At 34.0% G+C, this 144,179-nt stretch overlaps 9 protein-coding genes across 16 annotated transcripts in view; 8 read left to right on the top strand and 1 right to left on the bottom strand.

Moving 5' to 3' along the window:
• The window catches only part of LOC128240462 (inactive dipeptidyl peptidase 10-like), a 16,442-nt gene extending 2,022 nt beyond the window's left edge, over positions 1-14,420 (top strand). The window contains exons 2-6 of the mRNA XM_052957108.1: positions 7,028-7,142; positions 8,620-8,715; positions 12,905-13,002; positions 13,769-13,843; positions 14,406-14,420. Of these exons, the coding sequence (XP_052813068.1) occupies positions 7,028-7,142; positions 8,620-8,715; positions 12,905-13,002; positions 13,769-13,843; positions 14,406-14,420 (399 nt within the window). The remainder of the gene's footprint in view (positions 1-7,027; positions 7,143-8,619; positions 8,716-12,904; positions 13,003-13,768; positions 13,844-14,405) is intronic.
• A 20,537-nt stretch (positions 14,421-34,957) lies between these two features.
• LOC128240463 (inactive dipeptidyl peptidase 10-like) lies at positions 34,958-45,513 on the top strand. The gene is made up of 14 exons (XM_052957109.1): positions 34,958-34,993; positions 35,764-35,802; positions 36,337-36,456; positions 36,745-36,830; positions 37,410-37,639; positions 38,706-38,804; positions 39,053-39,128; positions 39,398-39,592; positions 41,460-41,511; positions 42,240-42,342; positions 43,128-43,180; positions 43,917-43,989; positions 44,606-44,679; positions 45,373-45,513. The coding sequence occupies exons 1-14, from the start codon at positions 34,958-34,960 to the stop codon at positions 45,511-45,513; spliced, it is 1,377 nt and encodes a 458-aa protein (XP_052813069.1).
• Positions 45,514-48,429: 2,916 nt separating this feature from the next.
• On the top strand, positions 48,430-53,838 carry LOC128240233 (perlucin-like). Its single transcript, XM_052956763.1, has 6 exons — positions 48,430-48,505; positions 49,235-49,323; positions 50,180-50,270; positions 51,824-51,885; positions 52,195-52,358; positions 53,775-53,838. The coding sequence occupies exons 1-6, from the start codon at positions 48,463-48,465 to the stop codon at positions 53,803-53,805; spliced, it is 480 nt and encodes a 159-aa protein (XP_052812723.1). The 5' UTR covers positions 48,430-48,462; the 3' UTR covers positions 53,806-53,838.
• Positions 53,839-55,869: 2,031 nt separating this feature from the next.
• LOC128240234 (acetylcholine receptor subunit beta-like) lies at positions 55,870-78,357 on the bottom strand. 3 transcript variants are annotated; one of them, XM_052956765.1, is made up of 13 exons: positions 78,232-78,357; positions 73,505-74,212; positions 71,622-71,642; positions 66,644-66,813; positions 66,201-66,245; positions 64,633-64,745; positions 61,857-62,003; positions 61,623-61,707; positions 60,807-60,892; positions 58,543-58,688; positions 58,127-58,204; positions 57,587-57,745; positions 55,870-56,627 (listed from the first exon to the last, which is right to left on the bottom strand). In XM_052956765.1, the coding sequence occupies exons 2-13, from the start codon at positions 73,542-73,544 to the stop codon at positions 56,338-56,340; spliced, it is 1,380 nt and encodes a 459-aa protein (XP_052812725.1). In that variant the 5' UTR covers positions 73,545-74,212; positions 78,232-78,357; the 3' UTR covers positions 55,870-56,337. The 3 variants fall into 3 exon arrangements, with proteins under 3 accessions (XP_052812725.1, XP_052812726.1, XP_052812727.1); XM_052956766.1 differs by having other exon boundaries at positions 73,505-74,163; positions 78,232-78,315; XM_052956767.1 differs by lacking the exon at positions 71,622-71,642 and having other exon boundaries at positions 78,232-78,355.
• An 842-nt stretch (positions 78,358-79,199) lies between these two features.
• Positions 79,200-82,542, top strand: LOC128240050 (perlucin-like). Of its 2 annotated transcripts, none has more exons than XM_052956535.1 (6): positions 79,200-79,277; positions 80,348-80,436; positions 80,757-80,847; positions 81,546-81,607; positions 81,839-82,002; positions 82,466-82,542. In XM_052956535.1, exons 1-6 carry the CDS (start codon positions 79,235-79,237, stop codon positions 82,494-82,496), a joined length of 480 nt encoding a protein of 159 aa, XP_052812495.1. In that variant the 5' UTR covers positions 79,200-79,234; the 3' UTR covers positions 82,497-82,542. The 2 variants fall into 2 exon arrangements, with proteins under 2 accessions (XP_052812495.1, XP_052812497.1); XM_052956537.1 differs by having other exon boundaries at positions 82,469-82,542.
• Positions 82,543-87,101: 4,559 nt separating this feature from the next.
• Positions 87,102-91,334, top strand: LOC128241940 (perlucin-like). Its single transcript, XM_052959085.1, has 6 exons — positions 87,102-87,202; positions 88,145-88,233; positions 88,610-88,700; positions 89,395-89,456; positions 89,694-89,857; positions 91,258-91,334. Exons 1-6 carry the CDS (start codon positions 87,160-87,162, stop codon positions 91,286-91,288), a joined length of 480 nt encoding a protein of 159 aa, XP_052815045.1. The 5' UTR covers positions 87,102-87,159; the 3' UTR covers positions 91,289-91,334.
• An 8,243-nt stretch (positions 91,335-99,577) lies between these two features.
• LOC128239778 (lectin-like) lies at positions 99,578-103,221 on the top strand. Its single transcript, XM_052956204.1, has 6 exons — positions 99,578-99,654; positions 100,901-100,989; positions 101,567-101,657; positions 102,204-102,265; positions 102,610-102,773; positions 103,149-103,221. The coding sequence occupies exons 1-6, from the start codon at positions 99,612-99,614 to the stop codon at positions 103,177-103,179; spliced, it is 480 nt and encodes a 159-aa protein (XP_052812164.1). The 5' UTR covers positions 99,578-99,611; the 3' UTR covers positions 103,180-103,221.
• Positions 103,222-111,650: 8,429 nt separating this feature from the next.
• Positions 111,651-126,733, top strand: LOC128240465 (acetylcholine receptor subunit beta-like). The gene is made up of 11 exons (XM_052957110.1): positions 111,651-111,675; positions 114,497-114,669; positions 115,317-115,361; positions 117,727-117,839; positions 121,455-121,601; positions 121,730-121,814; positions 122,135-122,220; positions 123,008-123,153; positions 123,854-123,931; positions 124,554-124,712; positions 126,441-126,733. The coding sequence occupies exons 1-11, from the start codon at positions 111,651-111,653 to the stop codon at positions 126,731-126,733; spliced, it is 1,350 nt and encodes a 449-aa protein (XP_052813070.1).
• A 12,102-nt stretch (positions 126,734-138,835) lies between these two features.
• The window catches only part of LOC128241806 (acetylcholine receptor subunit beta-like), a 19,308-nt gene continuing 13,964 nt past the window's right edge, over positions 138,836-144,179 (top strand). For 2 of the 5 annotated variants that reach the window (XM_052958886.1, XM_052958889.1), the window contains exons 1-2: positions 139,487-139,635; positions 140,316-140,971. In XM_052958886.1, the coding sequence (XP_052814846.1) occupies positions 140,932-140,971 (40 nt within the window). In that variant the 5' untranslated portion in view covers positions 139,487-139,635; positions 140,316-140,931. Of the gene's footprint in view, positions 138,939-139,486; positions 139,636-139,678; positions 139,768-140,315; positions 140,972-144,179 lie in introns of those variants that run through there. The other 3 variants (XM_052958887.1, XM_052958888.1, XM_052958890.1) reach the window with 3 other exon arrangements.

Genomic DNA, 144,179 nt, shown 5'->3' on the forward strand with positions numbered 1-144,179 from the left:
GATTTGTGACCAAATCTCAACATAAAGTTTGTGGGTTTTTTAATTTAATGACGATATTCCTCCTGATATTTGCAACGACTTTTAAAATCGGATCAATGTCATTTCGAAGTTATAAAAAATGAGGCTAAGCTTCAATCTGAACATCTCGCTCATTGTCTAACACATAAGACGAAGTTTGCCGAGTTGTTACGATTGGCCAAACCTAACAAACAGTAATATGTTAAGCAGACCCTTGCTAATTGAAAATTGTAAAATTGATAAGCTTATGCAAATGACACTTACAACATATATGATGAATTCACGAGTTCGTATACATCTATTATTTGGTCATAAATTGACCATGTTACAATGAAACAATAGGCATTTGGTAATAAATCATACATCTCATAATACATCGAAAGCAATTCTAGAGTTGTGTAACGGTTTACTGGTCACTAGAGCATTGTTTGCAAATATATGTATGAATAAACAATGCATAGGGGAATTCAAAACACTGAATATCTTATAAGTCAGGTAATTGCTATTATTGCATGAAAACCTAGCAATGTTTCACATATCCGTTTCTTTATTTATTGTCAGATCTTGCGCTGAAAAGTGTGGAAGTTGATTGAAGAAAATAATACTCTAAAGTGTTCCATGTATTCTTTGTGAAACTAGGATTGGTAGAATTTCGTGAACGTATGTGTGTTAGTTAGAAGTGTAAAAACAACAACATTTTAATCTGTAAAGTATCTACTTTGTTAAGAAATACGCACATTAATGAACTTCATGCTGGATCCAAACATTTTGTATTGGAACATTGTGATTAAACAGAAACTGTAACCAACCCGCAAAGTATAAACTAAATTGACGTTGCGTCATGCACGGTGCATCCGCGTCAGTATCGTCTTCAGCAAGATTGACGTCCAAAAAACGTCGAAAATCGATTGCGTCTTCAAAACAACTAGTCGATCTAGAGGTAATAAATAAGAAATATTTTTTTAACAAAATACGTAGATGAAATGTACATGTTTTGTGTATAACACATTTACCGTATATGAATGTTTTAAGAAATTCCATCCTGGAAATTTAATTGCACTATTACTTATTTCGATTTGTTTTTGGAATGTGTAATGTCTAGAATATTCTATATGTCGGCAATGACCATATGCACCTTCATGCCTTTTTGCCGATATACTTTGAAGTTTTCTTTGTTAAATGATCTTTATCAGTGCGAACAAATAGATTATATCTGTATGTTGTGTATTTATATCACTTAAATGTTTTATGAAATCGTCATATTTTTGTTTTGTTTTTTGGCATGCGAATAATTAAAAAAACGGATATGTTTCGGGCACGGCTACGAATAACTAATACATAATCCAAATAATACTTTCACTTATATATTTGTGTTAAGAGGCTCATTCATGAATACTATAGCTAAGACTCATTCAGAACAATTCTATTGGGATAACGTTTTCCAGATTTGTTAAAATCATAAACTTATCACTCATCTTATGAACTAATACCAAATAGCAACTGACAAGAAATCGACTGACATTAAAAAACAAGATAAAACTTTGTGAATTTTATTTTTAAATCATTCACATTTTAATAGCGTAACTAACGTTTTTCGGCAACATACGAGCATTTTATGTTGCAATTTTCAACATTTGTTCATAATAAAACTATTGTTTCAAACTGTTATGATGTGTTCACATTACACACTATAAGCTACTATAAGCTACTATAAAAATGTGATGATGTGTTTTCATTAGTTTGAACTTTTTGTTCAAAGTTATACTATGATATATATTTCAATGTCTGACCCTATAAAGCGTGAACGAGAACATGCTAATCTGTTTTTTTTTTTACTTTTATTATTCTTTCTCGTTTAATGTTAATGTCATCGTTGTGACCAGCATGCGAATATTTTATATTATGATATGTATAATGCTTTTTCATAAAACAGTGTTAGATATTACAACAATAAACACTACGGTCTATCTGTCGGTCTGGTACACTGAAGGCACAATCGGTTCGCGCAAAACCCTGACAAACAGAGCATAAAACCCAGCTCACCGCGTATCCAAGCTTCCCGCACAACCTTGCTCTCCGCATAACCTAGCTTTACGTTAGACCTAACTCTCCGCATAACCTAACCTTACGTAAACTAGTGATCTAGCTTTTCTTATACCCTTGAATTACCTAGCTCTTTGCATATCCTAGCTGTTCGTGTAACCTAGCTGTTCGTATAACCTAGCTCTCCGCATAACCTAGCTTTGCGCAAAACCTAGTTCACCGAATGACCTAGTTCTCCGAATAACCTAGCTATTCGCATAATCTAGCTTTTTTACCTGAGAACAAAGCAACAGTTTTCATTATCAGCAAATTAGTTAATAATTAGTGTTCAAGAAGCCAAAATCAACAAGCTTTTCGTTTTTTTATTTCTTTAAAGGAAATGAGCTCACAAAATACGAAAATGACTCTTCAAATAAATCATATAAAGCTTTCCAACTTTGTAGCATTGTTTCACAAATCATAATATCATCATGTGATAAGTTGTCTAAAAAGAGACTCGTGTACGTTTTTAGGGTTAGACATGGCATAGAACCATTTATTTTGCTTGTTATAATGATTAAAATAATAAAATGTTTAAACTAGAGTTCTATTATAATTAACAAATATTTAAAAATATGACAGAAAGCTATTTTGCCGAAAAGCGTCAGTAACCATATTGAAAATGGAATAAATTAGGAATCGATCTACACATATCTGTTTAAATGAGTATCCGGTTGTTACCGTTAGGTGTTTATAAAAGTAAGTAAAATAACTCAATATGAAAATTAAAAACAATTTTTTAACAGAAAATCTATCATTTAGACTCTTTGAATGGATTATGAAATTTTAGGGTGACTTTATTTGGTTACCTTTTTTGTATGTTTGGCAAGGCATTAAAAGCCACTAGATCGTTTTGACAATTCCAGGCTTGTTTTGTGGACCATCTGGTGTCTAAAAGCTTTGAAACTAGTATCCAACAAATAATTATTAATTAATTATTAATTTGGTATTATTTGATGAATTATGCGTAGTGTAGACTTAACAATAATATTTTCACCAAACAAAACCAACAACTATCAAAACTTTATCACATCCATCTGCCCTCGATGAAATATTAACCAATATGATGAATAACTTTTCGCACGAACGCGACAGAGATGCCCATATCTGAAATTAATTTAACTTTATTTGAAAAAAAAAATTGCAAAAAAAGCTGGAAGCATTGGTGTTTCAATAATGCAAAGAAGACTACAGGGGCTAACCCAATATTAAGAAATACGCCCTATTAAGAGTACAAAGTAAGGGTCTTCAAGCGGTTTAATAACGGTTTACGAAAAATGCATGAAACATCAATTTTTGAACTTAAATATGAAATTCTCGGCTCTGATTTTTTGTCAGCAGTCTTATAACACTGGCTTTCATAGATTTTCGCAAAAAATGGCTCGTTCCGGGACAAAAAAAAAATGTCAAAACGCTCAATCTGTGAGAGTGCAGCTTTAAATTTTATCATAGCTCTTGAGTTTGAAAAAATATCATAGCTCTAGGCTTATGGCTTTTAAGCAAAATCATTGTTTTCTGCTTCGAAACAATATCATAAGTTTAGGCTACAAGATCATCTGTTTTCACATTGAACACAATAACGCTTTTTTAAATCAAGATCATTGCTTAAGGCTTTGAAACAACATTAAAGGTTTCGGCTTCGGCCTGTGTTCCACTAAAATGACAATAGTTTTTGGCTACCGGACTTCACCTTGTGGTATTTTTATGCTGGATGAATAAGTGTTGGCCATTTAACGATCATCTTATCTTCGTGAGTTGTTCAAAGTAAATCCACCAACTTGCAATATTCTTCTGAGGATTTTCAAATAATGTGCAGATGATAAACTGGACTATTGGCCAATAAACAATTACGATTGGCTTTTTAAATAAATTTGGCGAAGCAATTTTCCTTTGAGGATAGAGTTTGCGTGATCATGTTCAAATATGATAGTCTTAAGCGTTAACCTAATTTGTAAGGAATAATGATATTATCGGAAAATAGATCACATTTTGGGTTTGTTTGGCATCTGACTTATTTTGCGTGTATAACAGATATAATTCTTGTTAACTAATGGAATTGAAGACTCGAGGAGTGTACTTCTGTTTATTTTTATGTGTCTAGGTTATTTTCGCTGACCCTCAAATAGTGTACATTTGGGATCCGAATTTCATACGCTAAGTGTAAAGAGAACGGATATATCGGTTTTCGGATGATTCAATCAGGTTCAATCAGATATCATTAGCTGTATGAAACAATCTTAATATTTTGCCTAATAAGGAAAACATTGGCGCTGTTTATTAACTAGTATATTAACGGAATGTTATTGGTTGATATCAAACTAACTAACTTTCGCAGTAGTGCAAACGGATATTCGATACCTGGATTTAACAAATATTTACATTTTACCGTATGATTAACTAAAAGAAGTAATGTTAAAGCTTTGAATGAAAGCACAATCGTGCTATAAATACAAATGCATGCGGCGGCTTCATCTCAGAACAATGCTACTGGAAAGCGCTCGATTTGTAAAAAGTCGAAGGCAGTGGCAATTAACACTTCAAAACAACTCGTGGATTTAGAGGTAGACTTTTATTTCATGTTTACATATATATCATATTTAACTTAAAAATTCAAAATTTACATATCAAAATGTTGGAATTCATTCAGAAATTAGTGTAACAAATGTTTGCAAACAATCATTAACTGCATAATGTTGTAGTATTTAAGACAAACATTTATCGGTGATCTCTTTATAACAGTTAATACTTGAATGTATACTATTTTAATATTAATTATATTTATAAATATAGGGTTGTATGTTTATATTTTTGCTCACTAATTTAGTAATACAATTATCAGGCTGATAAAATCAAAATATTTTTTATATCCATACTAGTTACTCTTATAAAAGTTTATAAATAATTGTTTTATATTAATTCATGCTGACTTTTGGATTAAACAGTGGGGGCAGTTTGATGTCTAAAAAACTAAAGCTCAATTGTCGACTGTATTTATTAGGAAAAAGGGGAGTTACAAATCTTATTCCCAGGAGTGAAGAGTCATGTCAGATGAATCTGTCCCTTCATCGTATGTTATCGAAAACCCTACCGTTCGTTTTGCTGACAAGAACGGAATGATCACTGAAATGGAAACTAAAACAGATGAGAAAAGAACATTTATGCAATATTACTGCGACCAGATAAAATTTGTTCAAGCAAGGGTCCCACACTTCAATCCGTCAAGGGAGTTAATTGATCTGCAGGTATTTTGGCATTGTTAACACGTGACCAGGACTACCATATGCACGCAGGACTTGCCAAACATTTCCAAACTGCGGAGTTTTTTTTATTTCTAATTTTTCAGTGTTTTCCTTTGCTTGTAATACAAAAGTCTCTGTAAGTCTTGGACCAAGTTTGGTCCAAGGTCAAGTAAAGCGCTATCTAAAACACACTCTCTTGGATATGCGAAACACTGCAAACATCGCTTTTTATGTTGCATGATCAAAACCGTACAACATACACATCCGAGGGATTAAAACGACAGTGCTCTCAATTACATTACGTTTCATAAAGAAGCAGACAGAAACTTTTCGCTTTCATCATTCGAAGTATACACTGGTAGGTAATTTGTTACTCATGTAATTGCAATTGACTATCATCTTCTGCGCTGGTGTTTATCAATGATCTAATAAATATTGCCCTTATACTGTAGCATTCACATCATTTATTCACACACATGTTCTTACATCTGACTTAATATACCGTTATTAGCATTCAATATCATCATCCAAACACGACCGAGGTAACCATAAAATGTCTTGCAGCTTCCCTTATATTTTACGACAAACCCTCAACATAAACAAAAACGACAACAAAGGCAATAAAAACTGAGAAGGCATTTTTTGTTTGTTAGTTTATGATTTGATATGCAATTGAAGTCTTAAAGGGACCACTTCACGTTTATGAGTCAGCGAAACGAGTTATTTAGTTTGAAATGTGAAGAAAATGCGCGATTAAATGATAATACATCGTTAAAGGTTGAAATTAGTTCCCTTTTGATAATGTTATTTACAAATGTGACAGAAAATACTATGCTATGCCGAAAAGAGTTTATCAGAATCGAGACATAATAAAAGCTGCAAGGCTTCATTCTCAATTATGTCGGGAACCTTATTATAATCGAAAACGAATTTTGTTATAAGATGTCTTCTGCGTACGAATATATTTTGTATAATGAATACGAATATTGCGATAATCTGTCTACTGAGTAAGACCGTTGTGATAATCTGTCTACTGAGTAAGACCATTGTGATAATCTGTCTACTAAGTAATACCATTGTGATAATCTGAATACTGAGTAAGGCCATTGTGATACTCAGAATACTAAGTAAGACCATTGTGATAATCTGAATACTGAGTAAAGCCATTGTGATACTCAGAATACTAAGTAAGACCATTGTGATAATCTGAATACTGAGTAAAACAATTGTAATTATCTGAATACTGAGTAAGACCGTTGTGATAATCTGAATACTGAGTAAGACCATTGTGATAATCTGCATACTGAGTAAAACCATTGTGACCATCTGTATATTGGTTAAACAATTGTGAAAATATGTACAGTGAGTACGACTATAATAATTTTGATAATCTGCATACTGACTAAGACCATTGTGACACTCTGTATACTGAGTAAGACCATTGTGCCAACCTGTATACTCGTTAAAGCCATTGTGATAATCTGTCTAGTGTGAATGTTAATTGACTACTTAGTACAAATATTGTGATAATCTGTCAAATGAATGCAAATATTTGAAATATGTCTAGCGAGTACGAATGTTAATTGTCTAGTGAGTATAAATGTGAATTGTCTTCTGAGAAAGAATGCTATTTGTTTAGTGAGTACGAATGTTAATTGCATACTGAGTACGAATTTTATTCTTTTAAGGAACTAGTTGAGGAGGAGAAGGAGCAGAAGAACTGGAAAGGGATTATCATCGCTGTGCTTGTCATTATATTAGTGGCTTCTTGTATCGTTGTTGCTGTCATTATAGTCACTCCAGGTAGGGGATTATAATCGCTTTTTTTGTTTTCATATTAGTGTGCTCTTGTGTTGCTGTTACTATCATTATAGTAACTCCAGGTAAGGGATTATAATCGCTGTGTTTGTCATCATATCAGTGTGCTCTTGTGTTGCTGTGGCTGTCATTATAAAACCTCCAGGTAAGGAATTATAATCGCTGTGTTTGTCATCATATCAGTGTGCTCTTGTGTTGCTGTGGCTGTCATTATAATACCTCCAGGTAAGTGATTATAATCGCTGTGTTTGTCATCCTATTAGTGTGCTCATATGTTGCTGTTGTTGACATCATCTGTTACTCCAGGTAAGAGATTTTCCATCATTTTAGGTGTACTCATTTGTTGCCAGTTTGTTTTTGTCACCATTGTGGTGTACTCATATTTTATTTTGTTTGCACCATTGTGGTGTTCTCTTGTGTTGCTGTTGCTGTAAACATTGTTACTTCAGGTAAGGTATTTGTCATCATTGTGATGTACTCTTGTGCTGCTGTTGTTGTCATCATCATTACTCCAGGCAAGGGATTGGAATTACCGTGATTGTCATCAATATAGTTATGCATTGCTAGTTTTGCCATCAACGTAGCTCCCAGCAAATTGTTGTTTGCTCACACTGTTCGTTTTATTTCAATTGAGAAGGTGGTCCATATAACACTGCATCACATCATAGAGGTGTTCTTTAACATAAATAATGAACAAATGTTATTGTGTCATGTCTTAGATACGCTTCGGAGAAACGTGAACTTATATTAAAAAATAAGAAAAATAGCTTAATACACTTCATTAACTATATCCCGTGGCGGTTGAAATCACTTACAAATCGGTTATAATATCGGCTATTTTTAAATACCCGTAATAATCTCGATGTCATTTCTGGGTAGTTATGGCTGAGTTGTTCCAATCGGTGTCAAAATCTGTTTACACTAGAGCTCTTAATTGAAATTAGGATGTTTTATCATTGTTACAAGCATAATGTTCGAAATTCACATTCGATGCCCGACCCTATAAAGCTAGAACGAGTCCATTTAAAACATCAGAAGCTGGTATCTCATATGGGACGTATGCTTACCATTATACTTTCCTTTCATGCAATAGCCTAATATGTCATGTCTTAAACAATATTGGTAAAATATTTCTCGAAAAGTACATTATTTATATCCCCAACTTAGTTTTATTTATTTGCTATCAGCGTGATAATGCTAGTTTTAAGACGATATATATTGGTGCTTTCCCTATTATTTTTCCGTTGTTAATAACACGCAAAACCACAAAGAGTTGTGTCAATATTATCGAAATTGGCTAAAAAGTGGTAGTACTACATATGGATGAAAGCATGTTATTTCCCGAACCATGCGAATGTCGATTTTGAAACAAAATGCGATAAATGATAACCTAAAACCAAAAACAAGTAGCGAAAGTATATTAAAATAGACTGTAACGCAACTTGTCTTTTGTTTCTTACAGAAGAGGTAATAGAGAGGAAGGGTGATAAGCTGTCAATTGAAGAGTTGGTGAACGGGGCTTACCAGCCGTATGCTGTAAATCCAATTTGGTCAAAAGGTACACTCTACTCTGGCATTTTCCTTCTCAAGACTGTAACCCCACATTGTGTGTTAAACGGTATTTTGATTCTATCTGTCTTAATAACATTTTGTTATATTGCGTGTCTTTCGTTGAGTGTCTTGGTATCCGTGTGCTTTTTAGTGAGTGCTTACTTATCGTTCACTGACTGTGTCAAAGAGCTTAGTACACGAACATTGACCATATGTTGATAGTTGTGTAGTGTGTGTTGTCTTGAAGCGTTGTTACCCTTGTTCGGTGTATATATGGCCATGTTCTTGTATTTGCAAGTACGTTAATATATATTCAGGTTATTTTAATTAAAAACGAATCACGGGTTGTTTCTTGTACAACATATTGCAATCGTTAAGACTAGTAACTCAATGTTACTCATTAATTTTCTGATCCTTCTTAAGCATTCCGTTTACATTTGTGACTCTTATAATGAAAACTCGTTACAAGATTTAGCCGGTGTGGTACAGTTAACAAAGCTTACCATTTATTCAAATTGTACCATATCATTTTTGTTCATTTATGAATATCGTAACAGATTGGCAAACATCTACCGTGAAATAAGAAGCGAGTTGATATTACGGGCTTTGCCATCATTGTAAATGCATTTTATAACTTGGGTAATGAACGCTATACTAAACGGTTATTAAACAGAGAGAAGGAGAGAGAGTTTTATTTCAATAATATATAGCTCTTGCGTCCGAAAGGATCTCTCCAAGGAAAGTATTGACATAGTTTTCAACGGATATGTAGGACAACAGTTTAGTACAGTTTTGACATTAAAGCATGCATTCTTTATTGGGAACGATACCAAACAGTATGGTCGCAAAGAGTTATATATGAGATTTAATATGTTATCGAGCTTAAAAACAATTCATACTGATGATGTGCAGAATTTAATACCCATTAGAATGTGTGAATGATTACAAATGATAAGTTTGCCATCAATCTACTTCTTAAATATCATAATTGATTTGTTAATTATGCTCTCCATAGGCTGTAAATTCTTGTCCGATAAACAATTGATACAACAAATGTATTGAAACTTATGTTTTTGTTTAGACGATATAAAATACATACAACTTAATAGAATACGTTGCAAAAATTGTTCTGTTCTTTGTATATGTATGTATGTATGTACGCACGAACGCACGCACGCACACACACACACACACACACACACACACACACACACATACATACATACATACATACATACATACATACATACATACATACATACAAACATACATACATACTCTGGCTATATGGCCTTTTCACTCATGTGAATGGACATTTGTTAATGCCACGGTCCATGATTACACACCTTTGGGGCTGGCTGACTGGCTGGTCCTTATAATGACATATGATCCAAAGTGATGTGTTATATTTCATAAATATTAACGCGAGTTTATATATATGTGCGAGTACATCTTTGACACAGTCAGTGAAATTTAAGTACAAACTCATACAGAAAACAAGAGCCACGAATCTGCAAGACAAAACAGATTTTAAAACATCAGGTAATAACTCACTGGGGTTCCTAGAGACGCAAAATCTCATACTTGACTTAACATTTATCAACAAATGCGGAATTAAACGTAATGCGACGGTACTTGAATAAGAAACCCTAATATATTTCAATATATATATATTTAATATATTTGATATATTCATCTGCCCATTCATCTGACATCTGCCCATTGCCAACAGCAAGGCAAATTAATACTTATGTGAAAAACAACAGAAACAAGCTCAGCAAAAAGTTAAAACATAAACCCGGTTTAATGGCGCTGGGTAAACGCCAAAGACTCAACGCTTAATTATCCCCCCCCCAAAAAAAAAAAAAAAAAAAAAAAAAACGAATATCGTGATCTGGATTCATCACATTGCGTGCACCTCGGGCAAAACTAGCACAAATGGGAGAGAAAACAAACACATTTTATATTACAAATAATGATCGGACTACATCTGTAATAAGGGGGTTCCTTATAGCTGTCAACTAATAAATTGAAATGCCAGTCAGTTGGTCAGACCAGCTCAAAGCAATTTAGAACAAAGAGGTGAATGTCAAAACACAAACAATAAACGAAGTTAAGCAGAAACTTTGGAACTACTGTGACCAATGTATCGATGTGTACAATGTATTGAAACTAACTAACTTAACTACCACATAGTTTACAATTAATTTCTTTTCGCAGTAGTTTCGTATTTTTCCATTAAAAAGATTACTAGCTATATATACCTAGTAGAATTCATTCTAGTACATGATTGGCTAGTTGATGTTATTGTTTTACTTTTTTGGATTTTTAAATTAAACTTTTTTAGTGCCAATCTGGTGTATAGTCCATTTAATATCTTTACCGTATTGTTATTTGTAAAACGTTTCGCACAAATTTATTTTAAAACCGTAATTAATTGTCAATTTTTATTTGTTACTTTACTTTACTTTCATAATTTAAAGTGTCATTGTTTAGCTTGGCGCAAAAATAGGACAGTCATGTGACAGGAATCTATTTTTACTTTACGCTATACACATCACAGCAGCCGTTTGTATACAGCTGGATAAGTTATCTACGAGTAATCATTTTGCTAGTTTGCCCATAAAAGATATTTGATTGGTCGACATTGAGAGGGTATTGGATAAGTATTAACCAATCAGTATTTATTTTTAAACTTAGACCAAAGCAACGAATAAACCAGTTGTATACAAATGGCTGCTGGGAGTGTAAAGCGTGAGGTAACAATAGACTCCTGTTATGGAAATCATATCTATGAAAACAATTCCTAAAGTACTTTCGGTCCAGAAATTGATCTCAAAATCGAAATGTTCAAAGTCATCGATACATATTGCAATCAGAGAAGTCGAATCATCAGAAGTTAAATCTTGATTCACTATTGTGTAAAAAAATCGAGCATTTTTTTTTAAATTTCTTTTTTTGAAATATGCTCTTGTCCGAACATGTCTGAAAGTGTGTAGGTATTTTACTTGCGAAATATTTTACATCAAACATAACACTTTTTAATAGTTTGTGTGTGTGTCCTTCAAACTTATATTTGCATCGAGGCGAGTTATGTAATGACTATAAACGTTTGTAGCACATACCAATATTTATGCGAAAAACTACAGATAACAAGCTCAGTAGCAAATAGTTTATACATTAACCCGGTTTAATGGCACTGGGGAACCGCCAAAGACATAGAACATAAAAACAAAAAATCACAAACAAGAAACATGGAAGAATAGCACAAAACTCACCAAAAAGCACAGTGCATACATACCATATTTTTAAATAAAACTAAGTATTTTTTATCAAGGATTGTTAGGTACCGCCTTGAAACGGTCAGTAAAATGTAAATTTACTGGGGGTTTAAACCAGTTTAAGTGCACAAACCTCACTCTTATCCCAACAATCCTAAATAAAGAAAAAAACGCAAGAGGTAAATCTTATTTAAGTATACATTAACTTGAGGAAACTTAACAATAAAACAAATACTAACTAACGTATAGGTAAACCCTAAGTCTTCTATGACAAGAGATCCCAACTCTATCTGTAGACGGACGAATACAATTCCAAAACGAATTCAACTTGTGTGACCATAACTCATTCGCCGATTTATTCCCGAAAATGTTCATGATCGAGAATAACCCGAATTAACATTACGATAGACGACTGGGAATGTCCATTTTATATTCTAGAGTGCTTATTAAAAACGAATGTAATAAGGCGCGTAATAAGGAGTTTATTATACCATAACAGCCATTATTAGAATATATTCATTCTAGCCATCCTACTTACAGCCTACGACATATTATCGTAAGATCCTGAATTGTAGTTGAATCATAAGCGCGTTTGAAACAAGTTTACAAAGATAAGCCGACAGTTCGTCACGTTCATTTTCAAAATGCCATAGCCGCCTAATACCGGCTGAAAATGTTTCCATTTTTCTCAATTATGCCGGGCAACATACTAAAACAAAGCCTCTATAAAACTTTTCGCGCAGGGTATCTTCAGCCGGATATTGCACCAAAATTACTTAAAAGACTTTCCATTACCGGGTTGTTTGGTTTTTGAATCGGGAAATGAACTATCAATGCGAAACTACGTCTTGTAAAATGTAGTGTCCTGCTGTTTCAATGAAATGTAATATTTTCTTCACTTGTTTAATTTTACAGATGGGCGAAGTTTGCTGTACAAAAACCAAGACGATGAATTGGTTGTTGTCGAGTGTGACAGCAACTACAGTTCAATATTCCTGGATAGTTCACCATATGTAAGAAATTTGAAATTGTCCATGGTTTAAATATTAAATATTTACTGCAGCCACTCATCCTGTTACTGAAATTATACGAGTCAGGTATGATTGATTTCATTCAAGAGGGTAGTGGGTCAAACTGATATGTACTGCTCAACGTGCAATAAATTGCATGTGTACATTATTATACGGTTTTTATTTATCCGCACATTGTCTATTAGACGGTAGCTTCTCATGGTAATAAAATCAACAAAAAAGAAAACCCTCTCTAACATGGTAAATTGATGGTATAAACTGTTATATTTAAACTCACTTTGAGTGCTAGAGTTTAAAAAAAGAACATAAATCATTTGAGAAGCCGTACATGTTAGAACTGTGACCCTCGTTTTGTTCCGTGTTGGTGGATGTTTTCTCTTGTTGTCTTGTATACAGAAATTCACATACCGTAACGGTAAAATTGGAGTGACTCTGTTTCAGAAGCGCATTCAAAATCACGCTGCTAAATAGCAATGCTATTCACGTATCTGCGAGCTAGGTATTGAACATTGTACAAAACAGTTACTTCACCCATTACCATTGTTATTATTAGAGCTCTTGTATATTTACAATTACTCGGGTTAAACATGCAGTAACTATTACCTTATATATGCTGCACTTATTTAAACATATACCAGGTGGGCCCTATGGGTACCAATAAATAATGAGAGTATATTTTTTCTTAACTAATACACGTCAAAGCTTCATCAATTTTATATGTATAACACATTTGAAATCCTATTTTCAGAGAGAATCATTGGCATCCGACTTCCTGATATCTCCTGATAGAAGCTTCATTCTCTTCATCCACAGGAGAAAGAAGGTAACGAAATGACATTTTTTGGATTTGGACATATCACGCTAGGTCTAGGAAACTGATGTCACATGATGGACATATGTTACTTTTAAACTCTCCAATTGGCCATTATGTTTTGCTGTCTTATCGGATTTGCGAACATTTATTAACGGAATATAGAATTTCTAGTGGGACGATATTATCGCGATTTATAATTTTCTTGAAATGTGTCATTAGCTTTTACAGTGATTTCTTTGTCCAAGTGTTTTACCCAATCACGGTTTATACTTCAATAGGTTACGGTAAAATTATCAAAGGTTATGCACTTATTTCTAATCTTATATAAACTCGGTTTAGGAAAAATTGAGCAACCGACCATAACAATTAAATCATCAGACTCAAAGGCCATGTTAGGTCTCTTTTATTTAATAATACATATGCAGTATTCTTAGGGTTAAGACGCTCCGAAACACTTCAAGTACAATTTTCCTTCGGCTAACATTCTCTTGGTCCCATGAGAGGCCATGATGCCAATAAGAGAAATCCACTTGTTCTGTAATGTGTTAGCAGTATCTGGATTATTTTCCAGGCTATTCCCCATTGACATTGATGCTAATGATATGCATAGGAAACCTTATTACACTAATATAATCAATCGTAAAAGTCTTCCTAAAAAGTATGTGTTTGAAGGCTAACAAAAAGCCAGACGTATTTGTTTACCTCTAGAGAGGGCAAATATATATATTTGGAATCATGTTATACTTTGATTCACTGTCATGAACAGTATTCCCGACTTATTGAAAAAAAATATCTATAGAATTGACCCTTACTGCAAAACATACATTTCTCAAGGATGGCCATTTTTCTAATGTCTTTACAGGCTTTGGTCTTGTGTTCATTTTGTTCATCTATCAATATTTAATGCCCAATGACTTCTGGTATCATTGTACGAATCTAGATTAATAAAGAATGAAAGAACCAATTATTGTATTGATTAAGTTAATTATCAATTCGCAAGGGTGTAACAAATATGCGTTCATTTGTTTGATATCGAACTCATACAATCTCCATTTATCATTTAAAAGAAAATAATCAGGTCAAAGCCTATACCAGGTCAAACCAATTGCTGATAATAATCATCATATCAAAACACAATGTAGAACGAATGCTCTGCTTCAATCCGACAGTTTGCCGGTCTGAGATACAGACAATAAATCCGAGGGGAAGTCGTTTCAAGTAAAATTATATTTATAATGCTTGTTTGATGTAGTAGGAATAGCTCACAATAAATCCCAAACTTAATATTATTTTTATGTGGTTCGATTACTATAATGACGTAGTCAGCTAGGCCCAATTGGGTTCACAGGCGAGTATCCCAGTAGTTGTATACAAATGGAGGTATGTTGATGGTTATGTAATGTTTGTTGTCTTGTACTGCTTACTGGCTGGCTAAATGTTATTGAACTTGGTAAATATTGGCTCGTCCCTGCTGTTTGGGCACCCAACGTTACCCATGTTTCAAATGTATTGATAAAATGGTGCTGACACTCAACTTGCTGTGTATTTCTTTTTATACGACTATACCCCCAGCAGAGCTATTGAAAAAGTGTCTTCGTACGGTTGTAAAAAGACCGTGCACAAGAATTTCGGGTATCAAACTAGCTTAAACATTGTGTTTAGAAAGGCCATGATAATAATCTTATACTTATCTTTCGGAAAAATATTTCTTCTTATTACCATATTTATAAATCTGTATTTATTTATTAATGCATTTATTTGCTCACTTGTATATGTAATACAGTTACTCGTTTTTTCGAGTGTCCTCTTACAGACGTAAGAAACCGTTTCGCTAGGAAACTCATACTATTCCTATTTCAAGTCTTGTAACATAATTTGTAAAACAAATCCATTATTACACATGGTATAGATTAAAAATTCAGCAATATCAGTCATAAATGGTGAATAAAATATCATGACACACTTGAGTGTATGTTGTTAAAAAAAGTACAACTCGGTCACACAGAATCGTAAAAACGCTTGTCTATTGAAATATGTTGTACTTATTCATGTATAAGTCTATCATTTCGTCTTCAGTGCAGTTATTTTCGGACAATCCTTTTTATTTGATTGTGTTTTGTGTACATGTATGAGTCCTGCCTTTACCCTCCAGAGAAGTTAATTCCGGACAATCCTCGTACATTAACTATGTTGTTGTGTACATATAGATTTGTTTTCTTTTACCCCTCAGTGCAGTAATTTCCGAACAACCCTTGTACCTTGGATTTTGTTTTCACGTACATGCATAAGTCTTGCCATTGCCTTCTTGACCAATCTGGAGGCCGTTTTAATAAAGATCTGAATCGATTTAGTTTCATAGTCTAATGTTTTGCTATATTTGTGTGTTACAGTATTGAATTTTCACCAGCATTGAAAATGAACCAAAACTGAAGAAATATTAAAAATCGATGTATTGCCATTTGTAGCAATTACACAGATTTTATATGATTTCAGTTACGGCAAAAACGCTTTATTGAAACGGTTCCCTGTGTTTACATTGATTTTAAAATTAAATTAGCATTATAAAAAAGTAACGTAACATCTCTAAGTAAAATTTATGAATGCAGAAACTGCTAATGCAGTACATTTTTTCTTAGGTAAACAAGAGTCAAAGGCAGAATTCATTTTATATGACATACTATGATTTTGACTAAACCAGTTGGATTATTAAGGTGCATAACAAGTAAGGTTAAGGCAATGAAAAGCAAATTTAATATTTTAATGTTTGAAAAAACTCATAATAACAAACACAAGTATATTAATTCACCTAATACTGAATATCATACAAGCATTTACAGTACAAATAAATGATTCCTTTTTTAAACATAACAAGGTAAACGAAACAGATTGAGTTTACTTAAAACTAATTATTACAGTTATTTGACAATTAACCCGAGTTTACTAAACTATTTTAATATGTAAAACAGCATTGTGTATATTCTAGATTTTTAAGGTTCTGCAAATAACCTGGAAAAATGGTTTGACCACCTCAGCAGTTTGCAATGAATATGAATTCCCTGTAGTTAATGTTGTTAGCACCATTCCATCATTGAATATAACAATGTATGCAGAAAGTATGAAAATATTTAATTATTTAAAGTATGAGTCTTTAAACTGAATTATACATCTATAACATTTAAAAAAAACAAGAGGGCCCTGAAGGCCCTGTATCGCTCATCTGATCCAATACAGATCATCAAGAATAACAATCGGATCAAGTTCCATGAACATATGGTCATAAATGTGGCCTCTAGAGTGTTAACATGCTTTTCCTATTACTTGACCTGGTGACATAGTTTTTGACCACACATGACCCAGATTCGAACTTGGCCTAGAGCTAATCAATATAAACATTCTGAATAAGTATAATGAACGTACATTCATAAATGTGACCTCTAGAGTGCTAACAAGCGTTTCCTATGATTTGAACTAATGACCTAGTTTTTGACCGCACATGATCAAGATCGAACTTGGCCTAGAGCTAATCAATATAAACATTCTGACCAACTTTCAAGAAGATACAGTTGTAAATGAGACCTCAATTTCTCGAAACTTCTTAAGTCCCTTATAACGGGATTAAGCTAAACTTACTATTTTTAGTTTTCAATAATTTGGATAATATTTACTTCTTTAAGAGTTTTTATACTTTAGATAGGAATTATCTATATGTAAGTTAAATTGAACCATTTTTCATTTATCAAAATTCCATTCAAGTATTATTTTGAGTAATTGAAATAAGCTACTTAAGTCTGCTTAAAAAGTTTCGAGAAATTGGGGCCTAGAGTATTAACAAGCTTTTCCTTCAATTTGACCTAGCTTTTGACCACACTTGACCCAGATTCGGACTTGACCTAGAGATTATCAATATTAACATTTTGACCAAGTTTCCTGAAGATGAAGTCATAAATGTGACTTCTATAGTGTTAACAAGCTTTTCCTTTAATTTGACCTGGTGACATAGTTTTTAACCCCAACTGACCCAATATCGAACTCGTCCAAGATTTTATTGAGGGTAACATTCTGACCAAGTTTCATTTAGATAGTGCCCGAACTGTGACCTCTAGAGTGTTAACAGTCAAATTGTTGACGACGACGGACGACTACGACGGATGACGGACACAGGGCGATCACAATAGCTAAAAACAAGCACATAGATTATTCAACAAAACATTAGTTATTGACTTGTAATATATGCACAATAAAGCAATTTAACAGTCCACAACATTATCAGAACAAAAATGTACTATAATTATGCTTACATTAGCCCATTATTAGCTCATTCAGTTTAAAACTACAAAATGTATATCCTTTGCCAATACACTTAATTTTTCAGAACGTATTAGGCTTTGTTTTAATTTTAACAATGTCACTGTATTTTAGACATAGTAAATTGACCCCCCCCCCGCTCCCCAGCAAGAGTTTAGCAGCCTACTGACAAGATGACTGTAATAAACTATGATGTATTGATCTATTGACAGGGGAATACTCTGCAAGAAAATTGACACATTTCTCTGCATTTAATACATATGCAATTCTTTTCTCTTATTTCAATTGTTCATGATGTTTACAGTACTGAAGTCATCGATCCAAGATACATAATGCACTCTGGTATAGGGTACTGAAGTGATCGTCCCATATGCCAACTCTGCTATCCTGGATAAAATGTTACTGGTGAATACAGTACTGAAGTGATCAAATCCTGATGCCACTCTGGTATCCTGGATTAAACGTTACTGGTGAATCCAACTTACTGAAGAGATCAATCCCATATGCACTCTGGTATCCTGGATAAAACCTTACTGGTGAATACGGTACTATAGTGATGAATTCCGATCTGAAACAGATTAACACCTAACTCAGAATGTAATAAACAAGGGTCAATGTGTTTACATTAACGCAGATGAAGAGACTATCACACTAACAAATGAAGTCACTGTTGTTAAAAATATGTAAATATGGCCTAAGACCACAGTTATTCTCACTATATGTTTCATATAGACACTAACCTTGAGCTTACATTCTCTTCAAAACAGTATTTTCATATAATATATTTGCAAAAACAGACTTCAAAACTCCTATAGTTCAATTTCAGGCCGTATGCAACACATACTGAAAGTTTGGCAATGATATTTTAAACACTTTTAGAATGAGTATAAGCACCTGTGGAGTTTTTATAAAAAGCAGAAATAGCCACTTCCATCAATCGGTAAGCCGCAAACCTTTAAAGAGCCATTATTTCCTCATGCATTGGAATAATCTGACCAAGTAAAGTTTATCTATATATATATATATATATATATATATATATATATATATATATATATATATATATATATATATATATATATATATATATATATATATATATATATATATATATATATATATATATATATATTAGACAGCACCATAAAAATGGCCTGCCTACTCTATTAAGATTTTTTCAAAGCAAAAAAAAAAAATCAACTTTATCAGCTTAGCGACAACTGCTAGTGTTTTCATGTATGAGATGGCTACATGATGTAGAAAATGCAGTGATAGCATAATTATGCTAGTTTTAAATTTGTTTGCTTTAAGTAACTGTTTTGAAGGCTAGATTTGCCTTAAAATTAAGATTACAGCTCTTAACCAGTGTCTATAAGTTGCTTATTTACACCTGATTAGTATAAATCTCACTCTTTGGAATCATTTACACACAAACTAGTACTACAAAGTTAACTTACATCTTCATTCTGAAATATTAGATACAGAGCTGCAACTCCTGGATCTAGATTGCAGGACCATTGCCATGGGCGAAAAGCCGCAGCAAACTGGAGCTTATTGGCACATCATATTCTGCAAGCAAGACACAAAATCAATGTTTGACACAGAATAAGACTATCTTCTTCTACTGTAAAAGTATGAAAAATGACTGTAAACACTCATTTGAGACATACATAACCTTTTATGTAGGAATTATGCTCCAGTCAATTGTAAACACCCCCCCCCCCCCAAGCCCGGACAATAGCGGGGACTTTGACTTTCAGTCCAGCCAACCCAGGGTAAAATCCCCGCCCTGCAGGGAAGAAACGATGTTAAAATACCTGCCAAATGCCCCGCACTGCTATATTTTGCGCCAAGACAAAACCACCGCATTCACCCGGCACTGCAGGGACACCTGAATGGTAAAAACACAGCCCTTTCCCCCCGCTATCCCCTGTTTACCACTGGACCTGGAGGGTCCAAGGTTACAATTGACTGGTGCATTAATGCGATAAATGTGCAGAAAAGTTTATTAATTCCAAAAACATCATGACAAAAATATTAAATATATAGTCTTTTGGACGATTTGCAATAACAACTCAAAGGTTAATCTTTACTAATTGAGTACCCAGATGCATTTTGAAAGCCTTTAAAGCAGACTTTCTTAGAAATCTTTCTTACTTGCAGACAATATTCCTTTCTAAAAAATCCTTGCCAAGAACGGGTATGGAATTCCATCACTAGACCATGTTTTGATCAGTATTGGTTCTTGTCCTTGAATACCTCTGTGGCTTCAGCAACCAGGCTAGCTATATTAAATAAACAATAAATTAGTGTTTTAATTTATTAAAGCTGCACACTCACAGATTGAACGTTTTGATCAAATTTTATTAAACAATTGTCCCGAGATTCACTACAGAAATCTTTTTGGTGCCAATCTGGTGTACCCTTTAAGGTATTTTGAGTGTATTTAGTTTTTTCTTTAATGCATAAAGGGAAAAGGTTCTTATCTCAATCCCCTGCTCACTTTTTATTGCTTTTGCCATCAGAGATGTAAATTTTTTCAATGTATTAAATTTGTAAATGATATATTCATGAATGATTGACAGTATGAATGAATGAAAAGTAGCAATATTTCTTTAGATAGGGATCTCATTGTGTTGCTGTGATTGTTTAAGTAGATGTTTTTCATGGTCATAAGCTAAAAATCACACTAAATGAAACATAATTCTGCATCATGTGTAGTAAGTTGTGATACTTGTTTGCAATTAATGCAATGTTTGCTTAAAAGAGCAAACAAAATGGGCGAATAGATGCACAATACAGTCCAAAGACCAATGAAGGTCAGCAGTTTTATAAGAAAATGATATTATCTCAAAGCCGCAACAAAAACAGCATGAAAGAAATACAATTGGGAAAGAAACAGTTCATCAATGAGCTATTGAAATAAACACTGATCATGATGTCATAACAAGCGAATGTTTATATCAAAGAGCAAGAAACATACTGGCAATTTATTTCAGGGAAACCTTGACAAAAGTCTGGTTTATTTCCAAACGTATTGCCACCAGTAATACATAACCAGTCATTGAAATTAGACTTTCAGATGAACAAACCCGAATTTTTATACTATTGCATGGAATCATATTTTTGAACAAGCCCTGCTATATAAAATTCAGAATTTGAGCAAGCCCGGACGACATTTTACCAGTGCAGGACTTGCGGGCTTGTGCTAGTTTCGACCACTGCATAACATGGCAATACCTGCATTGCTGAAAATCTGTCCACAGCAGTAATATCAAAAACCAGTTGGCATGGATGATTCTGAAATACAAAAAAGTCTGTAATTTGTGCTTGTCTTACATAATTATCCCATTCACAAGTGATTTACACTGAAATCTAATTGTTCTAAACTATAGTAACACAACTTCTTTATGACCAAACATATTGCTATTGAGCATAAGTACACTGTATGTATATGACTTTTTTATTTTGTATGTCATGTTTCTTTGCCCCAATGCATGGAAATATTTTATAACAGGTTCAAGCTTTTTAAGTCCGTTACGCTTTAGATTTATCGAAAAGCTGGGGTCTTATGCACCAGTCAATTGTTACCACGCCCCCCCCCCCCCCCCCAGGTCCGGGGGTATACAGGGGATAGACGGGGAAATGGGCCGTGTGTTTACCTTTCAGGTGGCCCGCAGTGCCGGGTTAATGCGGTGGTTTTGTCTTCGCTTTAAATATAGCGGGGAATGGGCCTTACCTAGGGTCCCTGGGGTGCAGGGGCACTTGGTGGGGATTTTACCATCTGTTCGTCCCCACAGGGCGGGGATTTTAGACAGGGATGGCTGGACCAAATGTCAAAGTCCCCACTATTCCCCGGACCTGGGGGAGGGGGGCGTGGTTACAATTGACTGGTGCATTATTGCATGCAGATTTGAGTGAAACCCAGAGGGTGTTTACAGTATTAACTGTCAACAACACAAACTTCTTTAGGCATCTCATTCAGACCTTTTTACTAGTAAACAAGAAGAAATTTTGACACAATTTTTGACCATGAGATTGAGTGTGAGCAAGCCAGTACAGTTTGACTTACCATTTGGGTGAAATATTACTAGTCGGCGATGTAAATTGAAAAAAATGGAGATGCACCTAATTTTTTAAGGTGCAGGTCTAAGAAAAGGCATGACGGTCTAAATATAGAGGTGCAGTTGTATATTAAAGATGTGCACCTCCATCTTAAATATAGAGGTGCAGTTGTATTTATGTAAGAAGTGCACCTCCATTTTAAAGTTTTAAAATATATATAGAACAGAACGTATGAATAAAGAATTGCACAGCTTAATAACATACTGGTGCACCTGTAAAGTAATTGTATTTTAGTAACATTGATGATTCTCTCACAAAGCCATGTTGTTTCATGGAAAGGGAACGGCAACTCTCACTCAGTCATGGGGGTTGTTTGGCAGGATGGTTCGCCTTCTCCACACCCTGAACTGACTATTTAGTTACAATATTTCACACGATCTGTGGCCCACAGCAAAAACATCAACCCGCATTTGCCGATTTGTCTTTCAATCACAATCTTGCACTCTTATGGTGTCAGCCTCCCTCTCAACATATTCTGTCACAATCTCACATCTGCCATAGTGTTGCTTGGCACGAGTAGTCACTCGACACTTTTTATTTACAATCTTTCACACAATCTGTGAATCAAAGCAAAACCATTCATCTTTACAGTCACTATAGCTCACAAAGCCATGGTGTAGGACCGCAACCGTCCATTTATCTTTTCAATTATAATCTTGCGCTCCGCCATGGTTTTTTTAGACAGGAGGAAACCCCTCCCGCACCCTCCCCTTCCAACTTCTTAATTTAATAACATCTGTCACAAAAAGTGGTGTTGCATTTCAGTTACCTGGTATTTGGACTGCAGTTGTGGCCAGTCGAGCTACTTGATTGGGGGCGATTCGGTCCCTTGGGTGATCTCTTGGTCTGAGAATTATAAAAAATGTGTTTGTGTACTCTATGATACATAATATTATAATAAACAAATAATCCACTTTTGGTCGTATATTTTTACATATTAAATATTTTAATATTACATGCATGTACAAACTTTATCATTCACATGGTGTCGGACCGCAACCGTCCATTGATCTTTTCAGTCATAATATTGCGCTCCGCCATGGTTTCACTTGATAGGAGGGGAAACCCCTCCCGCACCTTCCCCGCCCAACTTCTTAATTTACACAACAGTGGTGTTGCATGGCACAAGAGCTCACCTGTCACACAATTCCTGTATATCTTTTTAGTTTCAATATCTCAACCAGCGTGTTGGTAATTGAAAGGTGTTCCCATCCTTTGATCTCAGTCAAAACATCTAACACATCCATTGTTGAGGCTCACAGACGGTACCCCGCATCCATCTTTTCAGTGACAATTTCTCGCTCAGACATAGCGATTTCTGAACTGGTCAATTCCATGTCATAAGTTTATGATATTTATATGTTTTATAAAAAATAATCATACTGTACATGGCTGACGTGACAAGCTCTGCTATGTGTACCGGTATAATCCATGGTCGTAATTAAATCGGTAATCCAACAGGAATTAATTCTTCGCAATTTCTATCCGATCAACAACTGTCAAACATCTTAATAGTATCGATTTTGTAAAGCCTAAAATGACAACTACTAACTGTCAAGTGTGACCTTCGTATAGAATGGTAAACAATGCGTATGAATATCTTTAATAAACAAGTGAAAACAAAGTATATATCTCAGACAATCTGTAATAATATGTTTTATTTGTCTTTGTGAGTTTACCAAAAGTATTCATAGTAATTGTTTATAAGCATATTTTGAATTATTTTAAAAACTAGTGGGGCGCTATTTCGCATCTCATAAAATTTCATGAGCCTGTTTTCTTCCGTCACGTGTGTCGTCACGCTCTGATGATTTTGGTTTCCCGCATGCACGCGCTCAATATAGTTTATGAACAGAAAAATACCGGTTCCATTACCTTTACGTCTTTTTTCAGGCTGATAATATGTGCTATGTGTGACCGTTATAGGGCTCTGCCGAGCTTCGCTCGGTTTAGAGCCCGTGTTAACATTTAACACTTTTTATTTTGCAGATCTACGATCACCTCAGTGTCAGCGAGTACCGTTTGTATGATACGGATACGAGAATTGCGAGGGATCTCATTGGTCCGCATGGTCACGTATTTCAATACGTCACGTGGACACATTTAGGACAAAGCCTGGTAAAATAAATATCTTAGAGATAATTTTTAAACAAGTAATTTAAAATAATTAAAATTCCAGGGCCATCTCATATGATATATCAAACAAGTTAAACGTAACTGTAGAAGAAACAGACCTTTGTATCAGGTCAGCGGTCAGTAAACAATGCAATTAAGAAAAAAAGATGATATTAGCGGCCACTCAAAAATAATATTTCTGACTCTATCTCTGACATTTCTCCTATGGAACAATTCAAAATTACTGGAATGGTTAAAGATAACTAATACAAAACTTGTCTGGATTACCAAAATAAAGTTTGCGACACATCCTTATCAAAAATGCCAAGACTGATGCTATTATTATGTCGTGAATAGCACGATTACAGTTTGTTTATTTAAATGTTAACTATACTGTGTTAATATTGTACTGAAAACGTATTAGTATAGCATAGTTAACTTATCCTTATTCTAAATCTAGTAATTTAAATCGTTTAATTTGAACGGTGTATTGCTTGTTACGACGGTGAATGTGACGTTGCCGTCGGTGTTTGTGCACCGACGGCGACGTCACGATTTACCCACGTTTCAACATTTACACGAGTTTTAGTCACGTGCTTTTGTACTATATAAGCCGTTGACATGTGTTCAGAGAGATAATACTTAGATTGTTGACTATGATGGATAGTAAGATAAAGTGCTATTAAAATTTGGATTATATAAACTCATTGCGTTGTGTGTGTAATTCTCACCCAAGTTCGGATAATTTGGATTGATTAATATTATTATAATCAATCCTGAGGAAAAGTAAACTCCGATGTGGCGGATGATAAGACGTCGCCACATTGTTTGGTCCCGCGAACCGGATATGAACCAGTGACCTAAGGACCTTTAAAGTAACAGTGAATTCTGCGGTACTTGTGAAAGTTTAAAGTAACCGTGAATTCTGTGCGGTACTTGTGAAAGTTTAAAGTATTCGTGAATTCTCTGCGGTGCTTGTGAAAGTTTAAAGTAACCGTGAATTCTGTGCGGTACTTGTGAAAGTTTAAAGTAACCGTGAATTCTCTGCGGTACTTGTGAAAGTTTAGTAACCGTGTATTATGTGAGGTGTTTGTGAAGTGTATAAATAACTGTGTTTTCTGTGCATTGTTCTGTGAATATATTAAAAAGGGTTAAATATGTCCAATCTGTCAACTATAAAGGCGTTGCACACCCGATATGTGAATACCTTGAGCAAAGAAATTGAAACAGCTCAAAGGTTGATATCAGGTGAAGGCCTGGAGGAAGAAAGAGAAATAAATATAGCATTGGGAGATAAATGTTTCAAACTGTTGAAATGCTACAGTGAAAAGGTGGAAACCCAAATGGGTAAATTGTTAGATTTGATGGGTGATAGCGACGCGAAAAGTGCGGATAGTGTGGTGGAAAAAGATTGTGAAATATTGAGAGAAGCAGAGAGATACATTATAGAATTAGAGCAGCTTGGGGAAAGGTTGATACAGAAACCAAAACAAGAAACCGAAAAAAGTCAAATGATAGAGTTGCAAGATTTGCTACATGTTCAAATGCAGCAACAAAGAGATTTAATGGTGCGTCAAGAAAAAAGAGACAGTCAACAAAAAAGTTGTGTAAAACTACCAAAGTTGGATTTGTGCCCATTTAACGGTGATAAATTAAAGTGGACACAATTTTGGGATGCGTTTGAATGCACAGTTCATGACAACAAGAATTTGTCGAAAATTGAAAAATTCAATTATCTTCAAACAAAGATTGTTGGTGAAGCTAAACAAGCAATTGCCGGATTGGCATTGTCAAACGAGAACTACATTGTGGCAATTGATATATTGAAGCAGAGGTTTGGAAATCCACAGGAGGCTGTGGATTTGCATTACAAAAAGCTGATGAATATGCCAGCACCAAATGGGAAAGTGGATAGTTTACGCGCATACCTAGATACAGTAGAGAAACATTTACGTAGTTTGGAGGTATTGCATGAAGATATTGAACAACATGTGTTCGTTTCAATGATTCGTTCCAAGCTGTCTGGGGATGTGTTAAGACAAATTGAGTTGAAAAAAGGATCAAAGGTAAAATGGACGGTGCATGGGCTAATAGACGCTTTGCGTGAATACATATTAGCCTGTGAACACGCCGACGACAAAGATAAATTGGAGAAAGCTTCAGATACTACTAGGGTGGGAGCACATAAGTTCCAGAAGCCCCAAGAGAGGCCACAGTATTCAACATACCAGTCCCACAGAAGTGAACGACCTTTCCATAAGCCATTAACCTCTGCTGAAACATTATATGCTAATGTGAAAGGTAAATCAGCAGGGAATTTCCAGATTAAATGCAGGTATTGCAATGACCGTCACTGGAGTGATGAATGTTTGAGGTACAAAGGGATTGAAGATCGGAAGAAAAAACTGCATGGGTCATGCTTTAAATGTCTTAAAGAAGGACATACAGCCAGGGAATGTAAGACGAAAAAATTGTGTGTTCATTGTGGTGAAATGGATCATCACCACAGAAGTTTGTGCCCAAAGAAATTCGGAGGGAAAACCACAAATGTGCATCTTTCAGAGGAGATAAGGGAAGACCCATCTCACAATAGTGCTACAAAGGGTCATGTGTTAATATCGTCCGATGAAATGGTGCTCATGCAAACCGCCAAGGCGAGTGTAGGCAATAGAGACACATCAGTTCATGAAACAACTCGATTGTTGTTTGATTCGGGATCACAAAGGACGTATATCACGGAACGACTAGCTAACAAACTAGGTTTAAAACCTACAGCCGAACAGGAACTGAAGCTTGTTACGTTCGGAAGTGAACATACAAAGGTAATAAAGACAAAATCAGTGAACATTGACATTACCTTAAAGGACGTATCCTGTATGAAGTTGACAGCAAATGTAGTGCCTACAATAAGTGGAACAATTCAGAGGAATCCATTGACGAAGGTGCTTTCAAAACAAATGGAACATTTGATTAATAGTGTAGACCTATCAGATACTATTCCAAGAGCTCAGGAAACCACAACAATTGATGTCTTGATTGGGAATGACTATTACTTAGATATTGTGTTACCCCAACGAATAGAGATTGAACCCGGACTGTATTTGTTATCTTCAAAACTTGGATGGATTTTAACAGGCCGTTTGAGTGAAGTTGAAAGTGGAACTGATACACTGAGCATGTTTGTGTTGACGCATGGTAAGACATCACAAAACAAAGTACATTTTCAAGCTTAGATGCTTCAATTCCTACTAAGCCAGAATTGGAAGATTTCTGGAACATCGAGTCGATTGGCATAATTGACAATGTGGACAAGTCCGATGATGACATCGCCATGCGAAAATTCCAGGACACCGTTAGATTTGACGATGGTCGCTATCAAGTTACATGGCCATGGCGTGAAGAAGATTTCGAACTGCCATCTAACCGACAACTTGCTCTTGGTCGTCTGAGGTCCACAGTGGCGAGAATGTGTAAAAGACCAGAGCTTTTCAAAAAGTACAACACAGTGATTGAGGATCAGTTGGAAAAGGGTGTTATTGAAAAGGTGAACTTTGGAGACCAGGATGGCGTGGTTCACTATATTCCCCACCACGCGGTTATTACACCACAAAAAACGACCACCAAATTACGAGTAGTGTACGACGCGTCCGCGAAGACACGAAATGAGAACCACAGTCTTAATGAATGTTTTTATCGTGGTCCAGTGATTTTGCAACAGTTGTGCGGGATGCTTATACGATTCCGTATGCACAGGATAGCAATTACTGCTGATAAAGAGAAGGCCTTCCTTCAAATAGGATTACAATTAGACCAACGAGATGTTACCAGATTTCTCTGGTTGAAGAACTGTGAAACACCGACGGTGGACAAGGATAACATTCAAGAGTTTCGTTTTCGTCGAGTCCCGTTTGGTGTTATTTCAAGCCCATTTCTTTTAGGCGCAACGGTACAAACACATATGGACAAATACAGTACAAGTTTTGCGCAACAAGTGAAAGATAACATCTAAGTAGACAATTTGATAACTGGAACTAACACTGATGGTGAAGCAATATGTTTTTACAAAGAAGTGAAATCAATATTCAAAGAAGCATCAATGAACTTACGAGAGTGGATGACTAATAGTGAAATAGTTAATCAATACATTCCCAGTAATGACAGAGCTGACGGAAAACCAATGACTGTTCTTGGATTATATTGGAATCCAAAGGAAGATACAATTGCACTAAAACCTACGGAAGCCCATGAAGTCGAGACTATAACCAAGCGTGTTATCCTGAAAGTCGTAGCTTCAACATTTGATCCGCTTGGATTATTTTCTCCAGTAACTTTGAATGGAAAGCTGCTGATGCAACAGCTGTGGAAAGAGAAGCTTGATTGGGATGATATCGTTTCAGATGAACATGTCCAAGAGTGGAAAACAATCAAGCTCGATCTTGAAAGGATACCCACCTTCAAATTGAAAAGATGTGTTACCAATGAAGCTGATGACAGTGTGACCTACAGTTTGGTGTGTTTTTGTGACGCCTCTGAAAGGGCGTATTCGTCGGCTATTTATCTTCGCCAAATAACCGACAGGGCCATCAAAGTAGAGCTTATCTTTTCTAAGGCAAGACTTGCTCCTGTGAAAGTAATGACCATTCCAAAATTAGAGATAATGGCAGTTGTCATCGGTGTTAGATGTTTAGAGTATGTTCAGAGTCAGGTCGGTGTGCCGATTGAACAATCTGTGTTATACACCGATTCTCAATGTGTATTAAAGTGGATTTCATCTGAGAAGAAACTTCCGGTGTTTGTTCAAAATAGGGTAAATGAGATCAAGAAGCACACCGGTATAAGATTTGCATATGTAAAGACAACTGAAAACCCAGCTGATATCGCTACACGTGGATATACTGTTGAAAAGCTTACTAAAAGTGAATTGTGATGGAACGGACCATCTTGGTTAATGGACAGGTGTTATAGTGTTCATCGTGACTCAGAATCAACAATGTGCGTATCAGATACATGCGTATGTGTTGAGCTGGGAAATGAGCCAAGTGGTGAAAATGAAAATCAGAAGCATGAACTCAAAACGAGCGACGAGTGTAATGCACCGTTTGATATTCGGTATGACACATTCTCTTCCGTGACGAGACTCATACGAGTTACAGCATATGTGAAACGATACTTAGATAATCTGAGATCTCCAGAAAATAAGAAACGTGGTGCTCTCTCAACTTCAGAAATATGTGAAGCAGAGTGGTTATGGTTAAAGTACATTCAGAAGAAACACTATGGAGACGTTTATTTGGCTATCAGCAGCAAGAAACCTAACAACCTACAACGTCAGCTAAACTTGACTCTAGACGACAGGGGTATTTTGCGTTGCAGGGGAAGACTGCAGTATGCAGAACTCATTGAAAGTTCGCGAAATCCTATACTGTTGCCTAGAAACGACAGGTTCACTCAACTGTTGATTGAACAACATCACAAACAAATCATTCACTGTGGAGTTTCTCAAACATTAAGCTGTGTGCGTTACAAGTACTGGATTCCTCAAGGACGAGCAGTGGTTAAATCAGTACTTCGTCAGTGTAATGTGTGTCGTCGTTCTGAAGGCGGTCCGTACAAAGTTCCGGAGATGCCACCTCTGCCAAAATCACGAGTGACATCAGCACAGCCATTTACAAACACAGGACTGGATTATTTGGGTCCCTTATACATCAATTCGGCTGCTGTAAAGAAGAAAATCTGGGTGTGTCTATTTACCTGCTTAGTAACCCGTGCAATACATTTAGAAGTAGTGCAAGATATGTCCTCTGAAGAGTTTCTCCTTTCATTCAGGAGATTTGTAGCATTGCGTGGTGTTCCGAATGCAATAACGTCCGACAACGCATTGCAGTTTAAAACAGCTGGCGCTACAATGGATATGTTGTGGTCACACACACTTAAACACGAGGACGTTACTAGTTATATGTCCGAAAACAGAATAAAGTGGCATTTTATTGTCGAACGTGCACCATGGTTTGGCGGATTCTATGAGAGGCTTGTTGGCTTAGTTAAGAGGTCATTACGCAAGACACTTGGCCGGAAGTTGCTAACTTTGATTCAAATGCAAACAGTTATGAGAGAAGTTGAAGCGGTAGTGAACGCAAGACCGCTCGTGTATGTTGATGACGACATCAACTCAACCATCACTTTGACTCCGGGCCATTTTCTGACATTAAATCCTAGAGTATAGACGATGACACAGATGATCTGCCATACATACCATGTGAGAGCACAGCCGACAAACTGTTAGCTATGTGGAAGAAGGGTAATTCGTTGTTAAACCTGTTCTGGAAAATGTGGAGAGACGACTATCTGTTGAGTTTGCGAGAACGGACACAAACGCACTTAAAGAGTGGCAGAATTCAGTCTTCAGCTCAACCTTGTGCAGGGGACGTAATTCCTGTTAAGGACGAGCTTCCACGAGGCTGCTGGAAAATGGGAAAAATCAAAGGGCTACGAACAAGTGGTGACGGATATGTACGGTCTGCAGAAGTGCAGCTAGCATCGGGTCGTGTTATCAGACGACCTTTAAACCTGATGTTTCCAATTGAAACATCCAAACAGCATAGTGTGTATATCGGAGAAGCGAGGTCTACACTGGGTCCTTCACCTAGACCGCAGCGCAAGGCTGCAATCGAAGCTCTGCATAAAATTCGAGCGTTAGAATATTAGGTTAAAACGGAATATCAGCGCCTTTGCGAAATATATATATTTCATTAAGTGTATAAAAACAATATCATTTTATTACAATTTGAATAATATAACATTTTATTACATTGTGTGCATCGGTGTTAATTCTAAGAATAAGCTGCCAACGGTGTATGATAATATAGTGTACTTGACACGTGGTTTCTTACCGACACGGATTAACTTCAGTTCGATAAAACTATACACCGTCGGTTAAATTCGTGCACGAGAAATTCGTTTTCAACGTGCATATGCAGTTTCTTATCGTGTATATAAAGTGAAGTAAATGTCAATGTGCCATTCTTTAGTTTGCAATAGCACAAGTTACATTAAAACTACGAAGATGCCAGAACATAAGTGCGGTGTTTGTGATAAAGTGTTCAAACATCAGAGAAGCCTGACCAGACATATAAAGGAGCGACATTCTACCATCGAACATTGGAACTGCACCCAAGATGGATGCTTTTCGAAATTTATACGTCGAAGCTATTTATCAAGACATTTGATTATTAGCCATAGCCTCTCCGGTATTCAGGCTAGAGAGTTGGCCTTATCGGCGCCGCGAGGTAATGCTGCTAGAATTTCTACAAATGAGTATGAGGATATTAGCGAGGATGACTCGGCGTTCGATATACTTGCCGAGTCAGATGAGCTACGTAAGCTGTGCAGCTCTGATGCCAACGACGCTTTCGAGAATGAATTACTCGAGGATATAGATGTCTATCTGAAAGGCCCAGAAATAACTCTGGACGAAGAAACAGTGTGTTCGATCAACGACGAGCCCGTTACCAGTGACGAACCCGTTTCCAGTGACGAACCCGTTACCAACGACGAACCCGTTACCAACGACGAACCCGTTACCAGCGACGAACCCGTTACCAGTGACGAACCCGTTACTTACGAATCCAGCGGAGAAGCATGTTTATACACCGTGCCGAATGGAGAGACTATTTCATCAGCCGACATCAGTATCGCAGATACCGACGTCGCGGACAATGTAAGTGCGTCACCCGACATCGAAACCGATGAAGAACGTAGCGATTTGGATGACACCTCCGTTATCATCATCAGTGACGAGGAAGACGACGAGGAAGACGACACCGTATGCCGAGACACAGCAACTCGTCGTGTGGCATGCTTAACGACATACACAGCTAGAGTAGTGTACACATACAATGGGGATACTGTTATCCATGAACAGTTTGACACTAGTATAGATTCATGGAGTTATGATATGTAACGTTATTTTTACTGTTTTTACACTGTACTTGTATAGTGAGTTATTTTCTTGTGGCGGACATGTTTGTATTTTCCGTACGTTAAGGAAACTCTGAACGTATCAGCCACGTAAAAATGTTTCATTGTCATTCTTACAAAGTTTAAGATTTTTGAATATATGAAATGTTCACTAGAATTAAGGAAATACCATTAATACTCACTTATGCAGTACTGTGTCATTTAACTTTTGTTCCCGGCGGGAATGTCGTGAATAGCACGATTACAGTTTGTTTATTTAAATGTTAACTATACTGTGTTAATATTGTACTGAAAACGTATTAGTATAGCATAGTTAACTTATCCTTATTCTAAATCTAGTAATTTAAATCGTTTAATTTGAACGGTGTATTGCTTGTTACGACGGTGAATGTGACGTTGCCGTCGGTGTTTGTGCACCGACGGCGACGTCACGATTTACCCACGTTTCAACATTTACACGAGTTTTAGTCACGTGCTTTTGTACTATATAAGCCGTTGACATGTGTTCAGAGATATAATACTTAGATTGTTGACTATGATGGATAGTAAGATAAAGTGCTATTAAAATTTGGATTATATAAACTCATTGCGTTGTGTGTGTAATTCTCACCCAAGTTCGGATAATTTGGATTGATTAATATTATTATAATCAATCCTGAGGAAAAGTAAACTCCGATGTGGCGGATAATAAGACGTCGCCACATAGGACAAAGCCTGGTAAAATAAATATCTTAGAGATAATTTTTAAACAAGTAATTTAAAATAATTAAAATTCCAGGGCCATCTCATATGATATATCAAACAAGTTAAACGTAACTGTAGAAGAAACAGACCTTTGTATCAGGTCAGCGGTCAGTAAACAATGCAATTAAGAAAAAAAGATGATATTAGCGGCCAATCAAAAATAATATTTCTGACTCTATCTCTGACATTTCTCCTATGGAACAATTCAAAATTACTGGAATGGTTAAAGATAACTAATACAAAACTTGTCTGGATTACCAAAATAAAGTTTGCGACACATCCTTATCAAAAATGCCAAGACTGATGCTATTATTATGCTAAAACAGTTATATATTATTTGTTGTGAAATTTACTGTTGGTATGCCCCGCATAATTATTGAATATTTTTTTGGGACTGTTTGTTTTAGATTGTGGTTCAAAACAACAACATTTACTTGAAAGAATCGGTTAGTGAACAACGTTCGGGCGAGCCCTTTTTGCCAGTGACGTCATCTGGAAAAGTCGGTGACGTATTCAATGGAGTCCCTGATTGGCTTTACGGAGGTACACATTTATCTTAGATGTATTGTTCGTTCGATCGGTTTGTGGATTGTATCACTTTGAGTCACTTGTGTAAAAACAATCAGCGAGCAGTGATTCTCTCCCATGTGTCACAAATTAAGCGAATGAAATATATGTTTATCTACAAATGACTTGTCAAATCAATAAAGTAAAATCATTTTATAAATAAAAGCTCACATTTAAATCCGTCCGACATCCGTCCTTCTGCCTTTTCCTATTATTGCTGAAATAAAACTTCGCATTTATAAAAGGCTACTGTGTTCTACGAACTTAGAAAACTATATTTACTGCGGAATTTCTGTTTGGATGTCCATAATGGATGCTTATAAAATGCACAATTCTAGACGTGAATTTTTTATTATGAAAGCATTTCATTTTTTTGTGAGTTCCACTTCTATGTATTCTAACAATATAATAAATTCTTCCCTTCCTTCCCTGTGAATTCCATTGAATTGAATCCTTAATTTAAGAAGAAGTCTAATAAAAATCCAAATAATATTCCCAACACAAACGGATCTTGGCGGGCGAACCATTTCCCCTAATATATAACCACCCACCAAATATGTTTTACGTATAGCCAAGGCTCGTCGGTTCCTGGAGAAGTTGCAGCTTATAGTGCGCCGCATTTTACGTCAACTCCTGGATACGCCCTGCCTTAGATTAACTAAAGAGATAATTTAAAGACCTTATCGAATATGGCTCGTTAACGTATTTTTCAGAGGAGGTACTCCGCCGGGACAACACTCTATGGCTCTCATCAAACGACCAGTTCCTCGTGTACATGGAGTTAAATGACACAGAGATACCGTTGATCGAGATGGTGCACTTTTCAGACCCTTCAAATAGTTATTCTGAAAAACAAAATTTACGTTATCCAAAGGTACATTCAAAAATAGTTACATTTATAAAAAAGTACATATACGAGAACCAAAACATCGTTAATAAACACGTTATCACTGTATGTTTCCGCTTGATAATTATATTGCCTTTTTTATGTCGAAATAAAGTGTGGTAAACCATGAGGATTGTTGAAACTAGCAACCCATAGAAACAATGATATACACTCAAAATTTGTTTTTGAAAGTCAACGATTTTTAAGAGCGTAATTAAAGTTTTCCATCATAAGGTTATAGATTAATTTATTAAATTATCCCGCATTTTCTGTCAGAGTCCTTGTCGGAGAGCGGTTCTGTAGTCGGTTTTCTATTTCTTTCTAATTAACCGGAGTAGGTTGGTGTAAAATAATTATAGTATTAGAGTTTTCCGATGCATAACTGTGAAATAAACGGTAAAAACATGAGCGAGTCCTATCAAGATGAGACAGTCCCTAAGGTGGGGTTCACTGTAAGAAAGAGCTGAAGTTTGTATATATTTCAGCCGGGCAGTCCTTTGCCAGTCTTAAAGCTAAATGTGTACAACTTTCCAAAGAATCAGACGTATGTTGTGACGACCCCAGAGCTTTTCTTGAATAGGTTAGCATTAAGTACTTCTGAAATAATAAACGAACATATAAAAGTTATAATATATCTATAAGTTAACCGACACACGTGTTTTGTTTAAAAAATGTTTTTTTTGAGACGTCGTTTAAAATAAGTAATGTATTTTGAACTTTAATGAAAGTTTTAGATGTATGTTTAACTTAAGGACAACATCAACATCTTTCAAAAATCAGCAAACTGAAGTTTAAGCAATTGTTGTTTGAGTTTAGATTCTATTGATTCTCTAGTGCGTCTTCATAAGTTTCGGAAGTAACAGCTTTTGAAAACGTTGTTGTTTGTAGGAGCCCATACGTGGCGTCAGTGGTTTGGAAGAACAACGTCACATTTGCAGTCACGTGGTTAAGCGTACATCACAATGTATCTATAATTAGCATTTGTTCGGCTACTAGCGGGTTTTGTTATGACGTAAGTAATTTTATATCTAACGACATTTGATAAGTTTATGTATCTAGTGCTTTCAGTGTATTGTTATTTCCTAAAAGTGTTTCATAACCAAACTGTACAAATAACATTCAACATAATCGATGCGTTTGGGTCTTAAATTTTAAGATTAAACCTATAAACTGTTGATATCTGTATATGCTTTCGTTCTTTGAATTTCAGAATATTCAGTTAGAATCACAAATAGGATGGATAGATCCGGTAAGTTTGGAGTTTCATGTTTCATTTCTTATACAAACGGCCCCTTGAATATGTCATCTGTAAACACAAACTTGATGAGTTTTACACGCACTTTTCAGCAGGACAGATTAGATGTGATCAAACGTTTTTCCCAGGTTTTCAATGCGACATAAGTAAATAGATAAGATGACCGCATAAAGAGTTGGTTTACTTGGGCACATGCTAACTTTAACCACCATGTATTTTAAACTCAAAACGGTGTATTGAGATGACACGGCATTTGCTTGTACCACTCGCGTGAGCTACTGAATTCCAATTACTGGATTTTTTTTTATTATTGGTCATCCTGCGCCTGGTCTTGTAGCAATGATTTCTTTTTTGAAGTGAATAACATGTCTGAAATACCCATCAAAATTATGCTATATTTGACGATGATATCACTTAATATTTTTATTGATGTTTCAATATACGTAAGTAATGGTGTAGGAATAATGTGTTTTTTATGAAAGTGAGCTGGCAACCAAATTGTTGCAATTGCAATATTTCAACTTCCAGCCAGTTGATATCATATTTACACCAAGTGGAAACGAGTACTTTATTACTGCCCCACGTTACGACGGGAGCGGAAAAACCTTTACACAAGTGGCGATTGTTGATGCTTCCATTGAAATCAATGTAAGAATTTCACTTCCTTTGTTTTGTTTTTTTGTTTTTCAAATGGTTTTCAGTAAATATCTCCTTTAAATAAAATCACACCACTCTACATTTTAAATTAGATCCTATAAAACTAGTGTCACGGACCGAATTCCTGAAGGAACTAAACTTTTCTTTTCAACTAAGCGGAACACTTTTAGTTAGGTGAATGCAAAGAAAAGAAAAATCTAGATTTACATTAAAAAAATCAGTTGCATTCACATGTGTTGGTTCTCGAAAATGATTAAAACATATGTTTTAATTTTTCAGCCACCCATTCAAAACGGTCAGATGTTATATCTTACTGTTAACACAGTGGACGTTTATAAAATTGTCAGTTTCAGCAACGATACAGTGTGAGTATAAGATAAACAGGATATTTGTTAGATTTCGGAGTAAATTTGAATTTAAGTTCAACGAATAATCACCAGAGAAACATTTTCTGATCTTGCACCGACATTCAACGACTTGCCTTTTTTAGTGAACGTTTTTTTTTTTTAATTAACAGGCGTTGAGTGAAATTCGCGTGGAAAACATAACGTATAACTATCATCTTAATAACGACTTTGTAAGAAATGTTAAACCGGCACAGTAGCCAAAGTTTACAGCTTTCCCTACCTAAATCAACAATAAAATCGATGTGTTGTGTGTTTGAAAATTGAAAAAAAACAATTCTCATAAAATGCCCAGAAGCCTTGATATGGAGATAATAAGTCTGCAAGTCAAATGGTCAAACTCAGTTATGTTTGTGACAAAATAGGTGAAACGTTCGTTTGCTTTCGTTCATATTTTGAATAAAATGTAATGCATCAAGTCGGCATGCTCGCTTTTGCTATATTCCATTTATTTCAAAATATGAATGATAACTAGTATTCATTTTCGTAGAAATAAGCACAAACAAACATATCCCAAAAGACGATATTGATTCTTTCCAGGTATTTCCTTGCTTCACCAATAGAAAAGCCAGAAGAGCGTCACCTTTACAGCGTGACGACAAATATGCACGCATACGACTTTAGAGAAATGACATGTCTTACGTGTAACGTAAGTGAAGTATGCCGTTACGTTGACGTCAATTTTGGACACGCTGGGCAGTATTATTTATTGGCTTGTTTAGGTCCCGATGTGCCGTTTTACAGCTTAGTTGAAGCTCCAGATATGTTAGGTAAGCCAGTTTTATGAAACTTGAGCATGATCTCATCTCATGAAAGAGGCCCAAATACGATATCATGCTCATGTTATATCTCCGTTTCACTCTCAATATCACATTTCTAATTAAGACCTTTATACAAATTAAATATCCTTCCAGTATTCCTTTTTATGGCGCAATATCTCATAGAATGTGTTGATAAAAGATGTCAATATTACAATGAATAAACAAACACCTAAGGTTTTAATATTGTTTTTAATCTTGTGTGGTAAAACATGTTGAGGTTGAGAACTGACTTAAATATTTTTGTGATATCGGAGCAGGGAGTAGACGTAGTTGTCTTACCACAAAATGTATCCTGTTTTGTTGCTGTCTCTTTTTATTATGATTATAACAACTTAGCTAATCAATCACACTGTCATTGAATACCTCAAGTTTAAAATTAGTATGGACTTTTTTATATCGTGAGTTGTTTGAAAATGAATGCACCGGGCAATTTCATTGAATTCAAAGATAAATGCATGTCATTTCATGTCCAATTGATAATAACCTTTTTGTCTTATGCATACTGTCTGATTACTTTTGCTAGCACATACTGTTTTAATCCGTCCCATAGCTATATATTTTAAAATCAAATTAATAACAATGACCCTCAGGAAAGTTTTAGTAGAATGATGTGTTACGTTGACATCTTGTCTTGATTTGTATGAAAATATCTGCGAAATGGTGCATTGGAAACAGTTATTTTAATTATTTGCTATTTCATATGGCCACTGGGATAGTTTCCTCTAGTTTTTACTATACTGTTATAAGTTATGTCCAACACATTCCTTTATATATTTTACCATAAAGGTGCTTTGTTTTACAGATCGTCACCTTAGTGCAATAACTCAATAATTGCATATAGAAATAGAAGCAGATATTGAGTTATTGCACTAAGGTGACGATCTGTAAAACATGTGTTTTATGTGTTTGCTTCTGCTTATTCATTCGTATCGAAAAGTAATATTTTTGAACTTTGTCAAGTACCTACACAACCAGGTATAACATCACCAATATATGATAAGTGTTATTTTTGCAGTCGCAACTATTGAGGATAATGACAGACTGCGTCAACATTTGTCAACAAAGCTGTTGCCCGAATATGAATATATGAATATAACGCTTCCTGACGAAAACTGTGAGTTATGTTATGTTATATGATTATTTTACTCTATATATCTATATTGTACTGAACTCACACAATGCGAGTTTCGTCTATATTGTACTGACCTAACGAAATGCGCTCATACATTTATATTTCACCAACCGAACATACCGCGCGTAAACAACTTGATATTTCGACCTAACATATAGGGCGTATACAACTGTATTTTATTGACCAAAAAATCGAGTGAATACGACTATATTTGACTTTTATACTTCCAGACGTTCTTGCTAAAACAATTCTTCCGCCGGTGTTGGATATGGAAGAGGAAATCAAATACAACGTTTTAATAATTCCGTAAGTTTATATTTCCTTCATGGAGAAACAATGTCAAACACCTTTTATTTATCATTCGGCTAAGTACTTACGAGCTTTGTTTAGAAAGCGAAACTGCCTTGAACAGTATACTCATTTAATAAATCACAACGAGAATGGTAAAAAGAAATGAACAATTTATATTTTTATATGTCTGTAGGTCACAAGTAACCGTTGGAAATATTAATTTCCCTTTGCAGTAAAAGATTATAAATTATGTTACTTGCTTATCAGAGTGTTTATAAATTCAGAAACAACGAAATCGGTGACCAAAGTGTCACATCCAAGTTTTACATTGGATGGGAGGAGGTTCTGAGCAGCTTGCGGAGCATTGTAATCGCCAAAATTGACACAAGCGGCTCGAGTGGACGGGGCGAAGAATGGCTCAAATCTATCAGGGGTCAAATTGGCGCCCGGGAGTCAGACGAGATACTGGCCTCTATGAGGTTAGAAAAAAACCATTCATGGGCTATTTGTGAATACAAATATTCACCTGGTCAGTAACATTATACAATATTGTATATGACTGCATAATCGAATAGAGTGTTTACCCATGTTGAAAAGGATTTCATAATCGAATAATTGTGACACTTTCTTGCACTCGTGACTGGCTTAATTCAATGGACGCGTTTTGGCTGGGCGACAAATGCAACTATTACTTATTAACAGTATCTTGCAACAAAAACATAGCTATCTATGGGCTAGGTGTCAGTTTGTCATTAATAGAATACAATTTTATATTAAATCGCAGTATCGAATAGATAAACTGTATAACATCATAGTGTACATGATTGCATAATCTTTTTGACTAACTGTATAACAGCATCTTGTTTATGTCTGCATAATCAAACAGATAAAGTATCATGCTCACCATTTCTTGCATTCTTGACTGGGTTTATTAATTTTGCGCGTTTTGCGGATTGGCTACTGCCACTAAGGACTATTACGGATAAACCATATATGGAAACTCGGATTACCGTTAAGGATTACTCTGTAAAAACATGAGAAAACAATTTGAATCCAGTATTCGAAATCGTATTCGGTTTTACGCATGTATAGCTTCGTGTGAAAACACTAACTGTTTCAAAACATTACATAAACTCTACTTTACCGACGATGCATTATATATGATTTGTATAATATACGAGTTGTCTAGTGTATAAATTATTCGCTTGGCAATTTTGGTATTCGTGCTTCTGGTTTATGTCATTAAGTGAGGTTTACTTACTAAGAGTGTACCTGGTTCAAATGAATTGTTTTACAATAGTCTTGCTCACCTGTATTCCTATTTGTATAGTGTACGTATTTGTTACTGGTTGGCCTTTTGGTATTTGTGCTTCTGGTTTGTGTCATTTAGTGCGGTTTACTTAAATACTAGGATTGTTCCTGGTTCCAAAAGCATTGTTTTACAATGGTCTTGCTCATACTTAAGTTTGTCTTATTGGAGTGGTGTGCAGCCCATGTCATTTTTTGTTTAGTTTTCACTGACTCTGCCAAGGCGGTTACTCCCAGCATTTTCAATGACCAAATCTATATTTTTGTTTAATGTGTCTTGACTTGCATCGATATGTCTCTTGTTTTGTCTATGTTTTGCCTAAAACCTTTTGCTTCTAAATATTTTAGGTTAAATGTTAGACTACTGGGCTATTCTTTGTAGGCAACAAGGTACAACTATAACAATTTAAAGTCGTCTGGTCCAATAAATATATTATAATTGTTGTGTTTTGATTTTTATCCTGTAGCGGTCTGTATCGTGTCTGGTTTTGATCCTTTTGCTGTTAAAAGGGCGGTTGTTCAATGGAAAAAACTACTCGGGACATTTCTGTAGTCCTCCACGTTGTAGTTTTAACGTTTAAAGTCGTCTGGTCCAAAAACAGATATACTTTTTGTGTTATGCTTGATACCTTGTCGCACTGTGTCTCTTGTTTAGCCTAGGTGCATGACTAGTTTTGGTTTACTGGTAAATTTACATTTTACTGACAGTTCCAAAGCGGTACCTAACAATTCTTGATAAACATACCTATTTATATATATATATATAATGTATGCACTGTGCTGTTTGTGGAGTGCCACTAAACCGGGTTTATGTTTAAACTTTTACTACTGAGCTTGTTTCTGTAGCTTTCTGCATAAATATTAGCGGGTTTGCGTCTGTTCTTACTCCTATTGCATTATCAAGCATTATAAATCTAAATTTTCAAAAATTAAAACTGTCTTCATTAAGTCTTTACTATTTAAAGGATGGCGGTCGTTAAACAAAAGTATTTCTCTTTATCATGAACAAAAATAAATAATTTCTTACTCCGTTTACAGGTACTTTCGCACGTTGCATTATGTTACGGAGAAGATGGGCATTTCAGGACAGGTAAGCAGCCTAAAAAAAATTAACAAACATTAATAAAACATCAACACCAACAAGCTTCAATAAATCTAGTCAATGGTTTAAGTGTCTAATTTGTTGCATTACATAAAGTTTTGACTTGGATATTTTTCCGCGGGAGTAAAGGAATGATTGTGTTAAAACAACAACAATTCTCAATAAAACAGAAGTTAATTGTCTGATCTATCAAATAAAGATTTTTTTATTGATTTACTGATTCCAAGAAACGAAAACTAAAAACACACTCAATTATTATATGAAAAACTACAGAAACAAGCTCAGAAGTCAAGCGTTTGAACATAATCCCGTTTAATAGTACAGGGTAAACACCAAAGAAATGGAACACAAAAACAAAAATCACAAACAAGAAACATGGAAAAACAGCACAAATCTCCACAAACAACAGCCTGAAGACTGCCGATATTCCAATTTTATACTTCTTTATATTATTCAATATATATAATTTTAAACTTAGTTTTAAAGTATTTTGTTCAGTTCAATTGAACGAACAGATGATACGAAATCATTTTAATTTAGTGAGATATTTATGAAAAATCGCAAAACATCAAGCAATATCGGACTAATGGCCAAGTAGATTAAGCCACAAACATATTTCCTTGCTTGAATCAGCTGCAATGTTAACTGAATGTGTTAAAATCCTTAGGAAAAAGTTTTTTCCTATGTTTAATGATATACATATCTTTCAATTTCAGTCCTATGGAGGACACGTGGCCTTGTCTACACTGAACTCAGATTTTAATGACGTCATTTTCTGCGGGACTGCCCTTTCACCCATCGTAGATTACTCATATATGAGTAAGTGCATTCTTAAAGAAATGAGTATTTCTCTTTAGAACATATAAGAATGCTTTATTTTTTTTGCATAAGAGCATCAAACATTTAAAGACAACTACGAATGAGTTCAGAAATTGAGTAAGGCCACATTTTTCCGTTTTAAATTGTGTCAATGTATATCGTCACTGTTCGACTGATTCAAAAATACAACAATCGCTAATATTCTTTGAAAATATTTGCTGATTTCAGTATAAGGTCGTGTTTCATTTATAAGTGATAATTGAAGTGGCGTAGCCTTTGGTGACATCAGTATTTTTTTTCTATTTCTATACACATATATTCGAAGGTTTAATATTTTTTTATAATATCAATATTCTAACTGTAGCTATTTCCCTGATACAACTCAATAGTTAACCGAAAAGCATGAAAAGAAATAAAACTATCCTTCTTGCATTTCGACTAACAGCAATAGAATACTATAGTTTCGAAATTTCATTTTTCAATTATATGTATACGTGTTTGTTATAGAAGGGCCACCTTGTTTTTTTATCGATTTAAAATGTAATTCTTTTTTACTATATAATAATGCATCGCCAATAATGAACCTACGCGCTTTCAGGTCCTCTTAAAATGCTTGGATTTTTGTTTTTGTTTTTATTAAAAAAGGTAGCGAAATTTGGATGACCGGATTTGACGAGGGAATTCAAAAAATAAACTCTGTGGACTCAGTGTTAGAAAGCGGTACAAATGTTCTTTGTTAAAACGTTATATGATGTATTACATAATTTGAGTTTCCCTTATTTCAGATTCATATGTACATACCAAGTATAATATACCTGCTGGGTACCACATATCACAAGTGAGTTTTTAAATGTAATGATTATTACATCGACATATTTTGTTTATTTAGCATGATATTTCATTTAAGGAAAAATACAACTTTTATGACAACATTTATCTCGTACAAAATATATAAGAATCTAGTCGGAATCTGAACGCTCACGTGTTCGCATACTAGTTAATAGTTGTGACAGTATGAAAATAAAAGTATCGTAAGTGAGTTCAACCAACTCGTTGTATATGTTCAAACTGAAAGTTTAAGCAAGACGATCTATTGGACTGGTTGTTTAACTGAGCATTTTTTACCTGTGCCTTCATCATATGGGTTTGTTTTGTTTTGGACATTAGAGTAGAAAAAGTTTGACATGATAATGCATTAAAACTTAAAATGAATATCTTTGCATCAGCAGATATTATGTGCCTTTAAATCACACATAGCATCGTTTTCAATTATTAAAATTAAACAAGAACAGCGGAAGCAGTTGTCGCACGGCTTGCAACAAATACATTAGACCATAAGTGTATCAATTAAACCTTTAGTGCAGTTTAGATCTGAATGAAAACATCATCGATAATGTTAACAACATTGCTCACTTTAAAGTCTGCACAATCGGCCCGTGGACACATTTAATAACGATAATTGTTTTTCGTCCTGTCTATATTATACATTATTTTTCAATAAACGGGTTTGTATAACTAGCAATTCCATAACAAGCAGCAGGCAATCCTAAGACATACATTTTTTTTTATTTCAGGGACCAAAGCTGCTGAAAAGCGCCACAAATATGAAAAAGCATTCCTTATACCTTTTACATGGTACACTGAATGGTAAGTTTGGGGGAAGTCATTTAAAGGAAATAGTTCACCTTTTATAAGGTAAGACATGGAACAAAAGATTACATGTGGTATTAAACAAATGTGACCAAAATGCTTGTTTCAATGATAACCCAAAATCTACAGTTGACCCGGGACTGTTGTCAAAAATCATGACAGAAAATGTTTTATTGCAGAAAAAGTTATTGAAAGTCTAATTATTTTAGGCTTTGATTTACAAAACTAAATTCAGTTTTTGTTTCGTATGTTTTTATCACTAAACTTTCATCGAAATTCACAAAAACAAAGCTGTTGCCGTGATGACGTAGTTGCCTTTATGTATTGCTTATACGTTTTTTAAATAGTTTTTTATGTTGGAAAAGTCCAAAAACTTAACATAGAAATACAATATCAAAATTGGATCAAAGTTGTAAATATTATTTACATAACGTAAAAACGTCTCAGCACAACACAACACATATCCTCTTATTGATAATGAATTGAAGTAACGCTTGTTTTGCATAATACACCTCTGCAAGATAAAGGACCTTTACGAAAACAGTTATTTAGCTGAGGTCTTCGAATCATGAAATGAGAAGAAAGATATATACATTTTAATCCTGCATTTCAGATCGCGTTCAGTTCCAACACACTGCTCAATATATCAAATCACTGGTGGACGCTGGTGTAAGCCATATGCAACAGGTATGACATAATGGTGATATTGCACATGTTCATTTACGAAAAGGTGTCGAGTTGTAGAACGGCAATATTTTCTTTTAAGTTTCAAGGATTGGCCATTATTCTATATCCTAACATATCAGCTATTGGGTGGTGTTTTTCATATCACGATTAGTGTTTTATTTAATTGACAATGAGTCGATTTTTCAAAATTATTTTCAAGTTAACAATGGTATTTACAATATTATTATTAATTGTTATATGTAAACTGTTGGATTACGTGCTCACATATTTTAATGTAATCAAGTAAAACTGAAAGGTCTGTTTCAAATGTTGTTAGAAATACAGAAAACTTAGTATCAAATAAATATCAAGAGCTGTAAGGTTTTGAATGTTTAACTAATATGATGTTATCAATGATTTTATCTTTAACTAAGTATAGAACAATTGGCTCAATATGTATGAACTATGTTGATCCAAAAATTGAAGTCATATGGGGTTAAAAATTTTATTAGGGGAGAGCTGATGGTAATCCCCTAATAATGTTTTTAACCATTTCTAGTCCGCAAAAAATGCATCTTTTACAGTTTTATTCCTTTTTCCCGATAATGACATATAAAGTAAAAACGATTAAAGGCGTGGAGGGGCTGAAATACGCTTGCCATAACATAAATGTTTTAAGTATTTTAGTTATCTTCTACCTTTTTACTTTTACAGATTTACCCTGATGTCCGGAACATTTTTGACACTCACTTGTCGCATGTTGTGAACAACATTGAACATTTTTACATTGACTGTTTTGAACTTGATCCCAATTCTGATCCAATTTATATAGTGGAAGAGGAAGAGGAGGAATAGCGTTAATTTAAATAAATTTCAAGAGGTTTTGACATTGTCATGGCATCAAAACATGGGCATTAGCACTAGTTTCTGACCAGATAACAGAATCGGAGAGTGATTCCATATACTACCAGCTTTTGTCGCAATCTAAACATGTAACGGAAAATAAAATCGACAAAATAATTTTAAAAAATACAGAAGGAAAAAAAAAACGACGAGCGAATATGTGATTGAAAGAAACTTAAGAAGTGGAGGACTGGGGAGCAAATATCGGAAACTAAAATACGACGAGGGTATGGTAAACAGAAACATAACATAAAACTACAAAAAAAGAATAGAAGAAGAAAAAACAAATACTTTGAAATATGCTGAATGAAAGTACGGGTACGAAAAATAAAGGCGTACTAAAAATGGTTATGCTGTGGTTGACATAATCAGCAAAACGACTTATTTGCTGCAGAAATAATATTACCCATTAACAAAATCGAAGAAACAAATAATTGCATTACAAACAATAAGTTCCGTTTTATTCTCACACTATTGTTATCAAGTTGCATGTAATACTGTAAATAACCTGTTAAGAGATTGAGTGTTGACTTTAGGAAACCGACCAACAAAATAGCTAGTTCTCTAAACTAAGTATTGTCTCCATTATTCACACTGTTAAATGCTAATGCATGGTGTCCCCATATAGGTTTGATAGCAATTGAAAAGACATTTATTTTATGATTGCAAATATATAACAATAAATGAACGAAAACATGTTGTAGATAATGTTATTGCATTTTATATTTTTGTGAAATCTTCGGGGAACTAACCTTTTTGCAAACGTTAAAAGCGAGTTAGTAATATTTATTTCGGAATAATTTTAACATATTCGGTGAACACTTATAGAGCCCCCTTTAAAATGATTAAACAAGGGTCATAGTATTCAAAAGTCCAATTTGATTGTATCAGATGTATCAATGAGATAAATTTAATTTTCATACATACACATTACAAAGTTGGTTTCAATTTTCTACTAATAGTGAATATTTGTTGGTGCCAGCGGTCCAAGTAAGATTTCAACTGAATATGGCTTTCGTTTCGTATCTTCTTTTGTCAGTTTTATCTCTGGACTTCCATTATCCTTCAAAAGAAAGTTGATGGTAATCCTACTACTATTGCATTGAGTCACTTTCATCGGGTTGTCGAAATCTAAATATATGTTTAGACGAGCAAGTCATTTTATACTCTTCCTTATTTGCAAAATTAATTTCCATGCTTTTGATAAAATCTGCAGGTAACAGATCTTTGCAGGTGTTTGTATCATAAATATGCAAGTTGTCTGGCTATGCAGATAAATATAGCGCACAGTATGCACCTGCAATAATTAATATTAAAGTTCTTTTTCATTCACAGTTTCAGCTTTTTTCAAAAATTGATGTTGACATGTATATATATGCAATTTACATATGTTAATAAAATGTTAACGATGATTTTTTCTTTTTCTTCTATTATCTTACGAATTCGAAGTAAAGAATGATAAAAAAAATGCCACTGATCAATGCCGACGCTCATTTGTTGGATTTTCAGCCGATCAAGGAGCACAACTCGTAATGTTTAGCCATATATATGTGCGCGTCAAGTGTACCAGGTTTTATTGAACGTTCTTGAAATCAGGCTTCGTCAGATCTATTTCTGACATGACATTACTTATAATTAATGCACGGGGTTACACAATTGGACGTACGAGTGTTGGAGTATTGTGCGATTTAAAATATGGCAAATTAAAAGATCACTTTATTTTAATACGTTCATAAGATTCGAACGTTAATGTGAACTTAAGAGCAAGCCGAAGAATCATAAATAGATCTTTGTGAGGAACCGAGGGAAATAATCATTAATGATAATAGCGCAGAAAATGGAAATGTGTTGCCTTACAGTTATTGCCTTATTTTTCCTACAGCAAACAGTCAAAACGCCCTCGAGCAAATATCGTGTTTAATTGAATTACCTTTACTCTAGCTATAAATGTGAGATGTTCACATTTCCTAGTGATGTAGTTTAAAAGTATTTAAAACGTTACTAGATTCAATTATGGGTGCCTCCAATGCACGGCCTCTTTTGGCATAAAGGCCACCAAAACTGCTTTTTGTGAAGTGTGTATTTGTGCATGTGGGGGGATGTTCCGGGATCCCATTACGACCATAGGTAAACGTTTTCGGCGATGGATCTCTACTGGCTTGATAAGCGCAAAAATATTTAACATAATAAAGAACCGCATAACGCATACCGTTACCACTGATAAATATGTATTTGACTTAGCGATTGTGACTCGGTTGGATACCTTGTTATATTTGTGACTTTGTTAACATTCACGATTAGGATGACAAGTTACTACCCTGTCCCCGTTGTCCTTAAAAAGACGTGCATTCTTCGGCTTATCTTAAGATTAAAAATCATACATATGAAGACAACTTTTGTCGAGAATTAATAATTATGTGTTATCGTTAATACTTTAACCGATAAGATATTTTGATGTGTAGTTTATATTATAAAAACATACTGCGTTGTAACGTGAACTTTCTTTATTCATACAGTGATTATAGTTAAGCGTCTAGAAACCTATTTTAAAGCCGTAAGTCAAACCATATAAACGGGTCATTAATAGTAGAAGCAAGATGAGCGTCAATTATCTGACCTTTAATGATGTCTGTCGGCAATGTCATCAGGTTGAATAAAAACTGTATACATAGGTTCCAGTTTAATCCCATGCGGGACGGATTGCTATCTTGATTATGTACTATAGTGCATTCCAAATCAAGACTTATCTCAAAAGGCGCAGCATATCTATCAGAACAAAAGGTGCAACAAAAATGAGAACAAAATTGGGAACATTCTATCTATTTAATATCGCGGGAAATACGAAATTATTATCATTACAACATTTCTTACGCTAAACAACACGGAACAAAAAACTTAATAATGTGGAATTCGATAATTGTTGGCGCTACTTTGATAGCTCAAGGTAAGTTGGAGATTTTAATTAAGATGAAACTCACATCGCCAAGCCGGATGTCGATCACGGGTCGCCATAGTGATTATGTAATGCATTTACCGCTGCGCTAAACAGACACCATCATAACCCTATAAACATGATCAAAATAATCCACCGGAACACTTTTAAGTAAAGTATTTGTAAAATTGAACAAACTGTTCTAAAGAATAAGTTATCGTGGAGTGTTTAAATTCGCAAAGCGGTATTAGCCAGTCCTTTGACAGGGAACCGTGTATTGTCAAACCTGATCTTGAACTAAATATGAATAGTTGAGAGCGTAACGAAAGGGCTGGACGAATGTGCTTCCTAAACTTGTGAAGATATACATAAAAAATACGAGCGATAAATAAGTTGACCTTTATGTTGTATGTTGATGCCTTCTGTCCCCATATTAGTTTGTTATCATTTGAAAAGAATGCCAGCTCACTATTTATGTATACAACACATGATCACAAGTACATTATAGATAAATAAATTACAATCTTTATAACAAATTGATTAGGACGTTAAATCCCCTGTTTTTGAAGAAAATTTATATTCGTATTTTTACAGTTTAAATCTCTGCTCATAAAACTCTCTTAATTCATACCTATTTAATATGGGTCACCAGATCTATGTTTGGCATCAAAAAGTTATATATTAGTTGGTTGGATTCCTAAATAACAGTTTGAGTTTATCTCTTTTGATATTAATTTGTAGTTTTCTGCGCCTGTACCGATGGTTGGACTTCCCATGGTTCAAGTTGTTATAAATTTGCAACGGACATAGAAACCTGGTCATCAGCTAGGGTAAGCCAAACTATCATTTGAATTGGACAAAGAAAAGTGGTCAACCGCTAAGGATTTGGTCATAACATCCCTTCACTGCACATATAAAACTGGGCACTCAATCATTAGCAATTAACATAGAAAACTTATTCGCCGCTAGGGTCAGCCTAACTATCATTTCATCATTTGCAATGGTCATGGGAAATCCGAAATTTGGTTTGATTTCCCATGCTTCAAGTTGTTATAAATTTGCAATGGACATAGAAACTGGTCATCCGCTAGGGTAAGCCAACTTATCATTTGAATTTGACATAGAAAATTGGTCAGTCTCTAGGGTTTGAATCAAACCATCTTTTACAATGGACGTACACAAGTGGGCATCCGCAAGTGCAGTTTAAACCATCATTTGCAATGGTAATAGAAAACTATGAGCGGGGAAAAGAGACCAGCATATACAATAACAATAAAAAAAACTTGGCATCCGCTAATGTAAGTTTAACTATCATTGACAAAGGACATAAAAATGGACAGGCATTAGGTGAAATTAAACCATCATTTGCAATGGACATTAAAAGTATGCAGTAGCTATGAAATCAAAAGTGAAAAGTGTCTTTTATTTGAAATAGAAACAACAATATGATACCATGTTGCATAAATAAAAAAACGTGTTTTCCGAAAACGCATTCTTATATAGCTGCATTCCAGTTATTTTCGAACGTGTTGGCAGATATTGCACCTGCAAGGGGGAATACTGGGTATGGGGATACCATATAACAAGGGTATCAATTGCTGTCAATTCCGAACTCCACCAATCCTTGCTCCAATAAATATATGTTGAATGATATATGTTATTCATGTATATATCATCCCCACACAGCTATTCTGCAAGTGGCACTCGAGCGACCTGATCGTTATCGAGACAGAGAGTGAACAGCGTTGGTTCCATAAGCAAGCTTTAACATTCAACCGTAAGTTATATGTACAACACAGTTCTTAATTTCTCCTCCTTTTTGATCATTATTTTTCATATATGTTTCTTGAAAAGAAAACGGCCTAAGCCGTGCTTGGTGCCAGTGTAACAATCGTTATAGTAACAGGGGTTATACCCGCTCTTCAGACAGGGGTGATCCTCGTTCATCAGACAAGGGTGATCCCCGTTCATCAGACAAGGGTGATCCTTTTTCTCCAGACAGGGGTACCTCCCAGTTAAGACAGGTGTGATCCCCGTTTATCAGACAGGGATGATCCACGTTTATCAGACAAGGGTGATCCAGACAGGGGTACCTCCCAGTTCAGACAGGTTTGATTCTAGTTTATCAGACAGGGGTGATCACCGTTTATCCGACAGAGGTGATTCTTTTTCACCAGACAGGGGTACCTCCAAGTTCAGACAGGTGTGATCCCCGTTTATCAGACATGGGTGATCCCCTTTCATCAGACAAGGGTGATCCAATTTCCATAGACAGGGGCGAAATTAGTATTTTCTATGGCGACTTTTTATTCATGCTCCCCTGTTTCATACACTGTGGCGATCATTTATACATGTCCCCCTGTTTCATTCCCTGTGGCGATATTAAATACATGTTCCCGTGTTTCATACACTGTGGCAATATTTTATACATTGTAGTATTCCCTGTTTCAGACACTGTGGCGATCTTTTATACATGTTCCCCTTTTTCATAAACTTTGGCGATCTGTTATACATATTTCCCTGTTTCATCCACGGTGGCGATCTTAAATACATGTTCCCGTGTTTCATACACTGTGGCAATCTTTAATACATGTTTCCCTGTTTCATCCACTGTGGCGATCTTAAATACATGTTTCCGTGCTTCATACACTGTGGCAATCTTTTATACATTGTAGTATTCCCGTGTTTCATACACTGGCAATCTTTTATACATTGTAGTATTCCCTGTTTCAGACACTGTGGCGATCTTTTATACATGTTCCCTTTTTTCATAAACTTTGGCGATCTTTTATACATGTTTCCCTGTTTCATCCACGGTGGCGATCTTAAATACATGTTCCCGTGTTTCATACACTGTGGCAATCTTTAATACATGTTTCCCTGTTTCATCCACTGTGGCGATCTTAAATACATGTTCCCGTGCTTCATACAATGTGGCAATCTTTTATACATTGTAGTATTCCCTGTTTCAGACACTGAGGCAATCTTTTATACATTGTAGTATTCCCTGTTTCAGACACTGTGGCGATCTTTTATACATTTTCCCCTTTTTCATAAACTTTGGCGATCTTTTATACATTTTTCCCTGTTTCATCCACTGTGGCGATGTTTTATACATGATCTCCTGTTTCATACACTGTGGCGATCTTTTATACATGTTACACTGTTTCATACACTGTGGCGATATTTTATACATGTTCCCCTATTTCACACACTGTGGCAATCTCTTATACATGTTTCCTTGTTACATACACCGTGGCGATCTTTTATACCAGATCCCCAGTTTTATTAACTGTGACGATCTCTTATACATATGCCCCCCTGTTTCAGACACGGATGTTGATGAAGGATTTTGGCTCGGTGGAACTAATTGGGAACGAGATGCGCATTGGGTAAATATGACATCCGTTAAATTAAGTTAGTCTAGTTATCGTGATGCATATGCAGAGGGAAATTTCTTCAACAGGGGCATACAATTAAAGAAAAATCTATATTTATCTTGTTCTATCTAGAAAAGGTTTTATCTGTTTGACTTTTGTAGAAAAACGGCATTCAACATTCACTTCAAGAACATAAGCAGCGAAACTCAAGGGCTCATTGACATATACCACGTATACTGTTTTATAATGTAGATTTAATTCACCAAACTTATGAAAAGATACTAGCTTATGTGTAATAGGACATTTTTAAATACACTGTAGATCTGGGAGAGCACTGGTGCCGAGTTGACCTACCAGACATGGGGCGCCCAGCAGCCAAACAATCAAAACGGGACTGAGCACTGTCTTTCGGCCGTCAAGTATTTCGACTACGCATGGAACGACGCGCCTTGCGATAGACAAATACAATATGTTTGCGAAAAGAGGTACTGCATAACTGTAATCAAAGATTTGGGAGGGAACTGTTCAAATTGTCATTTTATGATCAATTGCAAAGTATGTTTCAATATGCATTTATTAAGAATTTGACTGGACACTTATGTTTATCATCTGGTTTGGACGTCAAATATCTACATAGTTTATACTACTTTGAATGGGAGTATTATATTTGTCCAAGGCGTCGTGGGTTCGATCCTAGACAGGGGAACGTTTAATGAAAACCTACGCTAATTTATACCGTACAGGAAAATGATTCAGAACAGCTTACAGTTATCTTCAAAACCTGGCTCAAATTAATAAGTATAAACTGACAAATACAATAATTCAATTATAAATAAAAACTATGTGTGCATTAATAACTTAAATAGCAAACCATCAACATCATCTTACAAAAAACCATTTAATTTAGGAAAATGTCAGCAGCCAATTTTATAAAACTGGGATAATTTTTCCAAAGGTTATCTGTCGGAAAGTTTGCGCATTTATAAAACTGGTTTGATTGGTTGGTAGTCATTATTTGATAAATATTGACCAATCAATAAGCATTTAGATTACTTATGTCCGAACAAAGTTATACACCAGTTTTATACAAAAAGTTGCAGTTGTCTTATATACGGATATATTACTTTAAACAAATATTTTACTTATGATCATTATTGTTGAACTTGAATGTAATGATAAGCAAAAATACAATATAAGGTGAATTATGAATAATTAATTATTATGATGTCGTTTGGTTAGTCATAACATTTTTTTTTGCAATCTAATATTGCCATAATTCCTTATTTTTTTATCTCTGTTTTGATCTCAAAACATCCAGGGCAATATTTATTAATATTAAATAGAAAAAAAAACTTTTGAGAAATTCAATTACAACATATAAGCCTATATGTGGAAAAATCAAGTTTGGGTGTTTTATGTAACATAGTTTAAAATTCAAATTTAATGTAATAAAACAATGGAGACCACAGGGACAAGCCACGTGACCGAATGTCTAACTAATGTCTCACTAAATTATGCTTAAAGGTCCAGACATTACGGTCTTTTACGAAACAACGAGGAAACACAACACGTCAAGACAGCAAACTTTTTACAGCTATTTAGATCATTTGAACTAACGTTTCCTTCAGCGACCCACAATATGATACCTATATACATTGTGTAAAACTAGACTACTTCTGTTTTGTCGCATTAGGACTTTAACTTTGTCGTTACGGTGCGTTGGTAGGGTGCTATCTCGACAAAACGACAGAACGGCAAATAGAACAAATAAAGTATTTGTCGTTCTGTCGTTTCGCCAAGGCGCCATTACCATAGCATATAATGTCGGAAATTAGCCACCATTGTTGGTATAATAACAATTTTATGGCATTTTTAAAAATCGCATCTTTCTCTTTTTGCAGCAGTACCTCTGGTGGCAGCATACTTGGTTGACATTGTGTTTTATAAATAAATAAATAAATATAATTAAACGAATAGCATTGTTAAGTTTTTACTGTATACCTGGTCTTTACTTTGTATGCTATATTTTTAAATGCACAATTATACAGCACACTATCGGACAATATGACTAACCACTTCCATTAAAGACGAGTGTAAAAAGTTATAGATGAGCAGACTCCAGTAAAAGGAAAACTACGAAGTGTAGGACAATGACTTATACTTCTTTGACAGACCGAGACTCGAAGCTTATGGTTTAACCCAATTAATATTACACCTTAAGTGATGGTGATGATGATGATGATTATGATGATGATGCTCCTACTGCTGATACTGCTGCTGCTGCTGATGATGATGATGATAATAATAATAATAATAATAATGATGATGATGATGATGATGATGATGATGATGATGATGATGATGATGATGATGATGACGATGATAATGATGATGATGATCTCAACTGAATTGCGTAATTGTTTTATAAAACCATTTCAAGTGTATACCTTTTATTCTGTTGATATGAACTAAATGGTTATTCAAACAAAGTAAAAGGTGATTGCAGCACATTCCAAATGAGGCACCTGTTACAATTAGTGTGACCTAAAATTTGAAAACAATGTCAATGTATGGCAAGATTCTAAATGTTTAGTAGCAGCAGGTCCAGGATTTGAAATTAGAAGAGGCGCAATTTGAACGTGCAGCCAAGGACCCAAATAAATAGGCGCCATATATTATTTTGCGATTGGTGACCTCCTCGTAGAATATTTTGGCTTATTTAAGTCCGTAATAGTGCATCTGATGTATGTTTTACCGCATTGGCTTGAAATTACTATCACTTTACAACTTTACAAGGGTCACATGTGCGGTGTACCTCCTGGAACCGTCGAATGTTACATTTTGATACTTTTAACTAATATGATTGTTCCAGTATTAATCCTTAGTATGTATTATTTATGTCAAAATTATGTAGATTATATAAGCCGGCAGGACAAAACCCATAGAATGTATAGATCAAAACGTATTGGAGCTGCCGTTTAGTTTGTATGCAGTCACTGTTTAAACAAACACATATGCTGTAAATGAGTTCTAAGAAGTCCAGTGCATACTCTAAACTCTTGTCATAGCAGACTGCTCTTTATCAAGTAGATTATGTTGTTCAAACGAGATACAAATATTATTTTATATACTTACACACACTAATAATAATATATATCAAAAGACAGGCACGACTTTGGGGCCTAAAAACATATAACTTTCATTTTAGTAGTAGTATGTATTTTTACTAGTCTTGATTACTACTTAGTATCAATTGTATTGAAATTCAGCTCGCAAAATCGTTCTGTGGTCAAATGTTTTCAAACAGTGTCGATATTAAATCTTTAGTTTAACAGCTTGTAGTATACAATGTCATTGGGCAAGAAAAAACTTATTTGGACTAGATTTTATAAATAAATAGATACTGATAATCCGAAATAACTTTCTAAAAAACATGTCGATATATCTTTTCCTTAACAACTTGAAGAATACAATGGCATCGAGAAAAAAACTTACTTTGACTTGATTATGTACAAAACATACTTATACCCCCCAAATAACTTCCTTACGTGAAACCTTGTTTGAATCTATTTTAAACAGGTCCTGGCTGACACCTTAGTTTAAGCACCAAGTAGACTCGTGTTTCAGTAAATTCGTGTGTCACTTAATGCTCCATGGAGGCAATGCCATCATTTATTGGTATAGCTAACTCGAAAAATGTGTGGTCTATTTGTGAGATTTGTTTATGTGGTGTTCATACGTTTTGTATCTAGTTCATTTTCGTTTTAGCCCTTGCTTTGTGGTTCAAAACAGGGTGTACTTTTGAATTTACTGGGATGTTCCCTTTAGTAAAATTGTATAACTGGATGACAAAGTAGTTATGACATCATTTACACTTGCATCACAAGTAATTAACACAATTTTTATAAAAAAAAGTCGGCGTACATTCAGAAAACACAAGGAGGACTTTTAAGTCAAAGTTTTTTTCATTTAAACAGAAACAACAACTATTTATGATTTCCTCTAACAACTACATTTATACCTGTAGGTAACTAAGTAATGTAATCGTACATCTTCATTAGTTGAAATCTCTGGAGTCTACTTTTTGTGATAAATGGTTTGCACACATGCTTTTACTAAATGATTGTATATTAGTTTAAACAACATGAGAACAGTGTATAGTAAAAACACTATAAGAAATGCACAAAAATGGTTAAAGCACATATTTCTAAACATTCCACTGAGCAATTACACTAACTCGTAAAAGGATCAAGTTCATGTAAACACAGTTTTACTAGCTAAATTAAAATTCCATTAGTTACTATGCGCTACCTGGTGTTTTGTTTTATTGATACTGAGCACTGCAATGTGATAAACATAGTCAAACGAAATGTCATTTGCAGTCATTTGCAAAATTGTTAACGGCATAATACAAGAAAGCTTATCTGAGTGTTGCTTACCAACACAAAACATGTTAATTTCTTGTTACCCACCAATAGCAAGAATCGACAGACACACCACGGTAACAGTAAAAACCATAAATACAAACAAATACATAAAGAAGCGATCCAGAATGAGAGCAACCTCCTTCCACGAGTAATATTTTTCATCGGGTTTGGTGTTTTCTTCATTTTCATCATCTGTCAACGGCACCTTGCCGCTTGGGGAATTAATCCTTGTTTTTGCATCGTTGACATTATCCAGATCCACCAAAGCAATGCGCGAATCAGAGCCAGTGGATGGCTTAACTTTCCCTTGTCTGCAACATGCTTCTCCTAAAACAAAGTAGGGCGTATGGATGCATGTCGACATCGTTGTCATTTATCGTATGGTAACTTGGAATCATTGAGTATACCGCATATTATGTAAAAATAATCGATGCTTATAAAGATTGTAATACTTAAAGTTGAATCATTTTCAGAAATATGACTTTAGTGTGATGGGGTAGCTAATGAACGCTGTGATTAATATCTAATTTTTGCTAGCTGAGATGGCATAACTGAATGTCTGAAGAAGTTCCTGAAAAACACAGCCACCGAGATGCCTACACAATGGTGTGTTTTCATAGTTATCGTGTAAGAAATATACTCATTAATGTTTGATTGATGTGGTATATTTTGCATGCATGTTAATGTATGCGCCACATTTACAATATAAAGCTAGTTGTTCCCGAAGAAATATCCGGTGAGACTTATTGTTGATATGGTAGCGAATACATTTTAGTTATACCAGAATAGAAACAAGCGTTAACAATGCTGATGTATAATGCATGTTTTTCGAAGCTTATACGCGTATATTGGAAAACTGAATTAAACAATCATATTATCGACCTTCGCCTCTGAAACATCCTATGGTCGACATATAAGTACTCGTTGTCGTTTTTCTTTAGAATATATAATTTAAATTTATTTTATATTATAAATTTGTTGTAGTAAATATATTGGCTGGCAAACAGAAAAGTGTGTTTTCCGACTTACGCCTTCTTGGTCCTTCAGTTATGTAGACGTAAGGACAAATTTGACTATTTATCATATATAAAGTGTAGACAATAATACAGAAGAATAACGTGGGCATTGAAGTTGATTAAACGACAGACCCTCATTCGGACGTTTCAAAATATAAATATGTTTTAAATATGAAACACTATTTATATTCAGCTTTCAAAAAAGAGCTATTTATATTGCAATATAGTTTTCTATTTTCAAGTTATACACTCATTTTGAAACCGGTTTACCTTTCCAGCACGTAATGTTAACCAAGAAAATTTTTGTGAATTTCTGAAGCCAATCAGGGGGCGCTTCGTCATCGTCATGGTTGAAGTAAATGTCAAGGACGACAATCGTGAAGATCACCGAGAGCGTGCTCAACATTAGGATGATCGTGAGGTATGTGGCTAAAAATGAATTGTATTATCATTATTCTCTATCATTACAGTTTGTTGTTAATACTGTGTATGAGGCCAACACTGTTCTTGACATATGGGAACTAGGATGGCGGTTATGAAGCTTTTCAATGCACCAGTTTGTAAAGTAATACATAAAACTGACCGCAAATGAAAAATATTGCACGTAAAAAATTCAAGTTTACAGTATGCCGTTTGAAATTGTAATGCTATGCTAAATCCTCATTTTACCTGTTTGTATATTATGTTATGTGTATTATGTTATTTTCAAACAACAACTTGTGTCACACTTTATATTGTGGTACCAGTAAGTAGATGTCAAGTAGCTTATATTGTAAGCTTATGTTTTTGAGCATATAGGGACACACTTACACAGAATACTAGCGCTTAGTGATGTCTGTGGAATATTATCTGTTATCAGCGTCAGATACACGGCGTAAGCCAACAACACTGTAAAAGAACGATTAACATTTATTGTTCAACATGTATAACTGGGTTATTAAATTGAATTAGATATTATATCGTAATTTTGATATCTTGCGGGGGTAAAAGATTCTTTTAGAAAACAATACTGTTACAAGTGAGATATTCATTTTGGTGTTTATAAGGTAGAATGGTAAAAAGTTGAAATAATAGGTCAATCAGTTTGACTTTGCACAAAATGATTGGTGTATTTTTGTCCTACTCCCATTCTGACAATACAATGACTTCCATTGGGAATTTAACTTTGACCCCTTTATTACTCACCATTTTACACAATCAACATCCAAATCAATGTTAAGCCCTACCTGTCAAAGACATCCCGACTCGCTCCCCCGACTCAGGGGGCAGTTTGAACACAAACACGATCAGACAGGACATGAGAATCACGGGGAAGATAGTGTTCAAGATGTGATAAAGGGGTCTCCTCCTTAACTTCAAAGTGAAATACAATCTGAAAAGGAAGGGTCAAAATGAAACACATAATATAAATGTATAATGGTAGTTGTTCATGCCTAAGTGCTGACTAATGCTTAATATCATAATGAAATCCAGTGTTGACTCATTCAAGTTAAGCCATTGTTAAAGTGTCATGACCCCTTTGTACCTAACACTGCTCTCAATCATATTGAGACTTTAACCGGTGGTCACACTTAGTATATTTTGGGCCTTCAAAATATTTCGCAGTGCCAGACATCACAGTTATAATTATGGATGCAGACGACAATGCCAATAAAAGATTGTTGCTCGCAATCGCGGTTAAAACAAACATTAATTTGACATATTCATTCCATACATTTCCACCGGTCGCAAATGTAAGGCTTGGGTATTGTACTGAAACAAAAACTGGATAATCAAATCAATACATTGCGATGAGTGGTAAATGAAGTACTCTAACATTTTTCATCAAAACAATTTGTGAATTAACCATATACACTTACAGTGTGAAGTACTTTAATATTAACTCACGCAATTATTGTAACATCATAAATGTAGGTCTTTGACCAACATAGTTGTAACAAGTTCTCAAATAAGTTAGTAAAAATCTCATCTATTCATAGCATAGGACTTGACACTATTGTAACAATGATATTTCGAGAGTCGGACTTTCATTAATTTAGTACAAAACGGGTCAATCATTACTATCTCACCTGTCGTAAATAAACGCCTCGATATAGACCTACACTGTTAAAACATTTATCTCACCTATCATAATTGTAGAACTCGGACAAACCGGCACTACTAAATCGGGTTGCATATCTCACAAATAAATATCCACATACAGTTAGTGTGGAACTCGAACGGACCCACTCTACACCCACTCCATAGGTTGTCTATATAATCAATACAATCTCACCTTTTGTAAGTATAAAACTCGACCGGAACTACACTTCTAAATACGTTTGCTTATCTCACCAGAAAAGACTCACCTATTGTTAGTGTAAAAATCGGATTAACCATACAACTAAATCGGTTGGTCTATCTCACCAATACAATACCACCTATCGTAAGTGAAGAACTCGGACGAACCAACACTTCTGAATCAGTTGGTCTTTCTTAAAAATACAATACCACCTATCGTAAGTGAAGAACACGGACGAACCAACACTACTAAATCAGTTGGTCTTTCTTAAAAATACAATACCGCTTACCGTTATTATAAAACTCGGACGGACAAACACTACTAAATCAGTTGGTCTTTCTTAAAAATAAAATACCACCTATCATAATTTCAGAACTCGGACAGACTAACACTACCGAATTCGTTTGACCATCTCATTAATAAAATTTTACCTAATAATTATGGTAATCGTTGAGGCGGACCAACACTACTAAATTAGTTGGTCCCACTTACCAATACAAATCGATCTGTCATAAGTGTTGAATTTTGGACAGGCGTACTGTATTAAATCAGTTGGTCTGTTTTACAAATACAATCTTAACTATCGTTAGTGTTGAACTCGGATGGGTTTATATTATTTAAAATCACCTGTTCTGTGTGTAGGACTCGGATGGACCCGCACTTACAAATAGGTAAATTTGTCTCACCAATAAGATCTCACCTGTCGTATGTGTAGGACTCGGATGGACCCGCATTTACAAATAGGTAAATCTGTCTCACCAATAAGATCTCACCTGTCGTATGTGTAGGACTCGGATGGACACGCACTTACAAATAGGTATATCTGTCTCACCAACAAGATCTCACCTGTCGTATGTGTAGGACTCGGATGGACACGCACTTACAAATAGGTAAATCTGTCTCACCAACAAGATCTCACCTGTCGTATGTATAGGACTCGGATGGACACGCACTTACAAATAGGTAAACTGTCTCATCAACAAGAACTCACCTGTCGTACGTGTAGGACTCGGATGGACACGCACTTACAAATAGGAAAATCTGTCTTACCAACAAGATCTCACCTGTCGTATGTGTAGGACTTGGATGGACACGCACTTACAAATAGGTAAACTGTCTCATCAACAAGATCTCACCTGTCGTATGTGTAGGACTCGGATGGACACGCACTTACAAATAGGTTAATCTGTCTCACCATTTAAAGCTCACCTGTCGTAAGTGTAGGACTCGGACTTTGACCTTCCGGCGGATTCCGAAGTGTTTGATGTCTCCAGCAACTCCCATTCCCCGTTTTCCTAAATATATAGCTACTAGTCAGAAACGGTATGTTGGAATATTTTTTCTTATTTATCCGAAAATTTCGCAAAGGTTCCAACGAGATTTACCGTTAAAATGACGGTATACGAAAATATAACGTTACTTTTTGTCAGTATTTTAACATTAACATTTTCTACCTTGGTAAGAAATTTGCAATTCAATTTCAATCAAATTTTCAGAACATTTGAAAAAGCGTTGCATATAAGAAATGAGCAGTCTTGCAATATGTACAGTTATACATAAAAATCATCGTATGCCCATCGGCATCAAGGTTAAAAAATGGAAATAAAAAGGGCAGTAACTTAAACATTCACCGATATTCTGTTTTAAGGCACTCCACCATAACAAAGGACATACTTCAACCGACATAGCGCTACAAGAGTGTAAACCCTAATCATTTGATAAGGAATTATAACACAAAATTAGGTTGTGTGTAACCTTTTTTATACTCGAACTTGGGCTTTGCCTTTTTGTTGTGTGCTCCGATAAGTTTGTTAGTTATTCAGGGTTTTGGAGCATAGTGCACACAGAGAATGTAACCCTGGTTCGAGGTACATTGCTTCTTTAACGGACAACAGTGTATAGCACACGGGACCCCAACTGAATGTCCCTGCCGCGACGGGGAATCGGACTTGCGACCCCTTAATTGACAGTCAAGTGTTATAGTTACCACTAGACCAGCGAACCGCAACACACAAAATAACTTACGCTAAAGTTGTCCAAAATGAATGCGTCGTCGTCAAATGACAGAGTTATCTCGTTTGATGTGTACGACCATGTTGTTAAAATTATGCTGAAAAAGAACGCATCAATACACTGAACAGTTTGGTTATTTTATGAGAACGAGAAATAATTTGATATTTGAATAAAGTGCGACATTATTGCAACCTTAAAAAATAATTCTGAGTTGGATTTATAAGATATTAAAGGAAAACAAAAAACCTGCATGTCTGCGTATCAAGTGGGTAATAGGTGATATCTGCTTCACAACTCGTCTCGAACACGCCCCCTGGTGTCCAAATACCGGCGCCTACGGAATTCAGTCGAATCAGTGTGTTCACATCGCTGAACACTTCAAGGTCATTTACGCTAGAGGACGAGACATATTCAATAAAAGGGTACAGTTTATTTAAATTCCCATGTGAGGCAAACTATAGAAGCGCTTATTTAGAGTCAGGTACGTGAAGTTATTTTGTTTTTGTTTTCTCTTGTGGTAATATTGGACAATACTATTTAATTTGTTTGATTGATATTTAATTTGTTTGATTGATTATTTTCTTCCATGGTTTGCAAATATTTAAAGACTTATATTGAAATTTAATCTATAAATGAAAAGAAAAACAAAAACTAAAGATAGAATATAAAGGTGTGAAAAAGTTGCAAATAAAGAATTTTGATGTAAGATAAAGTTTTAATTACCTGTGCAACTCAGTTCATAAATAATTATTGTTTTAAAAGTTAGTATATTCTAAATACAAAAAAAGAGTAACTATATAAGACTAAAGATCTAAAGGACTGAAAACAAAATAAAAATCAAAAAAATTACAGACACTACACTAAGTCATGATTCGAGTTCAATAACCTGGTGCAGATGATTGTGTTAGTAATCAACCATCTGTAACAGGTGGTTCCAAAGCACAATTATAAGCTCTTCACACTAGTGCTGACCTGTAAGTAGATATGAGTTAGTTAAAGACTTAAAACAGTGGCAATGATTAAAAAAAAATTGGGTTGTATAGTATAAATCACACCTTAAGTTAGACAAGCAGGCGTTTTTTTTTTAACAAATACATAGTTGAAAATACCCATTACATAAATTTCAGTGGAAACGAGGGATATAAGTGTGTTATCTAAATAGCACCCCCCCCCCTCCTAAAAACGGATTATGCCCGAAATGATACAATTGTCTAGGTACATACATGTAGCTGGCAAGTGTTAACTTATTGTTGAAAGTTAAATTACTGATCAGATTAGTTATTATACATTTTTAATTTCGCGAATTGTATGTTGTGATGAACTTTCTGGAAATAATGTTGTCACTTTTTTAATCACTAGCATGATATTAAATGTTAACGTTGCTTCCGCAATTTGAAACTTCAAAGAATTGGCCGAAATCAAAATGACGCAATTTAAAAAACAAAACTCGACAGCAATTTACATGAATAGATTTAATGATGATAGTGCAAACACTACATAATTATAAGTGAAAGAAAATTATATTTAGCATTTATAAGCTAACTAATGATACAACACGGGCAGCTAGAAATTTCACACGAGCAACATAATAAATTTATCCAGAGTGTTTCAGGGAATGTCTTACACGTCTCACCTATTTGCAATACCAATTTTCGGCGTCCACATCGTATACTCGTTCGAGAACATAAAACGAACACTTTGTTTAGTCGGATCATCCTTCCATCGAAGGCGAGGATCAGGCCATTCCTTTTATTTACACATTCCGTGGACAGGGAGGAGCGCATTTGATAAGCAAGACAGTCAAATATTAAGTTTAAATATGTATAATTAAAGTATCATTTTAAACGTTTGCGTTCATTGCAGCGTAGAGTGGTAGCGGTCGCCCTGGTATTTTCTTGTTATTTGGAGTCACTAGATATGACTCATGATATTGCTGATTATCAAAGGAAACGTATTGCTTATGGATGTATTAGGGAATATTGACAGTGTTGCAACTACCATTAATTGCCGTAATTGAGTAAAATAAATGGTATGTTTATCATTTGCTTGTTTAATGTTTTGCCTTCGAACGAACAACATTTGTGCAGAAACATAACTAATTCTACCTTCCTAGCTGAACTAAGTATACAAATTAATGAGTATGGTATGTATACAAATCAAGTTTAGTTTTAAGATTGTGAGTATATTAAGTATGCTATGAGCGACACCATGTGTGAGCAAGCACTAGTTAGTATTGAACACAGACTCTTTAGTTAGCATCACTAACAACAAGATAGTCACGTCACCGCTGACCAATTAACGATGATGTTTTTTGGGTTCAAAATTGCGTTCTTTGGAGACAATTCATATGATCTTGCCATACGTATTGAGTATCCCAATTTCTAATCGTACACGAAACACAACCAAATATAATTTATCAGTAAAAATTGAGTTTTTTAATAAGATTAATAATAGTTCTGCTTATTATATGCCTAAAAGCATGAATACTGACAAAATAACGTATATATTTATACTGGGTATTCGCAAATTTTCTTCTTAAATATAGATTGTTTTTTACTTTGTATTGGTCAATCTTTTTTTCCCATTTGTCGTTGCAAATTCATCGCACTTTTTAACAAGAGAAAAATGAACCACATTTATGTTCTCAAAAAAACCATAAAGTAATACATAAATTAAGGTGCATTTCATTAGCGAGTAGTACAAAAAAAATGCATTAATAAGTTGCAATCAAAAGTAATGGTCAAGCGGCATTATTATTTACATTACAATACTATCAAAGAATAATGTGCTTACTCATGAGAACTATTAAAGATATAACTATTTCTTCTGAACACTTAAAGCCACATAGAAGAAAGCAAAAGCACTGTGTAGAAAAACAAAGAGCACATATCCCAAGTTATAAAAGGGTTTTATTGACACCTAAAAGCAGTGTGCGATTTGCAAGAACGCTATGCAGGAAATGAGAAAAGAGTACACATGTACGACATATTACAAATGTGTTATACCATCCTTGCTAATTTACCTATTTTCAATTACGAGTTTTGGAGTCCAGGTGTATGTTTCGGTGGAGAATATAAATCGGACATTATCATAGTTGGTGTTCGATGACCACTCTAGACGGTTGTCAGGCCACGACTTGAGATTTAGCGAAATATATACTCATTCTTTAAATAACGGTTGAGGAAAACTGAAGCATATTGAGTTACTAGAAAAATGTTTAGTGGCTTATAAATGCTTTTTGTTTGCTTCTAAACGTGTGAAAATTTTAAGGGCGTTTTTGTTGGTAATAGACTAGTTTCGGTTTTATATCGATTTCACGAACTGTGTGTTTGGTACAGTTTCAAATAGTACCAAAACAGTTTATTCCTTTTTTAACCAAAACTGAAACCGGTTTTTAAAACCATCGAGACCCTGACCGGAGGCGGTCTCATCGGTTCGTTCCATCCGAAAACTAGTTTACTTTGAAAACAACATGGCGGAAAGTGATCAACCTAGTTTGTTGAAACTGATTTTTTATAACAATGCCTTACAATGAGCATATGAGCTAAATTAAAAAGGTGATATCAATAATTAGAAATAATGGCTACATGCAGAAGCTCAGCCATGCTGTTGAAACTGATACAAATGAATGCATTTGTTACTTCAAGCAATACTATCAAAACCGGTTTCGAAACTGCTGAAACCATTGAAATCAAAACTGAAACTGGTTTGGTATCAACAAAACGCCCTAAATTAACATCGCGTATTGTTACCTTTCAAATTTCGGTTTTGATTACAAATTGAAAAATAACATCCATGCAGATTTGCCGACAACAGCAAAAGATATCGCTCCTGCTCATGAAAACATTACGCTGCAATACGTCGTGTCCAAAATAAAATTGAAAGGCATAACATTTGAATATCCAACTGTTGTTTATAGTTCAATATAATAAGAAAACCAAAACACAATTTATATATTTTCCAAAATATGGCGACCATATCAAATAGGATTCATGTCTGTTTCGGTGAATGTATGAATGTGTACCGCTGCATTTTTTTAAATTGCAATAAGTTTCATGAAATAATGATGGCTGCTATTTTTAATTACCTCTAGATATAAACAGAGTTGAAGAAATATATTTAGGCACAATGAGATTTCTGGTGCGATACCCTAGTACTTTTCGGAGACACATAATGGCTCTTTTACTTGCCAAGTGTAAAGCACTGATAGACAGGATATAATCTTCCAGGAACTTTAACCGCTACTTTAAAGTCTAATTTTCCGAGTACAATCATTTGATATCAAGCAATGTACAAGGGAGCTACTGATATCAATTGTTAATGCTTTCTTTTATTAATCTGTCGCGGTCAGCGATCGAGCCGCGGTCATCAGCAACCTTTGTGTACTGTTGACTGGTGATTCATTCGCTTCTTAAGAAGGAAATGATATAACATTGCGTAAATTAGTCATGTTGATGTCAGTAAGTGACATACACCTATTTAAGAGGTCGATATATTATGTGGAAGATCTTTAAGTTATTCAAAGCTATAAAAAAAACTCCTTAAATTTAATTTACGATCTAGACAAGAGTTAAAATTACAGTTACTTACAAGCTGAAAGAAACCGGATGTGGAAAGAGTCTGCGCCTTGATGTCCTGAAAATCGAATAGGGAATTAAGAAAACATATACTGACATATGACTGTTTGCAGATTAAGAGAATATTAAGAGAAGGTATAAGAGAAGTTTCAAGGTATTGTTGTTATATAAAAATAACCTTTAAGAATGGATGCAACCTATTACATTTAAGTACGGAACAGTAATATTGTATACGTGTGATTCTTTTAGAATTATATAACCGAAAAAAAGATTACTTACAAACACCGAAAATGACAAAGATACAATTACTATAAAAGGCCTAGTTTTCAGCTCTTTGATGAGCGGTCAAAAAACTAGTATGACTTAAAAGAGGGATAATCTAATACCTCTAAAGAATTGGCGCTGATAAAGTTGGTAGACACAAAAAATATGTTGAACAGGTTGATAGACACATACCAAAGAATTAACGGTGATCAGGTTCAAAGACACTTTCACCTTGACCTGTTCCATGGGTCTCTGGAGAACCTCATATCCTGTAAATAGAGCTGTGCGTAGCTCTGTCTCAAGGTCCGTGCTGTAGGAAGGTGCGCTGCCCCCGACGCCTTGGGCTGTTACAAGCACAAACCCTACAACAAAAGGTGGAATAACAAAATACTTAACGTCACATTTTCTTTGTTAGCAAATTAAACAACAATTCCGATATCTTGATTTCTATCAAAACTAGATATGGGACAATAAAACACTGAAAACAACAAGGACAGGCCCAATTGTAGTCAACTATAAATGATTCGATAAAGACTAGCCTAGTACAAACATTCAAATATAAATAGACAGCCTTTAAGACAAAAATATAACCATTAGATCGAAAATTGAAGAGAAAATGCTTGTTTACAACACTTTAAATATATACACTGTTTAGAGTCAAAAGGTAGGAAACCAAGGAGCACTGAACAATGGGCACACACGTACAAACATACCACCAATGCAGCATCATAACTTTATCGATTATTGATGGGATTACCGCCTTGGAGCAGGCGATGGAACTCGAGGTAACCTCACAGTTTCTCAGCATGTTAACATTTATAGACCATAGTAAACTATAAGTACTCTACTATAATTTTATGCATCATAAATGTGTTTTTTTATAGTTTAGCAAAATGGGAGGTAATGCGACATGCCACCTAAATATCACGTGATATTCTCGATTTATTTTAACTTGCGTACGAGTATTACACGCATGTACCACGTGATAAGATATCATGTGTTAACTGAAACTTGTAGACTGTAATTTGTCATTGAACTACATTATCTGTTTATATCAACAGCTATACTTCACTTTTTTAATGTTATTTATGATTTTCATTTTATTATCATAGATAACGTTTGAGGCAGTATTCACCAAAATGATTTATCTCTACAGTCAACTTGTGTTCCGGTGAAACTGTGTTTCACCAAGCATTCAGTATGTCTTTTCAGGCTCAACTTTGTGCTTCTAAACATTGTTAAACCTATGTGTGGACCTCTGGGCTTGTAATGTATAGATTACATTTTATACGTGATGTGTAATTGCGAAATTTTCAGCCGGAAATTATTGATTTTGCTCGTATTTTTATTCACCAGAAGTGATGATTAGATTTATGCTATGTGTACATATACACGTCCTAAACGAAACATATCTAGAATTAAAACGAGAATGGGCCGATTTTTGCCGAACTTTGTTAAAGTCAACAATGTGAGGATTGAAATCAATGTAAACTTTTAAACGTGAAATATTTATAATGATGTGCTCACATATTTGAATCTAAACAAGTACAGGTGAAATCTGTATCAGATTTTGTTAGAAATACAGAAGATCACAAGTGTATCTATTAAAAGCCCAGAGCAGTTACGATTTAAATGTTAGCATCAATGACGTTAACAACGTTGTTAACTTAAATAAATTTCTGTAAATTCGGCCCAATGCGTGTTTCTAAGTGGGTTTCTAAACTCCGTGTCATTCTATTTCTCTACTTCTAAACGCTTTTTTACGCAATCAGAGGCTGATCAAGTAAATGACTTTTGAGGGGACATAACTAAGTGTCGCAACCTTTTAACATGCACCACTCCCTCAGAACAGATATGTATATGGTTTCAAATGTTTACAGGTCGTGGGGTTTGCAATTTTTAGGATTTCTTATTTCTTTTTTCTCTCCAATATTAAAAGTAAATATAGACGATTTAAAGGGCGATAGTGACATGGACAATGCATTGAGCTTCCAAAACATTCCAATTAATTTATCACTTCAATCTGCGTAAAACACGAGAACAAAATATATTGCTTTGACTGTGCATGTTTTTCTCATTTATAACAAAACAAGTTCAACAGACGTAAACCATTGTTAAGACAAACTGATTATTGAAGATAATTATAAGCAATTAAATATGGAAAATATGAATTATGATTTATCAATACTTTTATACTGCCATAAGCGTATAGCCGTTGTATACAATTGCCAATCCATTCAATAATAATATCTGTATTCCAAATGAATAGGCCTTCTCACAATGTCTAAATCTTGTTTTTACAAATTAAACTTCAGATGTGAAAAGAAAAGATATGAATAGATCTATCGTGTCCTAATCGCTTAATAGCACATGAACGTTTGTGCGTCAGCAATTATCAAAATCGGCTCATAATAACAGCCAGTTAACAAATACACTTTTCATTCACATTGTTAGACTACAATATAATGAACTTGTCGTTATTGTGAAAAAGTCACGATATATCTATTTTAGTGACGTAAATCAAAATTATAGCTAACGTAGCCAGAAAACCATTCTAAAATGTAACCACAAGGTTTAAATTTCATAACTTCCAAAGTAGACCAAAAACAGGACTACGAATTATGTTATAAGTCAAAGTTGACCAAGGCCCTAATATCACAAACAAACATACGTCAAATCTCAATCTCAGTATCAATTCATTTCACTACAAAGCATCTAAAGTTATTAAAAATAACATATTATTTTACACCTTTGAAAAGGCATGCTATCAGATAATCTGTAGATTTACACCTTTGGTCAAGATTCGAGGGGAATAATATTCTACAGTCAAAAACATATTTGAGTATAATTCCTTCTTTTTTAACAACTACTCATATAATTATATTATTAGCTCTGATATTACGTTTCTTTGAAATATTGACAAAACCTTTTTGCCAACAATTTTTTATGAAAAAGCAATTTCAAAAAGTATATAAACATGCAAGATTTTGCATTATACTATGCTTTGACGTGGTAAATTAAATTAAGATTTATATTTGACTTGAGTATTTGTAATATTGGTGCCTGGTACTGGATTTTTGAATCCTCGTTATTGCACCTTGGTAGTTGGTTTCTGCATTAACATATTCAATAATGTCGACACTGATGATGAATGAGTAGTAATGCCGATCGTCGGGTTTATTTACCGTTGCAATTCAGGTGGGTTCATCGGCGAGCAAAATATCAATTTATCAATGGACGAACATATTCTGTGTTGTATGATTGCAATTAAAACTGTTTATTCTCCGTAGAGATAATTTGACAACATAATGTACCATCAATAAATGTGTTCAAAATCCAATCATAACACAATGAAATGATTGAAGAGTAATATAAACATTAAACAAATAGTTCTCCCTAATGATGTTTCATATTTAGAAGCACGCTGCATACAACTGATGTTCGCCATTAAACTGAGGTTCGATTTGAGCAAAAGATCTGCCACATTATAATTGTTAAAACGAATAAAAAATATAGACAACTGTTTACAAAGGAGCGAAATATTACGCGACATCAGCGGTCGTTCGTAAAAAATGAACGTTTGTTTAAAAGATAAAATATATTCTAACTTTCAATGCTCTAAATGCTAACGATAAGTTGTCAAGGTAGGCTTCTGTTGATTAAACCACCTATTGTCTTTTTAAATCATGTAAGCGAGACAAGATCATGATTTCACCTTTTGTATTCGTGAAACTTTCAATACTATTTGAAACTACATTTGTTAATGTACTAATGGCCCAAACAATCGTAATAGTTAGCCCAACTGTTAACTGATATGTTTGATCAATTTTGCACTAAGGGTTATTCTATGCTAAAGCTATTTGGTGTCGGCTAACATTCGAGACTCCTCGGCCATTTTTCATCGGTACACCAGAAGAAAATAGTTCGTAACTTAAATAATATAAATAAATTGTAGAGTTAACACGTGTATTTTGTTTGACTGTGTTTACATTGACTTTCATTGAAGTGTATTATTGCATAAATAATCAAGATTTCCAAGAGTAAAGTCGGTAAGTTGAACTGTAAAATGGAAATTACTACACCATCTACTTGTAGCGTAGTTAAATGTAAAGATTTCTGACATTGTTAATCATACATATACATCCGAGATTATTTTCGATGGGAAATGGCCAAGGAGTTCCAATTGGTCGGCTATGTTATGAATCTGTTTACCTTTGTTAGGTAGTTATAGACTAGCGGATTACTATCCAAACCTAGAATGTTTTTCTTGTTGTGTGTTAATTTAACAGCATTTTAAAACAACTATAATGATAATCCAAGTGTGGTAAACTTAATAAAATAGAAATAATAACAATAATAAAAAAACATTAAAGAAAAAATCATAATGAACTCATAACAAAATATACATCAATTTCAAACAACGTTAATTTGAATTAAAAATGGACAGGTCCACTAATCTAAAACCTAATCAAAACACTATGATTTTTCGTGATGCAAACAAAGAGCTATTGATTACTGTGAACTATTTTAATCAAAAGCACTTTACCACTGCTGTATCAAGCATTTTTGTGGAGTGTAAATCAGTGTAAAATAACCTTAAAAATACTAGTAAGAAAGAAACATGTAAATATTTCGAAATAATCTTACACAAAGGCATCTGTTAAAATATCTTCTTGTATTTTGTTCGATAATATTTTAGTGTTTCAGAACACAGAAGGTAAGGAAGGGGAGGCACGAGCAGTGCAGGTATACTTCATTTTGGAAACAGGTTTGTCGAAGTGTTTGAAGTATCCAATCACCTAATCAAACAACAGTAATAAAACAAAGGCGGACCTCTTTAAGTGTCGTAGACTGCCTTATGTTTTATTTAAAATGATGAAGGAAAAAAAAATCTTTGTTTTAAGTCTTCATTTGAATCAAAATGTTGCCAACCGTTATGCATTAGACTTAATAAGTGTACTCTTATAGACAGAATTATACATCTTTATTCGTGCCTGCACTATTCGTGAACCTATTGATTTTTGTGATCACTTGGTAAGAGTTTTGATCTTTTGCCGAAATTCAACAAATATCGACTGAATAGTATTAGTTTTAGAAATTTAGTATGTTTTATTGAGCTGTAGTTTCATGCAGCAGTGTAAAATGCTTTTAACACAAACGATGGACTTACCAGGAATTACAAAGAATACACCTAGAAATGAGCAAACACTTGTAAATATAGGACAAATATTAACAATAGTGCAATAAAATAAAATAAGACTTTTTTAAATATATGAATTTAAAGGAGCTCTTTGAACGAACTGTTCATATGGTTCCTTTCTGCCGAAAGTTTGTGCTGTGTAACTGCGATTATAAGAATGCAAGTCAACAAGCGCCTGAAAGAAACGATGATTATAGGGAATAAATAAATAAGTCTGTTTTAGATTATTGAAATTCGAAACTAAATTACAAATTGGAAAACCATTATATCGGCTTTAATTTGAAAGATAACATTGATTGTAAATGCTTTTTGTTAAATATCTACTTTCAGACATTATGTGGTGCAAGAAATTACTTCTTCTTGTCTTCAAAATACGAAACCTATTGTTGAAGATTTTTTTTTAAATACTTCATTTGTTTTTGTCGGAAATAGGTGTTAGTTCATTATAAAGAAAAAGAACTATAAGGATCGTTTTTATATGTTTCAGTTTTAAATGATTTAATTAAATGTAATTTCAACACCTATAATAAACATTCTAGAAATTTATAAACTCTGTTCGAAATGCACAGAAATGCAGTTTCAAATTCCAGTCTTCCCTTAGTTGTAGAAATCCTGATTAGAAGTGGCTTGTTGTGGCTGACCTGCCCTTTATATGGGCACAATATTGTTGAAAGCAAAACAATAATTATTTATTTCATTTTGTAATGCATTATTATGTTTTACACATATATATTTATTGATCAAAATAAAAAACAAACAAAATATAATTCTAAGATATATAGAAAAATGTAAGCGATATTTTGACACCTTTTACTTAGAGGGCTTTTGGCCACGTAGCCATTAATTGAAAACCTGCACGTATAAAGGCATTTTTTTGTCTGTACACAAATCATATGGGTGTTTTATTTTGATTATTTAGGTCAAATGAGTTAAACACAAACATGTATAAAAATAAAAAAAAATCTCAACCAATATTGTGCTCCTTTAACAACAGCTGGGGAATATTAGTGTTGGATAGAAACAAATGTCAACGATACGTGCTTTAAAGGATTATAGTTTGTTTTTAATTGGCATTCATAAAATTTCTATAAGCTCCTTAATGGTTAATTATTTAGTTCAATAAACCGATTATTTAAACACTTTGAGTAAATAAATGTATGGATTTTCTGTTTTGGAATTTGTCTAGAATCGCTAAACCAATAGTACGAACAAGCCTTTTATTCAAAGCACGCCCCATATTTTGTTTTCTTCTACGCCGCCACTGATCATTAAAAGAAAGATAAGTAGCGTTATTTAAAGTGATACTCTTCAATAAAATTAATTCATATACATGTATTACAAACATAAACTCTGAGTAATAAACTTTTAACTAGTTACTAAAAATTGCATTTATAGGAAATACTAATTACTGATAACAAGATTGTAACCGTGTATTTAATAGCTGAAAGCACAAATATTAAATGACTGGTGGGTCCTAAAAGTTTTACAGTGATCAACTATCGTCTCATAAGATAGAAATACCGTATTCTTCTTCACATTTCTTTAAAATTAAACACAGTATCCTTCATTAAAATGTTTTCTATATTTATTTATCCTTTTCGGTAAATTAAAACAATTGTATTAAGTGTGGTACATATTATCTGGGAGTAAGACTGCATCTTTAGGGATAGTATGCCAAGCATAGGCTATATTAGAGCAATTCAGTAGTTTAGATACAACAGCCAAATCATATATAGACATGGATATGGACAACTACAACGACTTTTTTTCAAAATGTTACCAAGTCTAACTTAAAATTAATATAATTTGAATGTATAAAAGTGACAAGGTTGATACTAAAACAATTTTCTTACCTATTACTGTCAATATTTTCAACATCTTTAATTCAGGCATCTGTTTGGCTGTGTTTAAATCCACGTGTTCCTTTTCTTTTAACTATCCCCAGCCAGCCAATATCTCTATGGTGTAGTTAACATTTGGCTGTAAAATAGACACCCAGATTTTTCTTAATCTCTTTGATACACTCTTGTCTTTTGTCCTTTTTGCTTTATGGATATCGTTACCACTTAACTATTTAATCAAATGGTCCGTCGACAATTGTGTTCCTTTACATCATCTCTTTTTTTAACAACGTCGTTGCTGTCGTTCTATTAACAAGTATTTGCTTTCTAGACTCCAGGCATGTCCATACGTTTTAGCGAAGACACATTTATAAATCCACTAATACACTCAACAATAGAGCTGTTTTCATGTAACGTCGTAGAATAATGTAAATATACTGGCACAGTATTGGTAATATCTAAACTTTTTCCAATAATGCCTAATAATTTCATTGTACCAACCTGTACTTACAGACTTTTGTTATCGATAGCTTCAATATATTTTATTTCATTTTTCGGCAGTTGAATCGTGGCTCAATCAATTGTCTACTATTTGCTTACTTCTTTAGCGATCGGGTATTTTAATAACGTATGATTGTCCAACCTTTCTTCTCTTGTTAAATTCGTTTGCACTACAGGTATCATGCCTCGTTATATTGCATAGTGACAACGTTTTTGTTGCTATTCAAGAAACGATTAGGGTAATTAATTTGTTTATGCTTGAATCTCAATATCAAAATATAAAATAGATAATCAGATTTTGCCTTTATGGTAAAAACAAATAGTTAAACATTCCCGATTATCTGTAAGCGGCGAATGAAAGCTCAGGACCGAAATAATCCTAAACGTTGGCCAGGGTTAGATGTGATGTCCGGGTATTAACAATCCTAAACGTTGGCAAGCGGTAAATGTGATCTTCGGACCTAAACAATTATAAACGTTGGCCAGTGGTAAACGTGATCTCTGGGCCGGCCCGATAATCATTAAGGTTTGCCAGCGGTTAATTTAAGCTTCGGATTAGAGCAGTCACAGACGTTGGTTAGCGGTAAATGTAAGCTCCGGACCAAAACAATCCAAAATATTTTCAGCAGTTAATGTAAGCTAAGGATTTATCTAATTTCAAACATTGGCGGCCAATTGAGGCCTGCGCTCAATGTAAGCTTCAGACTAAAGCAATCCCAAACGTTGGCCAGCGGTAAATTTAAGCTTCGGACCTAAACACTCCAAGATGTTGGCCAGCGGGAAATTCAAGCTCCATGCCTAGACAATCCAAAACGTTGGCCAGCACCAGACCTCAGCAATCTTACATTCGCCAGCGGTTAATTTGAGCGCCGGACTTGAACAATCCCAAACAAAGGCTAGCGTTAAATTTAAGACGTTGGCATTTATACGTTCTAATGCCTAAGCTCCGGACCTGAACAAATGAAATTAAAATTGTCCAGACTGAATGATTTAAGGTATCGTATATACGCATGTAAAATGTTGATAGCTATTATATTTGTTTCATTCAAAATGATCTGATGGACAGATAAATAATATGTAATATGTAAAACATATACGGAATTCATATTACAAAATATTCTTTGTATGCCGAGAATAATATATTTCGTGCAGTGTTATTTAAAATAAAGACTGAAAAACCTGCAATAACTGTCTGTATGCTGTCTTTACGGTATCTCATTTGACATACTGGTTATCAGCTGGCAATTTCCTTCCGAACCATACCATAACGTAAATTGAGGTCACCAAGCGTCAAACGTTAGCATAATATCCAAAGGATCGATAAAATGACACGCATAATTAAGAATCCGGCCATCAGTTATGCTAGTTTAGTTCTCTGATACATTTTGTTTACTGCATACAAACCCATTTAGATGATATGAAAATAATATGTGGCCACAGGGTATCCAGAATTCGCATATCTATGGGTCGGAAACAATGAACACAAGTTTATGCATACGATACTTTAAATCTGTATTAGCTTTACGCACGTGATATAAGAACCTAATCAAGTGAACGTCCCAGCCGAATTTATAAAATCTTCCAACCAAATATTTGCTCTGAAAAACTAAGATATAAGCCCAGCTGGTCTTTAAGTAAATCTCAACTGTTGGAAAACGTACTTGTTGATAAGCCTTTTCAATAACATTTTTACCAATGATTGGTCAATTTTTACAATATTGATACTAATTTAAACGCCGATTCGAAAATATTTTTTCAAGATTTGTTCTGTTGTTTGCTATACTGAAACTCGTATGTTAAATGTAAATAAGTGAACACCGCTGCGTGACGTAATTCCACTAATTAAACTCTATCAACTCCAATACAATCTTCAAGTTAAACATTCTTTCGTAAAATCCCTGCCTTACAAAATTGCATCGTGTTATAATTTGTATCAATATATTCGCTACGGACAATGTTACCCCATGAACACCTCGATGTGTTATTTGAAATATCAATCTTACTGTAAATAGCGTTGTCAGTAAATAAATCTGTTTCGAAAAGTGTACATTCAGTCGATAACAAGTTCATGCGCTTGTTAAGATGTCCTTCTTTTAAATATGGTACCATAAGTTAATTTAGTTTTTTTTTTCAATATTTCTGTCCAAATGTTAACCAATTGAATAATTATTTGATCTATTTAATCATCAATAGCGTGTCTTATTTTTGTTATGAGTGTTTTGCCTTCATAACACTTGTAGCTCTAATAGCTTATCTAAGATTTATTTGCAAAATCAAAATATCTGTGAATAACGTTACAAGTAAATGATATTGGTTTGGATAGTATTCTGTCAGGCAATGACAAGTTCGCGCGCTAGTGATGAAGACTTTCATATATCAAACCTTAAGTTCATTTAGTTTTATTCAATACTTTTTTTCAAAATATTATCCAATTGAATTTTTTTATATCTATTTAATTATATATAGCGTGTCATATCTTTTGCCTTCATTACACTTCTAGCTTTACATCGCACTTAATAGCTTATCACGATTTTCTTTGTGTAACGCACTGAAAGCATTAAACCAAATACGCTATCAGCTTAATCATTTTTCAACTCTGACATCCTACCACACTACAGGGTTGAATAATTTTGATTTTAAATTTCTCAATACCTATAATTCCCACTGATCTATATGTATGAATACAAGCTCCATTAATTTTAAAATATTCAGTTTTGATGAAAAGATAAGTTCACATCAGTTCATCTTCCCGTAGACCAAATTGAAATAATAATAAAAAAATTAAACCAGTGATCACATTTAAAATTAAAGTTTAAACTCGGTGATAAAGCTTAACATTCTAAATACAGAAAAGATGGAGGCAATATTTGTTTTTAAATTTTATGCATTAATATGTTTAACTCTTTTAATTGTAATGATAATAAAACAAATAACTTTACTAAAGATATAAAATTATAATCTAACATTGGCGTTTAGTAACAGAGGAATTTGCGGCCACGTAGCTATCAATTAAAAATGTTACTATTTTTAATATTGTTTTCGGTTCGATAAATAAAGTCAAAATAAATACTTTTACATCAAGCTATATTGTTCACTTTTTAAGGTTGTAATTTTGATTGAAATATTTGATGCATAGGTGAATGCACCTGCGATTTGGAGACAATAATTGAAAGAAATATGATAGGTAGGCCAAAACAGCGCTTTTCGTGACGTATGGCCGGGAATTCGATAGATAAAAACACAGATATATCTGTGTGAAATATATGATATTGACTTTACCAGCAGTATTAACGCATTACCATTCCACATACTGTTCGCCTGCTCGCGTTGATTGTGATGTTTTATTTCTATTACACAATGACTTAAATATGTTACCTGATAACAAACTTTAATTTAAGCATTCGACATTTTATTTGTTTATTAATTTCTCATATTTTCTCACGGCAATGCATACACATGTAAAAAAACTCATTATAATTCAACAATCTAATTATATTTTAACAGGAGGTTCGACTGTCGAAGGGGATTCGTATTTCTGTTGTAGCAAGTAGGAATATTCTATAATGTTCTTTATGAATTTAAACGAGGACTCATTATGAACGGGTGGAATGTGTTCAGTTTGACTGCGATTTTTTTATTGAAAATAAAGATAGAATACTGCACTGACTTACCGACGCACAGACAAATCCAAAACAAGTGTAAGAAATGTCATATAGTGTGTCGGATTCGATACATTAGAGTTGAGTGCCTGTCAATAAAAGATCAACACAAACCTACGTCAGGGAGCAAACGGTACAATGTAACCAGTATATTGTACTAGATACAAGAGAAAAAAGTACAATGCAAACGGCACAATGAATACGGTACAATGAATACCAGTACAGTCCTAAACAGGGTTACGTGTTTACAATATACTCCTCTACCTAACACGATTACAACTTCACCGGAACCGGCGTCCGCTCGCGTCATTAAAAATGTTCATGAGTACCAAATCCAATTCAATGCTAAACACGCCTTAAGTTGGTTTCCTTGAGTCTTATGCCAGCTTTTAAACAAATTCACGACTGATAAACGTTGATTTGTGACTGAACCAGATCTAGCTTAATCGTAGCCAGGTTTAAACAAAATAACAACTAAGTAACGGTATTTTGCAGCATAATACCATTTTTCTCGTTTTTAGTTGTAAACAAATTAATATACAGACTTAAAATCAAATTTTCTATTGTGTTTTTCCATACCGCTCAAATGTTTTCCAACTGGTATTAAACTCCTAGCATATTAATATTTATATCACATTTTACAACAATAAGGAAACACTGAATCATGATACTGCTGTCGAAATCGTCAGAAAGATTATTCCATTTGCGACATTAAAAAGCGTGTTTTGATTAAATAGTTTACGGTATTGGTATATTGATCGAAAGCACGTGTTTCATCAGTATTGCTTGCTATATTTCAGTGTATATTTATACTGTCGGGTGAATTAAAGGCGTTTTGGCTAGTTCCAAACTAGTTTCAGTTTTTCGATGAATGACATCGCGTTTTTAAAAGGTCTGTTTTATTTTTTACATGACATCATCAAAAACGAACCAGCAGGGTGCTTCGAAAACAATAGTATAAATAGATCTAACGACTTGGCTTGTCTCTTGTTCTCCATCTTATAATATCCGCGCATGCGCAATTTTGATGGTTTAATGGCCACTAGGTGACCTTCAACGAGATGCTATTTACCCTTTTATTTCAGTCTTGGGTATTGGCACAGCGATAATTATAAATAAAAAAAAACTTAAACCAATATTGTTGGCAGGTGCCTCTAATCTCGTCTTGAAAAACGTTGAAATCGTCCGGCGGAAATACGGGAAAATCTACGTTAAGCAAATCATCGGAGGATTGTCTTTTTTGTTTAACGCAAACGTTCCCGCGCTTGTCTCTCTCGTACGTTGCGGGCGGGTGATACAAGTCGAGAAATATTTGGATACTATGTCCGAGTTTGATAAACACAAGGATTAAGTTCTTATGGTCTCAAAACCTCGTTAAGTATGGCATGCGCGAAAGATTGCTAACTAGATCAGGGACGTACTGTAGTTCATTCCAAAACAAGGCTTATCTCGAAAGACGCCATATATGTGAAACAAAATTCAGAACAAAACTGAGAACATTCCATCTATATAATGTCGCGGAAAATACGAAATTATCATCACACCAATTTCACACCGAACAGCAAGGAACAAAATAATAATTATGTGGACGTCAATTATTGTAAGCGCTACCTTGGTAGCTCAAGGTAAGTTAGCCTTCAAATATTATTAAGATGAAATTTCAAATGTTTGCTTCGAGTTGATTTACGTGTTGTTTAGCTTAGACTGAATTTAGTTTACAAAGGCTGCGCAGAAAGCTTTTGCATTTTATGCTAAGTCACTCTCGTTGGAATGATGATGCGCGAGTGGATGGTCATGTGCTGCGGTGTACCCGGATAAGACCTACTTGTTCGACTAACCAAACTCACATAGCCAGGACAGGATGTCAAAGACGGGTCGCCATAGTGTTATTCTATTGCGCTAGCTGCTGCGCTAGTCGGATAACCTGTAGAACAGCATTCTAATCCAGTGACAATGATCAAAATAGTTCTTTGGAACACTCTTAAATCAAGTATTTGTAACATTGAACTATTGATACAATGCATACTTACAGTGTTAATTTTTAAGCAATTGTAAGTATTTCTCTACAAATACGTCGTAAAAGAAGTTGCAAGGGTTTCCTTTTTTAGAAAATATATAAAAACACAAAGATTTACTAATGAAAGAGTTATCGTGGAGTGTTCGAGTATGGGGCGAAACTTTGTAAAGCGGTATTAGATAGTCCATTGACAGCTGGGAACTGTACATTTTTATACCTTGACATAGGTCAATATATGAAATGTCGAGAAAGGGTAACGAAAGGGCTGGACAAATGTGCTTCCTGCATTTGCGCCCAATATTTATAAGACAAACGACCAATATATAGGTTTACCATTATGTTTGTATGCCTGGTAACCCCATATAAGTTTGGTAACATTTAAAAAATATGCCTGCTCACTTCTTATGTGAACAACAAATAATCACAAGTACATTATACATACAATTTTTACAGTCGTTTTTCCAAACTAAATATAACGTTAAATAATCTGTGTTTGAAGACAATATGTATATTCGGACAAATGTTTACAGTTTAAATTTCTGCTTGCAAGACCCTTTTAATAGATACCAAAATAATATGGGTCACCAAATTTATACTGAGCATCCAGAATTCATGCATAAGTGGGTTGGATTTCTAAATACTAGTTTGAGTATAACAATTTGTTATATCATTTTGTAGTTTTCTGCGCCTGTACCGATGGTTGGACTTCCCATGGTTCAAGTTGTTATAAATTTGCAACGGACATAGAAACCTGGTCATCAGCTAGGGTAACCCAAACTATCATTTAAATTGAACACTTGAAAATAGTAAGCTGCTCGGGCTTTAATCAAACAATACTTTACAATGCACATATAAAACTCAGCATCTGCTAGGGTAGGTTAAATGCACCATTGGCAATGAACTAAAACAAGTAAATCAAACAATCATTTGCAATGGACGTATAACACTTTAAAGAAAGATACTGCGTATATGATTGTTATATTGCATAGGTTTTAACTGCTGTCAATTCCAAACACCATCAATTCTTGCTGCAATAAATGTTTGTAGAACAATATCTGATATTTAATTCTACATCATTCCTACACAGCTGTTCTGCAAGTGGCACTTGAGCGACCTGATTGTTATAGAGACAGAGAGTGAACAGCGCTGGTTCCATAAGCAAGCATTAACATTCAACCGTAAGTAACATACAGACATACATACAGCAGATAAAGTCTTTTTGATCACAATAACATATTTTGTGACGACAAATATCCAAAAATCATATAAGTTATAAAATTGTATGTCCTCTTAATGCTATTTGTTTAAATCTATTTTCTTTTTTCAACCATTTAAATATAATTCTTCCTAAACGTTAAGAAGACCTAAACAAGTGTCAAATATGAAATCAAATGCTTCTTAAGCTCGCTATCAAACACCATAAGCATGCACGCACGGAAATACGGACATAACATGTAATAAACCTTAGCTTTGTTTCTTACCTTTAATCCCACTGTTGCACTGTAACAATCCCTTATACAATTATTTTCCGGCATTGTGCCTATCCATTCAAGGTTTTAAGTATTCATACACTGTGCCAATCTGTTCAATACGTTCATTTTTTCAGATACTGTGATTCTCGTTTCTTTTATGACAATTTCGACACCCTTCTAAACCTGTTCCCTTTCAGTCACTCTGATGATCTTTGGAATATGTTCCTATTTCATCATTGAAACGAGTTTTAAGTATGTTACACTGTTGCGATCTTGTAAACATGTTCCCCTGTTTCATTACTGCTGCTATCTTTAATAAATGCTCTCCTGTTTCAGAAACTGTGGCAATCTATTATACATATTCCACCTATTGTATACACTTTTGCGTTCTCCCCCTGTTTCAGACACGGATGTTGATGAAGGATTTTGGCTCGGCGGAACTAACTGGGAACAAGATGCGCATTGGGTAAATATGACATCCGTTACAATAAGTTAGTCTTGTTATCGTGATTCATGCCCCGTGGTCAATTTTATCATAAGGTAAAACAATATTTGGAATGCGGTTGGACATTTAAATTTTGCTTAAGAATTGTCAGTCTGCGAGACTTAAGGGCCCATCAGCATATACATTTTGAAATGAATGTGTTTTTATCAAACATATGAGCAAATACTAATTAATGTGTAATTTACACCGTAGATCTGGGAGAGCACTGGTGCCGAGTTGACCTACCAGACATGGGGCGCCCAGCAGCCAAACAACCAAAACGGGACTGAGCACTGTCTTTCGGCCGTCAAGTACTTCGACTACGCATGGAACGATGCGCCTTGCGATAGACAAATACAATATGTGTGCGAAAAGAGGTACTGTATAATTAAAATCCAATATTCATTGCATGATGGATTTCAAAAGTTGATTAAATTCACATTAATTAAGTATTTGACTGAACGCTTATGAATTTCATTTGGTTTTGTTGTCAAGTCTTCAAAGTATATTCTTCTTTGGATGTGAGTGGTATAAGTGAGTTCGATCCCAAACATGGAACGTTGAATGGACATAATGTGGGTTCAAAACACTCTATAGTTATTTTCAAACTTAAGTTTTAATTATAAGTATAAGTTTAAGTATAAACTTACAAATACAATAGTGCAAGATGATTAAACAATATGTGTGCTTTAATAACTGAAAAAGCAACAATACGGCAGAACAGCAATTAAAGGATGCCAATAGGGCAATACAGTATTGGTATTAGTACATATGTCAGATATAAGCAACCATTGTTGGAATATTTATGATATTATCATAAAACGCATTTTTCTTTTTCAGCAGTACCTCTGGCGGCGGCATACTTGGTTGACATTTTGTATGAGTGTTTTATAAGTAAATAAATTTATTTAAACGTATATCCTTGTTGAGTTTATACTTGGTATTTGCTTTGTCTTTCTTATCTTTTAACGTATAGAGCACAATATCGGACAATTTGAATAATCACTTCTATCAAAGACGAGTGTTAAAGTGTTTAAGTAGATCAGACTACAGTGAAAGGGAAACTACGAAGTATAGGACAATGACTTGTATGATGATGATGATGATGATGATGATGATGATGATGATGATGATGAGAATGATGATGATGATTATGTTGTTGATGATGATGATGATGATGATGATGATGATGATGATAATGGAGATGTTGACGATGATGATAATGATGATTATGATGGTGATTTGCATGAGTTTGATATTAATATTTGCTTAACTTAAAATGAAGAAAGAAGAGTCAATCTTTAGTACAATATTATATGTTTAGCAGCAACTAGGCCAGGATTCGGCGCATTTTGAACATGCATCACTCATTCAGTGACCCAAAATGAATAGGCTCCAAATATTACTTTGCGATTGGTGACCTCCTTATAAAATATTTTTGATAGTTTAAGTACGCATTGAAGCATCTAATGTATGTTTTACAACATTGGCTTGAAATTACTTTCACTTAAACAATTTTAAATGGGTCACACGTCCGGTGCACCTCCTAGAACAGCCAATTGTTACATCTTACTTCTTTCCACTGATATAATTGTATCATTGTTAATCTTTATTTGGTATTATTCATGTCAAAATTGAGTATATGATTTAGGCCTAAGAGAGGAAAACATTGCAGGTATGGGTCAACACGTATTGAATTTCTCCATTGAATTTGTATGAAGTCATTGTTAAAACAGATGCATATGCCTGAAGTACATTGAAGCCCAGTGCATACTTTAAACTATTTCTAAAGTAAACTGCTCTTTGATTAGTAGATTATCTTGTTCAAACGAGATACAAAGCTTATTCTGAATATACACAAACTAAGAATATTATAACTTAAAAATACATGTATGAATTAACGGTATTTACCTTCTTTGATAGGCCTTCAAGCTTTTAATTTTATTCTTTTAAGTGGTATGTTTGCTCGTCTTGATTACTACTAACTATCAATGCAAATGTTACAATATATAGTAACACAATTGTATATGGATTCCGCGATTATTTGCATGACTCAGCGGCCCGGACCGATTATCGGTTATTATTTTGCAGCCCGTCGAACGTTCGCACGTAAATTCAATGTTTGTCTTTAAATTAAATTTGGCGACTGTGAAATGACGTCTTAACTAAATTATCACTATTTATTAATCTGCTTGGAAAGATTAATTATTAAAATCCTAAAGGGAGGCAAACGCGAGCGCTGTTAGGAAACTATGCTAGTGTTTCATAACCAGTGTAGACTATAAGGTCGGCGTTTTGTTTATTCAGCGTTGACATTCTAAAAACAAAACAAAGGTAGCAACAAAATTGAAATATGATAGGTAGGCCAAAACAGCGCTTTTCGTGACGTATGGCCGGGAATTCGATAGATAAAAAAAAAGATATGTCTGTGTGAAATATATGATATTGACTTTACCAGCAGTATTAACGCATTACCAATCCACATACTGTTCGCCTGCTCGCGTTGATTGTGATGTTTTATTTCTATTTCACAATGACTTAAATATGTTACCTGATAACAAACTTTAATTTAAGCATTCGACATTTTATTTGTTTATTAATTTCTCATATTTTCTCGCGGCAATGCATACGCGTGTTAATAAACTCATTATAATTCGACAATCTAATTATATTTTAACAGAAGGTTCGACGGTCGAAGGGGATTCGTATTTCTTTTGTAGCAAGTAGGAATATTCTATAATGTTCTTTATGAATTTAAACGAGCACTCGTTATGAACGAGTGGAATGTGTTCAGTTTGACTGCGATTTTTTTTATTGAAAATAAAGATGAAATACTGCACTCACTTACCGACGCACGGACAGATCCGAGCAAGTGTAAGAAATGTCATATAGTGTGTCGGATTCGATAGATTAGAGTTGAGTGCCTGTCAATAAAAGATCAACACAAACCTACGTCAGGAAGCAAACGGTACAATGTAACCAGTATATTGTACTAGATACAAGAGAAAACAGTACGATGCAAACGGCACAATGGAAACGGTACAATGAATACCAGTACAGTCCTAAACAGGGTTACGTGTTTCCTCTACCTAACACGATTACAACTTTACCGGAACCGGCGTCCGCTCGCGTCATTAACAACGTACACGAGTACCCAATTCAATTCAATGCTTAACACGCCTTAAGTTGGTTTCCTGTTTAAAACAAATTCACGACTGATAAACGTTGATTTGTACCTGAATCACATCTAGCATAATCGTAGCCAAGTTCAAACAAAACAACAACTAATTAACGTTATTTTGCAGCATAATACCATTTTTCTCGATCGTTTTCAGTTGTAAACAAATTCATCCATTATACATAACTTTAAAAATAAATCATACGTTATGTATTTTTCAAAATGCTCAAATGTTTTCCAACTGGTATTAAACTCTCAAAATATGAATATTATATCAAATTTTACAACAATAAAGAAACACTGAATCATGATACTGCTGTCGAATTCGTCAGAAAGATTATTCCATTTGCGAGATTAAACAGCGTGTTTTAATTAAATAGTTTATGGTATTGGTCGAAAGCACGTGTTTCATCAGTTTTGCTTGCTATATTTCAGTGTATATTTGTACTGTCGGATGAATTAAAGGCGTTTTGGCTGATTCCAAACTAGTTTCAGTTTTTGTTTTTAAATGTTTCGACGGTTTGGAACCCGGTTTTAAAATGAATGGTTTTTTTTGTACAGCTTCAAACACATGATAGAGCTTGTACATGTGGCTATTATTTCTAAATTTCTTTAAACAATGATACCGCAAATGGGCGTTCGCCTGTTTGAACTAAATGTTCTTTCAACACACGTGTTAGATTTCTTTGTTGTGTTTTTTTCAAAATGAGCTAGTTTTCATATGGAACAAATAAACAAACTTAAACGCCAAGAATGACTATTAGGTGGACATTCATAAAAACTCTACCTTATTTCGTCCAAATTAACTCTTTTAAACATAATGACTAACAAAATAAATAAATAACAAAACACAACGATTGCTTTGCTAACGAAATATCATTAAAAACAATACGTATCAATTTAGAAATGATCGACGGTTTTAATCTACACTTATATGTTTAACGGTAAACGAGTTAGCCATAACTGATGACAAAATTTAAGTTTATTTTCAATTCAACGCAATAAGCTTATTTCCTAAGTTTGTGGCATCCGATGATGTCATTCATATATTTTAATGACCCATTGACGAAATTATTCTAAAATGCATATAAACAACTTGTTAATGAATTATATTATTAAATATTTGTTTATTTATCCTTTTCGGTTAATGAAAACAATTGTATTAATTGTGGTACATCTTATTTAAGAATACGGGTGCATATTTATTAAACAAACTGACTGTTTTGAAATTGAACCATCATTAATAGCACCATCGAAATGACGTCATCAAAAATGTCAACAATCGATCTTTTGAATGCATTTATCTGGTATCATTGTATTTTTCGTTACGATTTTGATCACCGCCCTTAATGTACTCTATCAATGTAGAAATATGGTGCAAACTTGAATTGTTCCATTGAATTTGGTCAACAAATGTATTAGTATTCAAATAAGGCGTCAACTACTATGATCGTATAATTTGGTTAGGTAATGCTTTTAAATGAGTTTATAGTGGTGTTTCTTTGTCTGTTATTGCCCATAAATATAATTGTATTTACAAAATTGCCCTTTGTTTGCGCGAATAGACACGAACAATTCCTGTTTTCTACAGACCATATTATTACATATTTTGGCTTTTTTCCTGGCAGGTGTGTTGTTGCCCGAGTCCAAAAGAAATACGATCGATAACACTTTTTCGATTTATGTCATCGCGTTTTTGAAAGGTCTGTTTTTTACATGACATCATCAAAAACGAACCAGCTGGGTGCTCCGAAAACAATAAGCATAAAAAGAACTAACAGCTTGGTTTGTCTCTTGTTCTCCATTATGATGGCTTTTTTTTTCACTAGGTGACCATCAATGGGATGTTATTTACCCTTTTTGCAGTCTTGGGTAACGGTACAGCGATAATTAAAAAAATCTCTAATCTTGTCTTGATAAACGTTGAAATCGTCCGGCAGAAATAAGGGGGTTTGTACGTTAAACAAGTCGAAGAAGGGTTGTCTAATTTGTTTAACGCAAACGTTCCCGCGCTTGTCTCTCTCGTACATTGCGGGCGAGTGATACAAGTCGAGAAATATTTCGATACTATGTCCGAATTTGATAAACTCTTGAAATCCTAGAAACAACAGTTGGCAAGGATTAAGTTCATATGGTCTCAAAACCTTGTAAAGTACTGCATGCGCAAATTATAGCTAACTAGGTCAGGGACGTACTATAGTGCATTCCAAAACAAGGCTTATCTCGAAAGACGCCATATATGTGAAACAAAATTCAGAACAAAATTCGGAACATTCAATCTATATAATGTCGCGGGAAATTCGACATTATCATCACATCTATTTCACGCTGACCTGCAAGGAACAAAAATATAACTATGTGGACGTCAATAATTGTTAGTGCTACTTTGGTAGCTCAAGGTAAGTTAGTGCTTAAAATTTATTAAGATGAAATTTCAAATGTTGATTCAAGTCTTTTTAGATTAGACTGAATTAAGTTTACAAATAATGTGAAGAAAGCTATTTAAGTTAATGCTTCATTACCCACGTTGGAATGATGATGCGCAAAAGGGTGGTCATGTGCTGCGGAGAAAACCAGAGTTCCCGGATAAAACTCACTTGTTAGACTTGTTAAGCACTAACTGAACTCACATTGCCAAGGCGGGATGTCAAAACGGGTCGCCATAGCGATAACCTATTGCGCTAACCGCTGCGCTAGTAGGACAACCTGTTGAACAGCATTCTAATCCTGTGAACATGATCAAAATAGTTATTCAGAACACTCTTAAGTCAAGTATTTGTAAAATTGAACTATTAATATAATGTATACGTGGTGATTTTTAAGCAATTGTAATTATTTCTCTACAAATATGTCCTATAAACGTTACGAAGTTGCCAAGGTTTTCTTTTCCAGAATATATATAAAAACAAAGCTTTACAAAATGAAAAAGTTATCGAGTATGGGGCGAAACTTTGCAAAAAGGTATTAGACCCATACATAAGTTCACCTTTATGGTGTATGTCTATTCCTGGTGACCTGATATAAGTTTGGTATCATTTGGAAAAACAATAATATCTTATTAAATTTGATATGAACAACAAATGCTCACAAGTACATTACACATACAGTAATTACAGTCGTTATTCCAAAATAAGTAGAACGTTAAATAATCTGTGTTTGAAGAAAATATATATATTCGGACAAATGTTTACAGTTTAAATTTCTGCTTACATGACCCTTTTAATAGATACCAAAATAATATGGGTCACCAAATTTACACTGAGCGTCCAGAATTCATGCATAAGTGGGTTGGGTTTCTAAATACTAGTTTGAGTATAACAATTTGTTATATCATTTTGTAGTTTTCTGCGCCTGTACCGATGGTTGGACTTCCCATGGTTCAAGTTGTTATAAATTTGCAACGGACATAGAAACCTGGTCATCAGCTAGGGTAAGCCAAACTATCATTTAAATTGAACACTTGAAAAAAGTAAGCTGCTCGGGCTTTAATCAAACAATACTTTACAATGCACATATAAAACTCAGCATCCACTAGGGTAGGTTAAATGCACCATTGGCAATGAATTAAAACAAGTAAATCAAACAATCATTTGCAATGGACGTATAACACTTTACAGCTGAAAACAGGCTGCAATAATAAAATATATTTGCGAATGCTACCTGTTCGACAAGGAAAGATACTGCGTATGTGATTGTTATATTGCATAGGTTTTAACTGCTGTCAATTCCAAACACCATCAATTCTTGCTGCAATAAATGTTTGTAGAACAATATCTGATATTTAATTCTACATCATTCCTACACAGCTGTTCTGCAAGTGGCACTCGAGCGACCTGATTGTTATAGAGACAGAGAGTGAACAGCGCTGGTTCCATAAGCAAGCATTAACATTCAACCGTAAGTAACATACAGACATGCATACATTAAATAAAGTCTTTTGATCACAATAACATATTTGACGACAAATATCCAGAAATCATATAAGTTATAAAATTGTATGTCCTCTTAATGCTATTTGTTTAAATCTACTTTCTTTTTTTCAACCATTTAAATATAATTCTTCCTAAACGTTAAGCAGACCTAAACAAGTGTCAAATATGAAATCAAATGCTTCTTAAACTCGCTATCAAACACCATAAGCATGCACGCACGGAATACGGACATAGCATGTAATAAACCTTAGGTTTTTTTCTTACCTTTAATCCCACTGTTGTACTGTAACAATCTCTTATACAATTATTTTCCGGCATTGTGCCTATCCCTTCAATGTTTTAAGTATTCATACACTGTGCCAATCTGTTCAATACGTTCAGTTTTTCAGATACTGTGATTCTCGTTTCTTTTATGACAATTTCGACACCCTTCTAAACCTGTTCCCTCTCAGTCACTTTGATGATCTTTGGAATATGTTCCTATTTCATCATTGAAACGAGTTTAAAGTATGTTACACTGTTGCGATCTTGTAAACATGTTCCCCTGTTTCATTACTGCTGCTATCTTTAATAAATGCTCTCCTGTTTCAGAAACTGTGGCAATCTATTATACATATTCCACCTATTGTATACACTTTTGCGTTCTCCCCCTGTTTCAGACACGGATGTTGATGAAGGATTTTGGCTCGGCGGAACTAACTGGGAACAAGATGCGCATTGGGTAAATATAACATCCGTTAAAATAAGTTAGTCTTGTTATCGTGATTCATGCACCGGGTCAATTTTATCATAAGGTAAAACAATATTTGGAATGCGGTCAGAAATTTAAATTTTACTTAAGAATTGTCAGTCTGCGAGACTTAAGGGCTCATCAGCATAATCATTTTGAAATGAATGTGTATTTATCAAACTTATGAGCAAATACTAACTAATGTTTAATTCTACAATTACACCGTAGATCTGGGAGAGCACTGGTGCCGAGTTGACCTACCAGACATGGGGCGCCCAGCAGCCAAACAACCAAAACGGGACTGAGCACTGTCTTTCGGCCGTCAAGTACTTCGACTACGTATGGAACGACGCGCCTTGCGATAGGAAAATACAATATGTGTGCGAAAAGAGGTACTGTATAAATATAATCAAAAAATCATTTCACGATGAATTTCAAAATATAATTAAATACACATTAATTAAGAATTTGACCGAACGCTTATGATTTTCATTTGGTTTTTATGTCAAATATCTTCTAAGTATATACTTCTTTGGATGTGAGTGGTATAAGTGAGTTCGATCCCAAACAGGGAACGTTGAATGGACATATGTGCTAATTTGTACAAATGAGTAAGGATTCAACACTGTATTTGTTTTCAAAACTAAGTTTTAATTATTAGTATAAGTTTAAGTATAAACTTACAAATACAATAGTGCAAGATGATTAAAGAATATATGTGCGTATATAACTCAAAAAGCAAACCATTAGTTCTTACAAAACGCCTTTTAATTCAGAAAAAAATGGTAGCGGCAAATTGTCGGATTCTTTGAACATTTTTAAAAATACCTGAAAAGGTTATTTTTGGATATATATTGACCAATGAATAAACATTTGTGCTAATATTGACCAAACCAAAGAAATAACCAACTTTATGTAATAAGGCGCTGTTGTATTTTTAGCGGATACATCGTCTTAATAAAATTTACAAATGCTCAATAGTGTTTAACTTATAATAAATCGAGCTTATAACAAAAGAGAATTATGATTGATAAGTTCAAAACTATGTCCAACTTTATCTCAGCCAGAACATTCTTTTTTCACTTTAATATTGCCACTATTTCTTCTTGTTTTATCGCTGATTTGATGCCAAATATCTAGGTCTAGTAAAAATAAATAAAATAAAAAACATTTAGAGACACTCAATATCAAGATATAACCATGTTTGTAAAAAAAGTATGTTTTCTTTGTTTGTGTACGTAACATTAATTAATAAAAAGTCAAAAATATGTCATAAAACCATGGAGACTACAAGGATAAGCTACGTGACCGAATGTCTAGCTAGATAATGTTAAAAGGCTCATTTATCAAGGTGTTTTAAGAAGCAACGAGGAAACACAACATGTCAAGACACCAAGCTTTATACAGCTATTAACGTATATAATTTATGTAAATAACAATACTCGAACTAACGATTCTCTTAGCAACACACAATATGATAGTTGTGTACATTGTGTTAAACTAATACAAAACATAGTTAGTTGTATATAGTGGCCGATTTCTGCCTAGTCGTCTTAGCCCGTTGGTGTGTTGTCCAAAGTAGTACGAAACATACTGTTTTATCGCATTAGCACTATTACTTTGTCGTTCCGGCCCGTTGGCAAGGCATTATCGCGCTATCTCGACAATACGGCAGAACAGCAATTATGCAAATCAGACAATACAGTATTAGTATTAGCACAAGATGTCAGACATGAGCAACCATTGTTGGAATATGTATGATATTATCATAAAACGCATATTCCTTTTTCAGCAGTACCTCTGGCGGCGGCATACTTGGTTGACATTTTGTATGCGTGTTTTATAAGTAAATAAATTTGATTAAACATATTAGCTTGTTGAGTTTATACCTGGTATTTGCTTTATCTGCCTTATTTTAAAATGTATAGAGCACAATATCGGACAATAACTTGTATGATGATGATGATGATGATGATGATGATGATGATGATGATGATGATGATGATAGAGGAGATGATGACGATGATGATGATGACGATGATAGTGATTTGCATGAGTTTGATAGTAATATTTGCTTAACTTAAAATGAAGAAAAAAAGTCTCAATCTATAATACAATATTATATGTTTAGCAGCAACGGGTCCAGGATTCGGCGCATTTTGAAAGTGCACCTCACATTCGGTGACCCAAAATGAATAGGCTCCAAATATTGCTTTACTATTGGTGACCTCCATTTAAAATATTTGGGCTACTTTAAGTACGCATTGAAGCATCTAATGTATGTTTTACAACATTGGCATGAAATTACTTTCACTTAAACAATCTTAAATGGGTCGTGCGTCCGGTACATCTCCTGGAACATCCAGTTGTTACATTTTACTTCTTTCAACTGATATGATTGTATCGGTGTGTATCCTTTCTCTGCATCATTTATGTCAAAATTCAGTATATGAAATATGCTTTAAGGAAAAATAACAAACCAGGCATGGTTAAACAAACATCGAATTTCACCGTTGAATTAGTATAGAGTCACTGTTTAAACAAACACATATGCATTAACTGAGTACTGGGAAGTCTAGTGCAAACTCTGAAAACCTTTAATGGCAAACAGAACCGTTTACCATATAATATTTGGTCAATAGCGTCAAAAAGATAATCGTCAAACGTTTCATCAACAAAAATACAGAAACAAGTGTTCAAATTGTTTTTCAAGACAATCTATAACGTTAACGTTAGCAATGACGGATTTATGTTGATCTTAATTTCTTATTTTCGAAGTTTAAGCTATGTTTCATATAGTCTAGTCTAATTAAAAGGAAATTACCCTGCTACTCATTTCAGTAGATGAAGTCGAGCACAGTCGACTATAAATACCATACGGTTCACATAAAAGGCAATACTTTATTTCTTACTTTTCCGTATTGACGGGTATTTTTTTGGGGGGAGGAACCGCTTTATCTTAAAATGGGAACAAGCAATGCTTGTATTAATAAATTCATTTCTCATATAAGGCGCATGCAGGCTGGTTAAAAGATATGTATATGTTCTGCGCGAGATCAGATCTTCATAAGCCAATGTAAATGACACCCGAGATACATTTACATTTTGACATCGTGACTATGAAGAGTTATTTTTTATCAGTCTGAGAACGAATGTTTCACTCCTCTGCGAACGAGTGTGAAGAAAACTCGTTTTTTCATTTTAACTATTATTTCTACTTACGAGTTAATACAATATCGCTGACACAAAATATCTAGGAATTGAGATTTAAATGTATGTACCCGCTTTTCATAGTCGTCATCAATCAATTAAATTAAACACTCAAGCAATCAGATGTTGATTTCAGACAGACCGTCACCATCCCGCATCAGCGCCATTTGTTTCGTTCAACTTCTTCTGCATTTAATAAATTTGGGTTTTTCTACGATTATTTGTCGATATGGTTAAATGACGATGATTGGGTATGTGTATTCTGACAGCCGTTACCAAAATTGTTTGGTTGTTGGTTTGGAATTTAATCCATTCCCGAACCATAAATGAAAACTGAGAAATACAAGCGGTTGACCAAGTCCAGCGGTTGCCCTGAACAACTGACTGTACAGTACATAGACGGGAACCACCAATTGTTAAGAGTTCTAAGGTATGCCGTGCAGTTTATGAAAGCTCAGTCTCGAACGATAATTGATATCCAACTTTAGAATGCTAAAAGTCGAAAGGATCCAACTGCAAATTTATTTCTAAATATTGTGGTATGTTAACACTAAGTCATAGTGAATTGTGTATCCAGATTAATTTTTGATATGTTTGTGTCCACGGTGCAATTTCTGTAACTTTTAATCATTAAATAGTTATTGATAGTTTTACCTGGTATCGCCTTATCCAACAGATATTTAGGTTAAATAAATAAGAAATATACAATATTGTCCATCGTAATTGTATTTACTCGCTTATCTGATATTGTCATTTGCAAAAAAAAATGTCCATCATTAAATATGATAGAAAGCCATCAATTTACTTTACCAGATATTTTGTTTAAATTCAATTTGGAAGGAGTGCGTCGGGTATAGGGCTACTAGCACGATGCTCTGACTAAATTAGCTAACTGTGTGGCTGGTTCTTACCCAAATACACTATATATATTTCGCATTAACATTTTAGACCTACATAGGCACTCCTATTAATCTTGGGAGGAAATTGGGTTGGGGACATCACGACTACCGGAACACTAGAACGGTGCCCCTTAAACTGAGCTAATCGGGCAACTTCTTTTATTCACACTCTCTACAATTTTACAAAAATTAACAATTGAAAGGTCGAGGCTTAACCATTTTGTTATTTGTCAATCTTTTGACCCGGTTCTGGAAATTACAATTTGGAATAAAATACCAATATATTATAACTACTAGGATTTGATTGGCAGAAAGTTTGAAAAGAAGAGGAAATGAGATATTACAGATTTTTTTAATAACAAAAACCAACAAGTAATATGTAATTAAAATAGCAAATCTTTTGAAACGTGTGTACTGAATTGGTTTTAATCTAGGCCAATAATCCTACTCTTAGATTTGATAGTCATTTATTTTTCTGGTTTTCATAAGGTAATCATACTCGTAACTTGTAAATATACTTGTGAGCAAAGCTATGGTCGATCAAGCGTAGGCACAGTTTTATTAGAATATGTGCTTGAATGACCCTAGGCTTTTTTGTGTGAATAATTTAAATTTAATAATGCATACTATGTACAGCAAAATTGAACGGAATATTGCTCTATATCAGATCACTTAACCTGTTTCTGATCGAAAACAAGTCCTGGATTTAACTATGTATTAATTTATAAATGACGCCATCATATTCTTAATTTAAAATCATAACACGATGACAAGCTGTTGAACATATTGATTTCATCTGTTATGTAGCAAAGGGTTACAAACTATTTTTCACTTTTTTCACAATGTTTTTTCTTTGTTTAAAAACATTTCATCAATGTGAACATTGACAAAAAATGTACAATTGAGCAAACATTCTGATTTATTACTCATTCTTCCATATGCCATTCCGTACACGCATTTCATAACGACGCCTCATTTCAACGCGGTACCAAATGCCCTTATTATAAACTGGTGTATCGGTTCATAGATCATTCTAAACCTATACCAAGGGACTCTTCTCAGGCGACACTTATCTAGGACTCAACAACATTGAAATATTCGGACAGAAATACAGGGGAATGTTCCTTAAACAAGTCGAACATGTTTTGTCTATGCTTAACGAAAGGGTCCCCTCACTCTGCATTATCGCACATTTCGGGGGTTGTGTAATAGGTGAGGTAAAGACTTTCGATACTATGTCCGAGTTTGATATACTGTCGGAATTCAACAAACAGCAGCTGGAGTCCATGGAGTCCGTCCTCAAAAGGGTTAATAGCTATGCTGCAAAATTTGCATTAGAACCGGGTGGTCATTATTTAAAGCATACATGTGTAAATGTTTCCAGCCTTCTAATTTAAGGCAAAGACGGAGTCCATCTGGCAAATCTATGGTATGACATGCTTTGAAATTACATTTTAATAGCTTTGTACACAGTAGTGTTGGGAATCGGTCAAAAAAACTTTAGTCGATTAATCGGTCCACTTAACCGACTGATTAATGATTAATCGGTTGCTAATAAATGACCGTATAAATAGTTAATATATATAACAGATAAGCATCTATGGGGTAAACATACTTGATTAATTTTGGCAAAAACACTTAATTTCTAAATGAAATTGAAAAACTTAGATATTTGTATTAAAAGTAAACAAAAATCAAAGTAATTTCTAAAAAAAAACTAAAAATATCCTAAAAACATATTCCCATCACCCCTCATGTGAGTAGCTTATTTCTTAAGAAAAAACTTTATTGTTTCTCTGTTAAACATCAATTATTTTGTAGCTGTGAATTATTTCTAAAAAGAAAAGAAAGATGATGACAATTTTCATATTTGTCAACTTTTAAGTTTATGATACAGAAAAAAGTGACAAAATAACAAGTAAACAACAACGTAAACAATTTTAAGAATGTCACGGAAACATTCTGCTACAGTTCTCTTTATATACTATCCCTGGGTTCTCTTGATATACTTTCTACCAAAATATAGATTGCAAGTTATAGAAATCAAGTTATAGAAATCAAGTCATGTAACAACAGTATGGACCTGAAAAACAACCACAAAGTTTTTAACAAGGTCAATGTATTAAAGTTACAATATATATTAGAATCACTTTGTTTATTTTTTTTTGTTCAAGAATACCATCATATTAACAAGATCTGACCTTAATCTTTACCTCTTCTTTGAAATCAAATTTCCTGTTAAGCTAAAAATTCTTTCTGAACTATAACGTGATGCAGGTATTGCCAAATACTTTTTGGCAAGTATCGATAACTTAGGATATTTAGACTCATTTTGTTTCCATTAGCTTAATGCCGGACATCTTGGATGAACACTTGACTCAGACAAATAACAATCCATTTCCTTTTTGGCAAGTTCAGTGAGATCAAGAGCTTTTGTTTCTTTAACCAATGTTATATCATCAAGCCAAGATGTGAGTTCAGTTTTAGAAACATCTTGCTTAGTAGCCTCAAGCTTGATCTTCTTTGGCTGTGTGGGTTCATCTGCACAGATGACATCATTCATTTCAGGGTTTTCATCAAAATTCGTATTAGGGAGTGGAGGGTCTGGCTGATTGTTGTTTACCTCTGAAGGCCTTGTTTGTTCTTGCTTTACATTACTTGCTACAGAAAAGCATTTCATTAGCTGAAACAATTATATTGCCTCTGCCGTCTCCCCTTCAGTAGCAAAGCACATATGATGCATACTTGGTGTAAGTTTACATGCTATCAATGTTATATCAGTATCAGTTGTCCTATTATCAAGTTGTCCTTTCATCACTATCTTCACTTCCCTAATCATCTGGCTATCATTCTCAGATACAGTCAACACTAAGTTCAACTTTTTAAGAGATGGCAAGATCAAACCATGGGTATGTATTTTGTCACTGGATAGAATCTCAGTTGCATTTTTGAAAGGTTCGAGCACATTTATGAGAGACTGAACACCATTCCGCTCATTGTAGCTGTACATCTTTGTTTCAAGTTAGTTTATGCGCTTTCCTAAGGCTCCATCTACAACAATCCTTGTTGTTGGAACAACTTGTCCAGTCTCACAAGCATGTCCAATGAAGAGTTCCATCTTGTGCAAACATCTTGGATAAGATCAAGAGGATTTCCAGTTGATTGAGAAGACAGTAACACTTCTGTAGCATTTGTGCTGGTATGAAAAAAGGTAAAAATGGATCTACCTTTATCAATTAGTGTCTTAGCTTCTGGGTTTTCAAGCCCTTTCTTGACAACCAAATTTAATCTGTGACCATAGCAACCGACACGTGGACAGCCCAGCAGATTGATTGCTTTTTTTCATTGGAAGCATTATTTGTCACAAAGATCGGGTCCCGAATGCTTCACACTGCAATCGTTTGCAGCTGCACAGTTCCAGCTTACCTGCAGCTGCACAGTTCCAGCTAACCTGAAAATTAAAAACTACCTCGTGCACAAGAATGCCAACAAGTGACAAAGTTTTAAAGTTTATAATACAATATTCACAATTATTGTACAATAAATCATAAGCAGAACTTAATTAGTTAAAATAACATTTGTCTTAATTTAGATAAAAGCTTAACTTACTATGTACATATATGCAAACTATCAAACCTTGTGTGGACCTGTGAAGTGCGATGTACGCATGACTGCCGAATGCAACTCCAAGTTTGCATCAATAAAATGAGCTGTGACGGTATCAATACTCAGTCTTGATTGGCGTCCATGAATCATGTGTGAGTGAAACACTGGAGCAGTTAGCAACAAGTTCAGACAGAATTTTCAGGCCTTTCTGGTATTTCTCCTTCAGTTTATTAATAACCAGTTTTCGTCCTGGAACTTTATATATTCTGGTTCATTTACAAAATCAACAAAACTTGAATGCTCAACTGTACTAAGAGGCAGCATTTTATCAGTGAAAAGTTTAAGTAATGAGTCATCAAGCCGAGAAATCTCTGCATTTGTCAATTTATTTACAACACCTGCAGATGTCTTAGGCGAGGCAATAAATTGAGTAATTTTTTGTTGGTCACGGCTGGAAACAGGTTGGTCCCCATCGACACTGATATCTCTATGGTCGTTTTCTAGATGCCATCTTTTAGTTGTGGTGGCTTCTGGAAAATAAATGAATGAAACATGGATATTCTTACTCGAAGCTTATTAACACTAGATAAAACAATGTCACAACCAATTTTAACTCCTGAATCAGATATTATGAGACTATGACCATGTTCAACCTGCTATACATACTGCTATAAATTTCACGAAAATTTAAGTTACTTAGGAAATAACTTAACACGATGAATGACCACTGACAGATTCATTTGAATAAAAATAAGTCACAACATAGAAACTAAGTCAGTAAGTGTGGGAAACCAGTACATGTCTTTGACAAATTCAGACATTCATACAGTAACAAACAGTCATAATAGAAACTTTTTCCTTTAAAAATGCTGCATCATTTTTGCTTTAAAATAAATTTAAATATACAAATATGCGATAAACAGCTAGAGGGTGGGGTAAACTTACGATGATTTCTGTATCTTTTGTCGCAATGAAGGCAATAAACATAATCCATGTCTAGATTTTTATAATTTTCGACATCACTTTGGCTGCGTAAAACGCCTTCTTTCAATTTCATGCCTAATTGCTTCCATACATTACATGTATTTTTGCCCTTTTTTCTTGAACAAGGAAAGCCTTAGCGATTATGTATTAAGAATGGCCATTGGTTTTAGTGCAGGTCATAATCCAATCAGAAATTAATTTTCTGGTTTGCCGTAGAAAACGTTTTAAGCATAGCGATTGGGTTACATCATCCAATCAAAAGGTTTACTGATATTGGTAATTTTACGGTTCGTCACTAGAACTATTCGTTACAAGAAGGATTCGTAATAGAAACTATTTGCGGGGACGTTTGTATTGCAATATTGGCCATCTTTGTAAAATTCGTCGACGAATGAAAACATTCGTCGACGATTATTCAGAGCTCTCTGTGTCAAAGATTAATGGGCGAACTGATTAATCAGCCCAACACTTGTACACAGTCGTACGTATTGGTGCGCTTGTATGTTTTGAAATTAATTAAGAATATAAAACGTTACCAATTTCGAGTATGACTGAACTTAACTTAAGTTGTTTTGTGTTCTTCTTTTCCAATGAAAGAGCTCTTTTTGGCTTTTGGACCGCCCACTTTTATTTGATGAGGTTGAGGGTGGGGGATCCGGGAACCCATTACGGTCGTAAATTAACGTTCTCCGCGGTGGTTCTCTTCGAGCTCCATATTTGCCAAAATATATAGCATAATTAAGAAAGCGCCTTACGCAATCCGCTACCACTGATAACCAGGGTCCGCAGCGAATAGATATGTTTGTGTCCTACTGATAGGTTGTGTATCTTGTGTATCTTGTGAACATTCGTGATTTTGTGAACAGTCGTGATAGGGATAAAATGTATGATCAAGTTACGTCCCCATACCGACTGTTTTTAAAAAGCCGTGCATTTTTCTGCCAACTCTTAAGATTAAATTGCATTCTTATATTGACACTTTTTGTAAAGAATTGATAGTATAGTGTTCCTTTAATTCATAAACCGATAACGTATTGTGATGTGTGAAGTCTATATAATGAAAAAATACTTTGTGGTGTAACGCGGACAGTTTTTATTTCTACGGTGATCAGAGTTAAGAGGCTAGAAACCTAATTTGAAGCCATTGATCAAACAATATTACTGGGGCGATTAACAGTAGATCCAAATTGTCCGTTAATCATCTGAACTTGTTTATGTCTGTCCATAATGGCACCAGGCTGAAGAAAAACTGCTATGCTGGTCAGATTGCTGACACGATCATGTTCTATAGTGCATTCCAAAACAAGCATTATCTCAAAAGGCGCAATATATGAGAAACAAAATTCAGAACAAAATTGGGAACATTCTATCTATATAATGTCACTGAAAATACGAAATTATCATTACACCAATTTCACGCTCAACAGCAAAGAACAAATACATAACAATGTTGAATTTGATAATTGTTGGCGCTACTTTGATAGCTCAAGGTAAGTTGGCTTTTAAATTTTATTAGGATGAAATTTCATATATTTGCCTTTAGTTGGTTAACATTTTGTTCATCTTAATTTAATTTAGTTTACAATGAATGCGAAGAAACTGTATTAGTTTATGCTAAGTCACTGTAGGGTGATGCACAAGAACTGTAGTCTTGTGTTGCGGGGAAACCTGAGGAAACCGGAAATAAACTATTTTTCTCGACTTTGTGACCATCAACCTAACATGTACCAAGGCCGGGGTCGCCAAAGTGATAACATAATCCGCATACCACTAAGCTAGTCGAAAGAACTGTTGAACGGCATAATAATTCTGTTAACTTGATTAAGATAAGATAAAGTGTCAGAAGATCCTCCTGAAGAGTATGAAGTCAAGTGTTTGAAACAAAAAGCTAATAATACAATGTATATTTTCAGTTTTAATATTTCAACATCCGAAAACGTTACGAAGTTGAAACGAAGGATTCCTTAATTAATTTTTTAATAAATAAAAGTTTTGCTTATTAAAGGAATGTTGTTTATTGTTAAAATAAATGTACGTTGTAAGCTAGACGTATTACTTTAAGGCATAATTTTTAAAAAGGATTGTCGATGCATACGTACGAAAAAGAGACACCTTTGAGATATGTATTGTTTCAATTAATGCGTGCCCCTTGAAATAGTTAACTGATGAAACTACGAAGTTTTATTGGAGTGCTTGGATCGTGTACCCAAATTCACCGTTTATTTCAAATAAAATGCCCCTTTGGCATTCAATCGCGGTGCTTGTTTTTCTTCAATCAATAATAGTTCACAAATGCCTGTGAAAATTTTCCATTGACCTTAGTCAATACATAAATTGTTTAGAGAGCGTAACGAAAGCGCATCCTACACTTGAGAAAAATATATAAGAAATACGATAGAGAAATGGACCACTAAGTTGTTTGTTAATTCCTTGTGACCTCATATACGTTTAGTATCATTTGAAAAATATGCCTGCTTTACTACTTATGTGTGAAGCAAATGATCACAAGTACATTATAAATGAAATAGTAACAGTTATTGTTCCAACGTACAAAGGACATTGATAAGCTGTCTTTGAAAACAATATATATTCTGACAAAAATACAGTTTAAATCTCTGCTCACAAAATCTATATTATTTTGGTCACCAAAACTATAATGGGTATCCACCATTCACATAAAAGTGGGTTGTTTCCTAAATAACAGTTTGTGTATAACATGTTGAAATTAATTTGTAGTTTTCTGCGCCTGTACTGATGGTTGGACTTCCCATGGCTCCAGTTGTTATAAATTTGCAATGGACATAGAAACCTGGTCATCCGCTAGGGTAAGACAAACTATCTTTCGAATTGGACATAGAAAAATGGTCAGCCGCTAGGTTTTAATCAAACCATATTTTACAATGAACATATAAAACTGGGCAACCGCTAGGGCAGGTAAACCCATCGTTTGCAATTGTAATTCGCCATGGTCATAGAATACTCGGCAGCAGCAGTAGGAAAACAAATCAGCATTTACAATGAAAATTGAAAAGTTGCAAGCCACTAAAGTAAGTTTTACAATCATTGACAAAGGACAGAAAATTGGACAGGCGCTAAGGTAAGTCAAACCATCATTTGCAAGGGACATAAAAAGTATGCAGCCGCTAGGAAATAAAAAGTGAAAAGTGTATTTATTTTGAAATAAAAAACAACACTTTAATACAATGCTACGCACATGAATAACGTGTTTTCAGAGAAAAACTAACTCTTAACGTGTTGGCAGCTATTTGACTTGCTCGACAAGGAAAAATACTGTATAGAGTATATTTATAGTACATCAATTGTTGTTGAACAGTCTCCTTCAATTATTGCTACGATAAATGTCTATAGAATGATATTCATTTCTACATCATTCACACTCAGTTATTCTGCAAGTGGCACTCGAGCGACCTGATCGTTATTGAGACAGAGAGCGAACAGCGTTGGTTCCATAAGCAAGCCTTAACATTCAACCGTAAGTTACATGTACAACGTAGTTATTAGTTTTCTTGTCATTTTTAATCATTTTGTCCCATATTATATTTCTTGAACAAATAACGCCGTGCTTGATGGCAGTGTTGAAACGGACGTTTTAGTATCAGCCCCGTTCTTCAGACGGGTGTGATCCCTGTTATTCAGACAGGGATATTCCCCGTTTATCGGACAGGGGTGATCCATGTTAATCAGACAGGGGCATTCTCTAGGGGGGGGGGGGTAAAGTCGCTCTAGACTCGGGCGATATCCCGTCCCCATACAGGCTAGTTGGAAGGCCAAATGTTTACAGCGCTTCACGAGTAATTTACATCTTCTGTTCTTGCAAGTGAAAACATGCTTAGTTTGCCAGATGTTTTGGTCATACAGGGAGTTAAGTAAATTTTATAGACAGTTCTTTTGCCGACTTCGACTTCGACCTAGCAAATATTTACTGTATGTTACGTTTTTATATACTGTTGCGATCTCTTATATATCTTGCCTTGCTTTACACACTGTGGCGATCTCTTATACATGCCCTCTATTTCAGACACGGATGTTGACGAAGGATTCTGGCTCGGCGGAACTAACTGGGAACAAGATGCCCACTGGGTAAATATGACATCCGTTCAATTTAGTTATTTTAATTATCGAGATGCGTGCCCTGAGGTCAATTTATCATAAGGTAAAACAATATTTGAAACTGGGTACTGGACTCAGACAGGTACTGGTGGGGGTTAAAATTAAAACATTTATTTATTTGTCTGATCTAGAAAGGGTTCTATCTGTTTGATTCTAGTAGAAATTAGCTGATTTCAACATCTACTAAAAAATAGTCAGTCAGAAAAACTCAAGGGCTCATTCACATTTACATTTTTAAAATGAAGATGTAATTTACCAAATTTATGAGAAAGTACTAAATAATGTTTAATAGGAAATTTGTAAATACACTGTAGATCTGGGAGAGCACTGGTGCCGAGTTGACCTACCAGACATGGGGCGCCCAGCAGCCAAACAACCAAAACGGGACTGAGCACTGTCTTTCGGCCGTCAAGTACTTCGACTACGCATGGAACGACGCGCCTTGTGATAGAAAAATACAATATGTATGCGAAAAGAGGTACTGTATAATTATAATCATAGATTTGGGAGAGTACTGATGACATTTTCATTTCATGATCAATTACAAAATATGTTTCAATACACATTAATTAAGAATTTGACTGGACACTTATGCTAATCATCTTGTTCGGATGTCAAATATCTTCAAAGTAGGTTCGATCCTAGACAGGGGAACGTTAAATGAACACTTATGCTAAGTTAAACCGAACAGGAAAATGATTCGGAACAGCTTACAGTTATATTCAAAACCAGACTTAATTATAAGTGGGGCGCCATCATGACAGCAAAAGATGTCAGAAATCAGCAAACAGTGTTGGTATATTTGTGAAACTATCGTATTTTCGTAAAACGCATTTTTTTTCTTTTTTTGCAGCAGTACCTCTGGCGGCGGCGTACTTGGTTGACATTTTGTATGTTTCATAAATAATTAAATATAATTAAACGTATATTTATGTTTTTTCTACTGTATATCTGGTTTTAACGTGCTATGCCATGTTAAAAAAAAGAATACAACACACTATCGGACAATTTGACAAACCACTTTTATCAAGCAAGTGTAAAAGTAGTATAAAAGATCAGACTCCAGTGACGTTACCTGTACACACAACCATAATGCTTTACCGTTTTTAGAAACACAGGTCAATGTAAAAAGAAACTACGAAGTGAAATAAAATGATGATAAAGAAGACGTTGGGGAAGGTTTGATCATATGGTACAGTTCCCATTCAAATGTTCCACCAAATAGGTGTAACATTAGGAACCGTTACAGCAATACTAATCTGGATATAATAACATGATTTAATAGTGTTCTGATTTAGTGTTTTATCCAAGTCCTCCTTAAGCCTATAAATATGATGTATAAATTATATTTCGAATAACTTAAGTACCGGTAAAGGATATGAAAATAATTTGCATGAGTTTGAAAGTAACCTCAAATGACTCGCGTATTATTATCAAAACCATTTTATTAAGTTTATAACTTATGCTTATATGACATTTGAGGTAATTCATAGAAAAAGAGTTGTTATTTCATCATATTCCAAATGTTAATATTTACGTGACTTACAATTGTTCAACACTGTCAATCTAGGATAAAATGGTAAATGTCAAGCAGCAGCGGGTTCAAGATTTGAAGTTGGGGGTTCCGCAAATAAGCTCAACATAATTTCTTTTTGGTTGGTGTCCCCCTCAGAGAACATTTTGGCTAATTTAAGATAGCCTTTGAGCATCTGTCGTATGTTTGACCACATTTGCTTGGAAGTAGTTTCACTTAAACAATTTTAAATGGGTCACACATCCTGTGCAATTCCTGGAACAACCAGTTGTTACATCTTACTTCTTTTAACTGACATGATTGTTTAATTGTTAATCTCTATTCGGTATTATTCATGTCAAAATGCGTATATGATTAAGACCAAAAGAATGAAAACATAGCATGTTTTGGTCAACAAATGTTGAATTCCTCCATTAAATTTGCATAAAGTCACTGTTTCAACATACGCAGTTATCTTAACTGAGTATTAAGAAGTCCAATGCATACCCTAAACTTTTTAAGTGAACTGCTCTTAATTAATTACGTAGATTATGTTGTTCAAACGAGATGAAAACATTAAATGTATATTTTTTATATACTTACATCAACTGATACTATATATATATATATATATATATATATATATATATATATATATATATATATATATATATATATATATATATATATATATATATATTAAAAAACACGCATGACTTTGAGTCTTGAAAGCTAATAAGTTTTCTTAGTAGTAAAACATATAGTTATTAATTATTTACCTTAACAGGTTGTAGCATACAATGGCATCGAGAAAAAAAACTTATTTTGACTTGATTACGTATGAGACGTACTGATACTCCAAACAAAATTCTTACGTGAAGTTTTCATTGCATCTCCTTTAAACAAGCCCTGACTGACACACAAGTAGACTCGTGTTCCAGTAAACTCATGTGTCACTTAACGTTTAAAGGCGGCAATGCCATCATTTATTGATAAAGCTAACTCGTAGAATGTATAGTATTTTTGTGAAATTGGTTTATGTGGTCTTTATACGTTTTGTCTCTAATTCATTTCGTTTTTGTCGTTGCTCTTGATCTCTAAATAGGGGTATGTTTAATTTACTGTGCATTTCCCTTCAGTAAATTTGAATTTCTAGATGACGAAACAGTCATGAAACATCATTTATATCACAAGTAGTTAACAACCATTTTTTAGAAAAACGTTGGCGTGCATTCAGAAATCACAAGGACTTATTAGTTAAAGTTTATTAGTTCAAAAAGAAACAACAAATATGTATGATTCCCTTAAAACTATATTTAAAAGTGTAGGTAACTAAGCAATATTTTTGTTGTTTGAGGAAATAACAAAATAAGACTCGCTGATAAAGACAAATTAAGACAGCACATTAGCCGTATTAATACGTTCAGGTCAGAGTTGATTCTAATATTTCTTCATAAATGTAAGCAAAATCGCAGCGAACTAAGCGAGTATATGTCGTATCTTATGTTTGAAAAATGATCAAAATAAGCTATAGGATTCTTACAATCTGGCTCCTGATATTTACTGAACTGCAACATTTAACTCTTCTTCGCCATGAAGAAGATATATTCATGCTTAAGAATGTATTGAAGTACTTACATTGGTTGAAAATCTAGGGATTGTACTTAAAAATGTTATGGCAAATGGTAAGAAACAAAAACAAACAAACAAAAAAACTGGTGAACATAAGCTCAGGACCTAAACAATTCCAAGTAAGCTGCGAACCTAATCAATCGGTAACGTGGGTCAGCGGTTAAAGTAAGATTTTGACTAAAACAATCCTGACCGTCTGTCAGCAGTAAATTTAACCTTCGGCTGAAAATGATTTGGTAGCGATAAATTCAAGTTCAGGGGCCTTAACCATCCTAAACATTGGACAGCACCAGAAATAAACAATTCTTAAAATTGGCCATGGACAATAATAAACACGAGCATAGCCTAGCGGTAAATGTAAATCACAGGTATAAACGACAATGAATTAGAGACACCAACGTTTATACGTAATAACGCATAAGCTCCAGAACTTCACATGAGATATACAAAATATCAGACCGTAGGATTTTGGGCCTCCCGTGTACAGCAGGTGAAGTTTTGATATGTTTTACACTGGTGTCATTAAAAATGGTTTAATGTGTAGGAAATACGTATAAAACGTTTACCGAACACATTTTATAAATATACTTTGAAGGTCCGGGATTAAAAAAAATATAGGCAGTTTTTTCGTGCACTTTTATTTAAAATAATGAAAAGTAGAAAAACTTGCAAAAACTGTTTATGTGCTGTATGTACGGTTATCCGTTTGACATTCATACTGGTTATCAGTAAGCCCTTTTGAATCATTTAAGAAGGTTTATTGGGGACACTAAGTGTCAAAAGTTAGTATAATCAAATGACATGCGTATTAAGGATTCCGGCCTTCGGTTAAGCTAGTTCCGATCTCTGATACATTTCTGTTTACAACATATTCTAAACTAATATATAATCATAGGTATCCAAAATTAGCATATATATATGAGTTGGATACAATAAATACAATGTTATGTATTGGATATCTTACGTTAGTGTTTGAAAATCGGACTCCATTTGCTATCGCTAATCGAATCGAATCGGACCAAGCATTTCGATTTACTATCGAACAATAATCGATAGTTCATAATATCAGTAAGGAATACATTCTTTATACAAAGTGTAGTCATGATCATTTAATTGGTTAGACCTGGAATGAGTATGTGTGATGCTATAGTCATGCTTTTTGCAACAGAAACTACAATTCCATTACCTTTTCCGGTAATAAATAACGTAACTAATAAACAAATAATAACACAACACATAATTTATAAGTGCACATCAATTGCAAAATGATGCACACGGCATCAAGCAAGTTACCTTAACATTTTCTACTTGTAAAGCATATTAAATATTTGTGAATCAGCTTAACATTCAATAACCTGTTATATTAAACATTTCATTAGAATATCTTAATTTATTAAATCTTTCACAAAAAAAGAAAATAAGTTTAATACAAAAGGTACCAAAAAGGTTTCAAATACAGAATGCATCGAGCCGGGATCCCCGGTATTTGCACGCAAGATTGGACCCACTACATCAAAGAGACAGGTTATTTATGAAAATATATAAACAATTAAAAACCATTTGTAATTTTGGGAGAGTTTGTAATTTTTTTAGCATAAGTGTTTGCATTCACCGCATTTGTGTAAGAGAGTGACCATCCTTGTTAAAATGAACTAAATGGGAATTTACCGGAAGGAAAAATTGACATTTACTCGACTTATACCACAAAACAAAAGATACCGAAAGTACCATTAGCGACATCGATTTTGGCATTAACATTGCATAAGAATCTAATCAATTGAACGTTTCAGCCGATTTGTGAAATCTTCGAACCAAATATTTGCCCTGTAATCCTTTAAGATATAAGCTTAGCGGGTCTTTAAGTAAATCTTAACTGATGAAAAACGTACTAGTAAATAAGCTGTTTCAATAACATTTTTACCAATGATTGGTCAGTTTTAACAATATTTATACTAATTAAAACGCCGATAAAAAATATATTTTCAAGGATTTGGTCTGTTATTGGCAATGCTGAAATTCCTTAGTTAAAAGTTAACAAGTGAACCCCAGTGCGTGACATTATTACACTTACATGTATCAAACTCGGATTAAACTCCAATACTATATTTAAGTTAAACATTCTTTTGTAATATTCGTGCATTACACACTTATATCGTGTTAACTTTGATATCAATACATTCGCTACGGAAAATGTTACCTCCATAGCATGTTGATGAAATCGATGATTTATTTGCAAAATCAAAATATCTGTGAATAACGTTACAAGTAAATGATATTGGTTTGGATAGTATTCTGTCAGGCAATGACAAGTTCGTGCGCTAGTGATGAAGACTTTCATATATCAAACCTTAAGTTCATTTAGTTTTATTCAATACTTTTTTCAAAATATTATCCAATTGAATTTTTTTATATCTATTTAATTATAATAGCGTGTCATATCTTTTGCCTTCATTACACTTCTAGCTTTACATCGCACTGAAGAGCTTATCACGATTTTCTTTGTGTAACGCACTAAAAACATACAAGTAAATACGCAAGCAGCTTAATCATTTTTCAGCTCTGACATCCAACCACAATACAGTGCCCAATAGTTTTAATAAACTACAGGGACTGTAATGACAACTACAGGACACGAATACCATAAAAACTACAGGGACAATAAAACAAGGAAAAGTACAGAAACAAAAGCCAAAATATAGCATGCAATGAATTATATGAGGGGAATAAGCTTGAGGTCTTACAGCCATAAAACGGATTACACACAGCGTAACAAAACAATGAAGACGGACTACATATACATTAATTTTAAAAGGTCAATTTCCGACTTTTTAAGTATTCGTTATTGTTAATGTCATAAATTATTAATAGTTTATATTGTTTATGAACAAAAAACGCTTAAAATGCAAGGAACATATTTTCACATAAATATTTTTGGCCAGAGAGATGATGTGATTTACTCAATGGTTATGCGTCTCATCACTCGCTATTTTGTATTTATATTATGCATTTCTGTAGCTCAAATGCATAATTACATTGTTCAATATTTTTTGCAGTAAATACTGGTTAAATCAAGAGAAATGAATGCTTAGTAGATTGCAAAAGTGTTATTTGAATTATTGAGGATTACCCACCAATATATTTGAAGATTTATTGACCTTCCTGTAATGCTTTTTTGATATTCAAAGTTGGTCGACGGAATAATGAACTTATGTGAATTTATATTTTCATAAACAAATGAATGTATTAAAGAAAATATATGTTTTTTAATAATAAAGATCGATGGGCGTTATACGTCTTAAACAATTAAAGAAATGTAAGAATACAATGACCAATACAGGGCAAACCCAGTAATCGAATATTCAAAAATAAGCCCTGTTAATGTGCACAGGGCAATGACCCTAATGGATTTGAACAATAAACCCATTTGATACTCTTGTACAAATACACCAAACAAAACATAACGTAATTAGAATTGCTTTACCCTGATATATGACGGGAGTATCGCCTTGTAACGCTCTGTGAAACAAGAATTCACAGGCACTCGAATCTACTGGGAGCTTAAACTAGTAAACTTAATGTACCGTGTCTGTTTTGATAAGAATTTAGCTGGTTTGAGAGTATTTAATTTCATGATATCACGTGACAAGCGATTAAATGCGAGGATCATGAAGTCAAAAGGCTATACACTATTGATAATAAGTTATATCTTATATTTTGTTATCTGTTTTCATTTGAAAACAAATATGTACTATAGTTTTTTGTACCGTATTCATTTGGACGTTTTAGTACCGTAATCGACGAAAAGTCTTAAAAGTAATGCAGTCCTCTTGTAGTCAACCATATCATACCAACATTTTCCCAACTGGTAAATCAAGGATGACAGGTGAACAGAAAAGACTTCAAAGCTTCGTTAAACAAAAAAAGAATGTTGTCTATTTCGTCCCTTCTTTGTTTCGAATCAAATTGTAAGATGTTACGTAAAACACAAACAATATTTAATGTGAAAATAAGGAGTTCAACTTAACATCTGATCTTGACAAATCCTGAAAAAGATTTCATCCCACACATGCATGCTTAGAATTATTCTGTTTTATTAAATTTATTTTTGTGTTTAAATATTTCAAATCACGTTTATACCAATTATAACACATGATCATTGAATTTCAACAAAAAACAGTTTAACTTTAAAACTTTTTCTTATTTTAATCTACTTGTGATAAATGAACTTGCGTCACGCGTCGGAATATTGATTGCCTGTTTTACATAAGACAATCAGCATTGTAAAAACAGGAGCTATCATTTGGAAAAATAATATCATATCGGCATTTTTAACTATATACTCAATATTGCTTTAAACAGACCAATTGCGGAAAATATTATTAAATAGGCGTTCTATTTAGTTTCAATATGGTTAAAACGTACGATCCTTAGAACAAATATTATTGAATCGGCTTTTTAGTTAATTCTCAATGTTGCTTTTAACAGACCAACTTTAAAAAAATATTATTGAATCGGTTTACCAACACGCTTTGCCAATAAAGGTAATACCTACTTAAAGACCAGCTTTTATAATAAACAGGTTTTAAAAGCGTTTAAGGGTTTACCATTCTGTTTAAATCTTCACTAAATAAGGGTTTCCTCGCTCCTGTGTGTATTGTTTTTAGCAACCTAAGGTACCTCATGCGAAAAAATGTATTTAGTTTATCCGACCCACATATATGTTATTTTCGGAAGCATTGTAATCACATACTAATTTAGAATCATTTGTATAAAAACAAAAACTATTAAAATATAAATACCTATAATAATCTATCAAAGATATTTTGGTTTTCCAAGATAAGTTATTTTTTAGTTCATTTGAGTTAAAAAAATCGAGCAATAATACAAACCAAAACATCCCTATGTTTAATTATAGTTTTGCCATTTATTTCACAAATAATAATCAGCATGCAATACCATTTAATTCATTGAATCTCTAATTATCAAAGTTGAACATCAACGTGATGGATGTATCAGAATACAAACTTATTTTGGTACCAGATTTCCGAATGAATGACTAATATATAACCGTAGATAAAGCATGTTTACATTTATTGCAGGTTGTGTTTTAGTTCCTTATCAAAATAATCTGAACGGTAAAGGGCTTATTTTGCAATTATTCAAGGCCACGAAAGAAAATATGAAACAATAAAAAACAGTTTTCCATATTCTTTGATATCTTTTTCGTTACACACTGAATTCTTTACAATATTATCAAAACCATTGGCATCCATACTTCAATTGATGGCACTTAGGATACCTTAAATCACTGAGTCAGTCATTTTGTATTTCACTTGTTATGCTCCGGAGCCTTAATTAAACTCTGGGACTATTATTTCCATAGGGAAATACAGAGCGTAAACACAAACTGTTACAGCTTCATACATAATTGAGTTTAACCATTCATCCTGCAAATAACAATTAGCAAGCACTACCTTAAACTATCACAGTTACTTGGGGGCATCAGGCATAAGATATATAGGAGTTTAAAAGAACAAGCTATGTGAAGATTACTTAATATGGTTGTCATATTGTTGCATTGGCAATCATGCTTCATTCTTTCTCTCTTTCATACTGAACAATATATAACAAAATAAAAATAAGCAAATAACAGGTACCTTATTTGGCCTGGATTCTTCTGTAGACATAAACACAGAAACGTTATTTAAGCCATGAGAACATATTGCTGTGATAGGCATGGAGATGTAAAACAATGAAACTATTTGGCATTACTTGGAAGAAAGATTAGATAATACCAATACGTTTTCATAACAATAACGACAATAGTCTGCGACGTTCCGCGGAGATAAAACTCTGGATATTAAGTTAGTAGTGGATTTATACAAATTGGTCATGGTTGAAGATTATGGACACGCTTGGAGACCAGAGCTAATAGCTTGTAAAACTGCGAGCATTACTGCAATATTCAATAGTTAAAGGAAGCTTGTAGAGTACTTTGTGATCAATTACAAGTCTCTACTATTTACACTACAACTTTCCTAAAAAATCCGGCTTATTCATTGGAGAGCATTGTCTCCTAAAGCTCAACAAAAGACCGGGGTATAGATCGTACAGCCATATGTAAATACAACTGAGAGATACTAATCGACAGAGAGTAAATTGAAGGAAAACGAGGATATAAACACTGTTTAACCGATGCCCAAATTGAAAATGTGGAGCTCATTAACAATTATAGGTAAGATTTTAAATTTTTAATTTAATTTTAAGTTAAATTAAAATGTTTTAGTGTTATCCTTGTGTATATAATCATAACATTTTCATAATTTTAAATCTATCTTTTGAGGTAAAGAGAACTTTGACATTTTTTATTTATTTTTTTGAAATATGTATTGCGATGTTCATCATTGTTTCATCGGTTTTACTCAAAATCTTGAACTAAATTAATATAACAAATGATTGGAATGCCTTCATTTAAGATTTTCTTTAAATTACTAATGGCGAAAAGTGAAAATGTTTGCGCGTGGAATTATTGGAATATAAATTGGTGCTATACATCAAACCATTCCAAACAAGTTGAACAAAGTGTTAAGATAATCGTGTTTATGGAAAATAATCATCACCAACCAGCAATTAATTTTATTTTATGAATTTGGTAAAAAAAAGATACGCATCTATGGATATTTAAAACCGGTATCGTTGACGTTAGGTTTTATTTAATATTTATATTCCATAGCTATTGGTAATGATCAAGTCGACTAAACCATTGGCTTAAAATCATGATTCTGCAAACTACATGAAGAATGATAATTGTTTGAAATTTCTTCTGTCGCATAGTCTAGTCCCTAGATGTATTTGTCCAGAGCGTTTCTTGGTATATTTGTGTCGGGGGCTGTCTGAAGTTCATTTTTAGCGAGGGTGGACAGCTGGCATCCTCAAGGTTTCCATGGTAACCAAGACAACAGCCACGATGACCGCCGTTTTTTAGCCTATGACACGTCTTACAATATTTATTTTAACTATTTAACACACACAATCATTAACTTAAATGTTTGAGAGTAAGTTAAGAAACATTCAACAACAGGTACTGAATAAAATATTAAGATAAAAGTTACTGTTAAGTTAAAACTAGAGGTAGTTATTACTATTTCTATAAATCATAGCCAAATGTATCTAGTAACAGTCGGATGCATTACTAGAATTGAGATGAGCCATTGCCACATTAACAAACATACTTTCAAACTGTATTTGCAAGGTTTGCAAAGACAAAAGGCGAAATCACGATCTTAAACTATTGATTTAAAAATAGCAACGCATGTTCAAGAAAACAAGCATATATCAAATACACAAAATTGAAAATTCTTTGTGGGCGTAACGGTTGAAGCCAGTTTATTTTGCATGTTCCAAGTCCTGTTGCAACCGACTGTTTTGCACCCGCTCTTAAACTTTGCAGCGTTCTCTGCGAAACCATTTAGATGCCTTTTCTCTTGTTCGTTTATCTTTTACGTCGCGAACATCAGATTAATGTCGGGTGCTTCTTAATATAGCATGCCATTAGGGATACACTGTTTGTTGAAAATCTTCCGTCCATATTGTTATAAAATTATTTGATTTTGAACATCAGTATCCATAATTAATGTTTCCTACATACATTGTTAATGTCCTGTCACAATCATGCAAAATATAAACAGTTTTTTAATTGATAAATATTTCGGCCGCTGAGTGGGATTTCCCGAAAGTGAACGTAAATAATTCAAACGCGCCACATTAATCACCAATTAAAGTGTGGGTGTAGTTGTGTCTGCTAATTGATACATATTGTAAATTGGTTAGTGTTCCAAATCCATTGCCAAAGTGAACTATGACTTAAAAGGACACACTAGCAATAACGTAGTCTTGTTTCATGGTAAAATGGTCTGTAAGTTATAGTATGATTATTGTGCTTTAATGTTGAAACAGTCTGCGGCTTTAGTCCGAGTGAAATAATATTTTGATAGCGGTTAATTAAACTCTATAACTAGTATAAAGACCATATTCTGTTAAATGATAACAACCTAAGCACAATACTTCAAGCACGTCCTACTTTAACCACTGTTTAAAAATGAAGTGATAATGCACAACGTGTTCAATTACCTCGTGTATATCGGTAAAATACACTGGACACTTAAAGAGCCATAATGACTCTTAAAACAGATATAGATTTTCGGATGTTTTGTACTCGGAAAGGACTATCCTTTATTTATGGTTAACTCCTCAAGATTACACATTTTACAAAACCAATCCCAAGCTGACCGTATAAGGGTAAGGTATTTGTAAGAAAAAGAGTCTAGAAAGTAAGAGGGACACGCACATAGTCTTTAAATACTGAATAATATACACCTTAAAAGCTCAAGGCATGGACAAAAAGACAGTGAATAAAAGACATAGGCATCAAAGTCATAAAGACCACGCCTGCATCAACCAACACAGTTTAATCAATAAATGATGATGTAATTATCTCATTGGAATGGTCGGGAATAATGGGTTGACTCGAAAACGAGTTTACTAAAGGTTTATACCTTAGGCTTATGTGTACACAACCTCAGATTTGCCCCAACAACTAAAACAAATAGATAATTTTAATGTTAGTTTATTTGTTTCAGATTACTTAGGATGTTTAACTAACGTGACTGAATACCGTGTATATGATCGTCAGTATGAAACAAAATGTTAATCATGTTGTTATAAGGTGTTTATGTCGCAGTTTCTGCAATTCTGCTTTGTGATTATTAGTTATGTACTTATATAGCCTGAATAGTATACATTCATGGCTTATATTTTAACTATTGATTACAAGGGTTGTGTCTGTACTTTTCAGTGTTTTATTACCATTGCACTTTCTACAACTGAACATGTCTTTGGAGTTTTTATAGCATTACCTACAAATTTTTCTCATTTTGAGTCATGTTATAGATATATAGACATGTCAACATTTTTAACATTGTTAAAACGCGATAGAAGTACTTAACGAAATCAATAACATGATACGTTAGTGATTCCATCTACTCTGTTTGTACCAGGAATACTACTTGTGACAGCCAATCAAGGTAAGGGGGGTAGCGCACCCGCTTACAGTACGGACCTGGAGACAGAGCTACGTACAGCCTTGTTCACAGGATATGAAGTTCTCCAGAGACCAAGTGAACGAGTCTCTGTGACAGTGTCTATGAACCTGATCACCGTCAATTCGTTGGTATGTATGAATGAACCGTGTCATTGTATATTCGTTGGTAAGGGTCTATAAACCTGTTCACCGCAATTCTTTGGTATATGTCTATAAACCTGCTCACCGCATTTCTTTGGTATATGTCTAAAAACCTAGTATTTGTCTATGGACCTTGTCACCGTAATTCTTATTGGTACATGTATGTGAACATTTTCAACATCAATAACTTAATGTTGCCTATTAACCTGACATCGAAAGTCATGATATTGTTCTAGTGTTTTGTCGTCGTCGTGATTGTTAACAAGTTCTTGTATCTTAAAAAGACTGTATTTTAGTTTGATATTTAAAATCCGTGATATAAAAGTCATAAATCGTGATTTAATCAACTTATTACACAATGATCTTGTGAAACGTTTTGATATTACTTACAAAAAATGTATGTACAATAATAAAGATGGACCTTAACACAATCAATTCATTGATGTGTTTATTTGAACCTGATAACCAAATTTCTTTTGTATTTGTCTTTCAACCTGATAACCTTAATTCTTTGGTATATGTCTATGAACATCTTCACCATCAATTAATAAATATTTGCTTGAAATAGCTTTTACAACATTATCTGCAAAAAGAATATGTACATTAATCTCTTTCTCCCCATAATCGATTTTCAGGACATAAAGGCACAGACGCTTTCAACTTCCGGTTTCTTTCAACTTGTAAGTGATTACTTTTTAACTTGTAAGTGATTACTTTTTAACTTGTAAGTGATTACTTTTTAACTTGTAAGTGATTACTTTTAACTTGTAAGTGATTACTTTTTAACTTGTAAGTGGTTTCTTTAAACTTGTAAGTGATTACTTTTAACTTGTAAGTGATTACTTTTAACTTGTAAGTGATTACTTTTTAATATTATGCTTATCTCAAAAGTATTGGATCTTGAATCCATATTGAAAATCCGAATTGAATTAATGAAACTGATGTTGATTTTTAACCGCGAACAATTTTAAGATTTACCATAACGTATTCACAACATTCAAAAGTTTTTTGTAGTTTTTTTCCCTCTTATTGGCTAGGGGACGTCACGTTATATTTCTTTTTACTGAAGTACTTAGCGTATCAATGACAAGTGCTTCAGAATTTTCTATCAAACCCCCAATAGTTTTCTTGGTATGGCCAAGACAGCTTATTCCCAGACAGCGTCATATATATAAATACGTTAATAATTGGTTACACCAGTACATATATTGCTTGGCATCAGTTTTTGATAACGAAGTACTTGTTACAATTCGCGAAAGAGGTCTGATGTGTTTTGGTGTTTATTGGTGTTTTACACAAGGCGTCACTACAAACAGAACTAGGGTATAATAGCAGGATCTGCTTGTATCTCGATCTGTTAATTAAGTTATAATATTCACTAAATGAGATTGAAAAATGCAGTCCCTTACATCTCATGATACGACAGCACGTTCAAGTCTTTATGGCATCAGGGATGGGTCATGCCATAATCCAGCGAATAAATGCATGCAAATCTTCATAATCTCTAAAAACATTCACAGCGGGTAAATTCCATGTGTTGTGGTCGAATATGTTGGAAGGTTTATATTGTTCTGGTTTCTCTAATGATATTTAATTCTAAAGAAATATTTTACTTTTAAATTTTATCATATAAGTAAGGATATACAATACTGCAACAACAGCGTTTTTAGAGTTCGATCTAGCTGTTCACAACAATATTTCAAGGAGACGGTTCTTTTTATCTGTGGAATACAAGTCGGCGTAATGCTTTTGAAAATGTTTTTAAATATTGTCTCCGTTTTTGTACAACTTCTACTATGTTTGATATGATTGCGTGCGTCTGAGATCATTTATAGATTTGGGATAAAACTTTAACCCATTCTATCGACGAAAATTAAAAAGATTTCGCCTAAAATAACGCTAGCGGTGTTGGTCGTTATTAATAAAATATCATATAAGAATGTATTTCCTAATTCAATTCTAATTCCCAAGATGTTTAAATTGAAATAAAATATTATAGAGTTTGTTATTTTTCTTAAATCTATGCAAGTAAAATCTTTTTGAAATAAGTCATGTGAGAATACTTAAATTAGGAAATAGACTAAAGGTTCTTGTTTTATGACTATCGACCTAGGTTTATGTAATTAAATCTTGCCAAACATCATACTAAGGACTCAATATCGAGAATGTCTCAAACAAGAACACATTTTACTTACAGTGTTACAGGGAAAAACATATTCAAATTCTTATCTATATTTGAATTAACAAATTGTCTATACATAAAAGGGACTGGTCACAAGGTGGTCTCCCAATCGACATAATAATTTTTCCTCAAATAAGTATAGAATTATAAATACAAATTAGTATGAGGCCGATATTTCAACATTTTAGTTGATTGAAGTTATATTTTGTCGCTGTCTCACCTGAGTTTACTTTTTTAAAAATAGCGAATAATGGTTTGCCAGTTTATAGTGTGTATACTTAGCATGTGAAAAGTCACGTGATTGATATCGACGCTATATTTCAATCCACCGGGATTTACCTGGAAGATAAAGTTTCGAATTGGAAAAATACATAAAAACTGCGAAAGATACATGTGTCGTGAGCAATGTGTTACATCAATAAATGATAGGTAATGCGTTGTACCCAACGATATAAATTTTATATATTAAGTTTTTGACAAATTACTTTTTTTCTTGCAATGGTATCATCTAGTGTTAAGTCCCTTTAAGTACATGGTTTGTTCTAGAGCGCATTTTCGTTATAATATTGAGATGTCCTGTATATTATATAAGAGAAAACGTTTCTAAAATATTTAAAAATAATTCGCATCATCATATGCTCTCATTTGGCGAGAACGTATTGAGCTTAACATTTAAACAAGTATTTTCTAGATATCGGGGTCGTGTCTTACCAATTTTATTATATATTTTCTAAGTATAGGTATATATCATTAATCAGCGACAAATGTTTCTGTTTAGCAATGTAACCTTACCTTGTCGAATCTTCCTTGACGAGTCTGTAGCAGCTATTTAAAGAATGTTTATGGTTTCCTTTAATCTGAAGTGGTGGCCTGACAGTCGTCTTCAGTGGAATTCAAATAGCAGTTATGAAAATATCCGATTATTGTTCACTTCCGAAAAATACGCCTGGACCCCGAAAGTTGTGATTGAAAATAGGTAAAGTAGTAACGGTGGTATTACATGAAATATTTCGTCGTGCATGTACTTATGCGTCTTTTCTTCTTTTTGTGCAGAGCGTTCTTGCATCTTTTATGTTGTTTTTGGTGTACAGAAGGATCTGCGTATTATACGTTGTTATTGTTTTCTATTTCTGAAGCGTGTTTTTAATTTTTTTGTTTGTATCTTGGTGCTTAGAAAAAATAGATTTATCTTGAGTTGATATTGTGTGTTAGTGTATGTACACTATTCTACGGGTTTTTGGTAACTGTTTTTCACTCTTACCTATTGTTGTCACTTATAGTGACACTCTTATTCAATATCAAAGCATACACATGTATAACGAACATATATTTTGACTGATAAACATTTAACTACTTACTTAATAATTCATTTATGGAAAATATTCATTACTGATAACAAGACTGTAACCGTGTTTTTAATTGCTGAAAACGCAAAAAAATATTAAATGATTGGTGCTAAAAGATTTACTGTGATCTACTATAATCTCAAAAGGTAGAAATACTGTGTTTTATGCACATTTCTTTCAAATTAAAAAAGGTATCCTACATATTAAGAACCATTGTTTTCGACATTTATTCATCATTTTTGGAATAATTAAACAATAGTATTAATTGTGGTTAATCTTATTTGGGAGCAAGAGTGCGTCTTTAAATATGCAAATAGTGTAGTTTGTTTTGCTTATTGTATTAATCTGTCAACAGGTTATCCTGCGCATTTGCATATAGCATTGAATTAATGTGATCATAATAATTTTAGGGTATATATTGACCAATGTTAGGCTACACATATATTTAATAATGGCCTTATGGTGTGTGTTGCTACTTTTAGTATTGAGCCTGTGCATCTTACAGTGGAAAGTATGAGTCACACAAAACCAATCCCTTTAATGATTATTTTCCTTGGGAAAGGGTTCATCAGAGGCTTACTCAATACGGAATACTCTACCTTTTAAGTCATATTTATGTCTGAAGAATTTGCAAGGCGACAAGCTCTTGTGATTGAGAATAACCATTACATGTAAGGTAAGCCGCTGTTACATCCTGATGCGCCCCTTTCCATACGAATTATTTCAATCGCTGTAGTTTGCGAGAACACCTTGTCGGTCGTACGAGTATGACGTGTGGTGTCCTCGTTCTTCACATTTCACAATTTTACACTCCATTTAAATTCCTAGGTAGGACTTCGTGAAGAATTAAGTCGTTAAATCTTACAAGAAAATCGAGAAGTTATGATTTTGTGAAATCGTATTTTTAAGACATATCTTGAATAACACTCATAAATAGACAACGCATTTGTTTTTTTTACAGACATTCCGTGAAATCGTGACGTATGGCAGAGTTAAGTGTGAATATTAATCACTGTTTTCTTAAGCTGGCATATACAAGGCACATTAAATAAAACGTAAATACTGTACATACAATTATTTATAAAGGTAGAATTGAAATGCTGGACGTATAGTTATTGCTTACAAAGACTTTAATGAAAACTTATTTTAAAACGCTTTGGTTTTCATTTAAGCTAGTAAGTCTTACCAACGTACATTGGTTGTGTTTTTAGACACAAAACACTAATGCTTACATGTTGGTACATCCTATAAAACGGACATATTATATTTTTTATTAACAGTTGGATACTTCAAACGAATTTATTGAACACCAGAAATATACGAAGTTGTTTACTCAAAACTGTATTTGTTTCCAAAACTAAGCCTCTTATGTTACAATCCACATTAAATCATGTTATGTATTGAATTGCTTTGAATGTCGAATCAGAATTGTTTGAAAGCAAAGCAATATACAATCAAGGGATAACCAACCCTAGTTTAATTGAGACTATCATTGGACGTGTATTAATAACACTATCAATGCCCCTTATATATTTTCTTGTGAAACTTTATTTTCCAATATCACTAAGAACAAGTGCCCAATGATTTCGAAGAACCAGAAAATACACTTTGAACGAAAGTTTGCCGCTACACATCACGTAACGCAAACTGTTAAAGGATTCATTTTTAATTGATGTCTCTTGAAACTTGAACATCGACTGTCTTGGTGACTAATGTGTTTCTCCCTGTTATGTTATTAAAAGAGATGGCCAGATCCTCGCCTGAGATGGATCACTGATAAAACTAAGCAGAGTGTTCGGTTTTTGTTCTCGGATGAAAAAAACATGTGGACGCCAAAGCTGGTTATTGTTAATAGGTGAGACGCATTTGAACTTCCCAATTACACATTAGAATAGCCCTAAACATAATTATGTAGTCGAAAGTATTTGGATACGTTAACCCTCCTGGCTTCTCTTTTTTTATACCATTGATCAGCATATTAATAACGGTATAAAGGTTTTTCTTGACCAATGTTATGTCCAACATTAAGTTTTATAAGTGCCTCTCAATGGTTATTTAACACTGACCTACTGTTCGAAGTATTTAGATAATTGACATATTTTTAGAGGTCATTTCTTAAGTGAACAGCAAATAACTGTGACTTGTTACAAACAGTAGCTTATGGGTGATTTCTGACACAATCTTTTGCAACAGGTTTTATAATCGTTTCCTGACTCATTGTAGTGTCTTCCATGGTTTTGTAATTTAGAAGCTGTTATTAATTTTATTACTGACCTCCTTTTATGTATTTAACAAAGAATTTAAAACAGGACATGATGATGAAATAATATTTATTTAATAACACTTTTTACTTAAAACTATTTTAACAGCAAATTTCTTAATCATATTTTTATTTCTTTACACCATTTTATTTTATTTTTATCTTTTATATGTGGCATTTGACGTATAATTGTTTTGTATGTATATATGCTTTGTGAAAATAATAACCTTGCAGAGTAAGACAATCAAGCACTTTACAAACATGTATCTTAATGTCCAGTTATTGAATGTTTGCCTCACCTGAAAATTTAAACAAACTTCATCGTTTGTTTTCAACATCCCGTACAACATTTCGCAGTTTTAAACAATTAACCTGACAAATCGTTTTAGCTTGATCTAATTTAGAAAACTTACTTGGTGACAATTAGATCATATTCAAATATTACCAAGAAACCATAGAACATTACTGATCTGAACATCTGGAAAATTATGATACAAACTATAATAAATTCATAATTGTAGAAATAATTCAGTAAACTTTCACACGGGGATTAAACAAGATTCGTATAACATATCAATGATTTAGTTTTATCCGCTCAATTCCTTATTACGCGGAAATTAGTTTCTAAGGAGGTAGTGGTTAGTGGGAAAGATTTTCTTCAGTACTGAATGGGATATTTTTTTAATTATTTTAATCCCCATCCTCTTTGTATTGTTAAAAGCCCTTACAATATGCGAGAAATCAGCCTCAGGGAATCAGAGGTAGTCTAGGGTTGCAAACATTAGGACGCATGTTTGTTCCGGCATATACATATTTCCATGAACCTATTTCACAGGGTCAGACATAATCAAGCATTTTGATAATTCCCATTAACCTTTTATATTCCATGTTGGGTACATTTTGGCACGTGTATTAATGCCAATTCGATTGGCTATTTTTAGTTATTCCTTTCATACTTATCCTTCATTAATATCTCGTCCTCTAGCGTAAATGACCTTGAAGTGTTCAGCGATGCGAACACACTGATACGTCTGAATTCCGTTGGCGCCGGTAAGTGGACACCAGGGGGCGTGTTCGAGACAAGTTGTGAGGCTGATATTACCTACTACCCACTTGATACGCAAACATGCAGGTATTTCATTTCTTTTCATATATTATTGATCCATTTCAAGACTTTTAAAGTTGTCACTCTTTGAACAAATATTACATTATTGCTCATTTGCACACAACTTTAAAATGTATTTCATCGATCTTTTTCAGCATAGTTCTGACAACATGGTCGTACACATCAAACGAGATAACTCTGTCATTTGACGACGACCCATTTATTTTGGACAATTTTAGCGTAAGTTAATTTGTGTTTGATATCTACATGTTACGATTAAGATGTACACTCTGATGTTGCACTGTGTCGGTCTTTAAGTGTATCCTTTGTAATGGTGGAGTCTACTTTAGCAGGATATTAGAGAACTTTTTATGCCACTGCCAATGTGCCTTAAACAGGATCTCGAAGATCCTTTTGAGTTACGGCCAATATTGTTTACATTTATCTATCATGATGTCGATGGACATTGCATATTTGTCATCATACATCATCTCTTTTGCTGCAACTCTTACTTTTTCTTACCATAAACTAATGCTTCTAACTAGTAACTCTTGCTTTAGGAAAATGGCGAGTGGGAGCTGTTGGAGACATCAAACACTACGGAATCCGCCGAAAGGTCAAGGTCCGAGTCCTACACATATGACAAGTAAGACTGTATTGGCGATACAGACCAACTATTTGAGCAGTGTAGACCCATTCAATTATTACACTTATAATATTAAGTTAAGTTGAATTTCTGATACAAACAACTGATAAATAAGTGAATGTCTATCTACATTTACGACAGGTGTGATTGTATTGTATTGCAGAGACAACTGTTTCAGTAGTGTAGGTCTTGACCAAGTCCTTCATTAATAATAGGTTAAACTGTTTTCATTACATGGACCTGTTTTTCAGAAGTGTAATTCCTAGTCTACAAGAATTTTTATCTTAACAATTCAAAAGATGAGATAATAACTAAGGTATTAGTTATTTCTTTCACTTATAATGTCAAATAGTTATGACAGTTAGTACGGTATTTGTATATGTAAGATTGATTCAAATGTCCAAATGCACAACATTGTTTTAAAAGGAAAGGATGAAGTCATCATTTACAAGACATGGTGATGCATTGTATTGCGGGATTGTCAACAATATACTTGGATGAACAATGCCGTCTACGTTTATATTAGTTATGGTATTTGATCTTACACTGCGAGTATATGTGTAAGACACTTAAATGTACAAATATGACCGGTTTTATTCTATGTTTGATTAAAGCTGTCTGTTTACAGTAGTGTTATATATAGATGAGTCATTTACCCTTTTACCTAAGCGACTTTTAGGCCTACCCAAGTTGCTTTCAGGGTGTAATAAAGCAGTAGTCAATACATAATAATTAGAAACTACCCTTACACATTTATAGTACATTCAATCATTGTATTTCTTTTCAGGCTGTATTTCACCCTGAAGTTGAGAAGAAGACCCCTTTATCACATTCTGAACACGATATTCCCCGTGATTCTCATGTCCTGTCTGATCGTGTTCGTGTTTAAATTGCCGCCTGAGTCGGGGGAGCGTGTCGGCATGTCTTTGACAGGTAGGGTTTAACATTGATTTGAATGATGATGGCATGCAATGCTAACAAAAAGTTAACAAGTAGAGTAATGTTAACATACAGAGTAAAAATCGAACTTATAAATAAAATAGTCATTGCCAATACTTATGTGAAAAACTACAAAAACAAGCTCAGTAGCCAACAGTTAAATCATAAACCGCGTTTAATGGCACTGGGTAAACGCCAAAGACAAAGAATAAAAAAAAATCACAATCAAGAAAAATGGAACAACAGTACAAAACTCCACAAGCAGCACAGTACATATAAACTATATAAAAAAATAGGAATATTTATCAAGGATTGATAGGTACTGCATTGGAACGGTCAGTAAAATGTCAATTTACTAGGGGTTCAAACCAGTTTACGTGCACAAACCTCACTCTTATCCCAACAATCCTGAATAAAGAAAAAGGAGTCTTTTATTGGAGGAATGAAAAAACAAACCCATAGTTTTTGTGCAAAGCCAAACTAAATTATATTATCCATTTTATCAATAATTTTATATCTACCTCATTAATACCTACATAATTATATTACTTGTGGCTGAATTGCATTTCAGTTATAACTATTAACTCCCACTAAATAAAATATCAAAACAACGTTTAACAATAAAACAATTTAACAACCAATGTATTCTCCATTTTTCTTGTCTATAAATCATTGAATTTGTTTTCTTTTACAGTTTTGTTGGCCTACGCCGTGTACCTCACGCTTATAACAGACAATATTCCCCAGACATCACTTAGCGCCAGTATTTTGTGTAAGTTTGCAGTGGTATGCTGAAATATATTTTTGAATATTTACATGAACACTTGATTCCTTAACGATGGTTGTTGTTTATCAATTTTTACATTATTTCTGTTTAAAGTACATGGCATTTCCTATCGAAATCGCGTGCATTTGTTTGATACTTCTGTCCTGTCATTGGGCGCAATAATACTAATGGGCGAGGCATATTTACTACTAGTTTTTTTCAATGAAATCCTTCGGATTCCACACATTTTGAACAGCCCCATTGCATATCATACCCCCAATAAAATGCAACATGTCGAATTTTATTCCTTAATTATTGTAATTAATTGTACTTCTACATATTTGTAATAAACATGAGATGTGATATTGTTGTTGAAGTGTTACTCACAAACAACCATGTAATATGACAACACGACGTCTAAAATAGCTTTACGGTACTTAAAATCATAGTGTAAACTTGATTGGAGTACGTGGGATATCTTTTCGGCAAATTGATTCTTTCAAATTAGTGGTACATACAATAACTGCATTGTAATTCGATTAATTTTATTTCATGAAAAGAGCTGGGCTCAAACACAGTAAATATATATAAAATGTTATAATTGTAATAGTTATGCAATCTTTTTCAGCCACGTACCTCACGATTATCCTGATGTTGAGCAATCTCTCGGTGATCTTCACGATTGTCGTCCTTGATATTTACTTCAACCATGACGATGACGAGGCGCCTCCTGATTGGCTGCAGAAATTCACAAAATACTTCTTGGTTAACATAACGTGCTGGAAAGGTAAGTCGGTCTAAAAATGTATCATTTATTTCAATATACGAAACGATTTTGCAATAGAGAAGCTTAATATCGTATAATTTAATTTGATTTGTGTTTCGTATTCCATACATATGTATATATTTTCACTTGTAAATTGAGTTCTGCCATTCGTTTACTTTGACAGCCAACTGTTTTCTTATATATTATTGTCACCCTTGTGTTTATATCAAATTTATTGAATATGTCCTTTTATCTGCATAATTTCCAAAAGGACTAAAATACCGTAAGTAATAAAGCACACTGTTTCACTTTGACAGCATGTTGATCTACTACAACTGCTTTACGATTTGATAGAAGTATATGCACAATTAATACTTTAATCAAAAACGAAAACGAAAATTTATATGCAAATTATAGGATGTTTCAGAAATTAAGTCGATGATAAACTTGCTTTATTAGGTTGTCCAATATTTAAGTTTTAAGCTTTGACAAACTATACATAACATTAGTATTTGAACGCTTAATCTATTCGGTAAAAAATGAGATGTATACGTGAGCATATAAACAGTCAATATTTCAGAATAAAATTGTGTGAACAACTAGTTTTAGGCCGTTTATGCAGAGTAGGCGTTGGAAGAAAACAGTGAACATTCATGCCAAATATAACTGAGCATGTATCAAATATGTGTAAGCATGAATGTAAATTATTTGTTTAAAGATACAATTCTTTCAAAATATCACAGAATGACCTAAAACTACAAATAACAACCTCACGTTTTTATGTTGTCTGATCTAGAAAGGTACTATACTCACGCATTACCGTTGCACCACTACACTACGCTTAGACATTAACAGTATGTACGCTATATTCCTGACCCAATCAAATTTCATATTTTATTGTGTCCTTTCGAAAAAATGAGGAAACATATTTATACATACAATTCCATAATTCCCTTGTTCATTATGTATTTGAACGGTAGCCTTGTACCACGGAACAAGATCATGGTAAACTAAATGCTACTTTAATTGTCCTGTAATGTGCGTTGTATATTATTTTGTTCTATTTTAAAACTTCAAGTAGTATTGCACAAAACCCTTAACCTTCGCTAGCAATACTTTCGTCTCATTGTAGTATAAAGGTTGACCTTGATGGGTTTAACGGTTTTTATGATCAGGTCCAGTGCAATGTTCAAAGCATTTGCTCCGCTAATGGGCTCCATTCTAGCTAGGGGAATATGACCTCTCAAAAAGGACATCGGTAAAATTATCGGTTTTCACAAAAACATATGAACTTGGAATTGTTCCCTAGCGGTTTTGACCTGGCTGTCATTACACACTGTAAACATAAAATTTCGTAAAGCAACACTAGTAAAAGGTTAATGAATGGTTATTGCTCAACCAATCATAGATGTGTGCATATGTATGCATTTATTTACACACACTATATGCATATATTATACTTTTGTTATTTTCAAACCTATCATTGTGTTTAAATTACGGTGTGTGTGTTGTTCTTTTTATAGACTGTTAGCCACACCTTGTCCGTTAGCAACTATTTAATATTAAAAATTGACTTTCTAAGCCACCTTATTTTTTTTTCAGAAGTCTTTAGCACTTTGTTGAATTTACATTTTCTCTTCGGCCATCTGATACATACCTACAGGACCGGTGTAGGCTGTATACCCAATGATTCTAAAAGATAAATGACTACGATGTTGACGTGCATGTACATAAACTGCTATATTGTAGGAGAAGCATGCTGCAAACAAGGAAAAGTAAGACCATCGAACGGCTCTGAACCGCACATTTCCTTGGACGATCTGAACAAAGTAAACGATGATAAAAGAATGATTAAATCGCCAGGCCGCAAGGTGGCGCTGACAGATGATGATGAAGAAAATGCAAAACCTGAGGAAAGACCTTACTCATGGAAGGAGGTTGCTCTTATTCTGGATCGCTTCTTTATGTATTTGTTCGTATTGTTGGTTTTTACCGTTACTGCAGTTAGTCTGTCCATTCTCGCTGTCGGTGGGCAACAATAAATTGACCTTTGAATGACCATGCCAAAATGATGACATTGACTGTCTTTGCTAGTCTTCATCTCGCTATATCAACTGCTCGCAGTGCGCGGTATTTTTTGTATGACTTATCATGTGGAATGTTTTCACCTAGCGTTTGAACTGTAACTAGTAGCTCAAAAAGGGTTGCTAGAGTCACTATTTGCAATTAAACGTAACTCAAATGTGTGTCTGCATCATTGTTAAATCAACCTTTGGAAACGCGTGCATCAGTATGCTGTATGGCTTGAAGTAATTTTCTACAACTATTCGATTTTCTAAAGTTGTTTAAACTAATTTTCAATGTTCAATATTCGAATGATAGCATCTGTGCGTACCATTTATCATATCCAATCTCTTCAACCAAAATTAATGGCAAATTATATATGCTATTTTTTATAATGATACAATTGTTTAGTCATGACAATAACAAGACTTCGCAGTCAAGGGAATATTAAAGACGAACCACTACGAATGCTAGAGTTTAACTTTAACCTTAATTTAAACATAAAATTCAACAGATGTAGCTTGCTGCGTTTATTTATTTATTTCTGAAGGCATATTTAAGTAAAACTTGACTTGGTCTTATTAATAGGGCGATGGTACAGTATTAATCAAAATTTAAAACAAACGAATGCGGACGAGTCCTATTATGTCATTTCATCAAACTATAAACTATGAATAGTAATATCGTATCAATGGGATCCGATCGACTTTAGTTCGATGTATATGTTGTATTCATTTAATAAACTTTAACTAAGTTATCGAAATATTTGTGATATCTGAATGTTCGCCATGATTGCTTTTATTAGAAGGTTGCGAAACACCCGGTGGTACTTGCATTCCTATTTGTTTTCTTAGCTGCTTTTTCATCCTGGTGTCGTATTAAAATACCAGCTAAGATTAAACTAACATGTAAGAATATAATCTGAATTGATTAATTGGTCTATAAAAATGTTGACCAATGGATTGAATGGAACAACTGATACAAGTCAAAGCATAAAGATAAGATCGTTATTTAATACAGCCTCCAGTCTTCTTCTATTCAAAGTAGAACAGAACTACAAGACCACTCCGCCACTACCCCGCCGAAATATTAAGTATGTATACTTCTTGGTAACACAATGTGTTTGAAATACATGGACACAATATGTTGAGAATTAGACTATTTAGGTATTTCTAAAGTTCTAAACTACACTTTTCATGTGATTGTTCCATTTCAGGTAATAATAATTATAGATGTTAACTAATGTCATGACCAAAATACAAACGGATTAATAAAAATGAAAACAATGTCAAACAAAGCTGTGGCGTTTCTTGATAAAATGGTAAAAGTGTGGTTTCCAATTTAGATTTTGTACTTTTTGAATAAGTTAATCGCACTTTAAGCAATACAAAAGTGTGTTGTCATAGTTAGCATGTATGATGACAAATACGAAATGTATCACAACATAGACTTCACTGATGGATATAGGAACCTACGCGAAATCAAAAACTGACTTCTGTTACCACAGAACCTGATAAGATTGGAAATCATTATGCTGACGCCGCTAGGTATAAACCACAGGAACAAACATATAAACACTACATACACAAAAACAAACTAGGCGTTGTTTTTTGTAATTAAAAAAGATGTCTCCCCCTTTGCACTTAGTTGCATAATGTTGAATATAGTCATATGACGTCATCTTAATATGGTGAAAATTTGTGGCGAATTATTTCAAAATCCTTCGAGAGATTCAAGAGAAATGGTGCGGATACAAAACATAATCACATAGCGTTTGATCTCTAATTGTCACATTGACCTTGAACCAAGCTGATGTAAAATCCGCTTGTGTCGTATATACACAGTGTCTCAATATGGTTCCAAGACTTATGGAGCGGACACAAGCTATAGTGATATGACATTTGACTTCTAAGTATGACCTTGACCTTCATGTGTGAGTTATTTCCAAATCATTCAAGCGATTCAAGAAAATTGGAGTGGACAGAAGAAGAAGAAGAAAGTGTATTCAAAGAAATATAACACACAGTATATAATTGAAATAGGCCAAAATGACCCGTGATCAATTTCATCGAATACAATGGCTTACGTATACACATTCAAATAGCGAAAAAGTAAACTATAAACATTCAAGTATAATTGTATCAAATAAAAAGCAGCTGTACCTAGAGTCTTATATATAGTTTATAAATATATAAATGAACTTAACTATTACATAGTATATTCTATCATATTATTAACAACAGTATCTTTAGAATTTGATAAACATATCATAAAGGACACCTGACTTATGCAGTATGTCGCTGCACTGGAATAACTAAACGGAACTAATACTGTAAACTTTTAGCACAATAAGTCAGATAATGCATAATTTCGTAATGATGTTTGAAAAATTGGGTCTTTCCTATAATGTCTACATAATACAATAATACAACATGCATATGATATGTATTAAATGTGAATTTTAATTATTTTACAAAATGTACTACGAATGCATTATATTCTTATAAGTACAAACGTGTCTAACTTTAATGACCATGTCCAATTCCCACCCCACTAAAAGGGCGAACACGAAATATTAGAAGGGTTTACAGGGTAAAGCTATGTCGATCTTAGTATTGTTTTGCTTTTAAAATAAAATGCATGGCTGTATTTCAAAGAGCATTTTATTTAGATGAAAGCGTGCATAGTTTCTACTCATTAGAAATCTATACGTGAACATACGTTTTCCTTATTTCAAATGCGTTAAATACATATACAGCTACAATTTTTAAGATGTTTGCATTTTCAGACTTTAGCATAGAAACTGCCTTAACAGCTCGGTCTCTCCCTATACTATTTCTTAATGTATTGATATCGTATGTTTTTGTACAAAAGACATTCAAATAAGAGGTGGTACTCATCTTCTAACTTAATGCATGCTCTACATATGCGATCATTTCTAGGAATATTTGTCTATCTTCCGGTCTCAACCGAGAGCCGGTGTGATGATATTCGTAATTTAGTTAATGCTATTTTATATTTATTAATGTTTACATTCTAATATATGACTCAAACCAAAAATTTGCAAACACTTTATACCATAAACCTTTGAACTCTAAGTGTGATCTTGACCTTGAATCAAGCTGGATGTATCATGCGCTATGCGCATATTCCGTAGTACTTTATCTTGAGCCGAAGCACATCGTCTTTATTTAGTGAACATTGGTGGCGAGTTATTTCAAAGTCCTTCAAGCGGTTCAAGAGATATGAGGTGGACACAAAATGTATTCAGATGACCTTTGACCAGTAAGTGTGACCTTGACCTTAAACCAAGGTTGTGGCAACATGAGCTCTTGACGTCGTCTTAATATGATGTACATTTGTCGGTTGTTATTTAAACATCATTCAAAGGGTTGTAGAGATACAGAGCGACACGAAATTTAGTCATATGATTTCTGACCTGGAAGTGTGATATTGACCTTCAATTGAGCTTGTTGATACTTGCGCACTATACATCTTTAAACGGTGAACATTTGTGTTATTACATAATCCTTCCAGCGGTTCAAGATATAGGGAGAGAGTATAAACATAATATCAACGGCCCCTTTTTTAGTAATGTTTTTTTTATCAATTTTATGAATATAATATCAGGAAAAATATATATGTCAGTCTAAGATAGCAATAAATAATTCACCGCGTAAAAATAATATGTTTCACTCGAGGCTACGCCAGATGTGATATAAAGCTTTGGTGCTCACACAGTAAAATATATTGCGGACATATATCTAAGACTGATATTGCCTAGGCAATCATCGCAATACCAGATAGTCAAATGTCTGTTCTTTTTCTTTAAAATGATACCTTAGCTTAATATACGTGTACGCAATACATATTGTTTATACCATAAGGATACCTCAATTCCCATACCCAAATATTACGAAACGACCGAAATTTAAATAATTATTGAGAATGTCTATGCATATTTACTGGACCACGGATATGTCACACGCAAGGGTTTCTAATCGCCCTCTGATATATATTCTCAAAGCGAGAGGCATAACAACCGCAATCCTGATACAAATATTGAGGTTATAAAACGTTCTTTTTACGCAACAGATACCACAGAAGCGGGAATCAGTCAATTTGTTTATTATACTCACCTCTTCGAAAAATCACCAAAATATCTTCCGCACATAGTTCAGACTTTATCAGACTTTGAAAAATCCTATGGTTCTAAACTTAATATGTTAAAACAAACCTGTCTGCTTATAGGAAAATTGAAAGATAACTCTCCGAAGTTTAATGATATATCATGGGCAAAACGTAGGTTAAACCCATTGTGATACACCATGTGTATAACATAAATCTCAATGCTCAAGAGTTATATTGCGGAAATAAAATCCAACACTTTGAAAGCAATTTGGCTATATATATATGACCAAGTCTGCGAAAATGGGTCCTAATGAGGAAAAATGACATTTTCAGGTTTTTACATTTTCTGAATGTGCTATGTTTCAGAAATAAAGTCCTGAAGTTTTAAGCTGATATCTTTAAAATTGACTGATTGAGGACAAATTTCGCGATACCACTATTTGTTATAAAATGGCGAAAACAATGAAGGAAATGGAAACATAAGTAAATACAACTACCTTGATTTTAAGAGTCTGTATTCCATTGAAATAGAATGCAACACTTTTTATTTTTGTGGAAACATTATCATAACATCAATAACATCATTTATGGAGAATGTAACACTACATGTGCATTTCATAAAAACGGTTGCCATGACTACAATTTTTTCACGAGAAATTTATCCAAATAAACGCAAAAAACTGCTTAAATACATAAAATCACATTTGAATTTGATAGGTTATGTTTGCAGGAAATATTTCAGTACAGCATTAAATTTTTAGCCAGCTATGTAGTAAAATAGAATGTTTACAGCAATTAACAATAGACCCTGTAAAGAAAATCTGCCACTTTTCTTAAACAAGGTAAATTGATCAAAAGTAGTGAGCTTATCATTGTATTGATCAAAACACAAACATATTATTTTAAAACAAGCAATTATTTAAAAGATGTAACTTGTCTGGTGAAATCAATTTTTTTTTATTTCAATAAGAAGACATGTTTTATTTGGTTGCCATAGAAACTTACTTATACCTAGAATAGTTCATATTTTTGCTCATTTCATTAGTTTAGAGTTGTAAGATGACACATGCCTTATTTGACAAAATTGAGAACAAACATAAAGCAAGGAACATTGAAACTATATGTATGTATAACTATTAAGTTATAACATGTAGATTTATAATGTACACTTGAATATTATACTGCAGTCATGTATGGAAAATATGAGTGCCATCATACTTTACTTATAGATGGCCAACTGTTCAATGATATTCCCATAAATGAAATACACGTTTATGCATAGGTATTCAATGATCAATCAAGTTTGTTATTTTTGGTTGCCATGGAAACCATACATTCCTAAAATCATAAATATTTTATCTAAAATCATAAATATTTTATCAATGTTACACAAAGAAATATATTCTTTGAATGAAAATGAAAACATAAAACTTCAACTTATACATGCCAATCTGTTTATAGCAAGACACAAACTATACCTTTTGCTGAAACACACACAGAAAGTGTTCTCAATAAAGTTACCTATATCAACTTTTGTTTTTTGGCCTTTGAATAGCCTTCTTTTGCAACTAATGGCAAAGGGCATGTTGTGTTTTTAGCATGATCCGATCTGCAAAAGTCCCTTATTACATCATGCAAGTACCATTGCCTTTCAGCATTTATTCCCTCACCAAAGATCTGCTCTGGCATAACACAAATATCCACTTGGCAGGTTTTCAGTATGTTAATTTACTCCTCAGGGGCATCAACAAACTTCCTTACTCTTACAACCCCAGGCTCGCTAGAAGACACCTCAAATGAATGGTATTTCGAAATGTTATTCAATGGTTTGAACATGCCTTTGAAGAAGGTGCTCCAGTCATAGAACAACACTGGCTTGCTGCTGCCATCAACAATATGGGGGATGTTGTGGCCATTACGGGATGACATTGCTACTGTGGAAGCCACCTCCTGTTTTGAAGAAAAGCATTACATGATGAATGAATATCAGGCATAATTGAACCAATATGACATATTATAGTGTCACCTTAGTGCAAGAACTCAATATCTGCTACTATTTCTATATGCAGTTATTGTGTTATTGCTCTATGGTGATCATACTGAGCAGTACTCTTGCACAATGAAATGCCTACATGAAGTATATAGCATCAGTGAATTTATCAATTACCTATTATATCTAAATATACATGATAATACATGAACTTATTTCATATAATTATCAATTTAATATAACCCAAGTCATATATTATTATTTTCAATCTTAACTATAAAAAATCCCATTTTTTTCATGCCACTTCTTATTAGTTTATAACTGTATTAAAAAGAAGGAAATCAATAAATCTTGAAACATGTGTAAGTAATTTATGTCTATTATTATTTTAAAATATTGGTGTGGTAAACATCTAACTCCCTGAATACCTCAACTGTCTCTGCATCCATGTGTCTCCATCTGTTTTTCCACACTCCAAAATGCCAATCACATGAGAATTTGGTGTGGCCGGCTAGCATCAATGAATATTGGATTGTCTTATGCCCTCCTGTAATAGAAGTGTTAATTGTTATAAGGTCTCTTTATTTCAAATTAAACACTGAATTTTATCTGTTGTTTATTTTTTAAGTACAACAAATTGAAAGCTTCTAAAGCTATACATCTGTTTCACTCATCTATAGTGTTACTGGAAACCTTTTGAGATAGTTAAAAAGCAATAACATAATTTAGTTTACATCATGAAACATATTTTATTTTTTCCACTGAAACACAACAACTCTCACCCGTCAATGTTCTCCACACAGCATAACCAAGAACTGCATTATTTTTGTTCTGTCCTTGGCAATTGTCAAAATGGAACTGGGCATGTTCCTCACCCAGGCCGTAGTTTTCAAGGTAATGGTGGAGGTAGCTGACAACTGTGTTTGCTCCTTTGCCTGGGGCAACACCCTCATCACCAAGGTAAAACACCTGTTTCTCTGAAAAATATTTATCCGTCTTATCACTGTTCTTAATCATCACCACCATCAGCAACAGAAGCAAAATTTAACAGCACCAGCATTCAACATTAATACAAAAAACATTTCTCATAACTAACATATATATACCAAATAAATGTTCATAAACACATCCAATTCCAGATCTTGATATGTACATGATGGTTTTTGACCAATGGAAATGTTACATTCTTAATCAGTTTCTCCTTTCCGATGTTGTATGCAAAACAGAATACTTCACGGCAAACTTCAAATCCCTTTACATAAAACTTCTGACTGGGCCTAACTCTCGCCTGCCGTTTATGTTTACTACTGTCAGTTTGTTGGCCATTTTTTCTGTGGCACAACATGGCTGATTTAATAACAAGATCAAGTTCATCTGTTTGCAAACCAGCTGAATACATGCGTAAGTCAGAAATATCATTACCATCCACAACTTGACTGCATGGTTTGCCATAGAGTTTTTTTACACTTGCAGGTCTGAATAAAGAAATCATCTGTTTTCTTTCTCTGTCTTAAATCCTCTTCAGTGGGTTCTAAATCATGGTCAAAACTTTCACAATGAACAGTCTCTGTATTACATTCATCATCATCTGATTCATCATTTACAGAATTACTTTCATGGCTAGAATCATTTTCTGAATCAGACTGACTAAATTCTATCTCACTTGCACCACCCTCTGGACACAAAACTTCATGAAAATAAAGTCTATCAACTTCTAATAACTCTTCGCGAAATAAATGGTCTTGGCTTAATTCATAGGGGATGGTACTTGCTTGACTAAACTGGGACATTTTCATAAAAGTTTCAAGTGTTTTTCAAATTTTCCGCCATAATATCTGTAAACTGTCTGTTGTTACGAAAAAAATACTTCCGGGTCAAACTGTCAAAAGGTTATTTAAAATAAACATCAAATGCCAATTTAAATAAAGGATGACAACATTGATAATTGCATACATTACCTTCCAAATAATCTTTTCCGTGTAATTAATCCGAAAAACATGCTAATGCCGAGTGAATAAACCGGCAAAACCGTCATATCTTTGGTACGGATTTCGACATGTTTTCATCAAAATTGCGGAGAGCGACACCTTCAGATCAAGGGCGATTAGTCATGATTTAAGGTCAGGCAGCATGAATATTATCGACAATATTCAACTGGAAGCAGAGTGATGTTCCTTTATAGAGTGTATACACTTCGGTTTTGTAAATACTTTGAAAAAATAATGTCAAAATAGTTGATTGACAAAACGATAATTGCTCAGAAAACGTGTTGTTTTTTACTCTCGCTTTATCTCGGTAACGTGATTACCTCAACAGGACTCATTTTCGCTGACGACGTCACATATACATAATTCAAGACCGATATACTTCCTTTCACTTATAACTCACTTAGGAATAACTATCTTTATTTGATTAGACACGGCCGTACATATTAAATGCGTTTCTTTTAGGCAACTTCCATTGCGCCATCGCACGTATCGCAAGACCTACAATTCTGCATATATTGGCTTTACCTTGCATGCCAAAGGATGCCCATGAAACGTACGATCGAAGCGTATGTTGTCAGTAGTCTGATTGGCAATATTCAGCGTTTTCTGCATATATTGGCACAACTTCAGTCCGGTTACCTTTGCGGACTCGTTGCCTTCCAAATTGCCTTCCGGAACATTAATTTATACGATTCATTCATAGTTTTAATTGATACATTAATTATTTGCTGGCCAAATGGGCGGAATTCGAGGCCGTTAAATTAGCCCAATTTCCCATATTAACCATTGTTATTATATCGTCAATGGTTGATTGAGTCTACTAATGATAGCAGTAGTAAATCAGTGGGTAAATCCAAGGATCAATTATTGCTGGCAACAAACATACTTAGTACGTGATGAAATTGACCTCTTGTGCTGTAATGTCCGAACGGTTATCTCTTTTGTATCAATCGTACACATTAGAAGGATCGTGAATTTGGAATAGTAACGAAATAAACAATATATTGTAGTGAGAGAAAACACTTATGAGGCAGAAATAACCTACTGCCCACTTGATACGCAAACATGTGATTTTCTTTCCTTATATTATTGATATTAGAATACTTTTAAGGTTGTCACATTTAACACAACTATCGACTTAATGCTCATTTTCATTAAACAAACACAATTTTAAAATGATTTTTCTTCAGCTTCAATTTTATTTTGGCTTATACGGTTTCTTTGCAAAAATAAATAAATAATTTATTCCACCTGACCGGTTCTTGCTTGTAACTCTTTATGTAAGAAAATGCCGAATGGGATTTGCTGGATACGTCAAAAACTTCGGAATCCGCCAGAAGGTCAAAGTCCGAGTCCTACACTTACGACAGGATAAAATATTTTGATGAGACAGACAAACTGACTTAACAGTTGAGGTCCATCCGAATTCTACACCTACGATAAATGAGGTTGTATTGGTGAATAAGGCCAACTCTTTTAATAGTGTAGGTTTGTCCAAGTTTTTCACTTACGCTAAGTGAAAATGAACCTGCACAGAAGTGTACGTTTGGATCTAGTGAGTTATTCTATTTAATTCAAGCAACTATTGGTCAAGCTAGTTTGCTGCGCATCGGTCTGTTTGTAGTGTTTGAATACGTATATATAGTGCTGTATACGTTAGTGTCTCTAGATCATTGTCTTTTTGGTCCATGCCTTTCGCCTCTAAACAAATTTTATATTTAATTAATTTGACCTCTGGGCTTGTCCCTGTAGTTTTAATTGTTTTGTGTTTTTTTACATTGAATTGCTTTACAACTGTAGGTCTATATGGTTGGACTGATTGCAGTGACAAAACAGTGAAAACACAAATCATTTTTGATGGGGAAGGCTTGAGTCCTACATTTCCGATAAATGATGGTGTTGTTACTGAAATGTCTAATTAATATTTAAGTGAGCATCCGAATCCTACATTTGCGACAGGTGGAAATTTATTGTTCGAAAAGGTCAATACTTTATTTGTTATGTTTACGATTGTCAGCAGCATGCATTTTTGTCTACATTCTTAATTTTTGCAGTGATTAATTTTTTGTGTTCTGGTACAGCAAATACGTTGTGAATTATTTAAATAACATATAACGTTTTTGTTGCCAAATAGTCCTTACTTGTGAGCTTAATATATACTCGTTTATGTTTCTACCTGTTTTTTTCCCGTCTCTACGTATTTAAATCAGTAGAAAAAATAATATTCATAAGTATATTAGGACTTCACTCCTAATGAGTCGCTTTGTGAGCACAAAAAACAGTCAGTACTAAGTCATGTATAACTACCCGGATACATTTATATTTTATGTATCATACTTTTACTTATTTTGAAGATTAGGAGAAGACCTCTTTAACCCAATTTAAACCCGTTCTTCCGCGTGATTCTCATGGCCTGCCTGATCGTGTTCCTGTTAAATTTCCAACAGAGTCAGGGGAGCGAGTCTGCATGTCTTTGGCTTAACATTGGTTAGGATGTTGACTGCATAAAACGATTAGTTAACATAAAGAGTCAAACTAAAACTCAGCTATCAGGGTAATTCTTAATTTAGAAAGGGATATGATAAAAGTCATCAAATAATGTTGTACCAAGTCAAACTGAATCACTCATTTACTATCATCTTTCTACATCCGGAAGACCAAAGTAAATAGTTAACATGTGGTCCTTTTGCGCATAAAGTATTACATTATAGATGTGATGCATTCAGGACACGTAAATGCAAACAGATTTGATGGAGTTCCAACTAATATGGTACGATAACGAACGTGATGTTGAAACAACAAACACGATTTTATTACACGCATGATTAAATTACGACAGACATAATACGATTGAGAACATCTTCCACTGAAAGAACACTAATATTGCTTACTACCTGTGTAAGTACTGTCATTTACGATTTAGTTTTCATAAAGATTTCACGGTATAAATTCTTATTCGTTTTTAAACAAAATTGACTAAAATAATGCAATTCAATTGGCTGGCGTCATTTTATTTGCGATGATTAAGATTATATATCAAAAGGAAAACAATATTTACAAATATCCCCATCGAAAAGATACGTGAACATTTCAAGCTACTGATAGTTGATCAAACGCGTGTTTTCGATCAATATACCAATACCATAAACTATTTAATTAAAACATGCTTTTCATATTCGCAAACCGAATAATCATTCTGATGATCTCGAGTGCAGTGTAATGGTTCAGTGTTTTTATATCGTTATATGTGATGTTACTATTACTTTTTGAAGAGTTTAATACCAATCGGAAAACACTTTAGTATTGTGGAAATTACATAGTACTACATAATTCTTATTTTTAAGATGTAAATTGCGGAGAACAGTTATAAATATATATACACCGGTATATGATTGTGCAAAACTAGATTCTGCTTCAAAACAACGTAAATAAGTTATCAGTTTGCTTTTTTAAATGGATACGATTCGTAATGTGATTTAGCTACGAAACACCAGTTGTTTATTTGTTTTCCATCTGAAAATGTTCGCGCAAAATGAGATCCAGCGTAGTGAATCGGGCATGCGACTCAAATAAATCAACAGTAGGCACGAAAAGCATTGCCCTGGTTAAAACTAGACTGGAAGTGTACCGTTTCCTTCGCACCATGTACATTCTACCATTTTAAATTTACCGCTTGCTCCAACCGTAGGTTTGAGTCAATATTTTCATCGACTGAAACTCAGGCTATATTACATTTTAGAATTTCGAGTGTTCATGTCTTTGTAAATCCAATTCAGTATTATTCTTTATTTACCATACTTTGTTTCTTTGCAGTCAGACTGCATACAGCCCATCCTAACATACCGTGGACCAGTTTGTGTTTATAAAAAACTATTATGAAACAGACGGAACATCTTTTAAGAAAATATGACATTGTTGAAATCTATTGGATTTAATTAAATGTATACACAATGACTTGTAAAGAAAATCAAAACATATTTTATGTTGTTTGATTAAACAGAATACTTTTATAACAAGTAAAAACATTTACGGACTTGTGAAAGAGAAAGAAAAAAACACAATCAACACGAGCAGGTACATTGTCTATGAAATGGGTTATGCCTCGGGACTTGGGCACTTATGTTTATCATGATGAGACTTGGGTATGGCCAATATATAATTATATTTCTGCGCATCGGACAGGCCCATGCTAAATATCGAACCCCCGACATGACGTCAAAACCATAGCTGTTTAGACCTTCTTGACATATGTAAAACCGTTGCTCTAAACACAGAAATAACATTTTAGGTCTAATTGGTTTTGAAGTTTAGTTTTAGAGGTTGATTTTAACTTGCAAGTGCATTCAACGATACATTTAATATCTCTTCTAATTATCAAAGCCTCGACATGTAAAGCTTTATCAACATGTTTAACGTTTCAATGTTTTATTAATATCTAAATTTGGTATACGGGATAGTGAACTGATATGAACTTACCTTTTCATAACAAGTAAATAATTTGAAGTAAATAGAGCTTTTATTCATACTTAAAAATCGATGGCAATTATACGTCTGAAGAGATTTAAAAATAAAATCATTAAATCTGTATTGTGAAAGGAAGTCAGTTTTGAAAAATGATTTAGTTGATAGCGTATTTAGTTTCATGTTTTCAATGTGTTACACAAGCAAATCGTGATAAGCGTTTTAATGCGATGTAAAGCTACAAGTGTTATGAAGGCAAAAAGCCAGACGGACTATTGATGAATAAATAGATCTTATAATTATTTGGAAGGTAAACGTTTAGCAAATATATTTAGTATAAACAGTAATACAATTAATTTAGAAACAATATTTTACTGGTAACAATAAACACAGCTAGTTTGATACTGTAAATAACATCTTCAATTCAATAAGTGTTCCTGAGGTATGATTTCTAATTCAAATATAATGATACCAATTATAACACGATTAAAATTATAAAACGAAAAAAAAAAACAGAATAAAAAATGTTTAACTTTAAATTTGTATTGTTTTATTTTTGTTCTATTAGAAAAGTTACATGTCGCAGCGGCGTTATCTTGTTTGCAATCAAAATACGGCTATTAGCATTGTTAAAAACAGACCAATCATTTAAAAAATGTTATTGTTTCGATTTTTAATAAGTGCTCACTATTGTTAAAACCGATAATTTACAATAATCGCTAGGTAACATTTAAGGTTATTTAGGTCCGGAGCTGGACAATGTTTTTGGATTGTTAGGGTCCGGAGCATAGACTCACCGCTGGTGAACGTCTGAGAGTGGTGAAATATATATTTGTCTTTAAACATTTAAGAAAAGTCTGATGTTCTTTTTATTAATTGGATATTTTCTCATCGTGGTTCTAGAGATGTTGATATTTACAAACAATGGTTCCATAAATAGTAAAAAAACTTGTACCTATTCAATATAAGTGAGTTTACATTAACTTGTAGGTCAAACCAAATCAACAAAAGTAGAAAAGTGGGACAATTATTTGTAATTAAAAGAACGATCACTACAAAAGTGAGCAAATAATGGATAGTATATTGGAACTCTATTCAACTGTCGAAAAATGAAAGAATATGTGTTGAAGCTATTGAGAACAAATTGCCGAATGCATTGATTGAGAGAGACACGGAGATAAAAGACGATTCAATTATTAGATTTGTAGCAAAACAGTTGAGATAATATGAGTACGCTTTCAATATAATCTCATTATCACACAACGTTACGCGAAGACGAACCTCTTGAGTTTGAGCTTAATTGTGAGTTCATAAAATTGTCGCGTTTAAAAAGAATGTACACGGTCGGAGACTAGAACAAATAGATGTTAAAAGTGTGGCCGCTACGATGTTATTCAACGGTTTACACTTGTCAAACTGAAACAATATTCTTGAAAGAAGAAGACAAACGGATTATTCTTAAGATAACATTGTGTCCCAAAGTGTAACTAAATATCGGGGTATGAATCGTTCAACAAAAATGTAAAATACAACCAATAGATACTGGTTGGCAGAGAGTAATTGAAAACGACAACAGGGAAACGAGGATTTAAACCCAGCCAAACAGATGCCCATATTAAAGATGTTGAAAATAGTTACTGTTATAGGTAAGAAAAACGTTTAAGTATTATCCTTGTTATTCTTAAACATTTATAATGCAATGTTTATTCATTTCAATATAGATTTTGTAATAGTAGCATTTCGTTTAGATTTTTGAAAACAATATTGCAATAGTGCGTATTCTTGTTTCATCTGTTTAATTTAGAATACTGCAATGATTTCGTTTAGCATTTGCTTGGCGTGCTATTCTTTAGTGACTTATTATTTGCTCTAATGATCAGTAATGGCCAATAGGAAAAATAAATATGGCGAGTGTTTTCCATTAAAAGATAAATTTTACTATTAGTAGAGCGGTTCTATACAAATTAAAAACTGCAAATCTATACATTTATTTACTAAAAGAGCTAAGATAATCGTGTTTAACAAAAGAATTCATCAGCAAGCAGTTTATTGAAAAAAAAACGCTATGAATGTAAATTAAAACAAACTTGCTTTTTTTCGAGATATCTATATTTCAATCTTTTAACAATAATTTACAGAGGGTTTTCGCTGAATTCCGGTAAAAGACGTGATTTATTATGCGGAGTGAACACTGATAGCGATAATTTAGCGAGTATTGCAGGCATGGGTGAAGATAGAATATTCTCCCACCTCAGATAAGTAGATCCAATAATTTAACCATGCTAGATATTCTTATCTTGCCCACGGGCGAAGATAAAATGCCCGTATTGAACTCCTTTTTGATGGTCACCACATTGAAATTACCTCCCTTGTTGAAGACTGTCGTCAGTAGCATCAAGGAAATCTTGTCTTATGGTAATATTTAGAATGCTGATTAATAATTGCTCGCTTCAAATGTCACCATAAAACAGTTTTCACGCACCATTCAAGAAATAATGCTTCATTCTCCTTAGAACTATTTAAAAATACCGATTTGACTATTAACATTAACTGGATCACTACGCGGATATCCATACGCAATTATTATCACTAAGAACAAAAGAGTTCCAGCAAAAAAATACATTTTTACTTAATTTTGTTTAAATGAGGTGGGAGAAAAAGCATCTACCATAGCCGCTTGTGTAAGATAGGTTCATCTCGACCCTCGCGCATGGTGTACCCTACGCTCGGGTCGGAATGAACCTATCTTACACAAGCGGCTATGGAAGATACTTATAGTCTGTGACCACAACTACACATGCTACTTAACCGAAATCATAAAAGAAAATAGTATGATGTTCGCGTACCTTTTTATGTACGATTTTTCAAACATCAAAATACTTCTGTTTTAGAATTAGACCATCATTTCCGATTTTTGTGCTCTGATTTGAAATCAACAATTTTACATCCTTCAGCAGAAGCAATACATTTCTGATTCAAATTGTTCACGGTACACAGTAGCTTTTCCGTTGCTTTCCAATAACACTTCTAACAGTTCTTAAACTAGAGGATTTGTCCGTTTTATAAGTAACATGAACTCTGTATAAGAGACTATATATTGTTAGATATAGATTTCTTATGGGGGGATTTTAATATTATTTTTGTATGCATTGTTTTTATAGTTATTCATTATCTTAAAAATACTTAAAGTGCAACGAAAAATATGACAAAAGAATGGCAATATTTATGTCCATTAATTTGAATATGTATGACGTTTTGTAGCATTTATTTGCTGTAGATTATGAATTCACTTTATTCAGATTAACATTGCTGTTTTGAAAATGGTGTCAAAACGTTCACGCGACCCAGGTAGTTTCATTTAAATACGAATAGTTTTCCTGTAATCAACACTTACTAAAAGTAAAGATAAATTCATAGGCTAGCCGAAGCCAAATATTTATAACCTTAAATATGCCGGCCGTTCTTTCAATAGGTCGATTAGCCAGTCATTTGACTATAAGTGGCGTCAGTAATCTCTCCTTTCAAAGATTATTGTTTGTACGAGTCCTGTATTGACAGAAACTATATAATTGCATAATTAACATTGTGATGATTTATAACGAGAATTTAATGAGAATGAATAAGTGTTACGTATTGTTGTAAAAGACAATTCACTTTTTCAATAAATATAAGAGCAATACAGAAATTAACATAATTATATGGAGATATCCATCTTTAACTTGTGTATGCTATTTTCTTCGACGAAAATATGTGCAGTCTTTGTGTGTTGTACCAATTGGCGAAGTAAGATCTTCGTTGAGAAAAGCCATTTTACAGTACTTGCGTTTTTAAAAATCTGATACACCTATATTGGCAAGTGAAGTCAGGTCAAACACCGTTTATTAACTCATACCATAAACATGGCTAACGAGGTCATATACAAAACATATATACATAGCGATCGCGATTCGATCTCTTCCCGACTGATTTCAAAGACTGGCGAGCAATGCAACCGATGCAAACACTCAAAATAAGGATATACTCGTCGTGTATTCAGTGATTTAAGGTTTTGCAATTTGTCAGTGATTGATAAATAATTATCGGCAAACATGCATCACAGATAGGCTTGAAACTGGTTATGACCGATCGTTGAATCTTCTGTGACTTGCTGCGACTGAACGGCTCTTGTCAGTTAGAAGTTGTAGATATCCACTACATTATGCAAATAAAAAGGCACTTTTCAGAATCAAACAAATCATCTGCGAGTTGACAACATCTTCGCAGAGGAACAGTTGTTGCGAGTGCAAAGAATGAATACGGATGTCCCAGTTGCTTCCTCGAGACATCTTATTACTAGAAATTATCATTTATATTTTGAACTTGTCCTCAAACATTCAACTTACATTCTTTAATGGCGGACGGAAATAACGACAGTTATTGTAATTAAAATTAAATACAAAATGATAATGTTAGTAGTAATTGATGTTCCAAACGTAGTTTGTTAGCCGAAAGAGCGATCTAGCATTATAATCGAGCCTCAGATTTACGCCGTGTGCTTCTGAGTTCATTTCGGAAACACAATTTGTTCATGTTTCTATTACTCTGCCGATAATATTGTTGTAAAATGATTGAATCTCGGACACCAGTATCGAAAATTAATCAAGTTGTTCAATGTTCTAAGCGTTCTTTCTCATTGCTTCCATGCTACACGTAAATAGTTTCAATTGATACATTAATTATTTGCCCGCATAATGGGTCGTCCCAAAGGCGGAGATAAAATAAGATCAAAGCTCAATTAATCCTCATTATCATTGAACTTGTCGGTATGATAGGGTCTGCTAATTGATACTTAAGTTGCTGAGTGCAAAAAAAACA

Source organism: Mya arenaria, chromosome 7 (assembly GCF_026914265.1).
Source record: "Mya arenaria isolate MELC-2E11 chromosome 7, ASM2691426v1".
Classification (NCBI taxonomy): Eukaryota; Metazoa; Mollusca; class Bivalvia; order Myida; family Myidae; genus Mya; species Mya arenaria.

Bases quoted from the DNA above. Each gene is read 5' to 3' on its own strand.
- LOC128240463 (XM_052957109.1), top strand. From the start codon at position 34,958: ATGAGCGAGTCCTATCAAGATGAGACAGTCCCTAAG. The intron at 34,994-35,763 runs GTGGGGTTCACT...TTTGAATTTCAG, and splicing joins AAGATGAGACAGTCCCTAAG to AATATTCAGTTAGAATCACA. The intron at 38,805-39,052 runs GTGAGTTATGTT...TTATACTTCCAG, and splicing joins AACGCTTCCTGACGAAAACT to ACGTTCTTGCTAAAACAATT.
- LOC128240233 (XM_052956763.1), top strand. From the start codon at position 48,463: ATGTGGAATTCGATAATTGTTGGCGCTACTTTGATAGCTCAAG. The intron at 49,324-50,179 runs GTAAGCCAAACT...ATCCCCACACAG, and splicing joins AAACCTGGTCATCAGCTAGG to CTATTCTGCAAGTGGCACTC. The intron at 52,359-53,774 runs GTACTGCATAAC...CTCTTTTTGCAG, and splicing joins CAATATGTTTGCGAAAAGAG to CAGTACCTCTGGTGGCAGCA.
- LOC128240234 (XM_052956765.1), bottom strand. From the start codon at position 73,544: ATGCCTGAATTAAAGATGTTGAAAATATTGACAGTAATAG. The intron at 61,708-61,856 runs GTTTTTTGTTTT...GTTCTTTTTCAG, and splicing joins CTTGATACGCAGACATGCAG to CATAATTTTAACAACATGGT. The intron at 56,628-57,586 runs GTAAACCGGTTT...ACTTTGTTTTAG, and splicing joins TAACATTACGTGCTGGAAAG to GAGAAGCATGTTGCAGACAA.
- LOC128240050 (XM_052956535.1), top strand. From the start codon at position 79,235: ATGTGGACGTCAATTATTGTAAGCGCTACCTTGGTAGCTCAAG. The intron at 80,848-81,545 runs GTAAGTAACATA...CCCCTGTTTCAG, and splicing joins GCAAGCATTAACATTCAACC to ACACGGATGTTGATGAAGGA. The intron at 82,003-82,465 runs GTACTGTATAAT...TTTCTTTTTCAG, and splicing joins CAATATGTGTGCGAAAAGAG to CAGTACCTCTGGCGGCGGCA.
- LOC128241940 (XM_052959085.1), top strand. From the start codon at position 87,160: ATGTGGACGTCAATAATTGTTAGTGCTACTTTGGTAGCTCAAG. The intron at 88,234-88,609 runs GTAAGCCAAACT...ATTCCTACACAG, and splicing joins AAACCTGGTCATCAGCTAGG to CTGTTCTGCAAGTGGCACTC. The intron at 88,701-89,394 runs GTAAGTAACATA...CCCCTGTTTCAG, and splicing joins GCAAGCATTAACATTCAACC to ACACGGATGTTGATGAAGGA.
- LOC128239778 (XM_052956204.1), top strand. From the start codon at position 99,612: ATGTTGAATTTGATAATTGTTGGCGCTACTTTGATAGCTCAAG. The intron at 99,655-100,900 runs GTAAGTTGGCTT...ATTAATTTGTAG, and splicing joins CGCTACTTTGATAGCTCAAG to TTTTCTGCGCCTGTACTGAT. The intron at 102,266-102,609 runs GTAAATATGACA...AATACACTGTAG, and splicing joins GGGAACAAGATGCCCACTGG to ATCTGGGAGAGCACTGGTGC.
- LOC128240465 (XM_052957110.1), top strand. From the start codon at position 111,651: ATGTGGAGCTCATTAACAATTATAG. The intron at 121,602-121,729 runs GTATTTCATTTC...GATCTTTTTCAG, and splicing joins CTTGATACGCAAACATGCAG to CATAGTTCTGACAACATGGT. The intron at 123,154-123,853 runs GTAGGGTTTAAC...TTTCTTTTACAG, and splicing joins TGTCGGCATGTCTTTGACAG to TTTTGTTGGCCTACGCCGTG.